The following is a 121,896-nucleotide window of genomic DNA, read 5'->3' as shown; positions in this document are numbered from 1 at the left end:
TAGGAGGGTATATGGCAGTAACTACATCAATCTTCCTGGAGAAAAAATAAAATTCCAATCTGTATTATACTTGGAATGTAAATTGTGGGTAGTGAAAAGTAGTCAAGGTCCTGAATGGCAGCATGGCACAGCTAATGCCAGCTAAGACTGTGAAGACCTTTCAGTAACATCAAATACTGTGAGGGTTAAGATCAGCCAGTTACACAAAAGTGAATAAACTTATGTATAAGTTCCAAACGTCCCTATTCATACTCATTTCCAACAAACAGCACAGCTGGATTACCTTTTGCTTACCTTAAAAGCTGAAGTACAAAAATGACAGACATTACAAATTAGTATGAGTGTTTTCCTCAATATCTGTCTAAAAGGTCCTAAAAGTAAAGATAGAAAAGTGCAGAACCTACAAGTGTTCTATGCCTGATACAAGGAAGAAAATGGTTAATTAAGTAAGGTTTTAAATTCTATGAAAACCTGAATGTCATACATACTTTAGCTAAGCTTCCAAGTGGAAGTTCTTGGGTATGATGGGAGCCCAGCTGATGAGACAGAAATGACAGCCATCATCATGAACATCCCAACTCCACCAGACATCTGTACATATCCTTTGGTTCAATAAGAAGCAATCTACAAATATATCTCATTTTGACCTGCTCCCAGAAGCACGTGCAGTGGTATTTGCAGAGGTAGAAATATATACATAGAAAATCAGAGAAGTTGGAAGCAAGCTTTGAAAAGGGACAATAGATTTACTCAAGTCAGAGATTCTTCAGAGTTACCACATGAATATGTATGGTTTTAGAAATTTTTGATTATTTTGAAAGGTTTGGAATCTCAAACAGAAATTCGAACAAGGATGGTCATAAATAGTCAGATGGTCAGATTAAATGCAGTTTATAAACAGCTTAGCATGATACTCCATGGCTATCCCTACCATATTTATGGTAGCATGATGATATCTGTATTTTCAAAATTACTGATGCTGCTGATCAGGAGAAAATACACAAAATTCCTTTTGCTGTGACAAAAAGATTTGCATTCTGGAGATGCAAACTTAGAGTACTCTGGGACTTGTATTCACTTCTCATGTACTCAAAGTTAATAAGAGAAGGGATTTCAGAATATTATTGCAGAAGAAGTAAAGAAATACAATAATCAAGACAACAAAAGAAGAAAGTCAAGCTGTACATAATTGAGAAAGGTCATCAACTACCTCTAAACTGGATGGCTATCCTCACAACACTGCCAGATCCCTTTAGGTCATCTCTTGCTCAGGATTTATAGATTCACAGGTTCACATCCTGGGAACTGCTCAGGCCTTTCCAGTATTTCTTTAGCTTTAGAACAGTGACACACTGGCCTGCAGCCTAAATTTGCAAGTGTTATCATACCTATAGGGTAGGATAAAGTGCTTCATGCACCACGACACCAGCCCTAGATCTTTGGATCAGAAATTTCTCCAAGGCTGTACTAGTACAGAAGCAATGAAGTTCTATCACAATTTCACAACAAGAAAGCCAAGCAAATACCGTAACTTATTTTGCAGTCTTACAGCTCCTCAGAGGCTGACAGTGATTGGGGTCTCTTCTACAAAGGTTTCTCCAGACAACCCAAAGGCTCCTGCCTGGCTATTGCTTCTTATTTTTTGATCCTTTTTAGATGGAGTCTAATCTTGTATTATTGCAATTAATGTGGATGCTGCCTGGTCTCTGAAAAGCCAGCTTTCCATGTGAGGAGTGTTAATGGGACTGAGGTGCTTGTCTGCTCTCACAATGATGCTTTCTATCATGTTTCTGACTTAATTTTCCTTGAAACAGATGAAATATGACATCATTTGTACTTCTTAGAAGCTGTGCTGTGTCAGATTGTACCTTTTGGTCTCACACTGTTCTTCTGCAACCTATCCTATTTATCATAAATATAAATCTACTTGTGGTATATAGCTAAAATTTTTGTGTGTGAATGGATTTAAAGCAAACACATAGGCAAATAAAATACAAATTAATTTGATCCCCTCTGTACTTGTAACACAGCCAAATTCTGAATATTTTATAGTGCATATTCCGTTAAATAAATAACTAAATTGATCTATGCTACAATATATGTATACATACACATTTTATGATGCCTGTAAATAACTTTTTAAAGCCTGTTCACACATCAAATGACAGGTTGTTTATTTCTTTGTTAGAACAATCCAAGGGTTTAACCCTTCCTCTTATGTAAACAGTGGTGACAGCCACTTTCATGGAAGTTTAACTTCATAAAAAAGAATAGTTTCCCATTATAGAATCAATATCTTGATTCTGCAAATACCACAAATTCCCCTGATGAACTCTGGCTTCCTTACATGCTCTCACATTTTGTGTATTAGGGGCACAGCACTACTCTAGATATCAGGAGATAACAATATGGCAATATATATAGATATAGATATATATTCAAATGTTAAAACATCAGTTAGGTCAACTTGAGTAATGAATACATTTCAAATATATGCTTCTTTCTGGAAATAAAGATCATTAATTTTCTTTGCAATAGGGGTGCCTTAGAAGTCTTTGGTTCTATATGGCTACCAAACTGGTAAACCAATTCTGGGTATTTTTAGATCAAAATGCACTTCTGACACATAGATGAAGCTTTAACTTTCTGTGTGTTTGAAATTAAACTTGTACTTACAGTAGACTTGCAATATCATTTACAAGCTTACCTTTAGGTAGACATATTAAACAACTCATACAAAAGAAAGTTCTATGTCAAGAGTATTTGTTTTAGTGACAAGAAATCTAGGTACACTCTATTCATTTCTCAAGCAGACCTTTATGAATCACTTTAAAAGGACACTACAGCTGAAGACTGAAGAGCAATATTTATCAACATTAAATAAAACATTTGGTGATGTATAAATATTTCTTCATATGAACGTAACACAAAATTAAATATTTCAGATACACAGACACCATTTAATATATTTCCACTGTTGTCAAAATCATCTGTAAACACCATCTCACACTGAATACAAAAGCAGCTTTTACATCAGTTCTGTGTTCACAACACTGATGCCCCATTGTAAAAGAAGATATTTGTTTTGTTTTCAGCAAAATAAGAGTCTAAGCAATAATAATTAAAAAAAAAAAGTTTTGGTCAGTTCAAAGGAGAATACAAAATTATCTTTCAACATGTAACTAAATCATATTTAAAATACAATCCTTTCCCCAGGGGATCTCTGACTTTTAAAAATCACACTATGTTTGGTGCAGACCACATCACAAATACCAGGAAATACTGGTCATGTGTAAGTTATAAATATTAAAGCCCTTTTTAAAACTTTCTTTATCAAAATTGCCAGGTTACAAATTGGCACTATCCACATTTTTTCACAACACTGAGTAACTTGGCGTTAATGTATTGAGGTGCACTTCTCCTGATGATTTTTAAAACAGATTCTGGAAAAGAAACACTTTCTGGTGAGCAATCTTCACGTACAAACCATTTCTCTTGCACAAATCTTTTGCATCTGAAGATCAACTGGGCAGACAGTGCAAGCAGGGGAGCTCCACCAAGTTGAGACAGAAAATTACAACTCGAGCTTTCATTAGAAGCCATACAGGGCCTGTGCATTGGATCTGAGCTGGCTCTGGGAAGGGTGGTGCAGCGACACAATCCAACTCAAGACAAGACATCCCAGTGTCCATGTGTGCCCCACAGAAGTGCAGCCATTCTAGCACAAAAAAAGGCTCCTTGCATATCTCTGCATTCCCTCATCCCAAGCAGCTTTAGCATCAGCACTGTGTGGCCCAAATGTGAGATCTTACCATCCTATACCCTCTAAAGATAACTTCAAACTCTGCTCTGAAGGAAGCCTTCCATTCCCTTCACCTTCATATTTTTTGAAGAGGTGTGATCACTTTGGGAAAAGACACTGTGCTTGAGATTAAGGTTTTACTGGGCACATACCCCATTATAAAACTCTGCCAACTGTTAGGCTCACAGGCTATGCTTTGGTTCTCTCAATTGCAAATGTTTTGGTTTCAAAGATAAACTTGAATTTCAGATGACAAATAATGATATATATATATATTTGTAATATTATTTTCTGACACATATATATTATTTTTTTATTTCACTCACATGTAATTATGATCAGGGGCCCTGTAAAACCCATAGGTTAGATCTCCTCTTTCCTGGTATGTGTGTGCTTTCGAGGTGTGAATGTATGTTAAACATACATACACACTCATGCACACACATTTATATAACATGAACTGCACACATGGATACTCAGCAATCAAGAGTCAGGGATAGAAGTAACAATACACCAGAAGAGAAGTAGACAGAAAGCTCTACCCGGATGACAAGAAGCAATTTTGCAACCTATAGAGTGTCTCAAATAATTCTGTAATCCTGTTTTGCTAGCTTGCTACATCTGTATGTGACTTGAATTTAAAGTTGTTGGATTCCTTGGAAACAGAAGAGTTGGGCTAGCTAAATGTGCTTACCTGAGATCCCAGAGTTGATTATAATCAAAGAGCTGGGCAGATCAGTAATGGGTTTATAATTGCTATACAGCTTCTTGCAAATTTGTAGGAAAACTTTATTAAGTCTTTCATTCCCTAGTAAAAATGTTGAAGTTTGTTAGTTTTTGCTGAATGCAGACTTGATTTTTATATTAAACTGGATTTATTAAAACGATTTGTAAGCCTGGCAGCTGCTTCCATGTCTTGATGTTTAAAAGTTCAAATCAGCACCCTAGAACCACCCTCCCACCCCAGCCTGTCCCATCCTACCCCATACCACCCATTCTTATCCCATCCCATCTCATCCTGCCCTGTCCCATCCTGTCGCATCCCATCCCCCATTCGTTATTTTTTGAAATTGTTTAAAAAATACTATTCTATGAAGCCTCCCTGGGGATCCTCTTATGAAAAATGACCGACTGCCTTTGCTGATACTGCTGCTTGCGTCGTTTTCGTTTGTCACACTGGCACAGCAGCAGCATCTTGAATGTGTTTCTGAATGTTTTGTTACACAGTGCATAGCACACGGGGTTCACCGTGCTATTGATGTAGCAAAGCCAGTACCCCAGGTTCCAGAAAGTTTTGGGGATACAGTTGCAAAAAGTGTTCACCAGAACCATGATGTTATATGGGGTCCAGGTAATGATGAAGGCAAGCAAAATGGCACTGAGTGTCTGTGCTGCTTTCTTTTCTTTGATAAGTGACATTCGTTTTCGCTTTGTGATCTGACTTCTGGTCTTCAAGGCAAACTTTTTGGCCAGAGTTGCTTCCTTAAAGGATAAAGGCAGGGCTGCAGATGTCTTGGTCACTGATGAAATGCCATCAGGTGCTGTGGTTGTCTCTGCTGACCCTGGCTGAACCGGAAGCTTAGCAAAGCTCTTTTGGAAATTTCCACCGTCCTGAACACTTTTGGGAGGGTGCAATTTTTTAGGTTTCTTTTCCTTCAATTCCGTGTCGGACTTCTGCAGTTCATCCCCTGACTCATGCAAGTCTTCTGAGGAAGGCAGCTTCGTAGAATTGAGGATGGTGCTGTGACCAGGGAGCTTCAGCACAATTGAGTAGATGGCCCTGGTCTCTGCGGTGATGTCTTCTTCGTCGGAGGAGGCTGAATTTTCAAGGGAGGCGGCAGCGTCGTTGTTGTTCCAGCTGTCGCTGCTGCTGTGCTCTTGGTCCCCCTGGTCCGTGCTGGGTTCCCAGCTCTTCATCGTGAGCCAGAAGTGGCAGGGTCTGTATTTCCTCCGGGTGGAACGTTTGGTGCTCTGCCCTTGCAGCTCGTAGCTGCTGCAGCTGCGGGAGCTGCCCGCCTGGTGCACAAAGCGCGCTGCCTCCGCTTCGCTGCCCGAAGCCTGGAGCCCTGCTAACTCTTTGGTGCGTTTCTCGGTCTCCTTGTAGATCCTCCAATACAAAATACTCATAATGGTGACTGGCAAGTAAAAGGCAGCTATGGCAGTGCCAAAAGTGATGATAGGTTCGCTTAGAAACTGGATGAAACATTCATCGGGAGGCACAGTCCTTTTCCCGACAAAATACTGCCAGAACAAGATGGCAGGGGCCCAAAGGACAAAAGAGATGACCCACGCCAAACCAATCATCACCCCAGCCCTTTTGGTTGTTCGTTTGGCTCTGTAGGTAAGTGGCCTAGTGATGGAAAAATACCTGTCAAAACTTATGACGAGGAGATTCATGACAGAGGCATTACTGGCAACGTAGTCAATGGAGAGCCAAAGGTCACAGGCCAGGTTTCCCAAAGCCCAGTGGTCCATGATGATGTATGTGGTGAAGAGATTCATGGAAATAACACCGATGATCAAATCTGCACAAGCAAGACTCAACAAGAAGTAGTTGTTGACTGTTTTCAGTTGTTTGTTAACCTTAAATGAAACAATCACTAGGATGTTTCCTATGATGGTCACCAGTGCAATGATCCCAGTGAGGAACGCAATCAAAACTACTTGCCAGACAGCGTGCCCACCCAGAGGGTCTTTGTTTGTGACATTTAGGGACATGTTTGTTGATTCCACAGTGGAGAAGGAGAAACTCTCTGTGGTCTGAGGGAAGTCATAGCTGCCAATGAGCGACGCTGCTTCATCGTGGAGTCCCGGTCTGTGCGAATCTCTCTTCCAGAAGGAGCTCACATTTGAAAACAGGGGCGAGGCTGAACTGTTATTTTGCATGATCATTGTGGCTCTCTGACATAGTCTGCAGCAGGGAAAAAGCAAACAAACAAACAAAAAAACCCATTAAAAAATCAAGGATGATAAATAGATAATCATCCACAAAGTCAAACATAAAATCCCTTTAGCACTTTGAAAGATGGCTTTAAAAGCCAAGCTGCTGGTGACACGTCCCAAGTCAAACCTGTATATGGTAGCACTCAGTTTACAACTGAGCTTTTTGTAGTAATCATGTTTCTCTAAAAACTTATAGTTACTGAAGAACCAAAACACCAGTCGAAAACACTAGGTCCAAAGGAGGGCAACCAGGCTGGTGAAGGGACTCGAGCACAGACCCTATGAGGAGAGGCTGAGAGAGCTGGGGCTGTTCAGTCTGGAGAAGAGGAGGCTCAGGGGAGACCTCATCGCTGTCTACAACTACCTGAAAGGAGGTTGTAACCGGGTGGACGTTGGTCTCTTTTGCCAGACGACTTTCAACAAGACAAGAGGACACGGTCTTAAGTTGTGCCAGGGGAAATTTAGGTTAGATATTAGAAAGAATTTCTTTACGGAGAGAGTGATCCGGCATTGGAATGGGCTGCCCAGGGAAGTAGTGGATTCTCCGTGTCTGGAGATATTTAAAAAGAGACTGGATGTGGCACTCAGTGCCATAGTCTAGCAACCGCAACGGTGGTAAAAGGGTTGGACTCGATGATCTCTGAGGTCTCTTCCAACCCAGCCAATTCTATGATTCTATGATTCTATGAATTTGAGCCTGCAGTAGTATTAAAATGCCCCCAGGCAAATTTGGACCTGCAGTAGTACTAAAATGCCTTCCTTTAACTTTTAATTAAAACTGTGCCTGGTGAATCTCCCCTGAACTCTCCAACTCATCAGTGCACTGTCCTGGAGCCTTCAAATACAAAAAGTCAGGAACACAAATCCTCTAAGTCTGAATGCAGTGCTGGTCCCCAGTGCTGTCCTGGCACTTGCAAGAGACAGCGCCAGCCACTGCTGCTCCCGCCTACATCTTATGACAAACAAAAATATTGTTGGGTCTTTCCTTAAAGTACAGAGACACAAACCAGGACTGTGTCGAGATACTCTGAACTTGTGAGGCTGCAAGGATACTTTTGTCTACATTTTGGCTACCTGATAAAGGTACTAAAAGTTCTCATTAGCACTTTTTGCACATACTGCTATTAGTTTTTTCATGCACATTTTATACTTCAATCAAGGGTTTTGTACATCTAATGACTTCAAAATGTCTCCAGGGCAACACATGTTAAAATTTCCTTTGAAAATATGGCCTCTAGAGTCAGGAAAAAAATTTTGGCAGAGCAATCATTAAATACTTTAGGAAAAGAGGGAAGAAGCTTGAAAGAGATTCATAATTAAGCCTTTTTTTTTTTTTTTTTCCTCAACTATATATGTAAGATGAAGACATACTCAGAATAAGGAATTTGAATTTTCCTTATTTAATTAATTTGTCAACTGCCTAGATTCACTGTAATAAATCGTGTCATCCAGAAGCAAGAATCCCAAAGAAAAAGTCCATAGCTGATTGTAAATCCTGGACAAAATGTTTGTTTTCTAAATGTGAATGCTTTTGGAGTCATTATGATACGCTGGCATGGGATACATGAAAATTTGGAGCAATTGTAATAATTTCAAAAAAGAAAAATAGTAATAATTCTATAAACTGCCAACACTGATAACTTTGATCTCCTTAAAAAAAATATATTTTTTTAAATTAAAGTATGCTGTAACTAACATTTTAGCAAAAGCTTTGACATCCCAACTTTTCTTTTCTTTGCAAGGTTGATATCAAATAAGTACACAGTTTTGCATGAAATTTCAGGCAAAAAGAAAATCTGTGAAGCTGTTTCTCTAAATTGTTCTATATTTTTTACCATTGCATTGCTTTGCATTGCTTTCCCAATAAATTCTAAGCAAACTGTGCTGATACAATTCCACTATGTCCTTACCATCTGCTAGACAAGCTGTGGGACTCAACAGATTTGACTTTTTTTTTTTTTTCCCATCAATACATACTCCTGCACTCAAGCTACCCATGCAGCTTGTGTAGTTGTGGCCATCAGGGATGCAGCAACACATCCTCACACATCTTCACTGCTCACTACCATACTGTTCCAGAGAAGCTGCTGTGGTCAAATCTGCACTCTGTGAGAGAGATGGACTCATCCCACCTGTGCTAATGAGATGAATGTCTGCAGAAAGGAATTTTCAAGAAGTCAATCACAGGTCTGGATAAGAAGCAAGCTCTTTTTTTCATTCACACCCTCCCAGGCACACTCATACCGGCTCACTCATTTGTCTTGACAAAACACAGCATTCTCTTAGATGTCTATAAAAATAGAGATGCTACATACTCAAAAATTATAAATGGTCTTCACTTTCCATCTGTCTTGCATGGAAACCCAATGTACAATGAGATTCTCTTGAAGTAGATAGTAAAGCAATATTCAAGTTTGGCTTGGCCCTTCTAATACGTGGGTGAAACAAAACCAGAATTCACTTGTGAACAACCCCATAAGCAAGTGCTGACAATGTTCTTGCCAGTTGCTTATGAGCCAGAGTGGTTAAACACAGTGGGGAAAAAGCCTTGGACTCAAGCAAGATTGCTGGAAACCATCCTGCTTGCAGTGTTTTACTTAAAAGCAGGCATCTCTTCCAGAGATGTCAAATCTGATGAGGTCAAAACTGTAACAATATAAGAGAGATCGGAAATAATGATATTTGCTAAATATATGCCAGAAATGATTAATTTTATAAGGTGCAGACCATCCTTTGCTGATATTAGGAACAGGGAGCCAAGAACGAAAGCCAGAAGGCATTTTCTCCACAGAAGTACATTTGTAAAAACTTTACAAGGTACCATCCAGCACAGTAAAGTATTGATTGGGAAGTCTGACAAGTAAGTTTAGATGGTAATCATTATGCTGTTTTTTCATTAAAAAAAAAGGCATTCTGGTGTCTGCTACTACACAAGAAGGGACCAAGCAAAACATACTGATAAAGGAAAAAAAAAAAGTGATAAAGAAAAAAAAAATGTTCATTACAGGGCACAGAATAAAATCCAACATCACTTTCTTTTTCATTGCATAACACAACCATAAACAGAAGTGTTAGCTTTGAAAGTCCAAAACAACTATCCCTTAAAAGATGTAAACAATCTTGCAAAATTAATGTGCAAGTGCCTCACTATCTACCACTGAGTCCATAAAATGAGAATGAATGCTCCTTAATTGTAGACTTTGAAATGGAATTTCAATGGAAATTAACCAATAAATCCTTTCAGAAATCCTGTGCTTCAAAATACTTCTTTCAGATGCTGAGCGAGTGCTGGAGCCAAGCTTTTATTTTTTAGATTAGTTCTCCCATCCCTCAAGTACAAAGCAATTTCTCTAAGCCACTGCTGCAATGCACAGTCCTAAGCAGTCCAGTAACTGAGACAGAGAAAAGACTGAGAGCAACCCACTGACACATCCCTGATGGCTTTTTGGACTCCTCAGGCATAAAAGGCATCACTAATCTCACACTCACTGGACTATTTGACAAAGTAGAATTGCTAGCAGGATGATGCTGACATTCCTTTGTTATTCTGCCTCTTCTACAAGCTCCTGTAATTTAACTGTTTCATTAAATAAAAAATGTATTACCCACATGTTCATCTGCATAGCAAAAACCCTGTCTAGCACTACCACTGCTGTACAGGGAAAGAGGTGTCCTGGGACCAGCAAAAAGGGCAGTAGTGCAGCCTGCCAGCACCTGCTCCAGAAAGATCAACCTGCATCCAAGGAGGAAAGCAGCCCCAAATATTATGGTAAAACAGTACAGCAGAGTTTGAGTGAGGCAAAGAAACCAAACTGTGAAATAATTATTGTTTTATGTACCAGGATAAGAGTTTACAAATCACTGGTATGATACACTACATTACAATTTCAGGGAGTTACAAAGGAAAGTCTCTCTAGGAAAAGAGAAAAGGAAAAGGAAAGCCCAAGAATATATAATTACTTACCTAAGATTACTACTATGCTATTCATGGTGATTTCAGTTTTTAAAACGATTGTTTCTGCTTTTTAAGAAAACCTTATGAAAGGTACAGGTCAGAGAACACCACAGGCAATGTACACATTCTAGCATTATTTAGAAAAATTAGAGGCACAGTACAGGCAACAGCTATACAAACATTGGCATAAAACCCTCCCAATACACCCCTGTTCCCTGCTCCACTGGAGACATGGAGATATCAGATATCCCACTGATATCCATTGAAAGGGAGGGAGAAAGCAGCAACAGAAATTATCACTAATTTTAGAAAATGGGTATAGCACAGATATGAAAGCTTCACTTTTTGGAAATGCCTTATTCATTGTGCAGTGCTGCAGATAGGAAGTAAAATAGAAATAGAGAAGAAGAAGATTTCTGTCAGACACCTTTACTGCATTTCATTGCTCTCTGCTTATTCCCTATTGCAGCAGTTGTGTGAATACCTCACATTTCAATATACTGCATTTTTTCCATTTTTTCCACTCCTTAAGCCTTCCAATTCACAGACACACAGACTTCATGTTTGCAGAGAAGTCTGTTTTCTTGCTGTCTGTAAAGAACTCCATGATGTATTTTCCATGAAGTCAGAGAGCATTCTATGAGCTTGACTGCTTGGGAGCTTCAAACTGGCAAACCTTTAAGACTGAAGAATTTCACATCTCATCTCTTCACAAAGACAAGAAAATTGCTCACCTTATTTTTCTGTTGTCCTCTGCACTGCTATTGTATACACATGAGCCTAAACATCACAGAACTCTTTGCAGTGGATTATAAACCTGTTTTCCAGCATGAAGAATGCTATTGGTTATACCATTGAATTTAAACATGATAAAACACTGAGATGAAAGAAGAATATCAGTAATTTAATTATCTCATTTTCTGGGAGGCATGCAAATTTTTCCTTTGATTAAAAAAACTATCTACCTTGGAAACTTCACTTCAGTATTTTATTATATATACACACTTTTTTTCATGGTGTTTTTTAAAATTTTATTAATTAATTAATTAATTATTATTTATTTATTATTTATTTATTTTATTTATTATGTCAAATCAAAATCATGACCTAAACTTTCACTGTGAACTCCACAGATAATTCTCCCAAACGGGTATTTAAAGATCATTTTAAATATTGGTCAAGTGAAATAAAGTAATGGCAATTCTTACATTTAACTTTATTATCCTCCTAGATGTTGCTAAGTGCTAGAATATCTCGAATACACATGGAAAAATATGTGCCTAAATATATAGAAAAAAAAATATAAGCCTTTTAGGTTGATTTCTCCACATTTACTAAAAGAGCATCTTCCTCTTAAAAAATCATATTTGAGCAAATTAATTTAAATAGCCAATTACCAATGCTAGATAAAGCAGGTACATTTTACTGTTAGTCATTCTTGCATACAATTTTAAATCGATATTTGATATTAATCCTAGACTTCAATAAACTTTAAAGGAAACAGCAGACCTCATTAGTAGGCCTCTCACTTATCTTTAATGAAACTGTTGTAAAAGAAAGCAATCAATTGATTATGGTATAAAAAATAAATACATTTTTGCTTTTACCTTCTGCTCACTGATAAAATATACTACCAAGGAAAACTGGAAAACAGTACAAACATTTTTCAAGTATCAAAGAAGACAGAGAGCCTGTACTCCGAGCTTTAAAGCAGCTCACTTGACACCTGACACATTCTTCTCCATTTCATTTGTCTGCAAGAAGAAAATGAAATGACAAAATGCTGTCAAGCTTTCAAAATAGAAAATTGAAAATATTTTTTTCTGGAAATCCTTTGAATGGAAGGAAAATAAATAGCCCTAATGAAAAAACATAAATAAAAACTCCAGGCACAGTTCTGATCAAAAACTGTGCTTTTTTCTTTGGAAAGTATTTTCACTTTCTTTCTACTTCAAGCTGAATCTCAGCTATTTTTGACAAACACTGTTAAAAGCAGGTGAGCTCCAGTTTGGTATTTATTTAGGGAAATAATATAAAAAAATTTTTTTACAAGAAGGTCCAATAAGAACTATCGAAGCCTCTGGTCCAGATGTCATGTTTACCTGGTGTCAGGTCTTGTTATATGAAAGATACCATTTAAATGTCTTAGATAACAGGAGTTTGAAGTTCTCTTGAATCTGAGAGAATCCTTAAAGGTTCTAAATGTTAGTTTTGCTGAGCACTACATTTTCCTCTATAACTGCAGCATGGTATGCAAGTGCTAAAAATGCAGACCACCTACTCCAGGCTTTGTTCATGATGGATGGTTGAGCAATTTTGATAGGATGCAATAAAGTGACTCAAGCAATGTTAGGAAACAATCTATTAAGGGAAATTTATTGTTACTGGCTTTGGTGATTGAAATATTATTGCTCTCTACTGCAGCAAAACCAACACTCCCACACTGGACAGATGGTTTACTTAAAAAGTTGAAAGAAAAAAAAAACCACCCACAGAACTGAGAGGTTTCATCTAGAGGAGAAAATTGCTAAGAAATAGTTATTAGTTAATGAAATCTACATAGATATTTGGGCACTGAAACTATTTATGAGGAAATTTATGACAGAAATATTTTGTCAGAATCATAGAATCATAGAATAATAGAATTGGCTGGGTTGGAAGGGACCTCAGAGATCATCGAGTCCAACCCTTTTACCACCGTTGCGGTTGCTAGACCATGGCACTGAGTGCCACATCCAGTCTCTTTTTAAATATCTCCAGACACGGAGAATCCACTACTTCCCTGGGCAGCCCATTCCAATGCCTGATCACTCTCTCCGTAAAGAAATTCTTTCTAATATCTAACCTAAATTTCCCCTGGCACAACTTAAGACCGTGTCCTCTTGTCTTGTTGAAAGTCGTCTGGCAAAAGAGACCAACGTCCACCCGGTTGCAACCTCCTTTCAGGTAGTTGTAGACAGCGATGAGGTCTCCCCTGAGCCTCCTCTTCTTCAGGCTGAACAGCCCCAGCTCTCTCAGCCTCTCCTCATAGGGTCTGTGCTCGAGTCCCTTCACCAGCCTGGTTGCCCTCCTTTGGACCCACTCCAGGACCGTGATATCCTTCCTGAACTGGGGGGCCCAGAACTGGACAATGCTTTTAATGCTTTTGCTTATTATGATATTTTATGTCATATTTTTAATGACATTTCTTATTATTTTTCTAACTAATGCTCTAAATCATGCAATCATGTTAATGTTTTAAATAATTTTAGTTAGCTTATAAGTGAAATTGGCATAGTTGGTCAGAAAACAACATTTTCACTGTATTTCTTTATTAGCTGTATTGCAGAATGGAAATTCCTAACCTCTTGAGATTTGGGGATATCCTTTTATACTGGCAATCTGATCAAAGCCTAAAAGCATACAAAATGTGCTAGTAATTTATTAAGAAATGGATCTATTGCCAGGGAGGTGAAAATCTCTGAGTGTGCCCTTTCTAGAAATTACATTTTTTGATACAATTGAAAGAAAAATGCTAGTATATGTTTGAAACAATATTTTAATACCCTAATGGAACACCTTGGTACATAATGAGGAAAAAAAGAGTAGAGTGCCTTTTTTCAACATGCCACTGGAAATATTAGTATAAATATTATGTTTTGTTATTCACCAGTATATTTTAAGTCCACCTGTCTATCTGCTCAAAAGTGTGGTTTAATACCCACTAGGTGGCACAACAGTTATTCACAAGCAGAGTCTGAACTTTGCAATAAAATGTGAATTAGTCTCTCAGAAAGCCTATGCCTTAGACAAGGGAATTGTAACAACCAAATTATGTCCGTTCCTTGCAAGAGACAGCAGCTAAAAGAAATGCATATCATCCAAATATTGGCCTGAATCAAACTTGCAGCCTAATTATCAAAAAATGTTGTGTTGTACTGGGTTTTTTTGTTTGTTTGTTTTTTAATTTTATTTTTTAATTTATTTTCTTTCTTTTTCCCCCTGGAATAGAAACATCTGAAAGTCCTGATGGAATTCTGTAACAAAATCAAAATGCCCTACTCCAAACTCTGCCCCCCTGTATGCATCCTGCCAGCAATTTGCAGTCTCTGGGAAATCAGTGGTAGCAGGCACTATGGATTTTAATGAATACAAGCAATTATTCTTTACTCAGATACATTCAAGTAATTAAATAATGCTCCAGTGCTATGCTCTCTTTTAGGGCTTCTTTGCAGGGCTGGTGTTTTTTTAGTTTTTTAAGATTGGTTGTTTGCTTTTTTGAGTTACACAGCAAGAAAACTGAAGACATGCCCAAGGAAAATAATCCTGAAAGAGGGACAGGAGGTGCAAATAAAACATTTGATGTCAGTTATTGTACATAAATGCCTATTGATAATCCTCATGGCAGACTGCTCTTCCTTCTAGCTTTTCCACTAGGTTGCCATATATTTGTGTGCTTGAGTTATCAGCCTTTTCTTCCTACTTGAAATACACTGTAAGTTTGAAGTTTTTGAACTATACTCTCAAGAAAACCCCAATTCTAATATAAAGAATACACATCCACAAATCAGTTATTTTTTTCACTGTGCAGAACAGACCTACCCTAGCCATTAATTGCAGTTGAACAGTAGAGCATGGGGTTCTTTAAGACCCTCTTACCTTATGGTTGTAGGAGGTTTGTACTAAAGGAGGCACAAGGCTGAGACAGAAAAAAGAAGGACTCACAGTGAAGTAAGTTAAATGTGGAACCTAAGTGCATTGCTAGTGCTGGCACAGGTTTCATAGAACCATAGAATCATAGAATTGGCTGGGTTGGAAGGGACCTCAGAGATCATCAAGTCCAACAAGTCCATCGAGTTTCCACAAGCTATGGAAGAGACTTATGCAGATCTTTAAAATAAAGTCACCTTAACTTGAAAGAACACTAAAAAGCTAAATCTACTAACTCACAGGCATTCCTCAACTTTTGTGGATGCAGTTTTGCAAAATGGACCATCCTGAACTGTATCTTTGAAGGTTTTGTCTGCATACTTATAAAATGCTAAAACCATTCAATCAACAAAAAAGGACATTTTTAAATTTAGCAACTGTATCTTCATCTACTAAACTACAAGTTTTCTCCTCACTGTCTAGCTAACAGTCTGGTGGTGCCCAGAGTGGTCCCTCCTGTTGCAGTTTCGTGGATACACGAGGATTCGTGTATTCTGACAGGACAAATGGAAAGACATGGAGATTTAATTACATTGGGTGCAAAGGTTGCTATCTAAGTAACAGGATTTTGCTTCTAAAACAAGACAGTAATGTGGACTCCTTTGCATTTGTTCTTTCAAGCCTACAGAACCCACCTTTTGCAAACCCTTTCTAGTCTAAGATAATCAAGCAGAGAGTTAAAGTCAGGAGTCTTAGCTAAACTGGAATGAAAATATTTCTCCCAACCTTGACAGGGTTGCTCAAATGGCAAATAGAATATATTACTTCCAGAAAGGAAGTGGGAAGCTAGAAGAAAGAGAATCTGTACCAAGGAAAAAAATAACTCCTGCCCTGAAAGGTCAGAGGAATTTTACTGCTTCCACTAAGAATAGGGAACACACACAGGATGTGGTTTCACTGAGTCCCATTGCCCCAGAAATAAGTATTAATGTTTCATTAAATATTGCCTTCCATTCATCTGCCTTTATCTTTCAGCTGCCCCATTTTCATGCTTTGGTTTTCCAGTTAGCTCTGCTTCTGGGCTGCTGTGGGTCTGTTTGACCAATTATTTTTATGATCAGGAAAGAATTCCCTATTTGGGGAGGGGATCCAGGAGGGTATTTTGTTGGTTTTTTGACCTTTCTTGGCATTCCTGAGGTGATACATGTGGCTAAAAACTACTAGGACTGAAAAGTCTTAATTAGATATCTCCAGAAATCCCTGGACTGACTCCAGATGAGATAAATGGATTCTGGGTTTCTGCTGGTGGACATCAAAGCAAAAGACAAATGGAAACCCCAGCTGCTGCTCTTGGTTCTGTACCCTCACATTTCTTGCAGCATGAAGGGTTTACTGCAGAAGGGCCAGTGGAGGTTCTGCCTTTGATTAACAGCTCAGAGAGATGCTTTAAATGCAGTATTCCCAGTTTGCAAGACTTGTGAGCTGGTTCCTGGCATTCAGTGGGAAGCTTGGACTGTAGTGTCACTGTGTTCTCCTAAAAAACCTGTCCTGTGGGCCAGGAGATGTCCTTTGGAGAGGATGAGGTGCAGCTAGGATTTTCATCAGTGTCTGGAGTACTAGGGGTAAAGGATCAACTTAAGGTGCACGTGCCTGTGTGGTAACAACTCCTAGAGCCCTGCATGAAACTTCACAAACAACAAGAATCTGGATAAAAATAAAAGGAGCTCAAATTATAAAATGGAGTAGGAAGATTGACAGAAGGTAAAAAGATTGAAAAGGTAGAGTATGGTAAAAAGATTGTTAAGATGCAATCTGGTAACATGGGAGCCTGAAGTCAGCATGGAAAGCTGGCAGAACATGCAGGCAATCATTCCTTTCAGGATAAGGATTCTTGTGTCTCAAAGTGGTAACAAAATCACTTGAAATAAAAAGGCATTTCTCCTTTAGTTGGAGCAGCACTTCTGTCATCAGTCCTCTCTCATCTTATAGAAGTACCAAGGGAGGCTACTACAAACACAGTTCCAGTTAGGAGAAGAGTCCAGGTAGGCTGGAGTGAAAATGTCAAGAAAAGCTGGGGCTCATAACCCCCTCCTACAGAAATCAGCATGTTCAGTGATGAATTATTCATAATTTAGCAAGGAAAAATAATTGCCTAAGAGTTGCTCTATCTGAAAGAACCAAAATTTTTGTTTGTCACAGAAGAAATAAAAATTTAAAGAGCAGAAGGGAAGAGCAAAGCTTCTGTTAATAATAATAGAATTCCAAACAGCAAGAGGAGTGCTCAGAGTGGTTTTGGCATATATTCTAGGCAAATTAATGTCTTATATCTCAAATGTGTGACTGCAAAAGTGCCAGTGAAGAGAAGCCCCACTGCCTTCCAGACTTTCAGAAAATGCAGACCTTTCATTAAATAAGTTAAAAACAAGCAAAAGCCCTCACACAGTTTAGTTTTACACCATTTCAGCTGAGACTGAGATCTGTTTGCAGAAACATGAAGAACAGAGCTTCAAAAGTGAATCAGGTTTCTAAAGATGCTATGGAGGGGGGCAGCAAGCTGAGGCCAGGGGATGGCAGATGAATGTATAAGCCAAGTCCTTCCTCCTGCCACTCTAGCTGCTGCAGAACAAGTGCCTGAGCAAATCCAACATGGTTCCTCCTGAATCAGTCATGGCACGGGACCTCTTTGGTCCGGTAGCTTTTATGAGGCAAAGGAGTCAGGGAAAATTCCATGTCAGCAAAGCATAAAGGCATTAAAAATGACAGCCAAGAAAAAGAAAAGCTACTCATTCCCAGGCCTATCTTCACATCAGTGAATTGCTGTAGAAAAAGAAAGGCACAGACAAGCAGTGGCCCAGCTGATAGACTGAACCCTTGGGGATACCAGGAGGTAGCTAAAAGACCCTGGGAGCCCCAGAGGCTCCTTGGAACTTGGGAGGCAGCAGTGGTTGTTAGGTAGAGGTTGTATGGTATCCAAATAAACCCATGGGCACATGAAAATGCATTGTCTGGATTTATCTGTATGCACACATTATACAGGGGGAGAGGGCTCATTTTACTATTAGAAATACAGGGGGAGGAGAAAAGTGAAGTAGCTCCTCAAGTGGCTCCGTGTTGAAATGTGATGACAGAGTGGAGTCTGCATCCTGACTGCCTTCTTTAGCTTTTCTTTTCAAATGAAACTCATATTTTAGAGGTAACTAATAATTTACCATGGGTTAGTCCAGAAGTGATGCTCAAAGCATAAAACAATGTTATTATGAAAGTGAATGTGTGAATATTGTGTTAACATTTGAAAAGCCTTGGTCTTCAGGAGGTCAAACACTGCTGCATTGTATGATTATTGCCAGGCATAGCCAGGGAAGACTGAACAGCACAGGAATGTGCCTGAGCTGCTATATTTATGCACCCCATTTCTAGCAAAGCAAGATTTTTTTGTAATCCTTTTAGCTATAAGGATCCTTCATCCTGAGTTCTTCTGTGGCCCTCAAAGTATTGTTCTCAGATGTAAAAACAATCAAACAAACAGGGAAAACACAACCACTGTTCCCTGCTTTGCTTCCCTTGGTGGTACAGCAGAGCTCAAAGGTGCTTGTACACAAAACATTCTATGTTCATAAATCCCTCATGACTTTACAGGTTATGAGAACTATTACATCAGTGGTCAGTTAAAAAAATCTGTATTCCTACTGTCCCAGAAATGAAGCAGTTTTTAGCATTTCAGGTTTGGGCCCAAGAGAGATTTTGATATTTCTTTCTAAAAATGTTAGAGAAAGACTTCAGGGCATGAAATACAAGAAGATACTCATGGAAAATGAAAAACAGTGTGAATTGGGTGTCCACCCTGTCTCTGCCCTAAAGGATTCTTTGCTTTTCAGTATTAGTTATATTGCCACTTTAACTCTGTCCAAATTGTTTCAATACTTTGAGCCTTCAAAGATGACTCATTAGAACAAGATCACTTATATCAGGAGGATGTATTATTTTCTCTTGGAGCACAAGAAGGCTGATTTAAATTTGTAATGGTAAATTGAACTATAGATGTGAACAGGATCCATAATCACAAACTGTTGTCTCCTGTCAGAGACCAAAAACACTGTATGGACCTTTGCTTCTTAGGATTGCAAAGCTAAAAAAGTGTTTCAGGGAGATGCAGAACTGGAACTTTTTATCAAACAACATTAGTAATTCTGAGCAGAGAAAAAAGAAACAACACTGCCATGGTCCCTGAATACAATAATTTTAACACAATAATGTATGTTATAAAATACACTTTATTTATTTATTAATTTTGTTCTAAAAGTGGTTTTAGTCCACATTAGGTCAGAACCAACTATCCTGTCTATGGGGACCTCCAGTAGTGACAAACTTCATCAGGTTTAAAAAAATTCATAAGTTTAATACATTATCAGGGGGAAAAAACCTAAGGTGCATCAGCCCAGGTATATTGGCATCTGAAGGTACTTTAATTATTTACTTTTTGCATACATGACTGAGTATGAAGGATTTAGTTGAATTACTCCATCATCAGTACAGCACACAGCAGGATTTTCTACAGTTTTTGTTGTATTGTGAGTTTATCATGAAAATGCTAGATTTCCCTGCCATTCTCAATGCTGCATGCCAAAAGTACATTTGATAACTAAATGCTTGATGAAAATTAAAGCATTGGGGTACCAATCCATCACTGAAAAGTACCTATTGACTTTTAATAGGCATTTAGCATTCAGAGTCTCTAGATTTTTTTCAAAAATCCTTCAATTTGAGCAAATGTGGCTCAATTTCAGGAATTCAATTTATCTGCATTTCTACTGAGGTTAGTGATAAATTATGAATTTGCACAGGAATTCCACAGTCTTGAAGGAAGTAATACTAACTTAATTATTGACACTTTAATATTAATTGTTGCCAGAGAACTGGTTAGAATTTCAAGAGGCAAAATATATCCTTGAGGGACCATTCTGAATCCCAGTCATTCTGCTAGGTATTAATATTTACCTTAGCTTTTGAAATGGAAACTAGTGCTTAAATCTCACTGCTGCCTATTTGCTTCTTCAAATGCCTGGGTTTACACATCAATTCCTCCTGATAATCTTTTTTGCTGTTTCATGGTGTTTCCAGCTGAAAATGTATCCATATGGTCAGTATCCAAGCTTTAGATTCTTAGTGAATACAAATAATCTTCAGGATTGATGTAAACCTCTCAGTACCCCCCCTATACTGTCTGTGCTTTCAGCTACAAGAGAAATGTCCCACATCTGCAGCTGCAGAATACTAAAAGTCAAAATGAGGGTTTTCATGGCACATTTCTGCCCTTTCATCTGTCTTTTATCACTTATTTACTCACGGGAGAAAGTGACTTTTCCTGCCAAGGTAGAGGTAAATTGTGTCAGACAAGGGCAAAAAAAATAAAATAAATTCATTACTCCACCAGAGGAAACAATTTCTGAGACACAAAGTGTCAGCAGAAATAAGTGTCTACTGTTCACTCCCATGACCTTATTCAAAGAGGCCCAGTAAACCACATAGCCTTTTGCTATTAGAAATAATTTTCAAATTATGAGGTTTAGATGAATCAGTTTTTCACTAGAGCCTCTCTACCCATCAACACTTGTTTTTCCTTTTATAATAAAAAGGGAAAAGCTTTTCTGAGAAGGAGAAATACAAATGTGTGTTCTACTTGTAAAAATGTGAGAGTTGGGAAATAATAAATGTTGTAATTGGAAATATTGTCAATTCCAGTGCTGCAAGATCTTACACTGCATTTATTTCAACACACTTTGTAATTTCCACATTGGTTTGTTTTTTTTTTTTTCTATTTCAGCTTTTTAGCACATTCACAAAGCCTCTCACCCCTCTTATTTTGTAACACAGAAGAAGAAAAAGATTGAAAGCAGCCTTAGTATTATTTAGACTGCAACATTTTCCTATTGGAGAGGACAAAATTATTACTATTGGAGTCATGAAAACAAGACATACAGGTTAGCTGGCATGGGCAAAGAGAAAGCCAGATGGAGATGGAGAGCACACTTAACCCCTAGAATAAGAAGGAAGAGAGAGAAATTCTGGTTTCAGAGGAGAAAAATGGATGATATTTAAAGCTCCAGCCTAATATGGTCTCTAGTACAGGAATGTTTCAGGGATTCATGGAGATGTGGCTTATAGGGAGCTCAACTTCAAGAGATTCAGGGGTTTTGAGCCTTATCCAGTGCACAATTTCTCTAGAGTTAATAACACATTTGAGAGCCCTTAGTACCCAAAGGAGATGAAAGGTTGGGATTTCACTCTCTTTTTGTGTCAAAAAACCAGCTATGAGAGGTTTTCAGGGTTTCAGGTGTGGGCTCTGAATCCCAAGTTCCTGAGCAGTAACTACAGTGTGCTTTCAGCTGGCTGCCCTGCTGGGTGGGAATGTCACTCAGGAAAAGTAAATTTCCAGTTATGGTAGGTCAGAGTTCACTTGAGACTGTCAATGAGATTTGCTCAGCTTTTTTTTTTTTTTTCATTTATTCATTGCAACTTCTGGGCAGATATCAAGCCAACATCACGACTGGAAGAGATGAATCTGAGTAATCATGTCAGAGCTGATGGCACTTCCAGTGCTTTGCTCCAGTGAGAGGCAGGGAGCTCCAGCCAAAACGTAAAGACATAAGTGGAGAGAAATTCAGCCCTGCTAGCAAGCTGAACAGGGATAAGTGATGGGCATGCACACACAGCAGGATTCTGGGATGCCTCATTTTAGCAGTAATTGGAAAATGAACCCATGTGGCTTCCCTTTTTATCACTCATTTTCCTGTCTGCTTGGCCATTTCTCAGTCTGAATCATGTCCATATTACAATCTTAATTCATAACACTTTAAAAAAAAAACCACAAAAACAACCCACAACCAACCCATCAATATTAAATACGAATGTCTTACTACTAACCTAGGGAATGAACAGAAATAATTTCTCCATTAGAAGGCTTCTTCAAGGCATCTTTTTCCATTAATTAATTTTCCTTGTAATGTCCATTTCACTTTAATAGAAGGAAGTGAAATTCAAGCAAATTCAGATCACTTAATGATCCAGCAGGTGCAGATTAGAAGTGGATGGCAACCAAATTCTTCTTTCTTTTGGAATTAGAAAATTATTTTTTTTTTAATTCTAACATGTAAAGAAATTCCAAATAACTCAACAAATCATTTGGTTCCCTTGAACCTGTAAAAAAAAGTCCATAAGTCAACACTTCCCAGTAAAATGACCTATTAAAGCATCTTGCCCTGCACATACTTAAGTAGAAGTTGAAGAAGTCAATAGTTTACAGTGGGCTCTGTTCCTAAAAGAAATCACTGATGTGCCATTCTGCACGTCACTTTAATCCCTTATTTTTATAAATAGGTAAAACATCCATTTACCTAATCATGATGTCCAAGTCTCAGCTGAATTATTCCTAAGACATATTCATGTATTTGGAAGAAAACTCCTTAAAGCTAATAGGAAATAGATAATAGCTATTTAATTTGACCTTTTCCTTAAAACCAGGTAAATATCAAACCTGAGTTTGCAAGTCTAGATGAAATTTGATTTGAGAAATCCAACTGGAATACCAATACTTTGGCAGCATTTGAACAGTGCTATAGCACCTGAGAACAGCCACGCAGCAGGACCCAATTCTGCTCATGTGCAATAGTGTGGACATCAATTGTGCAAGAAAACTTAGGGTGGAAATTCAGAACATTCAGCAGGGTAAAAAGTTGCCAGCAACTAGATTAATCAATTGGTACTTATCAGCTCATGGGACTTGGCAAGATATCTCTCTGCAAGCTTTCTGCTAAGCCATAAAGCCTGAAATCCAACCTTCAGAGGGTTTTGTATGGGAGACTCCCACGGGCTCTGTGTGGACATTCCCTTGTGTTCAGAGCCTTCCTGGACTGACTCTTCCCTCTTCATTATTTGTCTTACTGGACAGCTCAAGTTCATCACTTCCAAGCTGCACTTTCATGCTCTTAATTGATTTGCACTTCAATTTTAATAACAGACAATAATCTCCTTTTCATAATTTTCTTCTGTTTGCCTTAAGATCTTTACCTTAATATCTCTTAAGTATACACACACATGGAAGGGTCCTTATACCTGTGCTAATACAACTTTTATGTAAATTTGTACTGACCTTTCATTTTCATTTCTGCTCATTTCCATCCGTACAAAACAGGAACAAAACCCAACTGCTGTTATTTGTGATTTATTCTAATAACTCAGAGATGCAAATAAGTTCATAAAGTGCAAAGTAGCAAAGAAAGATTATTTTTCAATTGTTTCCTTTCTGAGAAAATGTGATTAGGTCTGGTTCATAGTAAATTAAAGACAGCATTTATGTCTTCATTCAGAATGCACCCAACAGAAAACAATCATTTTCAAATATGCTTGCCTATATACAAGTGTTTGTTCCCCTACAACTTTAGAATTGTCAGGTACAGAATGGATTTTGAAAAATTCATCAACAATCTGCATCAAAACTGCATTAAAGGTACAATGCACCAAAACTGCCATATATTCTAAATTTTAAGTACTCAAGAGGAAAATAATGATCTGTAAAGCATAAACTTTATGTGCATTTACAGAGGATGAAGGCAAGATTTCTTTGTTTCCCTCAGAGCACTCCTGCTAATGGCACTTTATTACCAGGGACAGGTTAATCAAGGCTGGGCATAGAAATCAGGAGTGAAGATATGCATGTGAAAGTATGTTAAGTCACATACACACACACATATATATATATACATATATATACATCCATCTCTATCAGAATATCTTCTTAGTGATTATGGAATATGCAAGAAACTAGAATAGAATGGTATCAATTGTACTATTTATACACACCAGTTTTGGTTTCATCATTTTTTTGTAAGACACAAGTCAAATGAGAAATAAATAGGAAGAAAAGGACTACAGGACTCCAAAGATCTGCTACAACTATTCCATGAGCAACACAGTGAATTTATCAGTGAATTTCTACTTCTTATTAGTTTTCTGTGCCTTTAGGAGGAATCAGGTCTTCCTAATGTAATGTTTTCCTGTAGCAGTGACAGGAGGCAGGCTGCAATGAGATTCCTTCTTTACTCCCTGAAAACTTATTCCAGAGGATACTCCACACAGGCTGTTGAGCAATAAATGCCTTTGCTCACCTTGTTACTTTATCAAGTGCTTGGTACCTCTTTCTGCACTGACATTCCATGAACCTGACTTAGAGAAAGCAGCACCTGGAATTGCATCTCTCTGCACAAACAGGGGACCAGCAGCTTTTTGCAGTTTCTTCTTTCATGGACACTAATTTAATTGATGAGGATTTTCTAGGTGGTAGTGGAGATTCCATATGTAAAACCTAGAAGCATTTTGTTCATTTTATAGTGTGCCCTATGCCTTGCACTGCTTCAACAGTAGTGATACACGTTGCCACAAAGGCAGAAAACTCTTTCAAGGTTCTGAACTGAAATTTTGCCATCTGAACGAAAGAAAAAAAAAAAGATGCTATTTAAGAAAATAGGTTTTTTTTTAAAGAAAGTAATTTTTAAGCCTTTAGTTATGAATGAATTTTAGTTTACCTTAGACATCTTCATGACCTACAGCCTTAGGTGCATTTATTTCTCTGATTCTTACTAATGAGAGGATTGACAGCTGAAAGATGACTAAAAATGACTAATACAGGAGAAACACCTAAAATGTTGAAGGGTATCAAGTGATTTAGAAATTTTATCAGAATCAGTGAGACACTATTATCCTTACAGGCTGTGTCTATATCTTCAATGAAATATTCCCAGCAATGAAATACAAGTGTCTTGGGAATAATGCATAGGCTGACAGCTGAGGGCAAAAAAAATATCTCTGTGTTGGTCCAAGGAAGGGAAGATTCTATACAGTGTTACAAGAAGGGTACACAATTTTATCTAAGCAAGAGGGAAGATTTTGTAGCACAATGAACAATCAGCCTTAAAGATGCATCTGAAGCACTGAAGAAAGTGCTTAAGATGCTAAACCTGAAAAAAACTAAACAGATAAAATTGGCAAAGTGAAAGAAAACTACTGTCAGGAGGAAGCTCATATTATCTAGGAGATGAAGTAGATAGTTCAATCAGTTTTATCTGTCTATAGGTTTTTGCAAGCCTATGAAAATGCTGGGTTTTAATTTAATATGAAAGAAGAGTTCACCTGGCACCTAAATATTCTTTGATGAAAAAACAGTTCTAGAGAAATGAAAGACACTAGTTGTCTCCTAATATAGACTCTAAGAACATATTTACCTTTTCAGATCAAATGTTAGGAACATCAGGGACAACTGTATCAGAAAAAGCTCACTTCACATCATTCACAGCTGAAAATCAATCAAAATTTGATTACAGGTTTCGAAGCTTTCACCTTGTAAAATCCTCTTATCTGCAATAAAAAAAGGTTTACGACATTTTTGTCACATGAATCACTTCTTTTTTGTGTCCTTTTGTGCTTGTAGGAACTTGTCAGTTTTCAGTTCCAATGAAAAATACTTTTTTTTTCCTTAAACCAATTATGGTTTACTTGCATTCATGCAAAAAGTACTAATAACAGTAATTTGCATAATTGTTCCTACCAATGATGACTCTACAGCTTGTGGACTCCATCCAGCATAAAATTTCCTGTTGCTTAGAAAGCTTCAGGAGTCTGTGCCATGTGATGCCCAGGCTGAAATATGCAGCTCTGCTGAAACAAGAGCTCCACAATGATGATAAAGGGAGCTAAAGCTCTTCTGTCCCTACCATGAGTAGGGACATTCAAGCACTGTTATTTCAGACTATGGCTACTGATGGAAATGTGTGCTTAATTATCTCTCACTCCCACATTCCTTGATATTTTTTTTAATTCATTCTGAGTCTTGTCCTTTTCTATCAGCTAGGGCAGGACAACAAAATTGCTGTGCAAACCTCGGGGAAGTAATTAGGAAACGTGCATAACTCTACTTGACTGGTGGAAGTGGGAAGCTATTGAAAAGCTGTCTCTGCCACAGCTTGATAACCAGGAGAGGTGAAGAAGTTTGTTCTGTAAGACAGAGCTCCTCTTCATCTCACTTTGGGGAAGTGAAAGAGCGTGAAGAGAAGAGTCACAGCATCCCAGCATGCCAGCCCTGCTCACTCTGCTCCTGCTGTTCTGGTCACACATCGGTTGCCTGCTCAGCAGGAGACTCTGAAAGGGGGGAAGCTCTGCTGCTTTTGTACCATCTCAGTCAAATGACAGTCCTCATGCCACGGTGGACGCACACACAAAATAACCCCAGTAACTCCGGGCAATGCATCTCATTTGTAATGACTCCTGTGAATACGGGAAATGCAGATTACATGGATAGGACCCACACCAGAGAGGTGGTTTCACATCTGGAAATGAATTGGTGGAAAAACCTAGTAAGAGCAAGGGTTCTTAGCCTGAGTTATCCTTCAATTGGTCTGTCAAAACAAAGATTTAGGCTACGGATTGATTTTAATTGCTAGTTCTTGAGTTTGCCTTTGAAGAACCGTTATTTAAATGACCTTTGCAAATTCAATGAAGAAAGAAATACCTCTGTCAAGTATAGAACAATCAATAAAAGTTAACTAAAAGGAAATGCTGAAACACTGCATCAGTCCTGTTTCATACAGCTTAGCTTTAAAACTAAAGCAAAACAATACTGAAAAATATTTCTAAAAATGCACTACTATTGTATTAGTAACAACTCTATAAAATATGGTCTTTTGTTGTAAATGACATTTGACTACAACTGCCTGCAGCAAGTCAGTACAAACGTCTTGAGTTCATAATGAATGCAACAAAGCTAAGAATATATTTATTACTATAACTTCTAATTGCTCATACTCCACTTGTTTCTAAACATTACAGAGCTAAATTTGGGAACTAAGAAGGAAATGTGTTGAGTGTCAAGGTAAAAGCATCTATTGTGTTTCCTCTGTGAAATATAGGCATGCTGGAAATAGATACTTGTAGTTATGACTCATTATAAGCAAAATATTTTCATCATTAAAAAACTTCTCTAAACAAGAGATTTCCTGTATTAATGTGCCCACAGATAAAAATATCAGCGTATGGAAACCCTTGTTTCCCCTTCACTCCTACTTCTCCCACATTATTTGAAGTGTGACAGTACAGTGTGTAATGGTATCTCTAATTGTTGTTCTTTACAGTAAATAATAGATATCATTAACAAAACCTGTTATAGTTTTCACACTGAATTTGTTCCCAGTGTCTGCAAACTGATAATCACAAGCATACCCCCAAATCCATTTTTTACATTGGAGGTTGAGGGCTTGACATTTATAGTAAAAATCCTTACGAATCCTTATTTTCCTCTCATCAGAACCATTTTTTCCATTTGTGACAATGCTTGCTGACAGCTAAAAACTTTGATGTTGGACATCCTTGACTCACTGTCTTCACAAAATAAAAATGAATTTATTCTACTGAAACTGATAAGCTTCTTTTATCCTAGCATATAAACAAACTGCAAGTCTAATTGGAAATATACTTTGAAAAGAAAATTTGACATATAAAATCCCTGTGGGAATTAATTACGAGAACAAGTGATTCACAAACAGAAAAAAAAAAGAACTGGAAGACCTCGCTGCAAATAGTGATGGCTTTAGAACATTAGAATTTGCTTGTGGAAAATAGTTAAAAAAATTAATCAATTGTGTTATATTTCTAATCCTCTTTATTTAAAATATTTTCTATTTACTTAAAAGTTTATTTTCTATTTATTTAAAAGTTTATTTACCAACAGTGTAGTAAATTAAAATGTATGCAGGTTTGTCTATAAGTTTATGTCCATTTTCTTCAGACAATAAGAGTGATAAAAATTGGTAGCGAATTATTTTTAAGATCTCAGCTGGCATTACTGCTCAGTAGCCTCACCTTCAATGAATAAAATCATGATGAGTAGACTGAGTACATGACATTTATTGCCAGAGGTTTTACCAGGAGATGAAATGAGATGTGAACTTATGAGAAGATTGGCCTGAATCTAAGGGCAGCTGTTGATTATTTGCAAGTTCAAATGTAATATGTGTGATTTGGATTTGCAACATTTCCCAAACACAGTTCAACCACTTCTCTGGTTTTTCAGAAGGAAAAGCTGGAAACCATCGATGCCTCACGTCAGAAGTGTCACTCCCTTCCCTGTGATTTAGGCAAATTGCAACCAGTTTCATTGATAATAAAGGGCAAAATACAGATTGTAAAATGCTACTCACAGCTGAAATGTGCATTAGCAGTTCTAAGTGGGTGAGGAGTCTCAGCAAGATATTAGAAAAGCAATAAGAGGACTTCAGGATATGAAATGTATTAGGAAAGAGCTCCCAATCTAAGCTTCCCCACAGCTTACCATCCCCTATAGATATACTGCATGATTTTTGTAGCTTTCAACATACATGAAAAAGTGTTTGCCATGCTTTGTCCTGCAGTTCTCTCCACCCATCAAAAAATGTGTTGTGTGGGAAAGCTCCACAATGTGCCTACCCCAACAGCAATGAAAATTACAGAAGAAAGATGTTCCTTTACTTCACAGTGCTGCAGAACTTGTGGCTATTTATAGTGTCTCAGACATGCACGTTCTGCACTGATTTCTACTTGCTCAGGGTACACAAATATACAAACACATCCACAGATGGAGACACAGAAAGTGCCACTTTTGGGTGCCACTAACATCTTACTTCACAAGATGTGAGGAATTGTGCCTTTCCATGACAGAATTAAATGAAAAATCTAAAATATCAACAGACACATATTTTATCAGCCTTTGATTTATTTTTTTTTCAGGAACAAAAGAAATATGAAAAACTTAGAGAGGTTTGTAAGTGAAAGCAAACCAAGTGAAATATTTCTTCTAGTTCTAATTAAATAAATAGGATTTATGTAGTTTTTAAATACATTCAGTAAACACCCACAATGGGGACAATCTTCATCCTTACTATTTGAATAGAACCTCTGTCCAGGGCACCATAAAGCATATGCTTCATAACAGATAAAACTAGCAATTGTTATTTGAGATCCAGATGGATTTGGCTTGTTAGGAAGTTCCTTTTCATCTGTTTTCCTGAAAAGGAATTGAATTAAAACATAAAATCTCTTTTCTAGCTATTTTAGCATATAGCTGATGGTAGCACATGGTTTGCTACATTTTGTGGCTGAGGGCTGCACTCAGAACTGGGCTAAAGGCTTTTCATGAGTGTAAGTAAAATGAAGTTATGAAAAGAAGGCTGCTGGGGATGAGGGCCAGAAGTTGTTAAATTTTGATTCATCGGGCCAGATTTTAGGGCAGAGTTCTATAACTTTCTCCCTTTAAACTAATTAGATCTCAGTGGGGACCCAGGGATTTTTTGTATGAACTTTAGCCTATAGAGATGGCACAATGTGGCCAAAACTTGACCACGGGGTAGGGGCTGGTTAAATTTTCTCCTGCTTTTGCAAATACCTCATGTAAATCCCAAGCTCCATAGAGGGGACTTAGCAGGGGCTGCTCCCACAGGCAGTGGGTAGGTGGGATCCCTAAACATGCACAGGGTTATTGTGAAGCAGAGGCTGTTTGAGAAGATAAGGAGGGAAGATGCTCCTGCATCCATCCACCTTTGAATCTAGATCTGTGTACTGAAGAGAAATGAGGGAGGAAAGCAGATACAAGACAACTTGCAGATACAGCTTAATTACCCCAGACAGCAAGTGAGGATTAATTCTGGGCTGACCCAGTGGTAGGCTTTAAGAAGCTGTAGAGCTTGGAGCAATAAGGAGCACCAGAGGTCCAGCAGACATGGAACTCCTTTTTTGAGAAAAGTGGAAACTGATAGCAGCCAAATCTTCTATTTCCTAGGTCTTGATGCAGGTTCTAACACAGTAAAACTAATTGCAAACTAATAACTATGTAAAGATACTTCAGCAACAGCTGTGGAATTAAAACTCTGTACTTGATCCACCTGAGACTGTTCTTGCAAAAAATGCATTACAGGAATATTGTATACACAGGGAGCTTCTGCATGTCAGTGACTACTTTAATTCTTGAGCACTCAAGAATTGCTAAAACCAAAAGAAAACCATAATTAATTCATTAATTCAATTTTAATTTTACAATTTTTATTTTACAATTTTGATTTTAGACTCTTTCCAATTTCAAACCCAGTCTCTTTATAGTATGTTTTCACACTGGAAAACACTATGCAGAAACGTAGCACAAAGTTTATGCAGCAGTTAGGTCCCACTAAAGTGATCAAGATTTGACTTAAATTTCTTCCTAAAGATGTATTAGTCTTTTCAACAGAATTTTATTTTATCCTTTCATATTTTCTTTACTACTATCAGAAGAATTGCCTGTATGCTTTCAAACAAATTTAGGAATCAGGCTCAAGGTACTTCTGGTTAGTTTGCTGCAAAGTGTTCACTGCAATCTGTTGAAACTGAAATAGCAATGGCTGAGATTTTTGTTCCAAATTCAAAGTAGAAATACAAAATGAAATAAAAATGAACTGATTTCTAAGCCTAAGATTAAATCAGCTTCAAGGGAAGGCTAAAAGTAGCACTTTTGACATTCATATTAATTCCTTTGAATTTAATTTTAAATTTCAGAGTAGGGAGGAGGGAAGTCTTGGGATGTTAAAATAATTTTTAGGAACTGCAAATCTTGCAGATCATTTTTTCATTTATGTGAGTGTAAACTTAGAGAAACTTCACTGGAAAGTCAGAATCCACACTAAATTATGCTGATGCAAAGTAGGGTAAAATACAGTCCCACTGACCTTTTCTTCCCTTAATTTTTGCATTTTAAGAACAGCAAAGACTAGATGAAATTAAAGAAATTATCCAACGGATTTTATTTCTGCAAACATATCTTTTTCAAAAGAAAAGGTGCTACCAGTAATTTTATGCTCTGCCTAGAGACCACTCAGAAGATGATGAGTACCAGGAGATGAAGAACAATCACTCTAAGATGATGAGCTCTTGAACTTTCAAGATGAGTATGAATAATCTCAACTAAGGACATCTGAGTATCCACATAGCCTTGGACTATCCACATTTACGGGACTTTAGAAGATGGAGCTAAAAGACTGTGATCGTGGTTTAATGTTCACATTGGGTGACAAAACACCTGTTTGTATCTCCCTTAATACTACAACTTGCACTGGCTCTGAGTTACTTTGAATACTTCAAAACAGTCTCCCTCCAGTCTAAATTCATCAATGGCAAGCCTTGTCTGCATCATTAAGTAAAAAGTACAACTTGCAGTAGCTGTGACACATCAATAATTTGTTTTATTTCATTATCAGAATTATTCATCAGTTATTTATTAAGGTACATCTGCTGCCTACAGCTCCTCCCCTCTAACTACATCCTAAACAGTCTCCTGCCTGACATTATGTTATAGTTTCCTTTCCAGACTCAGAATTATACTCCAAACTCCTGTGCATTTGATTTTGCAGTTCTCATTTAACTCATTTGCAAGGGAAGACACCCATACAAACCCTATCACATTCTGGGTACACTCTTTTCTTCCTATTTCCTTCTCTCACACATAGGTTTACCAAACGTCAAAATGTTAAAGCTACTATATTTATGTATTTTTTAAAGTGTAAACCCTTTCTGAAACATGTTTTGAAATAATACATTTCTAATTTTCATGGGTCATCCAATCCCCATTGAACATAATAAGACAGGTACATGAATGATTTTCTGACTATAGCAAACAACCAGGAACATGGGGCTTGGATTGTTAAGTTTCCTTTCATTTCTAAAACTACCCACTCCCAGCTGTAGTGGAAAAGAAGGACTGATCGATATTAACATTTTCCTTTTCTTTCTGCAAAAAGAACAGGCAGGCAGTGGACGCTGGATATTTCTACCAATACTCAGACCTTCTATCATAGTGTAGCACTCATAAACTTTGACAGCTATTTCTACAGGTTTGCAAAGAAAATAAAGTAAAATATAGCAACTCTAATTGAGGTTTCTGAAGAAACTCGGGGGAGTGGTGTTCAAATGAAGAAAGGTTCTGTGGTTATTTGCAGCAGCTTCTTACAAGAAGAATTATTTTTCACTTTTAGTTAGGGATTCTCTTTGGGAATGCAATTGAAAATTTGATTATTTTTTTTTCCTTATTTCCACAAGGGTCATGTACAAAATTGAGAATGACAGCCCAGACTTTTCTGTAATTGCCTTTTATTAAAGACAAAAGCTCTACACTAAGAGTCTGCCACATGGAGAAAACTGGTCTCATTATTCATACCCTAGGCAATAGTGATTCTGGTCATAAAAAGAGACATTACAACATATATAAGACTTGCATTGATATATATTAATGGTTGTTAAATTAAAAAAAAAAAAATGGTTCCTGGCATGACACATGCAACTCTTGTTTCTTCTGGTAATGGCCCTTAAGTGTTCAGTATAAATAATCCTTCTGATAACAGACTTTAATTTTCTAGTGCAAACACAGGTCTTGTGCTTAAAAAAAGACATTCCTGATGACCCTATGGATGATTTTGAAGTATTTAACTGTGCTGCAGAGATTCCTTCCTCCTTACCCTTATCTATCAGATTCCCATAGAATGTCTAAGAATTCACACTTCTGGATTCATTTATCAGCAACAGATGTAATTATTTTCTTGGGAATGCACCAAGAAGAGATCAGCAGAAGGGTCACCAGGCCCTGTTCTTCCCTGACTGCTGCTTCACTTCTTTTTTTGCCCTCCTCTTCCTCAGAGCCTCCTCACAATGGGGATGGGAAGTTTCTGAGCACCCTGCACTTCTGAACGTGCATCATAGCAGATGAAACCCAAATAATCTCCAACCAGATTATTTGCTGCCATCTCTGATGGCTCAATCTCAGTTTTAAGATCATTGTTTCTCATGGTCACCATGCTCAGAATAAATACAAAGTTTGGAGAGAGTTCAGTTGCTTTTGAAACACCTAAATAAGAACTAGATTTTAAAATATATAAAAAAAATTAAATCCAAACAGTGCCAGTGTTGCTTCAGTGTTTTATGATGTGGTTCACACAGAAAGGTTGCAAACAAATCCTTAAAACTTTTTCTTTTTTTTTTGTTTTTTTTTAATTCTCCTTCTAAACAGGACAAAGGAGGAGGAGTATAAAAACAGGGAGTTTTGTTCTCTGCTTAGCTAGAGCACTGCAGAAGAAAATGAAACCATCCTGAAGTTTGGAAGTGGATGTATTCCAGCATGACTCTGAGGGACTGAACTGTGAGCTCCAGTCCGAGTTGACTGCTCATCTCCTCCATCTCTTGAAACATTTCCTTGAAAGGAATTTTTTGTTTTCTTTTAGAACAAATTGAAAAATTAAAGCAGATCAAGAAGCAAGGTGGAGAAGGCACTCTGGATGATGAGGCTAGGGGAGAAAAAAGAGAATGAGAGCAGAAGAGGTGAGAAAGGCCTTAACATTTCAGAGGAAATACACTTGGAAACCTTTCTCCAGCTCCTTTTTGCAGTGAAGTTGTCAAGGATCAAGGCTGTTTATCAACATGCAAAAATCAGCACAATTTTGACATTTCCTGGTTTTGCAGAGCTTTTGATATTGGAACAATACACCAATAATGGATCTTTAAACATGGAGTTCAGCATGTAATTCTGATTTCTAGCTCTTCGGAGATCTGAAGTCTGAATTGTTTTGAGGAATCTTTTCATGAAGGATTTTCTTCTGATTTGTCAATACATTTATATGCTGTATTTTCTACATGCTGCTAGCTTAAGTATATTGACCTACTTTCCTTATTTTGCTAGACAAAAGAAAGTCATACATCGTGATTTCAATTTACTGTGAACATAATAGCAAACTTAATTGACAAGAAATAAATATATAAATAAATAATCAGTGGGAGTGAAGGATTTCAGGGATCAAAAAACCTGCAAGAACCCAATGCTCAGAATACTGATTTCTGATAAACAGTAATAGCATTAAAATCTCTCTTAGTCTGACACATGGCTGAAAGTTGTGTATTGATTGTACTGAAGTGATTCCACAAAAACCACACTGAACAGAAAAAAAAAAAAAAAGAGAGAATGAAAAGCTTCAATAGGAATTTCATCTTTTCAGAAAATGAACAGCAGGAGGGTTTTATCTTGTACAAGCTTTTAATTATTTCTAAATTACCAGCAGTCTTTTGACAAAGAAGGAGGTAGATTACAGTAGCTGCTCTAAATGCAAAGGAAAATGTCTTTGCCAAATGAAGGAAACATGAAGGAAACATGCACTATTGCAAGCCTGTATCGACCACCTAAGGTGAAGAACACATTGTTTAAAATGACAGAGCAAATAAACCAATCTGATAAAACATAAACTGATAAAATCCCTGGATTTGCTGACTATGTTACGTGATTCAGTATCTCTCCAACAAAGTCACTCGACCTAGATTAATTTTAGTAGTTTTCCCCAAACACATTAATTCTTGCTGCTTGTCCAGTTTGATTCATTTACCTCCTTCATCTTTACTCAGGTTTTCTCTTTCTTTTCTTACCCCTGACCATTACCTCCTGTTTAATATAAGCCAGTCCTATGAATTCATGGCAGTCATTTCAGGAAAACAGAAATGTGGGAACCTCCACTTCTGCAAATATCCTACAGAAACCAGCAGAGCTGCTGCTGTGCTCCTCTTTGCTGAGGAAGGAAAGCTCTGTGCCAACAATTCCAAACCTGGATAATTAAACCTATGCACCTAAAGGTTTGAGCATAAATTTAAGCTGCTGACTGAGAAACTCTGAGTCACTCTGGAACTCCTGGGTCTCCCAGGGCACAGGAAAAGAACACAGACCTGAGGTCTTCATCCAGCCCAACTGAGACACTGCCAACTCTGGGCTACTCTTAGATTTATCCTCTGCCTGCAGGGAAGGAGTGAGGCTGATCACAGAATCACAGAATCACAGAATCACAGAATCACAGAATCCTAGGGGTTGGAAGGGACCTCGAAAGATCATCTAGTCCAACCCCCCCTGCCAGAGCAGGGCCACCTAGAGTACATCACATAGGAACGTGTCCAGACGGGTTTTGAATGTCTCCAGTGAAGGAGACTCCACGACCCCCCTGGGCAGCCTGTTCCAGGGCTCTGTCACCCTTACAGTAAAAAAATTTTTTCGAATATTCAACTTGAACCTCCTGTGCTCCAATTTACACCCATTACCCCTTGTCCTATCACTGGTCACTACTGAGAAAAGCCTAACTCCATCTCCCTGACACTCACCCCTTACATATTTGAAAACATTGATGAGGTCACCCCTCAGTCTCCTTTTCTCCAAACTAAAGAGACCCAGCTCCCTCAGCCTTTCCTCATAAGGGAGATGTTCCACTCCCTTAATCATCTTAGTAGCTCTGCGCTGGACTCTTTCAAGCACTTCCCTGTCCTTCTTGAACTGAGGGGCCCAGAACTGGACACAATACTCCAGGTGCGGCCTCACCAATGCAGAATAGAGGGGGAGGAGAACCTCTCTTGACCTACTAACCACACCCTTTCTAATGCACCCCAGGATGCCATTGGCCTTCTTGGCCACAAGGGCACATTGCTGGCTCATGGTCATCTTTTTGTCAACCAGGACCCCCAGGTCTCTTTCACCTACACTGCTCTCCAGCAGGTCAGCCCCCAACCTATACTGGGACATTGTGTTGTTCTTCCCCAAATGCAAGACTCTACACTTCCCCTTGTTGAATTTCATCATGTTTCTCTCTGCCCAACTCTCCAGCCTGTCTAAGTCTCTCTGAATGGCAGCACAGCCCTCTGGTGTGTCAGCCACTCCTCCCAGCTTAGTATCATCAGCAAACTTGCTGAGGGTACATTCTATACCCTCATCCAAGTCGTTGATGAAGATATTAAACAACACCGGTCCCAGCACCGACCCCTGAGGGACTCCACTAGTCACACACCTCCAACCAGATTCTGCCCCATTGACTACAACTCTCTGACTCCTTCCTTTCAACCAGTTCCTGATCCACCTCACTACCTGATCACCAAACCCATATTTGATCAACTTATCTACAAGGATGCTGTGAGAGACGGTGTCAAATGCTTTACTGAAATCAAGATAAACCACATCTACTGCTCTTCCATCATCTATCCACCTAGTAATTTCCTCATAGAAGGCTATGAGGTTAGTCAAACATGATTTACCCTTGATAAAACCATGCTGACTGCTCTTGATGACTCCCATGTCCTTGATATGCCTGGAGATAGTGACAAGAACAAGTTGTTCCATCACCTTTCCAGGGATGGAGGTGAGGCTGACCGGTCTATAGTTACCCGGGTCCTCCTTCTTGCCCTTCTTGTAGACTGGAGTGACATTTGCTATCCTCCAGTCCTCAGGCACCTCTCCTGTTACCCATGACTTACTGAAGATGATGGAGAGTGGCCTAGCAATGACCTCCGCCAGCTCCCTCAGCACCCTTGGATGCATTCCATCAGGACCCATCGACTTATGGATGTCCAGATTACTCAGCTGATCCCTAACCCAATCCTCATCTACTATGTCTAGCTCCTCATCTATCTCGACTACTTCTGGGGCTAAATGAATCTGGGGCTCTGGTACTTCATGGAGCAGCAGAATAAATCACAATTGGAATGTACCTCTCCATGAATTCCCAGGAAACCTCATGGAAATACCTGGGGCTCCTTCTGCAGCATTTGTGACACCACCTTCCAGCCCTGACAGTCATTTAACACCCTAGGATCCCAATGCAGCATCATTTCCTTTCAGATTATAATTACCTTGCAGCTGGGTTTGCTTCTATCTACTCAAACAAAAGGAAACTTCTTAAAAATGAGTCATTACTCACAGCAATAATGTGTGCTGAACAAAATATATCCACCTTATGTTTACCTGGCATGGTGTGAAAAAAAAAAAAAAAAAAAAAAAAAGAAAAGCTGTGGCAGAACTCCATAGCTTAGAGGATGTTACATACTTGGTGCAAACAAATATTGAAATTTTTTGAGCCCAGATATAGTATGGCCTCAAAAATAATCATTATACCAGTGGCCTATATTTATCACAAATTCTGTTTTCATTTGAATGCTGCCTTTTTCAAATTCACAAACTCATGGCTAAATTTTCTTTCCTTGTCTGTAGTTATCCAAAGGCTGAGAACTTCATAGAACAAAATAATTAAATGGTTTAGTTTGGAACAGACCAGTTAGCCCCATCAGTTGACACATTATGAGAGAAAGCCTGACAGCAAAGACAAAGGGAAGAATAAATAGAAGAAGGTTTCAAAAAACTCTCATCATTCTTCTTATACATTATCTTGGGTATGACCTGGATTGCTTGGCACTGTATGTGGTGTCACTGGCTTCCCTGCCAGAATTTTCAGGCCTCAGGGACACTGCCAGTTAATAACTTGTTATATGAATTGCTGCTTTAAAACTATCTTTGTTAAGATATTACGAAAAATGTATAACAAGCTGAGAAACTGCATTAAGAGTGGTGTAGTGCTGAAGGCACTTGTAGCTCTTGTCATTGGCACCACATGGATTCAGGAATTAAAACCCACATGTGCTGCACTGGACAGTGGTCCAGTTTTCATTTTAAAACCTCAATGAACTCAAGAGGGCGTGGAGCATCACAGCAGAAGTTGCCCCAAGTGCTGTATTTTTATCACTGAAACTGCCACATTGGTGATGACATACATAGGTATCCCAATAACTAAGCAGCAGGAAAGCTAAGAAAAAAAATAAATAATTGTGTTTTTTTCGCAGACGACACTAAGCTGGGGGGAAGTGTTGATCAACTGGAAGGCAGGAGGGCTCTGCAGAGGGACCTGGACAGACTGGAGAGTTGGGCTGATTCCAATGGGATGAGGTTCAACACGGCCAAGTGCCGGGTCCTGCACTTTGGCCACAACAACCCCATGCAGCGCTACAGGCTGGGGACAGAATGGCTGGAGAGCAGCCAGACAGAAAGGGACCTGGGAGTCTGCATCGACAAGAAACTGAACATGAGCCAGCAGTGTGCCCAGGTGGCCAAGAAAGCCAATGGCATCCTGGCCTGTATCCGGAACAGCGTCGCCAGCAGGTCCAAGGAAGTGATTCTGCCCCTGTACTCAGCAGTGGTGAGACCACACCTCGAGTACTGTGTCCAGTTCTGGGCCCCCCAGTTCAGGAAGGATATGGAGGTCCTGGAGCAGGTCCAAAGGAGGGCAACCAGGCTGGTGAAGGGACTCGAGCACAGACCCTATGAGGAGAGGCTGAGAGAGCTGGGGCTGTTCAGCCTGAAGAAGAGGAGGCTCAGGGGAGACCTCATCGCTGTCTACAACTACCTGAAAGGAGGTTGCAACCGGGTGGACGTTGGTCTCTTTTGCCAGACGACTTTCAACAAGACAAGAGGGCATGGTCTTAAGTTGTGCCAGGGGAAATTTAGGTTAGATATTAGAAAGAATTTCTTTACGGAGAGAGTTATCCGGCATTGGAATGGGCTGCCCAGGGAAGTAGTGGATTCTCCGTCCCTGGAGATATTTAAAAAGAGACTGGATGTGGCACTCAGTGCCATGGTCTAGCAACCGCAACGGTGGTAAAAGGGTTGGACTTGATGATCTCTGAGGTCCCTTCCAACCCAGCCAATTCTATGATTCTATGATAAAGAGACCTGTTTGGAACTGGGCTTTCATAATGTATGGATAGTTTGCCAAGGGGATCTACTGTCATTGCATTTTAGTTTACAGCTACTCTATGCTGTTTAAGTAATCAGTTCTTATCTGATAGCCCAAACTGTAAAATTCAGATTTACAAGAAAAGGAAATGTGGGAAAATAAACAGGAAATGGTAAAGCAAACAGCCATCTGTAGAAGGAAACTGTCTGTATTTGTTTATAAATAAATAAATTGGTCTTGCAGACCATGATACTTAATGTAATTTGCATTGCAAGCTTGTTTAAGAGGCAGGAAAAAAACAGGTGAATTGCTTTATATTCAAACATTTCCTTTGAATCTTCATTGATTCTACAAAATAAAATTAATCTGACTTTACTCAGCCATCCCCTATTCTATCTTTAGTGGGAGCTTTGTACCAGTTAAGTCTCAGTAAGTGGCCAGGCACTAAGAGCTGTCAGGAGGGGGGACATTCATGATTTAGTGTGACATTAGAAGCAAAATCAGGTGGTGAAAAGGGGGATTAAGCAAACAAGAAGGACAAGTATCAGTACAATATAATGGCAGGAGGTTATCTGGAAGGATCTGCTCCAGTTGTCCTGGAGAAAATGAGAACTGAAAGGCTGGAGGCAGGAAAAGGGCACAGAATGATATTCATTTGAAAGATTTTCTCATAGAAAGAATAAAGTCATTCAAGGAAAAGAGGAGACAGTCAAGCTGATATACTTTAGTTTTGAACATTATGGTGTATTCCTTTCTAGTTTCTTGATTTTGCAATGAGATTTGACTTATATCTGCTTACTTTATACCACATCCAACTCCTTTTGACATCAAACTTGAGACAGCTTCCCAGGACATATTTAATCTCACAGTGTAACTGTGTGCCTCAAAACCAGCTGCTCCTGGGCCATCCTCTTTCAGCCTCTGTCTGCACAAATAAATCAGGCTGGGGATTGCCCAGTGGCTCTGGAGTAAATCTCCTGGGAGATTTACCCACTGAACCCCACAGCCCACTAAAAGAAAAAAGAGGCTCTGGATAACACACTCATCTCTAGGCCATTGAGGTCTCTCATCTGATCACCCAAAAAGAGAATCCTGGATGATGAGAGTTAATCTTTCTTACAGATGTATGTCCTAAGATATAAGGTAGGATAGCAAGGAGCTCTTTTTACTCACCAGGCCTTATTTCAGTCACTGGTGTGCATGTAACTATGTGTTCATAGCTACTGAAATTGTGTAAAAAAGCTCATTCAAAAATTAAAATATGTTTTGCCAAACATTATCCAGAAAGTTTTGCCAGTCTTAGCCTCTTCTGTTTTGCCACATGATGTCTTTATCAAGGCAGACAATAGTTCTTTGTTCAATACTGCAAGCATTGCAACCTTCTGAGTAAAAAATAAAATGTAACTTTAAAAATATCAAATATAAACTTTGCCTGGAATTATGTTAACACATACTATTAATGATTAAACTATTGCAGTATTTATAGACTCTGTAAATTGCTTGTTAGAGTCCATTACCATTTGCTTTTTTATTTCTTCTGGCACTTTGTCACTTAATAGCACAGTAAAAAATTCCATGCTGTTAAATATATATTAAAAAGGTGGCTTTTTTTTCTTTTTTACATTTATCCTAGGCTTAGAATTTTTTTTTCATGTATTTATGTTAATGAGTACATTGCTGGTTTATATTCTCAGCTGCAACCTCACCTCAGTTTTGCATGTGTGTGTGTCTGGCAAGTTTCTGCTTCCAGGTTTCTATGGTATACTCAAAACTTAATAACTTCTCTCCTGAATTAGAACACTGCAACCTACATAAACAACCCTGAGTCAAATTTCAACCCACTAAAGCAAAAATTATGGTCTCATTCATAATCACATGGGGACATGGCCTGTTGTGGCAGCATTCAGAGATGGCTGCATAATGTCAATTTTCTCAACCCTGAAGAGGAAATGTGGGACATGAAGCATTTAGAAGAAGAAACCTTTAGAATCAAACCTAAAAGAAATCCATAGCAGAGGAGCACAGAAGTAATTCTGAAATCCTGTCAAATGCTGAATGGTGTCCTGTGGTGCTTAAAAAAAAATAATAAACCCAGTTAAATCTCACTGCAACTCACAGAGCTGGTAGTGAATTCTTTTTCCTTTCAGTTTGACCTACCAGATTTATAAGAAAACCTGAGAATAGGATGGTTTCTTTTCCACTACCCACTTCCAGAGTTACTGTCTGGGTGGAATTTGACCAACTTGTCAAGAATTTGTGGGCCACAGGAGGGAAAGGAAGAGCTGACCAGGGCCAGCAGGGAAGTATTGTCCCTTGCAGCTCCACCTGACACTGAACATTGAATTTGTCAATACTTAAAGAAAGTAGAGACCTGCAGGCTGGTATTGAAGAGATTTCTCTGTCCCTGGGATCATCTTAGCAAACAGCACTATGGTGTGGGTAGGAGAGCTCCCCACCATGAGGGACTATGAAGAGTGCAGGGCAGTGCTTAGCAGAAAAGTGTAGAATAAAGCAGTAGATACAGCATCTGAACAGGGAGAGCTCAAGGCTTTTTCTGGATCAGTCATTGTGATCCACCTAAAGCATTTCTGTTGTGCATGGCATTTTCTTTAAAACAAACTGCCCTTGGGAAACATCCAGATTGGAGACTTGGTAAGTAGCCTGAAATAATCTATCCTGTTTCAAACTGACTAATAGAAATAAATATACTCTGTAAAACAAGAGTGATGAATATTTCCATCCAAAAGTTAGAGGTGTTAGATACACTACAGAAGCTCTTCAAAATTCAGCTGCATTAGCAGACATCCAAGCTCCTAATAGATGAAAATCAGTAATATGACAACTACATAAATGAGAGAGCATTTGAAATTCCAGCAAGAAACAGCTAAATCAGATGTATATTATTGTAACACTCACTCTGCAGGATTTCTTCAGGATTTCACAGTCAGAGAATTTCAAAGGTTAGTTGCTGGGACCTTCAGTCCCTAGCCTAAAAATAAATGCTTACAAGTTTATGTGTCAGCCAAGATGGTAACACAATTGTACACTGCTGCAGGAGAAAAAGAGCGCACTCAAAGCTAAGTAATCAAGCAGTGAAGTTAGGAATTACATTAACTTTGTCTTTTTTCTTATACTTCTCTCGAAACAGATAATTAAGGGCTGGATGCAGCCACAAAACTGATGGGGATGGTGGAAGTCTCTGTCCTGGGATGAGACTGCTCCCTGTCCCATTCCCCTGAATACAACCACAGTGGGACTACAGCAAGGGTTGCCCAATGTGTGGATCAAGCAATGACCTTTTTTTTTTAGTGGGAGAGTTAGACTAGATAATCTCTAGAGGTCCCTTCCAACTCTGATGATTCTATGACATCAGCAAGACAAAAAAATCTACTTGAAGATACAGTTATCCAGAGGCACAATGGTACAGCAGTTACTAACAGCACTAACAGCTCATCCCAGAGAAATTCTCAGGCTTTTGTATTTGCTTTCATCCTACATTAATGTAAGAACAAAAGCTTTCATACTCTTCTTGTAGGAAGATTTGAAGTATGAGAAACTGCATTCTGTTTGACTGCAGGCCACTACTAGACAGTGGAAAGTGAAAACTTATCCCCTTTGTGCACCTGGTTTGCAAGTTTAGGACATGTCCTGTCTCCCCTCATTTTGGATGGGGTAGATATAATTTTCTTCCTTGTAGCTAATATGGGGCTACTTTTTGGATTTGTGCTGGAAATAACACAGGGATGTTGTAGTTACTGCTGAGCAGTGCTTGCACAGCATCAAGGCCTTTTCTGCCTCCCACCGCACGAGCAACAAGTCTGGGGGAGCACAAAGGAGTCAGGAGGGAGCACAACTGGGACAGCTGATCTCAATGGACCAGAGATATTCCATGACTTATGATGACATGCTCAGCATAGAGAGAAGGAAAGGAAGGAAAGAAGGAAGGAAGGACATTCAGAGTGATGGCATTTGTCTTCTCAAGTTATTGTTTTAAGTGTGACAGAGCCCTTGGTTTGGTTTGCTTTGCTTGCATGTGTGACTTTTGCTGTTACCTATTAAACTGTCTTTATCTCAACCCACAAGTTTTCTCACTTTTACCCTTCCAATTCCCCCCCCTCCCCCCATCTCATTCGGGGACAGTGAGTGAGTGGGTGTGTGGTGTTTAGTGGGTGGTTGGGGTTAAGCCATGATGCCCCTTAAATAGACTTTCCATGCTGCAAAAAATTCATGACCATATTTTTGATCTGCTTTACCTCCCTCCAACTCTGCAGACACATCAAAGAACTTTAGTTATAGAAGATAAACCCAAAACTTATTGATTTTTGTTTTTTCCCCCCATCTAGTTCTCTTCCTCAGTAGCTTTAAGGGCTTTATCCAGCTCTTGGGAGTGCTTCTACCTCCTTATTCTTCATGGATTTGCTCCACATCTTCCTGTGGGCATTTCTATCTAAATATGCCACTGCTTTCGTTTTTCCTTACATCAATGATATTGAGCAGACTGTTCATTTCTCAAGCAATCATTAACCTTTAAAAAGTACTTGTACATCAGAGCAAATCCTTAGCTGCCTCACTCGCACTTAGCCCACACCACAGCAGGCAGAACCAGGGCCTCCTGAAACAGTATGTGCAGACTCTGGATACCAGAGACTGCAGATTTCTTGATTAGAAGGGTGCTGGGATATATTTCCCACCATAGTTTACACCATTTTAATCACACAGACCCTTAAGCTCAATCTATGGGTTTGAATTTTTCTATTTGGTTGTAAACACTTCTCAGGCTATAATTTTATAATACAGTATAATCTATAGAGGTGCATCTCCAACTTTTTGAATATCTGACTTTCCTTTTTGACTGATTGTATTACTCCCATAACAGGACAGAGCTGTCTTAGAAGAAAGTATTTTTTCATCTTTTCCTAAAGTTTTTTCACTCAATCTCAAAGCCTTTGTGATCCTCAGGCAGAGTTGCAGCTCACTGCTAGGAAAACACCATTCTGCAACCAAATACATTCCCAACAGTTCCCTAGTAAGGAATTTAATTTAAAATCTGATAATACAAGAAAAATTTGGCAGATTAACTACAGGACAAGTTAAGGAAATCCTCTAAGAATCCACTTTGAGTGGTTCTCAGGTTACTCAGGGCTTTATTAATTGCCTATTCACTCACCTAATTAAAACACTCTTCTGAAATTGTGATGAGCAGGCAGAAACAGAAAATTTTATTTTAGTCTCACATTTCCCTTTCAAAAATGGTCAGCCTTTCATCTGATGAAAATTAAATAGGATAGGTTCATAAAGTAGAGTTATACAGAAAACTCAGCTGAGACCATTTGATTTTTAACAGCTTGTTCCCTTGTATCCAAGAACTTAAGTAGTGTTCTATTTCAGCTATTTGATTATTGTGATATGTGTTATTCTATTTCTTGGAACCATCTTCTGGGAGGCTTATTGATTTAGTGAGAAATCCATTTTCTGGTTTTCCAACAGGCAATCTGTCATTGTCCATATGATGAAATTCTTAATGGGGCTTTACATATAATTTCGTCTTCCCCCGTTCCCCTATACATTCCCTGAGAAATTACCCCAAAGGCACATACATAGATTCCTTTATCTCTCTACAGCCCTGAAGCTCCTTCTGACTGGCTCCTGGACCCACTGGGATGTGACCCTATGGCAGGTGTGAGGGTGAGCATATGGATGGTTTAACTCAAGTGGGATTCCTCTTGTCACCAGGATGGACAGCTAAAGGGAACTGTGCTATTGGGGCTGTAGAGAAAGGAACAGCAGTTCTTAGATTTAAAAACCAATCAAAGAATAGGAACATTTTATTAAAACTCCTAATAAGAGCTTGACAATCCAGATGCCAAATGGGCCCTATTGATCCACACAGAGAGAAAAAGCCCTGTTCCCTCAGCACTTTGTACGGTGGTTCTAATCCTAACATTTTCCAGCTCTTCCAGCCAGCTCAGTTCACCCCTGAGATCATTGCTAGGGCTGAACCCTTCCCTTACCTGGGAAGGGTTATATTGATAAATAAAGTGTTAAGACCTAAAAGGATGGAATTGTACAAATGTCACGGATTTTTGGGGGGATGTCACCTGACAACACTCACAGTAGGCATTTATTATTCTCCAGTGCCTATCATAATCTCTTTTGGGTACCTCCAGTACAAGATCAGTTCTAGTATTAAAACATGGGAAGAGGATTGAGCCAAAAAGGGGGGCTCATAAAAAAATTTGAGTCCACTGAAATATTCACAGCTTGATGTGGAAGCTTCCACAATTTTCATTTAAGGGAATAAAATATGAAAGACTTGAAAATATGTCCTGTCCCATGGAATCTGAGCACCCTAGCTAATTTGGAGAAAATCCACAGGTTGCCATCTGTGCTCCCTGCCCAGTGAGGATAGGGACCTGGCCAAATGGAGTTGGCTGGGAGTGGAACAGGTGGAGAAGAAAGGATTATCCTTCTAAAGGACAGTACAGCTGCCTTGTCCCTCTGCACTCACTCCAGACCCTTGAAGGGAATTTAGCCAGAATTTCTGCCATGGGCTGCACTGCAGTAACTGCAGCCTCCAACATAAAGAAGCAATTGCATGAAGCAATTACCTAATCCTAATTGCAGTTTGGATGAGCATCTAAAGGAACTCGTTTACAACTCTAGAAACAGAATAGTTCAAAGAAACTGTATGGGAATGTGAGTCCACAGAACTAATTCAGCATGAATTTTCTTAAAAGTTGAACCTAACACATTCTCTTTTCCGATTCTAGTTTAGACTTTTTGTTGGTGTAAATATTTTTTGTAATTCCTGTTCTTTTTATATTCTGTTTCTAGCTGGCATAAGTTGGACAGAATTCAGAAACCAGATTTCCCAGTTTCTGACTGCTGTCCAGCTAGTTGAAAAAGCAGTAAGTGCTGAATGCACTGTCTTCAGAGCTAAGGTTAAAAAAAAAAAAAAAAAAAAAAAAGGTTACAGACAAATTTTGAAAAATTTCTAAGCATTTGAAAAACCTCAATGAAGTCTGAAAAAACATTAATTTATAAATTAAAACAGTCTCATTTTTATTTTACAATTGAAAACTTAACAGAGGAGAATGATATTCCCTACGAAAAATTTAGTTTAGCATAAAACTTTACTTTTAGAGGAAGCCCCACAGCTGCCTCTACCCCTGAGCAGAATGCCAACTGGTTTCTGTACCTGTTCAAGAACCATCACGCTGCTTCTCATTCTGGGAGGTGTTCTAAATGGATTCTAGAGTGGCTGACAATGATATTACTTTTTTAAAAACATGCAAACAGGAGGTGCCAGTTCTTTTTTTTAAAGTAGAGTTTCATAAATACAATGATGTTTCTTATATGCTCTTATCGGATGTGGGGCAGTTGATAAAAGCAGGCTGTATGTTCTGCCTGGGATTACATAAATCTGATCTTATAAAAGTATGATTGCTCCTTGCTCTACTTCAAAGAAACATAAGTTTGAATCATTTTTCCCTTAAGCCTTATTTCTAAGCACTCTAGGGAGATTCTACAGATGCTGTGAGGCTGTATCTGTTGACATGAACACTATATAAAGGTGTTGTTATATTCATGTTTGAAAGAATAAGTGTCTGAAACACTCATATACAGAGGAAAAAAAAAAAGTAAATTTCCTTGAGTTACATTGATCCTAGCAACAGACACAAGACATACAGACTCTGAAACAAGTCCCATATGTATGTTCATGATTACTTGTTTCTTTTTTATATTTTTATTTATTAACCAGGTATATAATCTCAGGTTGAATCTAGGTTTTTAAAACCTTTTCCAAGGTAGAGCATGAGGAGATGCTGCCCCATGAGCAGACTGAGAGATGTCACAGAGTTACAGCATCATCCTTGGGTCTCCCTGAGGCTGGGGCAAGAGCAATACAGGCCAGCAAATATCTAGCACAAAATATTTCCCCTAGAGTGGCAGCAGTGTGGGAAATGTGTGGAACTAGTGTGGGAAACATGACAGGGATCTAGTTGACTAATCTGTAAACATCCTAATTATTCCTGAACAGTAGGAGTAGATATTCTTATATAGAGAGAACCTTTCATCATTTTCAAAGACCCTACTGCAAAACCCAAAACTGAGATGCTAGATCTCCAAAGCACTATACCACCATACAGATGACTTCATAGAATTCCCTTTCTAAAGGAAATAATCCTTGAATACTAGTATTAGGAATTCTGGTAAATTTATAGACCATTAGTTCACCCCTCAGGCATAGAATCAACACATTTGCCCAGCGTTTTGATTAAAAATCTGATTTTTTTACATGTATATATGGAGACTATAGCCATAGCCTCTTCCAGACACAATGTCTTGTGAGAAGGAGAAATGTTAATGCTCACAGTTAGCAAAGGGAAGCAGATTAAACTGTTTCTTGATGTTTATACAGCCAGAACATGGATTTAACGTGTGTAGGACCTGTTATGGCAGTGCTCTGACCAGGACACAGTTCCACCCCTCTGACTATAGCACAGATTTATCCCTGGAGTTTGGCTAGCAGTGTTTATTTTGGACATCTCCTGAGAGAAACTTTGGCTCGGCTGGAAAAATCTTGCTGTAATTGGCTTTGCAGTTTCTTTATAAATATATGATAAGATTGCAACACCACAAATTCTTTGAGCCATCCTGTACTATTTTTTCTTCAACAAACCTAAGGGATGTTGAAGAATACATCACAGTATGCCTTATTTTTTTGAAGAAAGAGAAAACAAATAAAATAACTGGAGGCTCTTATCATTAAAGTAATGCTACCATAAAGAAAAAGACCAAAAATTTTAAAAGTTAAGGAAAATAAGGATGTCAGGAGAAGCCCTAATTTATGTAGGTAATATCTAATGCCATTAAAAGGAGAAAACAGTAGTGCTTATTTCTGTGCCAATTAGAAACTTTGATGAGTGACATTGAGCAGAAGCGTTAAATAAAAAATGTTTTGGTTGTTGTAGCCAACAATTTATTCTCCTATTAAATGGGCTGGAGGAACTCACGTGTAACTAGTGGAAAAAAGTACTGTCACACCTCCTTCCCCACTCCCAGAAACTTTGCATCACAAAGAGAGTCCAGGCAGCTGCACTAAACTGAATATAACCCCTCCTTCCCTACCCAAACCTCCTTGAATTCTTCTGGAGAGTTTGGTTGTCCTATCCCTACTAATGGGGTATGAGCAGTATTTAAAGGGTCTGTTATTCAACCTTCATTTGGTAGCAACAGATTAAGCTTCTTAATTTATAAAGAACGTACATGTTACACAGTCTGTACTGAATGTTGTGAGTCATTACTTGACCATCCACTTTATTCTATAAGATGCCATGCATACCAGGATTTTACAGCTCTCAGGAAAGATTAGACAGAATAGTTGTAGTGTGATACATAGTGTGATACATACAGGGTGATGTCTTCCCAAAGATGTCAGTACTGGCACAGCTGCAGGAATGTGGGATGGATGGAGAGAAGGGAAAAGGAAAGCAGGCTGCAGCTATGTGACATGAGGAAGCTCACAGAAGCTCACTGCTTGCCAGACACTGGAAAAAAAATGTCAAATGGCAAAACATAATATCCAAAGTAGAAATAAAGTGGAAATGAAATTAAGTTTGATGAAAAGCTAAACATGAGCCACTTGCACTTCAGAAAGCCAACTGTATCCTGGGCTGCATCAAAAGAAGCATGGCCAGCAGGTCAAGGGAGGTGATTCTGCTCTATTGTGCCCTCATGAGACCCCATCTGGAGTACCTTGTCCAGCTCTGGAGTCCTCAACATAAGAAGGGCGTGGAGCTCTTGGAGCAAGTGCAGAAGGGGGCCAGAAAGCTGATCAGAGTGCTGGAGCAGCTCTGCTATGAGGACAGGCTGAGAGAGTTGGGGTTGTTCCACCTTGAGAAGAGAAGGTTTCAGGAAAATGTTACAGCAGCCTTCAAGTACCTGAAGGGGACTTATAGGAGAGCTGGAGAGGGACTTTTTACAAGAGCATGTAGCAAAAGGACAAGGAGGAATGGTTTCAAACTTAAAGAGGGTAGGTTAGACATTAGGAAGAAATTCTTCAATGTGAAGCTTACAAGACACTGGCACAGGTTGTCCAGAGCTCCCCCCTCCCTGGAAGCGTTCAAGGCCAGGATGGAGCTTTGAGCAATGTAGTGGAATGTGTCCCTTTGAAGGGGGTTGGAACCTGATGACCTTAAAGGTTCCTTCCAACCCAAACCATTCTATCAGTTTATGATTCTATGGCTTAGAGGTGGACTATGGCTTTACAGTTGGGCTCTATAATCTTAAAAGTCTTTTTCAACCTAAATGATTCTATGTTTCTACAACTAGTAGAGATGGTCTGGAATACCTTGTTCATTTCTGTCCTCCTGTATTCAAGGAAGAGGAACCACAGACCACAGCAGGAGCAGAAATTACCTATGAGGGGAAAAAGCACGCCCACATGTTGGAAGTGGAGTCATGCTGGGTGTTTAGGAGGATGACTTCTGCCCATAAACATATTAAAAGACAACTCATTCCCTCTTCCCAAAAAGAGAGAGTAGCTATGAGCAAAAGGATATGCTCAGTACAGAGGTATAAAACCAGGTGTAAAGGGAGTTAGAGTTGCATTTGAATATAACTGTAAAAAGGTCAAAATACAGTTTAAATCTGCTCTCCATTATACATCCCAAGACAGATGGAAAGTGGGACTTAATTTACTATATTGCTGCCCTTTTTGCACAGTACTTTTCACTCAGGTCTCTCGATATTCCTTGCACTAGATTTATATTCTCAGTTAAAAGAGTCATAACTTCTTCAGAGTGAAGAAGCATCAAATGCCTCCATGAATCTGTGCAATGATGTACTCTTTAAAGATTAAAAAATGCATGAAATGCCCTGGAAGTTGAAAGGTAAATATCAGCCAGGCTATCCATTTAAAATACTGTTCTGCTTACAAATAATACAGCAGCATAGAAGAATATAAATAAGATTTCTGTCCCCGAAAATCCTGTAATTATGATGGGGAACAGAGCTGATATTCAGTCAAGTTTTGCTCTTGTGATATTTGTAGATGCAGTCATGTCCACAGCCTGGGAGCATATGGGTGAACACTTACCACGTGCAGCACAGATGCTGGTGCAGCCGTGTTGCTGCTACCCTGACGTGGTCTCTGCTATCCTGATGAATTTTCATTCAGAGCAATGAAGTGGGTTTCTGGGGTGGAAAACAGCAGCTGTTTAATGGCACACAACAGTGCTCCACAGCACTGGAAAGCACAGAAAGGAATACAATGCAGTATTTAACATTTTCCTCATAGGAACTTCCCTGTAGCTGTCTCTTGTCTCAGACCCTTTTCTTAATTTTCAGAAATTCAGATATATAGAAGGGCTATAAACTACAGAATTAAAATTAAACATCTGCTAGTAAACCAAGATGAAACTGACAGTTCATAGTGACCATATAGGAAAATGAGAAAGGTCTTATGATGTCTGAAGTCTTTATCACCTCCTACTTTAAAAATGTTTTGAAACCTCAATAGCTTGGAGGTTGGCTTGAGTTAATTGTCAGCCACAAGGAAAGAGTTTACACTTCATTTAAAATTGTAAATACTTTTAGTGGTATTTGAGCATTTGAGATACTGAACAATTTCCACTCAGGGCTGACAAGGCCAGTAAACAAAAAACTAGATTAATAAGGCAGAAATACAAGAAAGATTAAATATGATTTGACTGCACTCTAGAGGCAGGAGCTCTACCATCCCATCTCAATACAGCATCAAGCACATAACCTTAAGGCAAGACACCAGTCCCATGGCTATTTTGTGTGTGTTTATGCATCAAAGAATTCACAGACAAAGGGGAGGGCTGGGATGCCTTAAGGATGTTTTGAGGACAGCTATCATAGAATGTGGAAAATGTTGGAAATAGAGATACTAAATTAAAATGTAGTGTGGCAGACCAATTGAGAAAAAGCCATTTCTTCTTTTGGGTCAACAATCAACAGCCCCTGGGACAGCTCTTTTATAAGTGGTGAGGATTCTTTTAAACAGTGCCTCCTTCAGAAAAACAGAGTTGCAAATTATTTTCCCTCTCTGGAGGGCTGTTATCAAACCCAGCAATGGAGGACAGAAGTTCTGACTCCTGTTTTTACCCAGAATTGCTCAGATGGAGGAATGAGTTGGATCACAGTAAGCTTTGTTTGATCTGGCCAGGGCTGCACATATTTGGTGGCTCCTCCATTTCTGTGGGAGAGATGCTGCCATTTTCCCAGGCTGTCTAAGAAGAGCTATGGTTTCCCATCACACTTGCCAGCTCTCAAAATGTTTTGTTGGGCCTGCACTGCTCCACAGCACTGAGGCCACAGCTTGGCTTCATGCAGAATGGCTCTTGGCAAAAACACCCACTTGACTTCACTAGAAACTGACAAGGGAAATAGCTAGAAGTCTGTTTGGTAACATTATTCTTCACCCTTCCCATGCTAATTCAACACATAAACTTGTCTGTATTTAAAGAAAGCCAATTAAAAAAACATTAATTAAAAGACAGCCAATAAATACTATTTGCTTGCACACAAAGCCACATGCTGAGAAACTAGTACTGAAAATTGAAATTTTATCATGGACGAGTGTCCTCCCTTCATTCATTCTTCTTCACAAGAAAAAGCCTCAAATGAGAAAGATGGATGGTGCCCTGAAGCTCAGGTTTGGTGAACATGAGAAAAATGTCCATACCTTTTCAGCAGATGTTTTACCACATGTTATTCCTTATTCCTGTATTTGCTAAAAAGTTCCTGCCCTGCCATTTTTCTGGAGGTACAAGTACTGCAAGACATCAAGTGAGAGAAGCAAGAACTACAGTACCCAGATCACAGTGGAAGAGTCAGGTATTAATTGAAGTTATCTCTTGGTATTTTATCTCCTGGAAATAAGTATGAATTATGTGAAAAAAATGTCATGTTCTCTGTACAAGAAACAATGCTTAATAGCCAGAGCTGGTTAGAGCAAAAATAATTGATGGAAGACTTTCTATTAGAAAATCTTATGTCAGACTCAGTATGTTTTGCTGGAACATAACTCTGCATATATCATTGGAGACAGTTCAAAACAATTGTGTTCCAATATACACTATTTCATTTTGATTAAACTTGCAATCATTGAAAGTGATATGTGTGATAAAGTATGCATGGAATGCTGTACCTGAACTTTATTTCTATATGTACTATATGCCTGTTATCTATTAAAATTCTATGCTGCACTGAGGCTACATTGATTCCAAGCAATAAGATCATTAAATACAAGTTTTGATTTTTATGTATGGAAGTCAAATAGGAAAATATTCAATGTAAGACCTTGAATTTCAAAAGAAGGGGAGAAGAAAGAAAGGGGAGGTGGGCATGGCAGATTGATACCTTGAGATCTGAAGTCTGCAAGGCTTTAGAGATAAACCTCATGCCTCACCAGCCTTCAGTAGCTCTTGGCAAGTGTGCAGCCTGCCCCCTGCACTGTAGGAAACTTGAGCCATGTGAGAAATAGGGCAGCAGTGGAGCAAAGAGTTTCTGAAGTGGCACTTGATGATCCCTGTTCTCAAATCCAGGTAAATTAATCTAAAATAAAACTTTCTAGGTGAACTCTCTTCTGGAAGAAGCCAGATGTTCAGAGTTACTGCTGTCTGTTGCTCTGGGGATACAACATTTCATGTTAAGCTAACACAAGACTTCTGAGTGACTTTCTGGAACAGTACAATTTTTGCCTTTGAGTTGGTAGATACCAACATCCCTTCTGTGTATGGCTGCTGAATCTTTCATGTGAAGCACCAGGCTGTCTTTCAACTCTATTTTAACTTCTAATACTGAATTTCAGTTGTCATTTTTGCTTTGGTTTCACCCGTACAAAGACACTTCAGAACCTGAAATTACTGTCCTAATTAAACAAGATTATGATTTTTGTGGTAGAAAGAGCTGCCTTGAGGGAGCAAAAGAAGAATGAGATGCTCAGACTGACACACAAATTGGCCTGCCTCCTAAGCCCAAGTTTTTGTCTAAGGAGTGGCCAGAGAACATAGTGGATTATTCAACTTTAAAGAAGCCCTTTACACCAGTCTTCTTTAGCAGTGAGGCAGAAGTGTGCAGAGCAGGCCTATAAGGAACAGGGGTGACAATAAGGGCTAAGTGATCCACTGGAGCTGAATTAATAACAGAGATCACGTGCACCTAAGGACCTTTGCACTGAGGGTAAGAGGGTTGGATAATTGCACCACCTTCTTTCTGGTCTTCACACCTAATAGGCACAAACAAATGTGTTGGATTGAAAATAACTTTATAACTTTCCTAGGCTTGTTTTCAAGTTATATCTGGGCTGAATTACAGAAACATATAACTCTATAGTGATGTTACAACAATGTATTCATCATTCACAATGCATGCATCATTCAGGCATGCACCATGGTCTCTGGTTTCTCAAGGTAATTAGTCTGGCCTCAGTAATGAACAGGTAAGACAATCATTTGTAGTTAATCCTTCTGCTTGCTTTTCTTATGTCTCTTCAATGCTTTTTACCTGTTATTCACTATATAGGTTGGCAGTGATGAGGTTGCCAAGAGAAGTCCAAAAGTGATAAAAGGGACTTCAGGGCACTGTGGTGATGGGGTGAAGGATCAGGAGCACAGGAAGTGTTTTCTTCATTTCCTTCAGTGGCAGGGAAGAATACTGAAAGTAACCTGAAAACACACCTGATTATCACATGGTTCAGAGGCTGGTTTGATTAGTGAATTTTATTTTTTTTTTAATCAGGGAGAAGTTCACACAGCACTGGGCCCTCTGGCAACAGATGGAGTGCAGCTGTCTCAAAGGGGGAAAAGGACTCTGGCTCTTGAGTTGTCAGGGCTTTAAGTCAGCTTTGAAGGGGGAAGGGGATAAAACCAGGCTCAGTAATGATGAGCCTAGGGCTAGCATGTCAGCGTTGGGGGTGAAATCAATAGCCCAGCTCAATGCAAGCACTATGGGCAGCAGACAGGAGCTGGAAGTCACTGTGTGGAAGGATAACTATAACTTAGTTACCATCCCAGAAACTTGTTGGGATGACTCTCATGACTGGATTGCTGTAACAGATGGTTATAAGCTCTTCAGAAGGAAGATAAGCTCTTCAGGCAAGGAAGAAGAGGCGGTGGAGTGGCTCCGTGTTTTGACTGCACAGAGCTTAATGATTGTATATTAGTAGGGTTGAGTCTTTATGGGTAAGGATGAGGGGGAAGGCCAACAAGATATCCTGTTGGGAATCTGTGGGAGTCTACCCAACCAGGAGGTTGATGATGCATTCTATAAGTGGCTAAAAGAAATCTTCCAAACTCAATCCTTCTTCTCATGGCACATTTCAGTTTACTGGACATCTGCTGGAAATACAACACAGCAGAGAGGAAGCAGTCCAGGAAGTTCTTAGAATGTTTGGAAGAAAACTTCCTGACTCAGCTGGTAAGAATCTACCAGGGAAGGTGCCTTGCTAGACCTGCTATTTACTAACAGGACTGGTGAGAAATGTGGTGGCCAGAGGTATAGCAATTAGGTGTTAAAATCATCTCAACCATCAGAAAAGAATCTCTATCTTATTAAAAGCCAGATAATCTCATTCAAACAAATAGATCAACTGAGAAAAAGCTTCATCTATTTAATTTCTTACATATAATTTTACTTTTCCTGCTAATACTATATACCATAATCTCTGATAATTTGGATAGCATCTAACTACAAACAAAGAACATAATTATGTGTACTATCAGTTCCAAATTCTCCAGAAATTTAAAATCAGTCCCATGTGTAATAGCAGGGCTTATTTTAATTCGGCATTAGTACGATGCTGAGGTACGGAGATATCTTCAAGGAAGAAGGCAGTAAAATATAAACCCTTGCTTTGTATTTTTAATATACCATTGAACAGACATATTGTGAAAAGTGATCAAAAGTCATGAATAAACCTGAAATCTTGAAGAATGAAAATTCTACTTTGAAATCAAGGGGAAAAAAATGAAAAAACATGCTTAGCTACTTGAGAACAGTTAGCAAATGTGATGGACCAAATATGGAGTTGTCAGCATAAATTTTCATATAAAGATCTGAAAAAGAACACAAAAAGCTGCTGCAGTGGAAAAGCTGTCTCACTAACTTAACATAAGGTAGGAAGGCATCCTTTGGCAATAAGAACAACAAGAACTGAGGGTCAATAAGAGTATTTCCTTGGATTCAATATCCTAGCACTTTATTAAATATAGATAGATAAATAGATAGATAGAGATAAATAGATAAATATAGATATGATATTAAATATCCTATCCTTCAATATTAAATAACCTAGTGCCTACTTCTAAGGAACAATGTAAGCTGTAATTATTACTTTCCTTGTTTTCATAGAAAAATAAAATTGTCTGACTCCCCATTAGCTTGTATCAACATAATTGAGGATGGAATATAACAATCTCAAGAAAATTAAAATGCTTTAACTTTAGACAATGAAGAAGAGATTATTAGCCAGTGAGTCAGCACTCTTAACCTCAGTTTTCATCCATCCTTGAAGGTACAAGTGTCCCCCCTGAGCTTCGAGCTCTCTTGGATTTCAACTTCACCTTCAGACAGATACAGATTCCCAGGAATAAATCTGAATGGATAAATGAGTGCCTGAATCTACACAACCTGGAGACCTAGGTTTTAGCAGGTGAATAAAGGGAGCAGATGTTGAGGATGCTTTTGCACAGTATCCTGGTGCTGATTCAAGGAGGGAGAATTGGGCTCTGGATCCTTCTCATGCTTACAAGATTTGGACCAAAATCTTTATTTTGACTCCTCAGAACTCACAGTATATCCAGACACTGGTCATGAGCTCTCATAAGGAAAATTATATTCTGATTACTCAGGAGTTAATTAATCAAAGAGGTAATACCACCAGAAAACCACTTCATTCCTTCTCTGCCTACATCTTCAACTTCTCAGTCTTATGAAAATTTCAGTTTTAAAAAGAGAAAAAAATGCAGAGTACATTTCTCCTAAATTAAGCCAGCAGACACATACTTTCAGAAGATCACTTAACATTCATGGGTGACTTTGTGTGACAGGAGTTCAACTAGCATGATGCCTGAGATAATTTTAAAATTCACAAATAGGAAAGCAAATGGTAAAGATATGCTTGAGATTAATTTTTTATTCATACAGTGCAGCACCTATCAGTTTACATGCATAGTATGTAGAGTTATGATTATTATCCTTTGAACTGAAAAATGATTTAAGGTCAGAGATGAAATTTTAAAACTGGCCTGCTAGGTAGAAAGGAGCACTGTATCTCAGTGAAATTATTTAAACCAGAACACTGAAGCTAGGGAAAAGACACACAGATTCCTCTACTCTTGGAGTCCAAGTACAGCCAAGAGAAATGTGTGATATTAGCAGTGTTACTGTGGTTCTCTGTAGGTGGCAAACATAACACAAGCATTGGCAACTCAGCAAATAAACTAATGGCAATTTTCAAATGCTGTAATGGAAATGCCAGGACAATTAAAGAAAGGTCAGTAAATAAACACATACTGGCAAGGATCCTAACACTTAGAAAACAACTTGAGAAAGAAATTAGAGGGATCCTATTCACCCTCTGCATACAGTATCAATGAAGAAAAATCATAAGATGATAAGAAGTGTATGATTACACATATATATTAATTTATGCATATGTTTAGTTATATGTCAAAAGAACATTTCAAGGATCTGGTTGCATTTTCAAAAATCATGGCTTTTGACATGCAACCATTTGCAACTTATTTTTATTTTTGAGGCTTTATATGGTTCTGGATGATGTCTGCAATCTGCAGAGAAAACTGGGCAAAGCTGAAGCTAACAGCTTCTCAGTTCTGCTTTAATTCTGGATCTAAGGATGGAATGACAAGATTTCATCCTGATGAAAGTACACTTTGCTGTAGCTGCTTTTCAATCAAGTCCATCCCCTCTGGCTCCTCACACCCAGCTCACAATACATTTTCCTGTCAGGGACTGACACATTGCCACTTTTGCTCAGCTCCCTACACATGTGAAGCAAAACCATCTGAATTCCCTTTAGGTTTGCAGGCTTTTAGGTTTGCAGGCTTCAGAGACTGTCCCAGGTACCAGCCCTGCATCCCACCCCCTCTCTGGGGAAACCTCCTCCCTTCCTCACTCAGTGGCTGAAGCATCTCCCTCCTTTCCCCACCTGTGCCAGCATCACTCCTGCTTTGGCTTCTCTCCTTACCTTGAACTTCTCTGCTAGGCAGTAACACTCAGACACTGTTTATAGGACATAGTGACACACTTCACTTTTTTTGTACACAAAATATAAAGCAGATATTGCCACAGGAAAGCCCCAAAACTCAAATGGCTCTGATCCAGTCATTTAGTTCAGTGAGCACTTTGGAGTATAGGTCTCATGAAAGACACCATAATAAAATAATCATGTGAATTGACGTTTCACAAGTCCCCAGCAGGAACATCACTGTGAGAAAATGAAACCATTTGCTTCCTCATTGTACCTCCTGAAGTTTCTGTAGTAGCTCTGTGTGCAGTTGAGGTACAATTGTGTGAAACGAAACCTCACTAATTTTGCATACTTAGTAGACGTGGACTGAAATAGTTATTCAGAGCAAGAAAAGTCAGGGTCCTGGACGTAAACTAAGTAATACCTAAGACACAAATTGAGTTTGGAATAAATAAACCATTGTGGCAATGGAAATGAAGACAGAGAGGGTTCTGAAGTTTCAAGCAGAAAGACCAGTTAGAAATGCTGAAGAAACCATTTTCATCAACTGAAAAGTTCTGTCAAAATATAATTAATATAAATCTATCAAATCTACTAAACGAAGTACCAAATTTTTTTCTACCCACAATTTTGAATAATAATAAGATTTGTTGAGAGTAGTGACATATTCAACTACGACATATCCCATAAAAATACAGGGGTCCTCAACTTGGCATGATATCTGGTGCTGAGGTTTCCATTACATGCTAAATTAGAAACATCAGAGAGTCCATTAAAATTTCAGAAGATTGTGCTGAATCATTTCAAAGCAGATTTTATTTTTATTAGGTTGCATGAAAATTTACACCCTCAGTTCTGAAAGAGAATAAAACTACATTTCAAAGCCCTCAGAATTTGTGGGAAACATGTTTTTCTCTTTTTTGAACAGTGATATTTAAATTTTGCAGTAGTCTTTGGACTGGTGTTCAATTCAAGAAAAACTTTGAATGTTCAAGTATATTTAAATATGAAATGTCTTACCAGATGAACATTGTTTTCAAATACCTAATCAAAAGAAAGAACTATGAAACAGGAGGTCTGAAAGTGATACGTAGTATGAGGAGAGAACATCAGTGGAAATGAATGAAGGATAAAGAAAACATCAATACAAAAGGTAAATTGAAATAGGAATTTCTACATTGTTAAAAGCACAAGTCCAATGTACAAGAACTCAGCATCTAAGCTAATTGTGTAACTAACAAGAGCAATTAAAATAACCATTTTAAAAATTTTCATTAAATGGATTTTTTTGGGCATTGTGAGGGCCAAATAATTTAATTTACCCTTGCAGAATCTTTAAGGGAAGCAGGCTGCCAATGAGGGTAAGGCACCTGGAAATCAGATTCAGTTCCTACATATCCTCATATCAGATAATCTGCCAGACAGGGACAGCTGCAGCTTGAGGGGGAAAAAGGAGAGACAGCCTTTAGCTGGGAGCCACACAAGGAGTCCCAGCTGCTCCCCTTTCTACCACCTGGATGGTGCTACAGACCAAAGAGCTATCAGCAGACCCTTGCCTCCTAACCAGGAAAATACCCCCTGCTGTACTTGCTATTTTTCTATTCCTGATAGAAAAAAAAGAGTCAAATAAATCACAGAGCAGACACACAAAAATGCATCAATAACAGAATTGGATTAGTGACTGTTGATAGGAAAAGTAATTAATTTCATATTACTAACCTTATGCTAAGAACTGAATCAATACTAATATGAAGTAAACTGCACTGGATGTACCCATTACTGAGTTAAATGTTCACAATATGGGTTCATAGCTCCAGCCTAATGTGAGATTATTTATTATGAGAAATATGAGTGATGATTACAAGTAAGTGCACTGTACTTTGGAACAGAGTTTGCAAGAGATGTTGCGTAAGCTTGCATACATTTGTACATGCATATCAGTAATGGGTAAGGTATTAGTGAAGGAAAACACAACAGAATTTGTATCTGTGAATCTTAAGCCACCTGCAAAATTGTGCTTTGGGGATGAAGCTAAAATAGAATTCCAAATTCTCTAATGTGGATTTAAACTGAATGTTCCTTGTCTAGGAGAAAAGATGAACTTGTAAAACATCCAGCTTTTTACTCAGCAGATAGTCTTTTTTTGCTATTCAAAGTCCTATTTACTTAAAAAAAAAAAAAAAAAAAAAAAAAAGGAAAAAAAGGAAAAAAAGGTTTAATTTTGTTCTTTAAAATACCTTTTCTGCAGCTGTGATGATATAAGGGTAGAAGGGAAACAGCCTGAAGGCATAGATAATCTTCTGATTTTCTAATCTTGCATTAGACAAGTTTTGATAATTAGGAACAGAAGACAACATTTTGATTCAGGATTATATAATGCATTTTCTTTTTCAAAGAAACCACCATGAAAAATATCCCATCCCTAACCTGTAGCTCCTCACTCCATTACTGCTGCTAATGCAAGTGGCCACATGATGATTTTTATCAGTGGTGTAATCCAGGTAAAAATAATCCTTTATTTAGGAAAGATGGTGGGTTTGGGTTTTTTTGGTGTTTTTTTTTTTTTTTTTTTTATAATTGATTTATTAATACAGTTAATACATTGCACAAAATATGGTGCTGGGGCAGGAAAAAGTGAGTAGGAAGAACTGTCTTTGTCTCTGAGGCTGTTCCTATTTGGAAATCCAGTTTTGCAGTCCTCTCATCTAAGTTACAGAGCAAAATGCCAGGTTGGAACAGTTCAGAGACAAGAGTCTTTAGCTTCAACTCACAATGTTCTTCAGTTATTTGGGTAAAATGGGCAGGTAGCACAATTCAAGGGCAGAAGAACTAACAGGCTAGGAGGCTGGGATACAGAAAGTTAAGTTTTCAGTATCAGAGAGTAAGAGGTGTGGCAGCAGAAAGATTGTAAAAGACATAAAACTAAGGTCTCTGTCAAGTCCACTATTTTTTGGTAACCTGGGAAGGGCTGAATTTCTCTTTTGAGACTCTTCTACTGAACACCTTTTATATGCACTTTATAGTGATGATAGTTGGGTCTGACCTCAATAAAAGATATCTGGGGAGAATTAGCTTCCAACAGTAGTGTAGCATTTCTGTTCTCTATCACTTGGCTGTATAAGTCAAATGCCTGTAAAAATTCATAGGTGGTCATAGTTGAGGTTTTTCTAAAATTTCCAGGAGAGCATTGAATACTCTACATATAGTCTAATCACTAATCTAATCACTGTGTTGAGCACTGGCTGGATCCATGGATTTTAGACATTTTGCTATAAGAAGCACCTGTGTTCACAGGTTTTGTGTTATGGCTCTGGTGGTTTAATTCAACAAAGCAGCAAAACTAAATCTTTCTTTAGACTCCACTGTCTACTGGCAAGATCACCACTGGCCATGGTAGAGTATCTGCTTTATTCATATGAAGACATCCACCCACAGGTGCCTAGATGTATTTAAATTTAAAACTGAAACTTAGGGTTTATTATTACATTAAATAAGCTTCTTATCAATCTAAGCATTGCTGCCTTAAAGCATAATGAGCATGTCTCTTGCAGAAGAACAACACAACTGGAGCCAACTGAAACTGACACTGAATGCCTGAATTATTGTCAGAGCACATGGGAAGACCACAAGGTACCAATTGGGCTGCCCATCCTCCCAGGGAGGCACCCAGCAGGATAATAACCCTTGAGGACCATTGGGAAAGACTCTGCTCATTCTCATACCTGTTGCACTGACATGATGTGCAGCTGTAACCTGGGGAACAGAACTATCCATTGGGCTGTTTTGGGGAAGAGCAGCAAGCAACTGAAGTATATATGAGCTTTAAAACTTAATATTAAATTGCAGATGTGTAAGGCAGAATGAGACTTTACAGGAGGAAGTTTATCTTTTCCTTATAGACTAGCTTCTTTTGTTCTGAAATCACTAAGAAATAATGGAGGTTATGCAAAAATTATGCAATTTTTTAGTTACTTTCAGTAAAAAACCTCATTGTAATTGGAATCATGTCATGGATTAGCTTCTTCATTTGATATCTGGGATTTCTGCAAATTAGAAGAGATTAAGAATTGTTAATGCTCTTGTATGTAACCTTCTCTCTCAAATTTCAGTGACCTCTCTAACAGACAGAACAAGAAAGTGTGAATGAGGGGTAAAATGTATTTGTTGAGACTCTTTTTTGGTCTTTTAAAGTACACCAGCTCTTCTTACTTACAGTAATAATTTGCCAGGATTTCCCCATTACAGATGCCTATTCTCTAGACACATTTTGGCTTTATGTTAGGAACACAGAACTAGAATGCATCTTCTGGATCATAAGTGATAAGAAATCAAATAAAGTGATTCTTAAACACAACAAGTTCCAATCCCACCTAATTCTCCCCTCCACCTCCAAAAGGAAGGCTACACTAAAGCTCTTCATATTTTCCAGCTATGAAAGATCTTCCAGCCTAGTTCCAGCAACCTGGCCATCCTCCACATGCACTCCCCTGCTGAAGAAGCTCTTGTTCTGCTTCACACCTCTGCAAAAATACTGCAACATCACCCACCTGCCAGCTGACACTGGAGGAACCACAGAAACAAATTTTTTGCAGTTTTTAAGCTTTAATACATTTTAATTAAAAACTAAAAATGACTGCCACAAATACAAGACAGAGGCCCTGCTCCCCAGTCCATTCCCAAGGTGCACTGAACAATAAAAAAAATGTATAATATCTCAAGCAAGACAAAGTGAAGCAAATGTACCTGGGACAGCACTGGGCTGCAGGGAGGGAGTCTTTGTAAATAGGTTACGAAAATAATGCAAGGTTCAATTTCACCAATCTTAAGGTCAAGCAAACTCCTTTTGAACCTAACAGGAGCATCTGCCCTTTGAAACTCCTTCTTGTTCCCAGCTGTCACAGACAGAATGCCTCCTGGCTGATAGGAAGAGGTCCTCATCCCCACAGCTCCCTGTGTGAAGTCAAACCAAACATTTCACTGAAAGGATAATTTTGCTTTTCTTAAAAGCAAGCTGGTTTTGTTGGATTATACCCTAATATTCCAGATTTCTGGAGACTACAGTTTTTTTATTATTTTTCCCCAAAAAACAATCAACAGGATTTACTAAAATCAAGCACACTGAAAGCTTAGTATTGCTAGGGGTGAAAATAAATGATTAAATAATTCTATGAATTGATACATTTCAATACAAAAGGAAACCCTACCACTGTTTACAGCAGATTTTTTCTTCTGGGAAAATGAATCACTTCCATTCTTCTTTGTCAATGTGAATGTTTTTCTCTCTTGTGAATTAATATATTGCTAAAAAACTGAAGTGAGCAAAACTGGCCAGGTGGCTAATTAGAGAATTGTACTATATAATAGGTGCTTTCTCTGAAAAATATGCAAGCAAGACACAAACACTGAAAGGTAAAATAAGGGAATGCAGGGACTTCACAGGCATATTTATAATGACTGTTAAAATCTATCTACCAAAAGAGAATATTCTCCAAAATTCTGGGTAAGGATTTCACTTTTTGATCAGTCAGCTGTCTGTGGCTTTCTGATAAAGGAGGTGCTCTCATTTCCTCCTCCTCTCTCTAAGAGACATTAACAAACATTTTTAATGTGTAGCATCAAAAGCACTCCAAAGATTAAATTATTGGATCACTATAATTTTTAATTTCTTTAAAGATATTGTTTATTTGATGCATTTTTCTACTAATGAAACCGATCTGTTACTTCATTAGCCTGCTCTTCTGCAAGATACATAACAGTGAATGGAACATTACAAGTTTGGTTTTCTACACCTGAGCATTCACAGTTTCCAGGGAACAACTTCTTTCCTGTGCAGATATCTTATTCTCAGGCAAGGCTCTGAATCACAATGCTGGTGCATCAGTTGTTTTCCACTCAGTCAGGATTAGTTAAAACACATGAGGATGTTCATTTCCAAAGTCAGGAGTGAACAGTATATACAGAATATATGTAAATACACATTTACATTGAGGTAACTTTCCCAGTCCACTTTTCCAGAATATTAACCAGTCGTTTGAATGGGGAAATTTCCTTTAAATCTGCCTTGGTTCTTTAAACTTGTGTTTCCTCAAACCTTGTCTTCTTTCCTACTATGTTATTATCTCCCCAGAGTTATCTTAGAAAGAGCTTTGGTTTTAGCCTAGTTATTTTACCTCACTACACACTAAGCCACCATATTCATGGGATGAATACAAATTCAACTCAGACTAAGCTCAAAAGAAAGCACCTCATTTTTAACACTGAATCACAAACCTAAATAAAATTGTAGATAAATGCGAACTTCTTATGAATATTTTGAAAGTTAAGCATGCCAATACTAGACGGGAAAACAAAACAATACAATCAAGAAACTGAAGAAGACAAACTTTAGTTAGTGATATATTCAGAACACTATGTAGGGCAGACAAGAGAGGAGTTCCCTTCCAATTACTCCCCCAATTCATTGCTCATCTTGTCATCTTAATCCAATCAATGAAAAGCTACTGGAATATTTTAAGTATCCTGAATGATCTTTAGTGTCTATTTCAGGAATAAAAAAATGTTTTCACATAAAAACATTATGTTATGCTTTTACATAAAACTAGAGCTACCGTAGCATAAATATTTTCAACTTAGAAGTATTTCTATTTTTTTCATATGTTTCCAAAGAGAAAAATACATTAAACTGATTTTAAAAAGAAGTATTTTCATTTGTGAAGTATTACAAGAACATTACCCAAGTATCTGGGGCAGGAAGTGATTGCTTTACTAAACATATCATGCAAAGAGAAAGGAACTTTTTTTTATATAAACACTGATGGGTAAATCAATTAATAAGAATCATCACCCCTTTTCAAATGAAGCATATGTTATAAGCTTAAACTAGAAAAAAATAATAACTGATCAGAATGTTTTCATCCTATCTATACAGTGTAATACAGGGACCACCCCAGTACTCAGCCACTCAGCTTCAGTCCAAATTCCTGTGAAATGAAAGCTTTGTGTGGACTGCAGAGAGCTCAGCTCACAGTCTGGATCTACAACACAGTGAGCAGAGATCCTAAGGGTGATTTTTTTAAGCAGATTCTTTTTTCTTCATACATGCCTAATTGTACTTCACCCCATACGTGTGATCTTAACCGCTGCATTTTTTCAAGTGAAATATTTTTATTAAATTATTTTGATTTTGATCCTCTGGGGGAGATTTATGGTTGCATTTACTGAATGGAGAATTAAGTTTTTAGGAGAACTAAAATAAGACTACAAACAATCCCTACATCACTCCTTTTTCTTAGATGTAAATCAGTGTTATTAATTTTCATCTAATTATTACTGTAGTTCCAAAATTACTTTAAAGAAAGCAATTACATTTCCTTGTGGGAGCATTGTACAGGAAGAGAAGGGGAGAAGAAGATGCTATGTGCTGATGCAAAATGTATTAGGACAAAATACAAGCCTCAGCATAAGAGATAGTGGAAACTTGAACATTATGGCACCAACTGTGATGCTTGGGCTGCCTTTTCCCCAAACTGCTGCTCTGTCTGACTTTTGCATTATCCAGGTGAGTGGCAGAAGAATAACTGTGAGGTCAAGACCACTACTGGGGCAGAACCCTTCAGGTGAACTATTGCAAACACCAGCAATGCTTTCAGCCTCCTTCTGCCTGCTCTGGTTTATTTGGGGAAGACTATGATTTACACAATATATTGCTTTTAAATTGCTGAAAGCAACAAGCTGGATAAATATGAACACAAATGAGCACATTGTCATAAAATGGACTTTCTTCAGCATGACTCACATGCTGCTTGTCCTTCAGCATAAGATTCTGTATAGAATGAAATTGTACAACTGGCAAAGGAGATTTGAGCTCTGTTACTGTGCTGGTTACCTAAACAGGCACTCACAGAGACAACACTACTGACATCACAAGAATAGAAAATGAACATTACAAAAGGCTTGACTTTAACAGCTCTGTGCAGAGTTACAGTATAACTATAACTGCAGTCTTGGAGCACATGCTTTCCATGACTGTAAGCAAGGCAGAGTGTCCTGATTTTTGTGAATGAGGGATACAAAACATCCACAGTATTACAAGTCCTTGAGATGAAGCAAGACAACCTGCAGCAACCACTTTTTTTTTTTTTTTTAATGTTACTCTTGTTGCCAAGACTACCTGGAAAACTTCACTAGTCAATGTTTGTAGCCCTTGGCTCCATTTTAAATGCAGAATGAAGAAGTAGCATTTTAATAGATATTTCATTACCTTTAACCCTTTCTACTTTAACTTTACCTTTAATCCTTTAAATTTAACCCCTTCTATTGGCTGAGGCAAGAGAAGTGACTCAGGAGAAGTCCATCTTACTGATATGACAATAAGGACAACCACTTCTTCCCCTTCATCACAGTCTACTGTGGTGCAAATGGATATGGCCCCCAAATGTATAAAGTTTTCAGTAAAGTGACCACAGTGACAGCAGCTCTTGTGTTCTCATCCCAGTCCAGCTGTCCACAGGCTGAGCACCAACGTATCTCCTACATCTGGCAGCAAATAGCAGCAAACCGGTGCTCTTTCAAGCTGTTGGGTTCATGGGCCACACAACTGGGCAGAGCTGTGTCACTTTTTCACAGTGCCACAGGGTACGCAGGAAAATCACTGCACATCAGTCTGAACCTGTGGGAACTTTTCCTCATTGTTCTGAATTGATTCAGGGAAAGAACAGTGATCCCAGTGTGGCCAAAAAGGAGGAAAAGACACTTGTGTAACTGCATGAGTTATCCCTTGCAGTCCCTCTGGGTGTTAGTTTCATTGCATCTTTAGCCAATCTCATTAGAGCTCTCAGAAGAGTTCCCTTCCTATCGACTGAGGAAACATTATGAAGACAATTGATTAGGAAAACCTATCCAGCCACAGAGTGATTTCTACCGCCTAGCTCTAAACCCCTTTTTCAGCACTAATAGCATGTTTGACAGCAATAGCTGGACAGCTGGGATGATGGGTAGCTGGTATAGGTGGGATACACACCCCCCCCCCCCCAAAGATTATCTGTGGGAAGGATGACAGAAATAATGAACTTTTCCACTACTTCTTCAGTGAATGACTGCTTGCAGTAACTTAAAGGCATGGCATGGCAGGTTCTGACTGTTTTTTTATCATCCTTCATTAGTTTAATTTTGTGGGTTTTATTACATAAGTAGTATTATTTATAACATATATACTATGTTATTGTGTTCACAAGTTAAAATCTCAGTCTGATATGCCATATAATGCAACCTTGACATAAATGGGCATAAAAGCCTACTACAGAGCCTTCTGCCTGCCAAGTTTCTTTCCTAAGACTTCCAAAAATTCACTCAGGCAAGTTCAGTGCCTGTGTTCTGTGCTGCTCTGTGAGGATTTTCCCAGAGTTGAAGCACAGTGACAGGAATCAGGTAGAGAAAAAACTCACACATCTTTTTCATCAGAACTTTTAATATCCAGACCACTGACTCTACTGCAGCCAAAAGTGTGAATCATATATTTTAAAGGTCATGAGTTTTACCTACTACTACAAAGTTCTCCAAAACACACATTACAGTTTGGTATCTCTCCTGATGGAACAGAACACAGTAAAGACATCAAATTTAGGTGTCAGTCTAGATGGTATTTTCATAGATAAATTATCCAGTAGATACTGCTTTTCTTGAAGGGTGGCAGATACTAAAAATGCCTTTCATGAATGTCTGGAAATAAGGGGTTGTATGCTCTCAATAACTGGAAGCACCTGCTTTTCTGCAAAGCATCCTCCTGCCACTTTGTGAAATATTGACCAGCACATTCAGGAAATAACAAGGCACTCTTTGTGTCTAAGCCCACATAGCTACAAAATCCAGAATCTCCCCTGCTCTTGAAAGTTATGAGTGCAAAACCTTACATGTGTGCAAAACCTGTACAAAGTTCACTTGTAAGGCTGTGGTTTCCTTCTGTGGTCTGGATTCTTCTTTCTGAACCCAGGTGAACTGAATTTTAAAAGGATCCTGGAAAACCTTTACAGGAAAACCTTTCCTACAGGAAAATCTTTACACCTCAAAATTACCTGAACCAAGAGTATTTGCCAGAGGGAGTGACTTGTTAAAAATTACTCTGAATACATGTGAAAGACTGAGAGGCTCAACATTATCTACCTATCAGTGATTTTTCTGATGGAATATACTGGTTTCAGGGATGGATCTCCTATCCAGTGCACTTTTAAGGAAGGATGAGACTGCATTTGTTGTATTTGTAATAGGATACAGTGCAGAGGGCAGAGGTAAGATGAAACGGGGTGCACCTGAGGCTTTTTTTTTTTTTTTCATGCATGCAGCTACTCGAATAAAGTGGTAAATGTCATAAACATGTCTTGTGTCTACATAGCTCTGTGTGACACAGATGGCTATGGGAATATCATAGCATTAGATATCTGGAGATGACCACAAATAATAGCATTCAGATATTATTTAATTTTCAACATAAGAAAATACTGCCTCACAGATTCCCTTCTCACTCATGCTGACATGTTAAAGTAATTGTCTCACAGAAATGAGAAATGGATTAAAAGAGAACCCTGGACTTAATTTTCAAAGTTTACTCTTTATAAAACCAATAAGCTGCTTCTGACTTCATCTGAAGCACTCAGAAAATGTTAGAAAAAGCCTGTGCTTGACAAAGTTCACTTGTATCAGCCGTATCATTTAGTAGCTGCACCTGTTTGCCACTGTCTTGGTTATGACACTTGTAAGGGGACCATTAAGCAAGAATCATGCAATGAACTGATTAGTTAGATGAAAACTTTTGTCCTTTTTTACCAAAGAGATGGCTGTATTAAATGCCATTCACATTTCATAATTAGAAATACTCATGTGACAGCAAATTGACTGATTCCTTGAAAGAAAAAAAGGAAATAATTTTGGTGAAAAGGACTCAAGTAATGACATTCTTAGGTCATCCTGCCAGATGGAAGTTGTGAATGTAAACTCTTAAGATATGAGGAGCTACATAAAATTCAAAGTTTAACATAAAATCTCATTGAATTAAAAAACAGAAACTAGCTACAGAGACTTTATTTCTAAAATCACATATACATGAATTTTGACTCTACATGGTAATATAAGGAGATAGGCTAGAATGCTAGAGAAATACTGTACAAAGTCTGTAAATGTAGAGAAGAAAAATAATTAGAATGATGGCAGATTGTGAGTTTGAGCTGTATCTCAAATTAAAATACCATAGGACTTCCTAATTAACCATATTCCCATTCCAACTACCCACAAATGTTGTGACAAATTGGTATTAGTGGACTACAATAAGCTCTGGCTACACATCCACTGCTGGTATCTGCTCAAGAATATGAAAATTAAAAAAAAAGCCCAAAGAGACCATATCCATATTGTTTAAGCTTTAAATTGCTGCAAAGTGGTACAGCTTGCAAAACAACTTCCCATTGCTTCTGTTCTCCAAAATGCACAACAGAGGCTCAGGGGCAGCTTTGCCCCCCCCTTGCACATTCTCAAACTCTACTGAACCTTTCAATCTTAGGTCATGATGCTAAAAGTCACTGAGGGTGAATGACATGGAAAATTTACATATTCCTCAATCTCAAAGCAACCATTTGAAGCAATAAACTGAAAATCCAAAGGATTAGAAGCAATTCCTGCAAAGCACACATTCCAAGTTTGTTAGGAAAATAAAAATCCATCTCTAGCAAAGGCAGGAGTTTCTAAACACAGACATGATTTTCAGCTGTGGTCCGGAAAACATAATCAGTTGAATATAACATAAACCAGTGTCTCTCAAGGAGATGAGATTGCAGGAACACATGAACTTTATAAAAGGAGACACACTGTTTGGCTTGGTCCTCTGAAGATAATGAGAATCAGAATCTCATCAAAAGTGCTATGATGGAATGGAAAAAAAATTCAACCTGATGTGGACTGCAGACAGAAGAGATGATTTGAGCTCAGAAACAAAGAAAAGCCTGCTCAGCAGCTAGATGCTTTTAAAGAAGGGTAAATTGAATTTAGCAGTGGCATGGAGATAATCATGTAAGAGATTATTTTTATGATATACACTGAGACATTTTTCCATGCGGGAAATCAGAATGTCAGAGGGAAAAAATAGATAATTATTTCAGTTTACTTTTCTCTTATTTTTCTCTTATGTTCATTTTGAAAGCATTCCTTCCTATCCAACACAGAAAAAGACCCAAAAGGTATATTTTTGTAGATAGGCAAGCTGCACACTGTGTACCTGTTTCTAAAAAGCAAAGGTGGAACACAGGTGTCATTCATATAAAGGCAAAAAGAAATTTCAACAAAACATTTGCAAGAAACCCCACAACAATGAAGAGATGGATACAAACTTGGTTATGCAAGTTTACTGGTGTCATCACTTGGCTTAGTATTCTGATCCAGCTTTGCTTATCTGGCATAAACCTTTTGCTTTAGTCTTTGGTGCTCCCTTCTGTAAACAGCTACCTTAAACACTTGCTCTCCACAGAGTCCACACGTTACACACAGCTCTTTTCCAGTGTCTGTAGGGGATTTGCCTTTATTAACAAAGAAAGCAAGATAAACTCCAGCTCTGAACTTCTGTTGCTGCTGTTCCGTTCTATTGAGCCTGTTGCTAAGACGACCACCTTGGGACTTCTGAGCCCACACCCTAGATTCTATCTTTTCAGTCAGCCACTTCCCCCTCTTACATCCAGAAGTTATGAGTCATCTGTCTCACTGAGCCAGCAAATGCCTCTTAACCTTTTCCAGGCCTGAGAGAATAACAGCAGAAGGAGGTGATCAGACAGATTCTAATGACCTTTTAAACCGGGCTCTATGGGTCCTAAAGGCCTTTCAGAAAACATACATTAGAAAGTAAATGTTAATTGAGATGTCATTTCAGACAGCATGGCATACTGAAATGCTGTCTAATATCTACCAAGAATAGTTTCCATGTCTAAACCAAGCTAAACAGAGTGAGGGTTCTTAAGCATTGGTTGCACTGATTTATTCTATCCTGTCAATATTTCATGGTCATTTGCAGGCTGAGTGTGATCTTGAATTCCTCCTCCACAGAAAAAGGCAAATCACTCACCCCTCAGAAGGTGTGAAGGCAAGTTAAGGCTTTGAACAGAACATGTATTTCCATTTTGCTGAAATGCCTTTATTTTAACAGTTGTGGAAGCTCAGAACATTCCTAATAACCATGACACTGCTCCTGCAAGAAGCAAGAGACTCCTTGAATCGTTTTCTGTACAGTCAAGAGTTTTCAAAAGCATCACAGGTAGATTCTTTTTCAAAACCCCAGACTATCAATACATCTGTGCAGATGGAAGTTAGCAATAGACTTGAGACATATTTCAGCCTCAGAAGAGTTATTTCTCACCAGATAGAAGGAAGGGAATTTCTATTACCTCCCAACACTAGACACAGCTATGAGGGCAAGAGGATAATGGCATCCCACCGAGTATAAAACAGAACTTAAGCACAAATTATATCAAATGTCAGATCTGTGGTCTAATCAGCAAGACAACTAGGACACTCATTAAAGAAAGCATATTTAATTCAAAATTGATCAGTCCATAGGACCATCTGGCAGAAAGGCGAGCCTGTTCATTTAAGAAAACACACCCAATGTTGTATCAAGCATGTCAACTGAAAGACTACAATAGCCTATTCAGTATAAAAGCTAAGTTGTCAAAGTGTTTTCTTACATAAGGAGAGGGATGTCTCTCCTGGCCACTCCATTTTTCTCAGGTAATTGTAAAACACCTCTGTTCTATTTCATGTTCATTTTTATCCTCTCATTAACATTGAATGTCACCCCAAAACATAACACCTAGTATGTTTCTCTGTTGCCCATACAATTTTAATCCATCAAATGATACAAGAAACAATGCATTTTTCATGGCTGGGACCAACTGAGGTACCTGAACACTGAGGCTGTGTCTGTGGCTCTCCAAAATCTTGTCCTCCTACAGCTGTCATTCGGTGTTATTGATGATATCTTGGGAGTCTGTGAGACTCACTGGGAGTTTAATGATATCTAAAGGCAGGAATGAGAGGTCGTGAGCCTCTTGCATTTCAGATCACAACATTTTTCATTTCAGAACGTTTCCATGAGACACCAAACAATTTAATTTTTCCTTCATTATTACAATGGAAAATAACTGTGAGGTTTTTTTTTTTCATCTCAGTCCTGCCACAGTTCTGCAAGCAAAGTGTTGGTCACCTTGTTTAAAATATTCAAAGAAGTTAACCCTGATCTTTCCCTCTGCATTCATCATCTTCTATCTATTAGGACACTTTATTTTCAGGGCAATATGGACATTATTCCACACAGTCAAATACATCTGCAGCAGCTGTTTTGAAACTTGTCAAAGTGTCTCACTTTGTTTTTTAAAGGTTAGAATACATTTTGAATTTGTCTTAGCATGCCCTGGCAATTAGGAAATTAGGAATAGTAGTCAACATTGTAAAAAAAAAAAAAAAAAAAAAAAAAAGTTTACAGTTTTTAATTACAGCTACATACAATAACAGGCTGTGAGCCTGTAAATGCCTCTAAATTTGACTAGCTTTAAATTGGTGTGATTACTTGTTGATCTTAAAGTTAAAAACAGGAAGTATTCACAAACTTACAGGAGAACAGGTTTAGATTATTGAACATAATAATGTAAATTTTTTCCCTAACAGTTAAAGCACTAGACCAAGATTGAAGATACAGGTTACTTTTCCTAAGCCAGTAACCACCTGCATTATTTGGGGAAAATCTGTATCTATACTTTAGGTGCCCTATCCCTGAAATCTGAGCCAGGGATTTTCTTCAGCTTTGCAAACTGTATAAAATAGCTGGAAAACATAGTATTTTATAAATAATGTTATGGTTGTTTAACTTTAGAACGCATCACAAGGACTGTAGCTTCAGAATCAAAAGATGATCTTTCCTCATTGAAATTATGGACAGAATGAATTTAAGCAAGTACAAATAGACAAAGATACTGGAACATGCATAAATAGCTATTAGTAGGCATGCAGTTAAACTTCCAGTGTCTGGCCTTCAGCCTCAGAAGCAAATGGCTCACAGACAAAACTTTCCTCAGGTGCCTTCATTACCACCCGCTGCTGGGTGAACCACCCTGTTCCTGAAACACCTCTGCCTAAGTGCTGATTTTCAGTCTTTCATGGCTTTTACTAATACTCGTGAGGTATAGTGCATTATTTGCTTTGATGGCTTTAGAGACTTGATAGTATAAAGGACAGGATTTCTTGTAAAATCGTTGTCAGGATTTTCATTATGACAACATGGCAGCATAATTCAGGGTAATGTAAGAAATGAGTTCTGTAACAGCTTGCTGCAGGAAACCACAAGTGTTATTTTAACAACAAAAGACCAAGACCAGAGGGAACAGACATGACTGGGTTGCTAACAGAACATATAAATGACAGATTCCCAAAACCCATTACATTCCAAACCATTCACAGAGGGTACCCAGGTGTGGGTAACAGGCATGCAATGCTGATAATGATATCAGTGCATAAATTCTGCCTCTTTATTCTCAACAAGTGGAAAATGCAGCTCCTGAGATATCTTCAAAGAGAGCCACGTTGGCTCCCTTAATTTTGGCTTGAGTTATGCCAGACCCAATTTCACCATAATTTAGAGCACCAAAATGTGCTATATCACACTGGATCTGTGGGGGCCCACAGCTCTTCAGTGCTTCAGAAGGCAACACAAAACATTTTTTTCTAGCTAATATTACAACTTTTCAAGGTTTCTAGAGTCAGTATAATACCCTGTTAGATGAATTTCTTAAACACTTGGGGCAGCATAAAAGAAATCATAAAACCTTCCTGCTTATGCTCCTCCAAACATCTCCCTAAAGTCTTCCTCTACCATAATGACTTCCAAAAAACCCAGATTGCATATAGATAGTGCATCTGGTGTGGACATAATAAGTTTTTCATTGTTTTCCTGTATCCAACTGTAAGTCAGTGGGATGGCTTGTCTTCTTTTTGTTTTTGGTATTTTAATTGCTCTTTGTGCAAGAAAGCCACTGGGTATTTTAGTAATATTAACAGTTAGATAACATTCTTATTATCAGACAAGCTATTCTAACTGATTCAGGAACAATCTGATGAATTTCTGGGGGTCAGAAATACCCGGAATACCTGGACTTACTTGGCTAAACAAACCTGAGAAATAAATCAGTGTTACAATATCAGCTCAGAAAAATATAGGATATAGAGGAAGATATATATCTACAGTTACAGCAGACAAACTACAAACAGTAGCTGGGTGAGGAAGTACTTTTCCTTCATGGTGCAGTTATAAACCAAGTAGATTATGGCAGTTGATAGTATTATTAATCATGTTTACTACAGTGGGGCCTATAACCATACAAAAGATGAGCCTTGTAGGATTCTGTAGTATGCAGAGATGGACAGCAAAACACCACAGCTATCCAGAAGAGTTTATACACAAGGTAAACAATATAGATACGAGAGGGGAAATTGGTACAAAAAATGAGGAGAGTGAGCAATGAGATCATGACAAATGTTAGTTTTGCATCAGGGAAAACAACAAGAGGCTGAAATAGGACAAGGAGGGAGAAGGGGGCACTATAATAGGGAGAGATCAAGTAGAAAAGAAAACACAAAGAAATATAGGTAAGCATGACCAGGATAGAAGCGCTTGGGGCTGATGTGGAGTAAAACTGAGGTGAAGGGTGGTAGCAAAGATTCAGAGCAGACATCCACCCAAGACAAAGACCTGTGCCAAAAGTGAAGGGATATCTGAAGCCCACAGGTAGCCTGGGCTCTCTGGTCACTTTTTGTGTTCACATTGTTGCCTGGAAGCTTCTTTAGCAGATGAAGAGGCATTCAGGAACAGGTTCTATTACATGCATCTGATAAAGATGATCCATTCATTTGTTCTTGTCTTTGTGATCTTACATCAGTATAGTTAGAGATAACCATACCACAGAAGAGAATGAATCTGCAGTTTTGGAACAAGGAACTAAAAACAAAGCACATATGAAACCTGCCTTTAAAATTATACCAGCCGTCACACTTTGATTGAACCAAGTCAGTTTTGCAATCAAAATGAAGTCAAATTAGTCACTTCATTTTTGAAAAGACATTATTTTACTGATACCAGTGTATCTCAAAGAGTTAGTATCACTGTCAGTCACAATACAGCTTTGCTCTTCAATATTTACTGACATATTTTCTATGTCCTAAGCACAGTGAGGAAGCAGTGAAAATCAGGCTGCACATAAAATCTTTTCAACAAACAGCAACGACAACTGACAATGCAAAATTAATAAAAATATTGGCAGTAGTGTGGGTTATATTTTTTTTTCTTTTGGTGTCATGGGATGAGTTTCATAGCAGAAGGGGCATATTCATAATACTACACATAAATTAATGGCAAAGGACATGTGGATATAATTTCCTAGGGCAGGGCCTTTTCCTGTAATGAGCTGCATGAAAGGCAATCTCTGGCCACACAGAAAATCCCACAGATGTCTGTGGAAATCCTCTGGAGAAGCATTTGTTTTGGAAGGCTTTGGTTTCAGGATCTGCATGACAAATTATTTAAAAGGTAGGCAAGTACCCAACCCAGAAAGTAGTGAATATGAGGCAGATCCATTGGTTAAAGGAGACTAAGAGATGTTCCTAGAGCAATACATTCATGAAAGGTTTATAAAATCAATAGGTCATATGAAGAAGGGATGTAGATACATATACATATAAGGAGGAGGTAATTTTATATCTGCAGATACAATTGGAACTTACAATTAAAAAATGCATGCAATTCTGGTGGAGATGCTCTAAAAGAAAGAAAATAAGGAGTAGCTGTATAACAGACAGCTGTTTTTTTTCCAAACTTTATTTTGTCTACCTTACACAAAACAAAACTGAGCCATAAGCTATTTAGTGCTATCAAGAAGGGAAAATACTAAAAAGATCTTTATTCTGTCAAAGAAGAGTACTGGAGTTAGTGGTCTGAAGATGCAATAACTGTCTAGAAACAAGCAAATTGCACACAGTGTTCCGAAGGACAATCAGCCCTAAGAAAACCAGTGAAAAAGCAACAGATCCTCTGTCACTTGATGTCTTACACATCATTCAGAAAGTTAGTTACTCCTAGGTTTGAAGTGGTTTAGATCAACACAGGAATAACTTGGTGATAATTAATAATTTCTGGAAGTCTAATGAGGACATGTGTTTGATGTACAAAAACAAACAAAAAGACACAGATGCACATGACCACCTAAGGAAGATTTGGCTTTCTTACGGTGATGAAGAGAACCCAAGCTCCTTACAGCAACCTCCCTGACACTTCCTAGCTTCTAAGTTTTCACTGACCTTCCCTCCCAGTCCATCCTCCTATTTATTTTATAATTTTTTTTTGCTTTTATCTCTTTTAAAGATTCTTCTACTATGACTGGCATAGGAGCCATTTAAAAATCTCAGTAAACCATATCAGGAGCTGAGGAGTCTTCTCTCACTGCCTTTCACTTGACTCTTTTGGTAAAAGACACCCTTCTATCTAGATAGCAGGAGTGTCTCTTTCTTAATTTGTCTCTCTTTACTCTTTGTTAACACTACCTTTATGGTAATCTTCAAATTTACCATTTTTTCTAGTGATGCAGGATACAATGCCAAGTTGAACAAGGAAACACTGCATAGTAACTAAAATCCACTGTGTATTTTCTGAATTTGGTGCCAACCTCTGCGTCTTTGCAATCAAAGCAAATTGCTGTGGAATTAAATGTTCCCGGTTTTCAGACAGAGAAAGAAAAACAATGAATCTACTTACGAACACCCAAGCAAATAATAAAAGCCAATCCCACAGCCACACAGGAACAGCTCTTGGCCATGCCCAGCCCATGATGGAACTGCCAAGGCAGAGGAGAGAAAGATGAGGCAACATGAAACCATTTTTGGGCTTTGGGAAACTGCTGGAGCCAGAAGCATAGTGAAGAGTTAAGGCTTCCAGGGAAATTATTACAAAAGCTGTCAGCTTAACCAGTGAGCCTGAAAGCAGGAAGGTTTTTTTTTCTCCTTGAAAGATATCATAGAATCATAGAATGTCAGGTTGGAAGGGACCTCAAGGATCATCTGGTCCATACCTTCTAATATTACTGTTTATGTGGTATGTCCCAGCACCCCATTGAGCTGAGACATAAAACTTTCCAAAGTGGGGGAGTCCCTCACTTCCCCTGGGAGACCATTCCAATCTCTGACTGTCCTCAGAGTGAAAAATTTTCCTCTTCTGTTCAATTGGAATCTTGCCAGGAGCAACTTGTGCCCATTGTCCCTTGTCTTGTCCGTGTGACTCCGTGTAAATAGGGAGTCTCTGTCTTCTTTGTAGCTGCACATTAAGTACTGGAACATTGCAATAAGTTCTCTCCTAAACCTTTTCTTCTCAAGGTTGGACAGACTCAGTTTCCTCAGCCTCTCCTTGTCTGGCAGGTGCTCCAGTCTTCTGATCATCGTCATAACTCTTCTCTGGACCTTCTCTCTACCCTATCTGCATCCTTTTTGTACAGCAGGGAGCTGAACTGCACTCCTGGGTTATGCATTCCCAGGTGCAGGTTCTACCTCTCTCCATTGAATATAGAGCTAACAATCTTACACTCAGATTTTTTTTACCAGTTTTTGTACATAAGTTCCATGCATTAAGTCCGATTGTCGTTTGACCTTTCACTTGCTTTAGAGGTTAAGTAATAAGTAATGAATTATGAATAATTCATAATTAATGAATAAGTAATGATTCTTTTCAGAGTCACTGGGATTGACACGCTGATCGCAGTATTTCAGAAAGAAAAAGCTTGTAGTGAAAACAGGATCATTTTGCTCAAAGAAGAAGCCAGGTTTATTTCCAAGGACTGCCCTAGAAGCACCTCTGTTGGAATGGATTATTAAGTGCAATTTCAACCTCCAAACTAAAAAGTAAGTTCCTAAGCATGAAGAAAGAAAAGCTCTGCTCCTGCTTGCTTGGAAACCCTCCAAAAAGGGAGCTTGCAGGTAATACAAGCAGAAAGTCCTGAACCTATGCAGGTCCCAGTATGCTTGCAGAACACAACCTCCATAGGCTTAGCAATGCCTCAGGCTGGCTACACAGGGATGGTACTCAACGTCATTGCTTACAGGTATTATGTTTCTGTATTGTTTACCTTCAAAATGAAAAAAAAAAAAAAGCCTCTCTAAAATATAGAGAGGCTTGAATGCCTTATGTCAATAGTGTGGGGCTAGAGGAACAGCCACTAAACAAATATCCTCTTCAGGATCGACGTCCTAGGTGAGGTCATAGACACATTCTGGTAGGAAGTGTCCCTGTCCATGCACGGAGGTTGGAACTAGATGTTCTTGAAGGTCCCTTCCAACCCAAACCATGCTATGATTCTTTGATTCTAAATTATACTTATAATTACATAAATGTAATAAATAAACAATTTCATTTTCCTACCCTATCCTCTTCCCTCTGATTCTTTTTCCCATAATAGTTCTTCTGTACCTACAGGTCCTATCATCTTCTCCATATGAAGCCTCTGACAACACCCACTCCCCTTCTCCCTCCTGCAATCACCTGAATTTTTCATTCAGTCACAAGGGTGACCAAAAAAAGGGTCTGGAGCACAAGCCTGAGAAGGAGCAGCTGAGGGAACTGGAGCTGTTTAGTCTGGAGAGGAGGATGAGAGGTGACCTTACCACTCCCTCCAACTACCAGAAAGATGTAGCAAGGGAGGGGTTGGTCTCCTCTCCCAAGTAACAAGGGAGCAATACAACAATAAAAAGTATATATATTAAAAAAAGCAATACAACATGAAGAAATGGCCTCAAGTTGTCTCAGGGGAGGTTTAGATTGGATATTAGGAAAAAATCACTGAAAGGCACTGGAACAGACTGCCCAGGGAACTGGTTGAGTCACCATCTTTGAAGGTATTTAAAAAATGTGGAGTGTAGTTCTTAGGGACCTTCTGTGATTCTATTTGCCCCTCCAATGGACTGAGTGGCACTGTTTATCTCACAGACAGCCTGCATGCATTTATGTTTCCAGCTGTTGGAAAGGTTGGGATTTGGTGGAGCCTCAGTGCACAACATGTGGCTGCTTTGCTGATGAATTCTGCATCAGTTCAGTGGGCCAAGCAGTACTCTGCTCTCCACTGCAAGAAGGCACAACTGGGTCACAGGCAAAGGCTTCATCTAGAGAAAAATATTAACAGTCTGTAGCTCAGTTACAGACATGAGGAAGACCCTGGGAGAGAGCAAGAGGTGCTTAAAACATCTTTAATTTCCTACTTGCATTAGTTCTGTCTGTGTGAATTAGGATTTTGAAGCATGACTTTAGGCAAGTTAAGAAAGATGCTAAACTTTTGCAAACTCATGTAACTATATGTGTATTTACTTACCTTTCACAGTTTTGCCCAGAATCAGAAAAACATGTAGTTATAAAGGTTTGCTTGAACAGCTCCTCACTGAATCTGGAAAAACTTTGCTGTCCCTGGAATTCCCTGTTGCTGACTTCACTTTCTCTCATTTTCATGTGCTGAATGTTGCCAGGCTGTCCACTTGTTTGACAAGCAAGTCCTCTGCCCCAGACTCTAGAAAATCTAGCAAAAATCTACAGTCTCACCTTTGATTTGATAGAACTAAACAATATGAACTCATGACATATGAAAAATGACAAATAGGTCATGTATTTAACTGTGAAAAACTCTGCAGGGGATAGTTTGAACATAACATCTGCTATGTATAAAATAGGTTATGAGCTGGGTTTATTCATATCCTTTTTAGAGAAAGGCACACTTGGTCCAACAGATAAGTTGTATGAATTTATTTTACACATGTGGTTTTAATTTTGCATTTACAGATTGCACCAGTGGATCTGATTTTCTTCACATCAAATGAGGGAAATTAAATATGTATTCTGTTAGCCTGAAACATGTTTCTCTTAAGCACTTTCTTCTGTCCACAGGGATTAGGGCAGCAGCTCCATTATTATTTGTTGTTCCCATAGTTTCTAATTTTCTACTGAAATCCAAACTTGTTTTCATTGTTAACTCCATCACTCTGAATAAGTTTATTTGGAGCTTACTTCCAAGGAATGTTCTTAAAAACAGAGCCAAAGTAATTTGCATTGCCCTGAAGGAACGAATTCAAGGCATTTTTAAACAGATCACAATGTGGAGATATTTTGTCAATTCTACTTTTTGTTAAAGTGATTTTATTCTACCTTAATAGTTTCATCAGAATGAAATATCACTAACTGCTCTAGTGAAATAAAAGAAAAATGTGAATTTTACTAAAATCATCAATTCTGGATGCAAAGCTTTACTAGAAACGGTATTTTAGCTTTTGCAAAATACTAGAAATGCAAACCCGTGTGTAAATATATAAACTCACATATAAACACACAACTGCTTGTACCATCCAGAAACAGCTGCATAGGTCTGTTTATACTTGATAACTGCACACAGATCTATCAGTAGCACAGCTTGGCTAAGGGTGTTACCTGTGCCCCAAACTTTACTTGCTTAGGAAGAAAAAGCAGGAACTGAAGCAGGAATAAGGGGTAGGAAAAGAGGCTTTCTTGTGACCATTTAATGCTAAAAAGTTTAACATTTTATTATAATTAGAACTAAACAGGGATTAAATATTATCCCTTTATTGCATATAAAATTTTTTTGGAAGAAAATCTGAAGCTGCATCATTAAACATGTTCATCTCAAAACAGTGATTCTGAATACAACACTATCAATAGCTCAATCAACAGTGAACAACTAAGGAATGCCTTAGAGGTTCATTACATGTACCTTTGTAAGGCTGTGTGTCCATTGCATGATAAAAATTTTGGGGTTTGTTGTTTGTTTGGTTTGGTTTTTTGCTTGTTTCTTTGTCTGTTTCTTACATAAATCCTTACATATAGGATTTGTACTTTTTTTTATGACTGTGACCTCTCAGGGGCTGTCAAAGGTTTGCAGATGGTTACTGATTTCTTTTGCCACCGTGTGCATGTTAGGTGCTAAAATGCCCTGAGTGCAGGCACTATGGTCTGGCATTTTTTCCCATGTTTCAGCTGTAACAAATGCCAGCCTTGCAAGCACCTTCAGTCTTTGGGTGAAAATGCCAAGGACACATCTCCTCCCCTTGTCTGACAGAGCTCAAAGACATAAATTCTACCTTCAGAGACACATCAAGATTTCTCATGAAGAAAATCTGTATTTATCTCACAAACTGTGTTTCACAAGGTGGTGTTGAGCTCAAAGTTTGGAGTACAAGGAAGAAGAGCAGCTTATTTAACCAAGTGGATGTCAGTTGAAACACACGACTACAACCAAAGGAATGCACAATAAAGAGGTTTGGAATTGATCTCACCATTTTCACATTTTATTACTGCTTCAGTGCAATGCAGTAAGCAACAATCCATCAGAAAAAAACACAATAAATAAAGTTAATTGACATCTGTTTCACTCTCTTAATGTAGTGTGCTTCCATATCTTAAGGAAGCTCCTAAATGATTCCTGATTTATTTTTTTTTACTCTCTCAAGATTTTACTTTTTATAGTCTAAATGATATTGTATGGTTTACCATAACTGATATAACTGAAGACACAGAATATAAACTGCACCATCAAAATTTCACAGATATTTTGGAGGATGTCTCAAAATTACTTCAGTGTAGTAAGTATATTGCAGACCTTGTTCTAAGTGTCCTTGTTACTCTAAAGAAGGACTAAACTGTAATTCAATCATTGCTTTAGGAATTCAACCAGTATCGTGGGAGGGTGTTTGCAATTACCTCATTGGCTTTTTTGCAGGGTGTTTGATTAAACAAGAGATGAAGTCACACATCAGTGGACAAACAATTCACTTAAAGCACTAAATTCACTTAAGGCAGTGAACTTCAGGTAGAATGAGTTGAAGAGGAGGAGATAACCTGATCAAAGCACCCACACACCAAGCACTAAGTATACTGGGAATAGAACATAAAACAGAAGCAAAATTTTCCTCACTAGCTCCGTGAACCAGAGAGGAGGATCCACTACAAATGCCAGCCAGTGCTCTTCTGCATATCAAGTGAGTCTTAAAATTTAACAGGTAAAGGTTTCAGGACTGGAAGCTTCTGAATTAACCTATGTGGCATTAATTAAAAACATGTCTATCTTAGAAAATATATGGTAAGAAATATTGATTGCATCAATCTAACAATTACGAAGAGATTTTAAAAAAAGATGGAGAGAAATTTGGAACCTGAATTTTAAAAGCTTCAGTTTCATTAGAGAGAGGAGTTTAGGCACTGCATTTGGGATCACCCTGACACGGCTGCCTTTTTTAATTCTTCTGCATGTCCTTCTCCTGATAGGAGGTCAAAATATTCCTAATAAGGGTGACATAACTAGCAACCAGTACTGTTGAACTGACAACAACTGACAACTGTTGAACCTCTGAACTGACGACTGTCACACAGCTTATATTAAAAAAAAAAAAAAAAAAAAAAGACAAACAAAAACACAGGAAAAGGGGGTATTTTCCACCTCTATCTGACTTCTGTGCAGTTATAATTTGTTCATCATGAATATAATGTGTAATTTCTTTTTCTTCTCAATGTTAACTAAACTCTGTTTCCATCTGAAGCTTTACAAATGCTTCAAAAAAGTACAAAATCCAGCTAAGTCTAGTGAAACGTAAAATATATCCAATCATATTTAACTGAGGAAAACAGAGGCAACTGCCAAAAACTGAAAACCTTTTCCATAATCTGGTCACAGAGTATTAAATTATTTTGAATAGTCTACTGAAAGCACCCAAAATTTCTTCTGCTCTAATTTTTATTTTATTGAGTGCAATGGATAATTGAACTAAGTTTACTCTTCAATAGTAACCAAAAATGGGCTACTAAGAAAGAGGAAGAATCCAGAACTTAAGGACTAAAAGGAAAAGTTGTATTACTTATGTTGTCAGTACCTTACAAGACCATTCAGCTATCTTTGTTCTTGGCAATTTTACGTCAAGAAAAAGAACATCCTCATTTTAGAATATCACAAGTAAAAAATGAAAATTAGTAATTAGCAAGTCAATAAAGTAATTTTATTTTATATTTACATTTTTTTAGCCAAGAGCTGAAAAGCATTTTGCAAATATTAATTGTCTCTCTAAGCTGACTGCTTCTATTATCAACATATTTAGAAGAATCCAAGAAAGAAAAGTACCAATGACTGCTGAAAGTCATAGAGAAAGTCAGAAAAAAAAGAATTTCAGATTCTACAATCCTGATTATCCACCCACAGTCTTCACTACACAACGACACTCCTCTTTCTCTATGAAGACAAGATGATTTACCACTGCCTTCTCTGTAGTTGGAATATTCATAAGCAATTATAACTGTGTTAAAAGAATGTTCTTGGACTCAAGTTCTTGAATCTTATTATGAAGGATTAAAAAAAAAAAAAATGAAGCACATTTTCACAGAAAATTGCTCCTACTAATTTTATCAGGTTGTCTCAATTCAATTAACTAGAACCATGGAGTTGTACATCAAATTTACTACTGCTTCTGTGCTTTTAGAGACCTTAAGTCTGGTAACACCTGTGACAACTTTGAATAAAAAATAAAGCCATTATGATCCTGTTTAATGCAGAGCCACGAACTGAATAAACTACCAAAGTCTCTTGATACTGCACAGTATAAATCCTGCAATAAACATCAAGGTAAAGAAGCAAATCTCTTCAGATTTACCTGAGGAGATATAAACAATTCACAATACCAGAGTTGAAAGGGTTTTACATGAGAAAGCGGGCAACTTTTCAGCTTCAGATGTTGCCCTTTCAGAAGGTGTATTTTGGCACTCACTCCTCCAGAACTGGAAAGCCAAGTATTGCTTATTTTACATCAGCCCATGGAGCCTCCTGGGGGCTTCATCAGGTATCAAAGCAGGCCCCCAGAAAATATAAAACTAAAACTAAAGTTAACTAAAGTAAACTAAACTAAACTAAGCTGCCATTGCCCTAGTATCTCTGCTCAGGCTGCTCTATACAGGCACAGCAGGTCCGGACACTTTCCTGCACTGGCAAGGAGCTTGGATTTCACTTTGTAGCACTGGGTGCTTCACCTCACACAGAGAGGGAAATACCAGGGCAGCTTTATGCCAATTCCACACTTGTCTAAGAGCTGTTCAGTGATTTCAAAGTTTTCTGACAGCCTGAGTGCAAGCCACCCTCCAGCACTGCTCTCCCAAGCAGGCCAGTTGCTTCCTAGTGACAGAAAACAGGAGCTGTCAATGACCCAGTGCTTTCTGTACCCTCAAACTGCAGCCTTATTGCATAAATAGGCTTAAAAATGTCACAATCACACTCAGACCTTCCTCTAAAGCAAACATGGCTTTGTGTCAGTGATCCTCAGGCTGCAAACCCATTGCACACAGTGACACAACACTGGGCTTCCCAGCCAGCCTGGCAATGCTGGAGGCTCCCAGGGAGCACCACAACACCATCACTTTCACAGCATCCCCAAACCATGCTGGTGAGACCCTGGAAAATGCAGGTGCCAAAGCCTCCTGGGAGCAGAGCCAGGAGGGATGTGGGCAGTACTGCTGGAAATGCCTCTGAGCAGCCACTCCTGGGGATGCACAACACAGCCTGATGTTGCAAAGCCAGAGGTTGGGCAAGGCCACTGATGGGGGAATGAAGAAAAAAACCAAAAGGTGATGCTGCAGCTTCGAAGAAATAAGTGGCAAACCCCATCTCGAAAGCATCCTTACTTTTCTTTAAGCAAACAAGGAGCCTCTTGCTTATAAGCAAGCTAAAATGAGATAAACATTTGTAGTACAAAAAATCTAAACTTCTTGTGTCCATAGGTACATTCTGATAAATTCTACTACATAACTATTACCTCTGGCTTTGCAGAGGACAGGAAATTGCAAGGCAGCAATTTTAAAATGTGCATGGATGCTTCCAAAGTCACCAAAGCTTTTCCTTAGTGAGTCAAAATGATGCATTCTTCAAAACTAACTTTAGTGACCTAAGTAGTAGAACCTGATTAAAAAAGGAGTGATAGAAGAATGTCTCTCCAGGTGATTTTTTTCACTGGCAGTTTTAAGAAAAATCAGATTTGCCAGGTGGATTTATTTCAGAAGTTTGCAATAATACGATTTAGGAAAAATATTTCAGATGGGAAATAGAACTTATTGGTACCTGTTTAATGAAGCAATGGAATTATTGCTTTCAGTGTCAGAATGTAATAATGAGCTTATTTCCCATTAGAATTTGTTCTTAATAACTAAGTGGATGACTACACACACCAAAAGCCATAAAATTAAAATTTCAGCTTAAGTTCAGTACATTTTCAATGAGAATATGCTGTATACCACTTTAAATCATATTTTAAAAATCTAGAGGTAAATAAATAGTGTGCAAAATTCATTAGCTGTTTTGAAAAAATAAAAACAACAAACAAAAAAACCAGTGTGACTGGCTCTAGCTGCAAGTTGTGAGAGAAATGACAGCTATATACCATTTCTGTAATTTCATCAAGATGGTGAAGCCATCTACAGAGGGAAAAATACTTGATATATTAAAAGAAATCATATTTCCTTAAAGGAAAAAGTAGTCAGGCACTGAAATGGGCTGCCCAGTTCACCATCCCTGAAAGTATTAAAAGCAAATAAACATGAAGCGCTCAGGACAGGCTCTGGTGGGATGGTTTTATTGTGTGTTCTGAGCTGCTGGTTGGACATGGTGACCTTAGAGTTCTTTTCCCACCATGACAATTCTGTGATTGTGTGAAAAATGCATAAATATGACCTCCATAAATTGGCAGAGGGTAGAGTTTCAGTTTTCAGACAAATATGTGGAGCCCACTTTTCAACTTTTTGCTTATAAATGCAATGCCTCAGAAAACTAATCAAATCAAGAAGAGAGATGCTCGAGATTTATCTGTTAGTTGTTGCTATAAAAACTATTGGAACAATAAATACAATAAAAAGTAAAATGCCAAACTCTTCAGGCCAAGAGAAGATCTGCACCGAACCAAAGCTTTCTAGGACCTACTGAAGAATTCAGCAGATAATTTTCAGTACAGTTTAAGTTTTCATTTCCAAATGTGTAAAGTGCTAAAGTCACCTTTGAACTTAATGGAAATAGTCAAAAATCTTTGGTAGGACTCAGAGCATGTACACTGTAAACCTCCAGTTTCTCTGTCATTGGCAGCCTATTTGCTGCAGAACTGGTCCAAAGTTTTTTTAAGTTACAGTTAAGTAGAATGTATGCAGAGAAAAGTATGTAAGAGCATATGTGAGGTAAAGATGAGACATAAAAGAAAATAACATAACATAATAATTATACTCACACATGGTGATGACTCTACTTTTACAGCTTTGTTCTTGCTTTCAATTTGTTCAATGTATTTGTTCTTTATTGCCTCTTATTTAAAGAATGCATAAAGTGATCCTTAACCCTAGGGAGTTCAGTTCTGGGGAAATGAAAACTTGCACACAACCCTTAGAAAGATAATAAGGCATGAGTCTCAAGAGATTCAATATTCAAGTTTGGTTTAATTGAAAAAATTGAAGAAAATCAGAGAAAAACATCTTTTTTTCTCAAATTCTTTCAACTTGGGCTATAAACAAGGATGAATGTTTCTCAAGTTTTAACTATTAATAGTGTTGCTGTAAAGCTCAAGTATGCAAAACAAAATTAAACAAACAGACTGATTCATCACTCCACTCATTTCATCCTCCTCTGGTGAAGCAGTAAATCCAGAAAACCTATGTTGCTAAATCAGCTTTACAGCTGTTCTGCATCACTAAAGTGGCACAGAGCAACCCATCACAGACACGTAGCACAAACCAATTAGAAAAACCTCTTCTCATTCTTCATATCACTGTCCTCTCTCCTCTTTTAGCCACTAAACAGACCTGCTAGAGGAGCACCTCATGAACTTTACAAGGCATTAGAAGCAGACTGGGATGTGGCCACCCCTGACAATTTTGCAGGATTAAATTTACCAGTTGCCCTCCTGCTCTTTTGACCCATCCTGTACTTGAACCCTATATCCCATTCCTTTCAGCAGCTCTGCAGCATAAAGCTGGTGTGAACCAAAGCTCATCACTAACCCTGACTCCTGTCCTACAACTGCTCTTGGCTGCAGCCCAGAACTGAGCCAGGACATGACTGGGAGCAGTGAATGAAAGCTGTAGAAAAACAAACAAACAAACAAACAAACAAACACAAAAAAACCCACACAAAAAAAAAAAAAAAACAAAAACAAAAACAAAAAAAAAAAAAAAAAAAAAAAAAAAAAAAAAAAAAAAAAAAACAACCAACCAAAAACCGGTGAACAATTCTATTGATGTATTACTAAAAGCTGTAAAAAAAGGGGGAGGAAAAAAGAGGAAAGGAGAAGGAGAAGAAAGAGGAAAGGAGAAGGGGAAGAAAGAGAAGAAGAAGGGGAAAGGGGAGAGGGGAGAGGGGAAAGAACAAAAAACCTCTGGCAAAAAACCTAGCCTCTGATGCACACCTGCAATCTGTAAGATACTGCTCAGCAAAGCACTCAGGCTGCCATAGCTGAAGCTGAACTCTCTGAAGCACATTGGCACACAGCAGCTTCAAATGAAACACCTTCTACAGACACCTAATGATAATTCCTGGGTGGTGAGAAAGGGGCAACCACTTTGGTACTATGCACCCATGGGTGAGAAAAGCAGGACATGGAGCAAAGGTGCTGAGAGCCCAGGAGAGGTGCTATAATCACTTCAGGCCCCCTTTACATGTGAGAAACCAATCCCCAGCTGCTCAGCTGCTTTCCCACACTGTGCTTACCTCTGCCTGGCTGCCAGCCCATTTCAGAGGTGGAAAGTGAAAGGGAATTTCCTTACCCATTTATTTCCTTTTGAACAGGGAAATAATTTATGACTTGTTATTCAGGTCAGAAGATAACGAGGAAGCCTTTCCAGCTGTGGCTCTGCACTTTCATCAGCTCACCCACCCCTACACTCACAGCCTCACTGAGGCTCTCTGCTTCACCACAGTTATTCATAGCCGTGTCCAGAGTGAAGCTGCAAAGTCCATATTTCCACACAATACAAGATTTTTTTTCCAGTTCTAATCCTATTTAATCCTTGTTTTCAACCCAACTCAGAATCATCTGTTCCTGATATGCAGGGAAAAGAAGGAAATACTTTTGTTTATCTTTTATCCCTTCTACATCCAAAAGACCATCAGAAGAGTTCCATTTTTAGGAAACTCCATGGAAGACTAAAGGCACAGCCAAATATATTGTTAATAAAAGTTCAGATTAAATTGCATCAGTATTATAAGATTTAGATGCAAATACAGTCTAGGATCCCACAGAAAGAATGAGTTCAAATTAACTGGCATCAGGACAAGGAAGACAGCCACTTAGGTGATGTTCACTGCTCTCTCAGTGGATGACTTGCAAAACCCACCTCTGATATATTTAAAAGCCAACATTTTACTCAGGAGAGGACATCTGCAGACACAAGCTAAAAGCAGACTAAAAGTCTGTCCAATGCTTTACACCTACAGGATAAGATGTGGGTGGGAAATGAAGAATAAATACAGGTAGAGAAATGTAAGTACAGAGGCTGATGCTGACAAATTCTGAACAGCCCACCTCTCATTTATGTCACAGCAGGTTGCATTATGTGTGCTTGATACTCCTGGTGATTTGTCTGAGGATTCCTAGTCCCTAGCTTTTAGCCATTCTGGTAAGATTTTCATTTGATTAAATAACCAATTCTCTGTTTAGTTACTGGCAGTATTTTCAGCTCAACTAGTATTTGAATCTACAGAATTTAAAAAATATGAAAAGCATTTACATGGTTTTCTGGAGAATTATGCACACACTGATTCATTCCCTTCAGTTTCCATTGGCTGTGATCACACTCCTTGGAAATGAAATTAAACTACAGTGTCTATTCAAGATTAACTGGCAAACAGCTACAAGTCAATTATTAAATTGTCACCTAATCAGCAGGAATAGTAAGCTGTGAGGAGCAATCAGTAAGAAAAGCTTCAGAGAGGGATGAGAAAAGAGTCTTGGGCAAGCATACTCTCAGAGCCAAGTTCAGCACCATTGAGGAGGAACTGAGATGGAGTCTAGGAAGCCCTGACCCTTCTTCCAGATCAAGTCATGAAGATATTCAATAATTTTTGGTGAAACTGCAGGTCCTTATGCTGCACTGGGAGTACAAAAGCAAATGAATGGAGTTACTGAATGGTCCTCCAAAGCACATGAGCTCATGAGCTCAGGCAATATATATATATATATATATTTTTTTTTTTTTCAATATATATATATTTTAATATATATATATATATATTTTAATAACCCATAAACCATAATAACTCATCTGGAAGACTCTGTTAGCCATATTCAAGCAGGGTACAAAGACAGAAAGATGTTTTACCATCCCAGCCTCTGTATTCTTTCCCTGTTTCATCTGCCTTTCAAATCCTGTTTAAGAGACAGAAATGTCAAGAAGTGGGCAGGCCAGCCAGGCTACTGGCAACTGCAGTTTCTTTTGTTGTAATGGCTGGGATACTCATAAGAATACCTAGCGCCAAAATTTTGGCTGGTAATATCATAAGACAAAGGCAAAATGACACAGAAGCTCTGAGCTGTGCTTCATTGTGACAACACTTTTTTAATATTATAGAATGCACATCATAAATCACTCCTATGAGGGAGGAAAAAAATTGATTAGAATTTCATTTTTTCTGACCAGTTTATTGCATAAAGCATATGCACCATATGCTACCCAGGGTGGAGGGTAAGTGCTGGTTTTGGAAGAGAGTTGGACTCAAGTACCATACAGGTGGTTTGCTTAATTTCTGGAGGAAAAAAATCCCAGAAGATCATATACTTGGTGGATAGAGCAGTAGAGAAATCATACTTGTGTTTTGGTTTTTTTTTAATAGATTACTACAGTACTGAAATTTCATCTGCAACCATCTAACAAGAAGATAAAAAAGCACTAAACTACAAAGATGTTTCCTTTCTTTTTGCTGTCCTCAAATGAAATACCTCACAAAATGATCTTTATTCTTTTTCTCTCCAACACCACCATTTAAAATCATAAGTCTTTCTTTACAACAAATGAAACAGCACTACTCATGTAAGAGGGAGTCCTAAAAATTTACAAGGAATTTATGAAAAAAATTATATGAAAAATCATTCCTTCTCTTAATATGCAGTGCATAGAATAATTCCTTTAAGTATTAGTGTTTCTGACTCAATATTGATTTGGCTTTCTCCTCAGTTTTACTCATCTAATAAAATCATATCAGCAAAAATGGCATTATGCAATGTACCTCATAGTGTTCCTAATGTAAAGCCTTAGTCAGCTTTTACCCTATGCTTTCAAAAGGAAAATTAAAGGAAAAATTGGAAAATTTGAAAACTTTCAAATCCTTGAAAATCTTTATAAAAGAGCTTCATTTGATGTATCCTCATAATAGGGGAAAAGTGGAAATAGGTTTCAAAAAGTGATTAACTAAGATTGTTTGGCCTAAAATACAAGTTTTAGAATGGACCCAAAGCTGGTGAACTTTTGTTATCAAGACCACCAGGTGCTGATGGTGGTCAGGGTAGGGAGCTGGCAATTTCTGTACCACCTGCACTTTGTCCTTGATGATCTGTGCAGCAACCCTGGCTCTCAGATATAGAAGAAAGCATTTTATTCTCCATATCACTCTTTCAGAAAACTACTCAAAAAAGACCAGGGTCTACCAACCTCAGAGTGAGACATAAGCTCTGCATTTCCCAAGCTGCAGACCTGATGAAAGACTGTGTAAAATGAAGTGTTCTCACTCTTGTAGGAACTATTGCCTTTTTTTTCAGAGAGAGGAGCATTTATGCAACTGCATGCTAAGTTCTGAAACATATTTTTGACTTAAATCTTCTGCAAGTCATATGCTAAGGAGACCTCTAATGCAAAAGCCAGTCGATTAATTGACAATCTTTGTCTCTAACAGGTAAGAATTGTCACTGTGGGTTTTCTGGATAACACAATGCCTATTTAAGAGCATATGTTTGTGCTGGAACATTTTTCTGCAATCTGGTTTTGTTTATGAAACGCTGCTTCCTACAGAGGACATTATTTTTTCACAAGATGAAAATGATTCATAATCCCATTGTTGATCAGAACTGATTATTTCTTTTGCTGTATCTATCTTACACCAAACTGACAGGTTACCCAGCCAGAATGTCTGTCATGCTAGACAAAAAATACTCCCCTGTTGTAATGATAATACAGACTGCTTATTTAGAAAACAACAACAACAAAAGAAAACAGGTGGAGAAGAGATTTTTCACCACACACAATCATCTGAAATCCCCTTCAGGCTTATCTGCTCTAACTGAGGATTATCTAATCCTCATGCAACACTAAATATGATAAAGAAAACCATACTGCCTTCTTTCAGCACTCAAATGAAGAGGAAATACTGGTCTTTGAGCTGAAATAAATACACTAAGAACATGGTAAGCACTGCTGCTGCTATGCATTTTGTACAGCAAAGAACCCTTAGTACAAGAGATTTGTAGTTTTGCCCCACTAAGATATTACATTCAGAGTAGTCTCACAGATTTCAGGAAGAACTTCTCAAAAATTTCCTCTGGGTTGAGGAATGGTGCAATGTTTTCTACACAAAAATAATGTGATGACACTATATGACCCCATGGCTATTTTCTTCAAAGCCTTGACAAACCTAGATCATGATAACAGAGATCATCCCCCAATTTCATCTCACAGTTATTGTATTTTAATACAGAGAACATATTCAGACTGTGTTTCCTTTCCTTAACTTTATCAGGGATGTGCTGAAAGAATTCTCCAAGACATTTTTTGTAGGCTGCTGATGGAGGAATCTCTGACTGCTATGGCAAAGTACTACAGTTGTCAGCTCAAGTGATCAGAATTATCCCATGACTTCCTAAAAATCAGCTTACTTCAGATCTAAACTAGAGACTGCATACAGGTAAGTTTTGTGTTGGAGAAGTGGAAAATATTACCAGAGCAAAATGACAAACAATGAAAAAGTCATCAACTTAACAGAACTATACTCCATTACTTTTAATAGTATAGGAAATGTAATGTTATTGTTTCTGAGCCATATAAATTAGTGCTATGAAATTTGAAATATCCAGAGTTCTCCTTTGAACAATTTTGTAATAAATATAATGTTTATCCAAAAGTAATTAAAATTATTATTAAAGGATTGGCCTAACTTCCCAAACTTTCCTCTCATGAGACAAATCCCCCAAACGGATTTGTAAATTCTCAGTGTGAAAAGAAATTCTATTCACTCTGCCATTTTCTTGCCTCCTAAATTTACTAAAATAATGAAAACATAGGCCATGAAAAAAGGATCCTAAGAAACACTTCTACCAGTTAGCCTACAGATCAGTGAAAAACATAGCAGTCTCTAAGGAATAAATATTGAGAACTCTCAGAAGAGTGAAATCATGACATCCCACAAGAAATTCCACCCATATCCACTCATGTCATGTCTCCTGGAGAGTTGGCAGTACCTCTGGATCAAGAGCTGATGGATTCAGCAAAACCTCAAGTTTTATTTTGCCAGAAGTACAAATATTATGAACCGAAGTAGACAGTGCTGTCTTCTGCAGCTTCCTGTACTCATGCCTCCTTGGACCTGTTGGACAGATTCCCTTATTGAGGTGCAGCATTTTACATCAGCTACTCCATTTGGAAAAAGCTTGCATTTTAGGATCTGTTAGTAATACACTAGAAAAAAAGCTAAATTTACTTTAATATCCTCTTACAGCAATCATCAACAGTGAGACATACAGAAGAACTTACAGAAATAAAACAAGGACAAAACACAAGAAATTGACTTTTGCAGATAAAGAACATGCACTGCAATAAAGCATCTACCATGTTAGCAAGACAATAAAGGAGTTGAATTCTTGTAATAAATGCTAAAGCGAAGCAGTAAAGATTAACCTGGTGCTGAAACAGAGATACAAGTAGCTCTACGGTTGCTCTTTGAGTGCTTGTATCACTGCTAAAATCAGTGGTTAGGGATTAATAAATAGTTATCTTTATTTTAGAAGTAATCTCTTTCTTAAGTATAAGGAATAAATTCAGAACCCAGCAAATGTGGGGCAGTGTTTCACTACATAGGCTCCTTCTACAAGAGCCAGGAGGTCATGAAAGATTAAACTTCTTTCTGTCAACCTGAACAAAACTATAAATCCAACCAGTGTAAGCAACTACCTGAATTCTCAGTCACAGGCATCAGATGTATGTATTATTGCTTTTACTGTGCAACTGGTGACTAAACTGATGGACATCTATGGAAACTTTGCTAGCCAATGACACAGAGTGGTAGGGCTGGTAGTAATAAATCATACTTGCCTATACACTTTTTTTAAGCAACAGTACACAACATTGAGTTCTCTGTGGTAAAAAGATGATTTGCCTCACTTCTTTGGCAGAGAAGCAAAATGAAGCAGGAATCTCCTGTCCTGGTCTCTGCTAAGTAATCTTTGTTATTTTATATTAGTAATCTTAGAACATGCAGTAGTTCTGCAGCTACTTATCAACCAATACAAAAATAGTCACGACATTCTGTTTTGGCACTACATCCTCTTTTAAATAGAAAATTATTACAAATTAAATTTTCCCACAGATTTTGTATATACAATTCAAGCTCCAAATCAAACTCAAGAGAGTGAAGAAGCACACACATTCCCAGAAACACACACAGACTATGACTCGAGTGACATAGTCATGAGCACTGTAGGCACCATCACTTTTACTCTACGGTCCTATATAAACCCATGTTTGCCCCTGGAGCCTGTGCAGTGATAATATTGGTCCACAATGAAAGCCCAGACCTGTGCTCAGCCCAGAGATTCATTTTTTCATTCAACTCCAGCACTCAGGATTTATTAGGAACAAAGGATGCCTTATTCTTTCTGTAGGCTAAAGAAGAAATGGTGATACACCAGCCCATTGCTGTGCTCTGTGATGCTCTGTGCAAGGAAAACCTACCAGCACTTTCAGCAAGAAGACAGGGACAAATTTTGTCACATCCCATTGAACCTTGGAAATAAGGAAGCAGAAATGGGACCAAATGTAAACCAAATTATGAGGCAGTTTAATTGGACTGTAAGTTCCTGCAGCTCCTCACTCCTCAAGCCTGGAGCTAGTAGCTTTCAGATGGGTCAGGACCTTACAGTTTCCTGCAGTTTCATACATGGTAGGGCTATTGGAAGAGCAGGGACCACAGCACAGTGACAGGGCCAGAGATTCTGCCTCTCTGCTTCCCTGCTGAGACTGCTCTGTCAAGGAGAGATGCTGGGGTAGAGCAGCTCTGGGGTGGGGACTCCCTCACCACATTTACAAGCTACCTTCTTTTAAGAAGAAACCTTTGATTTTCTACAGACAATCACATTTTTGATGAAATGTACAGAGAATGGCATCAAGACAACCTGAGATGTGGGAGGTACATCAGTTCTCAAGAATAAGGTAACACAACATTCTTCCAACTAAAAGGAAACCTAGTCTGCTCAGAAAAAAGGATGCATTTCCCACCATGTCATGAGGTGTCAGTGACTGATAATACCAAGTGCCAAGATGTAAAGAAATCTCCCTCAGGCAAGAGTTAAGGCCCTTCTGCTGCAGGCAGGCACAGGGAGATGGCATTCACTGCTTCTAAGCTCCCTGGAGATTCAACACACTAAGGTATCATCAATCTTTAAACTTTGCAGGAAAAAAAAAAAAAAGGCTTTTTCACCATTTTTTTTTACCAATTTTGACCAAATTTGAGAAATATTGACCATTCTTTAAACAAAACTCACTTCTTTTTTACTGAGATTTCAAGCTAGGCTTAGACATAGTGAAAGACTTCAACCTCAATTATCATGGAGCCCTAATTGAAAGGATTTTAGTCTACATCTTTCAGCCTTGTTTCTTTCTTACTTGCTATGCTGCTGTCATTCCCACTCTCCCTTCCCTGTATTAACAAAAGTTGTCTAGGGTTACTCAGGTCATTTAAAAAAAACAAACAAACCACTTTTTACTGAGAGTTGACAAAACATAAAACCCCTTCAAATGTATCAAAAGTAGGAAGGACACTGATATTTCAAAATGAAGATTAAAAAAAAAATACCCCAGGACAAATAAAAAAAAATAATATTCTCCTAAAGACCTGACAGTATGAAATTCTTTAAAGCTATTAATATTTTGGCACCAGTTCAGTAACCAATCAGTTCAATAACTTAAGGCACTTCACCCCTGTTGTTGGGAAACTCTCTGGGAGGAGGAAGCAAAGGCTCCCTTCAGGCAAATGGGTTTCCTCAAACCTTGGTGTATCATTTCACCAATAAGCAAAAGATTTATTTTTTTTTTCCCTCCAACTGCAGTGTGTGCCAAAAGCTCCTGACTGACTACAGCAGAAAATTCCTAAGTGCAAAATAGTGTTTCATTTTCCTGGGTATGAAAGGCAGAGACTCAGGCCCCATCTGCCTCCTCATCATTTCTTGACAGCTCTTTTAAGCAGATTCCACCCAATGTGATGGCTCCTTAGGTGCTATTTCCTGTATACTGTAGAAACTGCTAGGTTCACAGTTAAAGTTCACCTAAGCAGTACCCAAAAATGCAGTTTTGCAACAGTCAGTGTTCTGGGATGAACAGCTGGTTAACTCTTGATATTTCTAGGTTTACTACCCATACCCAAAAGATTATGATTTCGAAGTAAAAAGTAAATATTTCATGTAACTTTGAGGCAGAAATTATTTTATTATATACTATTATAAAGTATATTATATTATTATATATTATATATCTGGTGCAATAGTAAAGATGCAACTCTGTATCTTATGGCCTTTGAAACCATTCAGTGATTATAAAATAGGTTGTCTGACAGTAATTTTGTCCTGATAATTACAACATTTTGCCCTCAGTGATTGATCGAAATATAGAACTAACAATGAATAATCCATAAATAAGTTTCCTTCAAAAACATATAACTGAAAAAATCTACACGGACCCAAAGCAGTTCAGCTGTAACAGTAAGGACATAAAAAATGGATCTGGAGAAGACAGAACCCTTCTTTATGTTTATTTTAAGATTAATTGTAGCATCTGGAATACATAGTTGTAATTTGATAAAACCTGAGATTAAGGAATTTTAAAACTTTTTTATTATAGTCAGCCTACAATTTAATAAATTAAGTTCTGTCTCTCTTTGTATATATTAAACAAAACCTGTTCAGCTTACTTCAGTGAAACAAGCTTTCATTATAACCAGACACATTACTTGACAAATCTACCACAGATTAGTATCTTCATTGTGTATACACACCTTAAGTGTGTCCTGAATTTCCTAGGCAGAGTACAAATGAATTTGCCATACTTGGTCAGATGAATGAATATAAAAGCTCAGGAAATGTATGATTGTTGATTGTGACAATATTTTCTTGTCCTGCTATGTTTTTGAGAGAAAAAAAAAAAAAAAAAGGAAAGAAAAAAGAGAAGGGAAAGAAAAAAAAGAAAAAGAGGGAAAAAAAAAGAAAGAAAAAAAAAGAAAAAGAAAAAATCATAATAATTTTAAAAAAAGGTAATAAGATTAAATTAACGAGCAAAGGGAAAAGCAATGGTGGCAACTGGTCATAATAACTGTAAGCCCTGCACTGATTTAGAAAAAAGTGGTTATTATTAGAGCCAAGGGAGACCTGTTGTAAATTGTGCACAAAACATTTTATGAAGTAGTTTCAACATGTCTGCAACATGCAAAATCCAGGAAAACAATTTCATTTTTTACCTTGAAACATTTTCTAATGGCGAGTTCCTTCAAGCACATCACAGAGGCTTGTAAGGTCTACTTTCCTTCTTATGTTTCTATGTTTTTAATCCAGAGCAGATTATTCTGAATGCTCTCCAAGGGACTGAAACATCAGATTCTTGCAAAAGTGAGGATACAGCAACACTGTGATTTATCAGCCCTGTTCTGCAGGAGCATTTGAAGGTTGTGCTCATGCCCAGTGACCTGCTGATACCTGAGGCCTCTTGGTCCCATTTCTCCTCCCAGAAATATTTTCTGCCTCCTCATTGCTGCTCCTCTCCGGTTGCAAATAAAATAATGCAATAACTGAGATGTGCTTCTATAATATCAGCACATCATAAGTCCTAACAAACAAAATCAGGCAAACAACGCCAAAAAACCTCCTGCTCCAAGGGCAATGTTTAGGCCAAGTTTATCCTTCATCAAAGTCTGGCAAAACAGTGGTTTAGTTTTTGTTTCCTTAAGTTTAAAGATGTTGTAATGTTATGAAAATACATCTGGGTTACCGGCTTTTTAATCTGCAATTTGAGATAGGGGAGCAGGAAAGATCAGTAGAGAAAGGATTGTTTTAAGTACCAATTTTGTTTTAAGATCAGTTTCTCCCTGGGAGAAATATGCAAGTGTTCTGTTCCCATTTAATGAGAGAGAGGGAAAGGGGTAAATATGTTCCTCAGAAATTGAATTTGTAAAGTTATTTGTTATCAATAGCTGTTGGATCAACACAACAGAGCACAAACAGCTTATCTTGAAGACACATATGCAAAACATGGATCTAGAAGAGTTAAGTGGTTTTGAGAACACTTAAAAAGTACCCCCAAAATCTCAAAAAATTAACAAAAAAGGTAAAATAAACAAAACATAGATGCTCTTCTAATCTGTAAAGGGCTGTTCTTTTCTCCTTATGATGAAGCTGAGTTCAGTATAAATTTTACTTTTAAATTCTGCACAGTATGAGGAGAATCCACAAAGTTTGCCCCCCACAGTAAATCCCTGCATGTATCACAAAATGGACTAAACAGAGGCAGGGAAGATGTAAGGCTGCAAATTGTGGACACCAATTATGAATTAAACTGCAGTCCTTATCAGCCCGGTAGAAGATCAACCAGCATGTGCATATGGAACAAAAAGCTGGAAAATAAAAGTCTCTGCAGGTGCATAAGATCACAGAGAAAACTTCCTGCTGCAGCAGAGCTCTCAATTGCTTTAGTGAGTGCAGTGTTCCTGCCATTGCTGCTTCGTTGATTTGCTGGCAAAAATCAAGCTTCTGAAGCTTGAAACCTCTGGAAGAGGCATCTTCTACTCAGCCTGGGCTTCCTGCTGGAACAACTCAGACATTGGGCAGAGATGACAACGTGGTTCACCTTTTACAGTCTGAGGTTTCAGACCTTAACTAAAAATGTGTGCCAGCTGTGCATGTATTTTATGCAAGAGAAATATCATCAGGCTTTGCTATATATTCCTCAGACTTGTCTTTTCAGAGCTAAAGAAAGAGTAAGAGAAGACTGCAAATACTTCCATGGATTGAGGCACTGCAGAGTAATCAGCATAATAGAGAATCAAATGTCAGTAGGGTTTTCAAAGCACTCTAAACTAAAAGGAGTCCAGTGTATTACCACACTAAAGACCCTTATGGGATGTTTATTCATCTTGCATCTACCTTTAATCATAGCTATGAAGTTTGAGATTAACCAAGTTAAGCAGAAATACTTCATTATTATTTTCAGCTCTAATGTCTAAGGTGAACAGCAGCTGTCTGATTCCATTTGGCCAAAAATCCACTGATGAAACAGAACGCACGAACTTGATAGAAATCAACACAAAGATGGATGTTGATCGTCCCCTTTGCATTCCCTTTTCAACTAAAAGTGTAGCAACATGAAATCCAGTGCCAGTTAACACAATGACTGCAGCTTTCCAGCCACTCTTCCCCAAGCCTGTAGAGCATTGGATGGGGTTGTTGTGACCCTAGTGCAGGACCAGACACTTGGCTTAGTTAAATCTCATAAAATTGGCCTCATCCCATCAACCCAGCCTGGCCAGACCCATCTGTAGAGCCTTCCTCTGCAAACTTATTGAGGGAACACTGAATCCCTTTATCCAGATCAGGGATAAAGATACTAAAGAGAACTGGGCCCAGTACTGAGCCCTGGGGAACACCACTTGTGACTGGGCACCAACTGGATTCAACTCCACTCATCACAAGTCTTTGGGCCTCACCATCCAGCCAGTTTTTTACCCAGAGAAGTGTACACCAGTCTAAGCCATGAGCAGCCAGTTTCCCCTGGAAAATACTGTGGGAAACTGTGCCAAATGCTTTCCTACAGTCCAGGCAGACAACATCCACAGCCTTTCTCTCCCCCACTAAGTGGGTCACCTGGTCACAGGTTAGGCAAGCAGGAAATTCAAAAGCAATACAAATTTAGTGCAGGAAACTGAGCAGTCACCTGTATTACAGAACTAGGGATCACACAGGAAATTAATCTGGAAAGAAAATTACATGTGATAAGCTAATCTAATCACTAGTGTAACCAGCCTTAACTCTGGTTAAATAGAGATATGCTTCTTGGGAATTGTCATCTTGTTCTCGGAATGTTTCTGAAAGCACGGGACAGAATTTGACAAAACCTTTTAAACTGTTCTAGTTATCTTTTGAAAAATAGCTTAAAGAAACAGAGTCCTTGGCAGATTTCTTCACAGTCCCAGGGATTAGGATATTAAGAAAATTATAATAAATAAATAGATCTATCTTTCTGAAAGGAAAAAAAAAATTCCGCTTGCTCATTTTTTTATAAACCAGCTATTTTTCCTTTTTTCCCCCTGTCTCACACTTAGTACTCAAGGTGAGATAGGTTACTGAATATGACTAAAAAATACAAAGCAAGGTGGTGTCTTGGCAATAAAATATCAATATTTGTGCTAATTATAATTACCAATCATCTCTGTGGGTGACAGAACTGAAAAGATGGAAAATAAGGCTGAAAACATGGACCACAGCAGGATAATAAGATTCCTCACAGAAGTGCACAGATAAGGGGTCTCCTTTGTGAAGGTTTTGACTTGCAATGAGCACATATTAATCCATGTAGCATATCTACATGAAGATGATTAAAGAGAAAAGGAGTAACAGCAATAGAAAAGCTAAGAAATGCTGACATTTTTCCAACTTTGAAATGCAGCCAGAAAGAGCTGTGTTAAACATAAACAATGTTTAACAATGAGGATTACAATACAGATTAAAAACTTTATCTTGAGACCATCTCTGAACATTTCTGGAGAAACTAAAGGGTTTGGGTTTAAAACCTTGGCAGGTCAGGAGAGATTGCCTCATTACCTAAATGCAGCATTCTTGATCTGTGATGAAAATCTGAAAATGGTTCACACAGAAAAGGAGCAAGCAGGAGATACAGTTTCATATTAAGCCCTCACAAAGGGTCTCTGAAATTTTCTTAGAGTGATGGCAAAGCAGACTACTGATTCTCTCAAGAGACAAAATGGGATGCAGGTAAAAAGCCATTATACAGATCCAAGAACACATTTCTTACCCAGAATTAGAGTAAAAGAAGCAAACATAGTAGTATATGACTCAAAACTGTCTGGAGTTTTCTGAGCTCAGTATTGCAACATCACAATAAGGTCTCCCTGAAGCCTTCTCTTCTCCAGACTAAACCACCCTGGTGTTAGTGACATAAACAGCTGTTTTTTTTTTCCTGAGGTGAGACAAATTTTTCTTGCTCCTGTTGGTACTTTCTGTATCTGTGCTCTACCTCTCTCCTTCCACCTTCCCCAAGAAAATATCATTGAAACCGTGTTGTATTTTTATTACAGACAACACTGTTATTCCCTCACTAGCTCTATTATTTGCTGCACTGCCTACCAGCATTAAAATAATTCAGATTATTTATTTCCTTCTTTACTTAAAATATATACATCTGTATACATATTTAGTCTAAATAAGGTTCTGAGCTTTCATAAAAGATTCCTGCCATTTGATGGTATATAGCATCAGCTAGCTCTGAAACACATTATATTTAGATTTCTTTGGTAGCACCCATGAAAAGCAGTGGTATAACTGAAGACCTCATAAGTAGGCAAGAGGAATAATGGACTGACAGGGAGTTCAAAGAGCCCCAAATACAGGCAATAAAGCACAGAAGATGAAAGCTTGGAAGATGGTAGGAGCTTACCTTAACTATCTGAATCCTGAAAGTTATTGGAATAAAATAGCAACATTCTTTTGGACTGCAGATTGAATAAATGCCTTGTGCAGATTCACCAGATGCAACAACAGTGATACTTTTATCAAGGTAGTTTTAATATATTGCTTCATTTTCAAGGGATGGGAAAGCAGAATTTTGCTTATTTAAATGGTGACCTTGCTCCCACAGAAGCAGAAAAAAAGAAAAAGAAAAAAAAAAGGAACTGATAGAAATGTAAATTACACTTGGTTAATTGTTTTTACAAATATTATATTTCTTCTCAAGGTTAAAATCCAGGGGAAAAAGGATTCCTAACAGCAGGAGAGTGACAGCAGCATTTGTAGTACAGTGCAGATTATTCCTAGACTTTTAAATTACCTTGAATAGCATGGAGGTTCCTGATGCCTCTGAACATGTGAAAAATAAGCAATTTTCTCCTTCATTCAAAGTATCTCCCTCCTGCATGCTAATGAACAGCAACTGGGCTCAGTGAGAGCTAATTTATTTCTTCACTACCTTCCTGAAGCTCTTCCACTGCTCCAAATTTCTTTAACTTGCCCCTGCTCAGATTGACTGGGAGGAGACACAGGATGGCAGAAGCTTTGTTTTTGAAGGAAAGCTTCATGGAGAACAAAAGAGAAGACTTCAGTGTTATATTGCAAACAATACTGAATGAAAAAGAATCTTGCATGATATTTTCAGTTGCACGAAAAAAAAAAAAATGCCATAAACACAAGGGCTTAATGGGAAGGTCCCTAAACAGGATTACATTTTGGCTGATCCATCTGGGAGTAATATTTCAAGTCATCCTCAAGGGACGTGGTGTTTTTGCAAACATGATTATGCTCTTTTGTCTTGATAAAATTTCTATGACTACAAGGGAAGTAGAGAAAGTTTTCCTAGAAATTAGACAGAACACAATATATTAATTCCCACAAAACCCAAGAACAACCTTGCCTCAACACATTCTATCCGTCCATAGCAATGTGAATGCTTCAGAAAAGTCCTTCCACAACAGAACACGTGAGAGTGTTTCTTTGCACATGTGATAAGTGAATTAGTCATCCAAAATATGCTACAATATTCCTAGGGAAGGACAGCACTAAGCATGATGGAGAATAACATTCAGCAAGCAATCAAAATGTCCACTATAAAATAAGAAGTGTTTTATGTTTCCAAACCCTATTGCTTACTATATAAGAATGTGTATTAGGAATCAAATTCAGAAAAGTCTCTAAAAACCACCTGATTTTTAATGAGTTTTAAGGGATGTTTTCCTGCTTCAATCCTCATAGCAGGAAATAGTTCATTAAAAAAAAAAAAAATTAAAAATCATACATTTAGAACAGTTGATCCTGACTGTAGATACCAGGAAGGACCCTAAGGTAACTTTTTACTTTTACCCTTTAGTATTTTTACTAAAGAATTTTTTTTCTTGTGAATTTTGAAGACTATTACACAAATAATATTTACTTTTATAACTTATTTACTTTTATAACTATTAAAACAGATTAAAAAAATAATACAGGCATTAGTCAGTTATACTTTCAAACCATGATTTTTCTGCTACAGCAACTTTCTCTCTTCATATAAAGTGCCAGCTTGCTCTAATGCAGCCTCCTTTAAGAGGTCTCCTTTAAGTTCTCCCTTAAGAAGTCCTGCTTTTAACAGACCACGTGCATCGTGTTGATTTTGTGAAATTCCTTCCTTGCAATACTGATCTATGACAAATAGACTCTTTTCAAATCATATTGAAGGTCAGACCATATCCATTCCTGCCCACCTATACCTGCTGAGGGCCAAGCAGAGCAATAGAGACCTTGATTTACACCTATGGATAAGAGAGAGCTGTGCTTGCCTTCAGCCAACTGGGCTCTCAAGTCCTTGCCTTCTGAGATCCAACCTGAACTGGCATTCTTGGACAGTTTCTCTATGTTTACAGTGATTATCAGAAGCTGTAGATAAAAGTCACCTTTATTTTTCTGAGATTAATAGTATCATATAAATGTTCTGCCTCATTGGCCTACTAGAAATGTGAAAAACACACCTAAGCTCAGGCAGTCATTGCCTGCCAGAGGTTTGTCTGAGATGTGTGCACACATAAAAGGACTGAATGTGCTAGTTTGTTGTTTTTTGTTTTTTTTTTCCTGATGAAAAATAGATAAGGTGGATTATCCTGACTACTTTGCTTTTCATACATCCACACCAAGGTGAGAACTGAAGGAATCCCAGAGCTTTTCCCAGTGCAATGCTGTTGCTGCTGCTACTCAGCTCCCTGTAAATGGGGCAGAAAAAATCCTGGGTTCGTGTCCCTCCCACTGGCACAAAGCTCTGAAATCATGTGCTTCTCCCTGACCCAAACCTCACTTTCAGATGAGTTTACAGTCACTACCAATACCCAGTAAGCTTGGTATTCTGGGTCAGGAAGCTCTCAGAAATAGGTTATTTCATTCTAATAAAAAAACCCCAAAACCAAACAACTCTAAAACCTCTTATTGATAGCTTAACCTCCTTTAGAAAAAAGAAAAACAAGAAACAAACAAAAAACAAACTAACAAACCAGAAATCCATTAGACACACAAACCCATAACCCAGCTGCTCCTTCACACAGTTTTCACAGAGATAATGCTATTAAATCTCTCATAAAAAAAACCAGATATTAATCAATTTGTGCTCTCCTTTATTTTACTATATACATATTTATATTTAGTTAATGAAAAGTAAACATCTACCTATGATTTGGCATGTGCTTTGCATCCATGACAGCAATCACATAAAGGCTGAAAACATAAAAATCTACATGTATAATTCAGTAACAGCCTGAAAAGAGCTGGAAACGAAGCAGTACTGAAACAAAGACATTTAAGTTTCCCTTACTCTTTCTGCTCTCATGTACAAAAGTCTTTAATACGCTTCTGAAAATTGGTGTAACTTGATAGTTCACAAAAACAACTCACAGATATAACAAGTCACTATTTAGGTATTTATGTAATGCTATATAAAAACATATAAATTCAATAAAAATTAAATAGTTTTAAAAGAAAATAAATGCAAAAAGATTTATTTTACCTTGTTCACTTAGAAGTCAGTTTATAAGGAAAGAACATGTATAGACTGTCACGAAAATGAAAATACATGCCATTAAATTCCATTGCAAATGTGAAGAAAAAAGATGTTTATATTTGTTAATTGTAGGCAATACTGTTATGTTTAAAAAAAACAAAACCAAAACATACTGCTTTGATAGATAAAAATTTGGTCCAGCTTTTTTTTACTATTAAGCTAATCTATTTTCTGTATTTCAACTATGATATGCGTATTTAAATCTCACACAACTCTAACAACAGAGTTCCACTGGATTTAAGCTTCTAGTCATGAGGGCAAATGTAATAAAATAAGAAAATGCATACATACAGAAATACATAGCTGGTGAGAAGAATCCCTTTGGCCTAATGCTGGGATCTTTCTAAATCTGGTATGTATGAAATATATATCCCTATACTTTGGGATATTTAAACCAGAAGCCAAATGAGAAAATCAAAGTTCTATTATTACTATTTATGCTAAAAGTATCTCAAATAAAGAAGGACTGAGCAAGAAGAAACTAACCAAAAATAGTTCATGGTTTTCTCAGATACTTGAAGCAAAATCCTTATGGCTCCTGCACTGCAATAATGGAGAAGCCTCATTACCCCATGGAAATTCACTCAATATATATACAATTCTTTAAAGCAATGCTTTAGAGGGATTTATAGATAGAAAAAGTAGCTTTGAGATCTAATCACTAATGTAGAAAAAACCCTAGGCCTAAACCCTGGAAGTAGAGGCTTAAATTCCGACCGGTTCACCTCATCCTTTCATATCTTTCAGAGGTGGATTAAATTTGATGTCTCGAGGTGGATTAAATTAGAGGTGTAGTTTAGCACACAGGGGTCCTCCACAGGACTTTTAAAAGATGAAGTCCCATCTTCTCTAAATAGTGTTAAATTCAAAACCTTTTCTCTCTCTTCCCCCTCCCCTTAGAAATAAGTCCTAGCAACTTGAACTCATTTTTCTAATTAAAATTCTGCTTTCCAGGCAGCTCCCTACCTTCTTGACTTGAAGGTTTTGAAGGTTTCTCTCCTTGGTTCTCTGTTTCAGTATAAACAGCAGACACTCTCCTGTAGAACTGTTCTATCTGCAGGTAGCATTAGCAGAAATCAGAGGCCAGAAGAATACAAGCATTTCTTCCCATTTCCAAGATTTTCTCTGTTAATTTATTTAAAGTGACAAAATCTAATCAGATTCACTGAAAACACTGAAACTAAATTTAAAACTGTATTTAAACCAAGGAAGAAACCTAAGCAAATACCCCACTAATTATTAACCCTCTCCAGCAAAGCCCTATGTGTATTGAGAAATGGTCTGAACAAAATAATGACAGGGTTTACTACAGAGCCTGAGCTGAAATTTTTAGCACTGAAACTGTTGATACATATCAGAAGCAGTAATGATAATGCATGTGTGCATTAGGGAACAAATTTAAGCATTTAATGACATCTAATGCATTACCCAACCCTATATATTTTTGATAACTACTTGTACCCAAGGCCTCTTCAGCAATCACAGAGAATAAAATAATTGCTGACAGAACCTCAGTTATTGCAAAACATGTTGGCTAGATAGAAAAAAAAAGAGATGTGTGGATTGGTAGTCCTTATGTTTCTGAGTTTTCCTCAATTAAAAAGAGTAGTAAGAAAATGGATTGGTCACTACTTAAAAACTTTATTAAATATTCCTGACTGGGTTTTAGGCAGATAATCCCAATACTCCCAAAAAGACAGATGCATAAAGGACAAAAATAATTAGTCAACCTTTACTACTATTTAGAGGAAAAGGAATCATTAGGAAAGGATGCAGTGGTGTGAAGAAAACAGAAATGCAGCTCATGAAAGAGGCACTGGCTTTGGCACACAAAAGATGAGTACCTTATGAGTTCACATCCTCTCCACAAGACTCACTAGGTGCTACTTTGGTATACAATGCAATTTATTTCAAGTGGACAGAGAAATAAAAACAATGTAATATATTGCAGCCAATATTCAATCTCATGTTTTCCATACAGAAAAACAAAAAAACAAAAACAAACAAACAAACAAACAAAAACCCCACAAAACAACAAACCCAAACAAAAAAACCCCAACAAACTGCTGCTTCTTTTCTTAGGGACTTTTATTAAGTACACCTGGTTCTTTTAAACCAGGCAATGTCTGCTATCGTTTCAGAAAGGAAGATCTACTTTGACAAAGCCTGAAGATCTGGCTTAGTATTTCTGAATTCAGACGTGATATCTATTTAATACAAATACCACTGACAAATTAAGTGTCAAAATATTGCTTCTCAAGTTTTCTTTTACAAGTCAGTCAAGCTGGTAAATGCCAGTTGATAAGCAGCCCACTACATGTTTTTCAGCCCACCTGAGCCTCCAGCTGTTCAAATTTCATTGCACAGTCACACCAGGGCTGCAATGCCCTTAAATAAAGTGGTCTAGGTGCCTTAAGCTCCTCTGAAAATCAGGCTGAGAATCCTGTCCTGCAAGCTGTGCTGCCTGCAGCTCTGTCTCCAAGAGCTTATGTAGGAAACAGTCAATGGCTACACAGAGGAATTTGAGACCCTGCTCATCAGACCCTGCAGACGTAGCAAGAGCAGTGGAAAAATCTCTGAGGCAAATGCTAAAAAGTGAGCCCGGACTGAAAATGCTTGGGCAGACTGCTGGTTGCAAATATAAGCAGAGGGCATTTGGGTTACTGAGCTGTGTCCTTGTCACCAGGCTCTCAGTTGCACAACTTCTCTGTTGACTTTTCCCAAGAGCTGCAATACCTTGTCTTGGGCATCCTTTGGGCCACAGCCTGACACTGTTGGGCTGTTGTTGAAAATACCTCTCCCTCCAACTTTAAAATAAGCATCAAAGCAACTAAAACAAGGCTTCTAATTATTTAAATGAATCTCTTAATTAATTAATCTTGAGAAAAGTTTGAAATTGAAGAATCGTAGCAAAGCATTTATTTACAATTAGGACACAATTGTCTAAGCTTCACTTCTTAGTGACACTCAGTCAACACAGTCAAACTGTTGATATAAATTAACATGAAGATGGAATAACTTCCACAGAAAAATGTAGAGACACTCTAATAATTACTTCTTTTCTATTAATCACTAGCATAAGTTTTATGAACTCATCAATAAAGTAAATGGGGATGAATTTGAACTTAGTAGCTATTTTAAAGCTGACTCTAAAGTGGGAAAAAATACTGCATATGGGACTGGCCTGCCTGGTATTATGCAACCTGTTTCAGCTTCTGTAAGCTCATATGTGCTTAGATTATTTTTACAGATAATCATATTGCAAAGCTGTCAATATTAGAGGAGCTCAGCACTCCAGATTTACTGCCTTCCATGATATTAAGAGCGATAACCTGATTTAGTTCAGCCAGGATGGGCTCTTGTCACGCGACGAAGAAGAAAGGTAGAATAAATCACTCTTTAAATTAGACACTTCACTAAGGTTTTCCAATATTTTCTGAGTCACCCTCTCCTGGAAGCCTTATGAATTAAAGTGGAATATCCTATCGGGTTCCCATATGAAAATTGAATAGGCAGAAATTTATAGCAGGAAAAGAACCCATAGGTATATCAGGAAATCACATGCACATGGATACACAAACATGGATGACTGTAGATACACAAAATACACACACGTGCATGAACACAAGTATGTACAGCCTCCCCTCTCTGCCTCCAAGTTACATTTATGAAGTAGGGAGGTGAATGGATTCTCTTGCTTGTGCTGCAGCCCCTGCTCAACAATTACCCCCCCCTCAAGAACCTTGGAAGAAGCAGGGGTATGGGTTCGACAAGAAGAGCCTAAAATACTCCAACAGAAGGAAGCCTCACACCAGGTGGTTTTGAAACAAAACTTTGGGCTGGTTGAGGGTCTCAGTTTCAGCATGTGACGAAGTTGAACATGCATGACACAAGGGTGACAACCTTCTGCATACAGCACTGCTCTGAGCTTGGTCACCAGGAGCAAAGCAGTGAGGAATGAAAGGTGGGAAATAAGACTACAGAGATCTACTGAAGAGAAGGGCTTGAAACACAAACTGGGAACAAATGACTCCTGTTACAATGACAATACTTTTAATTATATATTCAATGAAAAATAAACTATTAGAGAACAAAATACTTCCAATTATTGGGAGTAATGTAATGTTCAAACTTAAATGAAGTATTTTTCCTTTGAGGGTACTACTGTACTCTTTTATTTAGCTTAATCTGATTTAAATTATAAACAGAATGGTTTTGTACGCCCCCAGAGAAATGTATTTCACTTATAATGTATTTCCTTTGAAGTTCTAATGGATATCAAGCTCTTCCTGAAGTCTGTATCTCACACACTGCTGCAAACTACTCAGTCTTTACAAGTTTAACATGATCAGGCTGCTGAAATACGTGACGAGAAAAGCCAAGATTTACAAGATGTACAAACCTTCTAAGAAAAGACCTCTCCCCTGGCTCTTCTTAGATCAGATATTATCTAGTTTACACTTGGAAGCTCTATCAATTGTGTTAGAATTTGCACATAGTGTTAGAGAGTTGACCTGCACCACAACCTTTGCAGACATCTACACTTTGCTAAAGCTATTAGGAAGTATATTACAAGTATATTATAGCTATTACAAGCATTACCTTGGTTAAATGACAAATGCATGTAATTGTGACCATTATCCTTGCATTTGAGTCAAGATTTTAAGATTTGGACAGCCCAAATAGCCTAAATAATGTACCTTTGCTCTGCAAAATGCTGCTGCCCTACTTGATTAATGGAGTATGTTTAGATGAACTGACAAATTCTCTGTAATGCCCTGCACATTACGGGTAGTAAAACACATTATTTTATTATTCTTTACACATCTAACCCCCTAAGAGGTAGCATGACACCTAAAATAATTCATAATTTTTATTTGCACAAATCACTTTGTTAATGCAGTATTTAAAAATAGTATATAAATTTCTGCCTTTCTGAAAACTTTGTTACTATTTTTCTTATAGATGGATTATATGGGTTGGTCCTTTAACCCTTTGCTTTTCTCTCACTGTTTCCTCACTCTCATATCAGAGTTTAGGTAACAAATAATACATGTTTATATAGGGAAAGAGGTGTAGAATGTAACAAAATAATTATATGAATTCAGGTATTTTCTTTGTTACTTTTATTTTAGGCTAACTCTGAATACAGTTCAACTTCAGGTCCTTTGGAATTTAGGCACCATTAAAAAAATTCTTTCCAAGGAATAGTTGTGCCAGTGATGCCTACAGAAAAGGAAGTGATAACCTCTCCACCCCAATAAATGTATTGTGAGATTGCCTTCCTACTCATCAGTTACAACTGGGGGAGATTCTGGATCATTAATCCTTTCTCCAGTCTAGAGCAAGCAATTCACTTAGGAATTAACAATTTAAGTCTAACTACTAAGCCAGGAAAATTATGCATTTTGAGTATTTTATTCATCGAAAAATCTGTCATCTGAAAAAAACCCAAACCAACCAACAAAACAAAAAACAGCCAAACAAACCCCAAACAAAAACCAAACTCACAACCTTTTGCCTTACATAAAATACCTGAAAAACATCTGAGCAGAGCTGGCATATGATCAACACCACACAAAAGGCAAACCCAGCTGTAACTGAATATGGCCAACACAGTGCAAGACACCATGTCCTAATTTCAGAATATCAAAGGAGGAGTAAGCATCATTTTAGGATTCATTGCTAACCTTTTGTTAGCATTGAACTCAAAGAATCAGCTTGCATGCTATGAAAATGGTTTCCTGAGATGACTTAGAAGCTTTCTCCAGAGAGAACGGAATGAATGAAATCTCAAGACAGTGTAGAAATAATCACAATAAAATTTCAGTGCCACAGACTCCAAAGCAGGTATTTGAGGAGAGCTGGAGTACATACAGGCCATCCAAACCACTGCAACGCTTCAGTGTACAGTTCAGCTCCCCAAAACTAGAAATGCAAACCAAGGTGGAATTTTTACAGAACTAGAAAAGAAATTCAACTATAACATAGACATAAACACTGCAGCCTACCAAGGTATGTAAATTATTTTAAACGCAACTGAGACATCAAACAGTGTAACACAGAAGGATGAAAGTAGTGAAGTGATAATGAATGCTGGCAATTTAATCAGAACAGTTTAGTTCTTTGCCTAGGTTTACTTTCACAGAGGGAAATGAATTGATGAAGCTAAACCCAGCTAGCATATCAAAACCAGAAGGCAAAACACACTTTTAAAGAAATTGAATTTAACTTCTAGGATTCTCACCTCTACTACAGCAAGACTGAATTATCCTGCAGGGAAATCCTGGAGGTGGAATAGCTGCTATGATATTACTCTATGAGTCTGAAACTCAGAGAATTTGAAGGTTTGTGCAAAAGCTCAAGATGACCAACAGGAATAATCTGAAAGCATCTTATCATGATTACCAACATCATGTTACTGCTTTAAACTTTTAAAAACAGGCATGAAGGCTCATTGATGCAAACTTATTGTGCCTCTTATTCTATTACCTGTGCAGTTGCAGTAACAAGCCCAAGGGTACCAACAGCTTGAGAATTTGTTTAATTTCTCTGCCACGTTTTGTGCCCAGGTTGAAATCTGCACCCCTGCAGCTGCCATTAAAGTAAGCTCAGGTACACCTACAGGAATGATAAGCATCAAAAAATGCCTTGCACTTACAGCAACTTAAAATAGATGTGCCAAGGAGACCATACACACTGTGACATATGACAGTCTACAGCTGCGTGACTGCTGGTGATAAAACACATCACAAATCTGGAGGGCCTTAATAAATGATTTTGAAGTCCATAAATTCCAAAAGACCCTGACTTGGGAAAGTGAGCACTGTTGTTAAAAATCAGCTCTTTCCCAATATGTTGAATACTTGAAAGAAAGAATGTGAATAAATATGTTGGTTTTTCTTTTATTTTACCTACACGTTCCAGTGAGGGACATCAAAGCAGCTAGTTGGATCAGGCACTGTGTAGTTCTGTGAACTCCTCTTTTGGAAACAAAACTGGTGGTGTGTCAGCATGTAGACTGTGAAGAAAATGAAAGACAGAAGAAGAATTACTAAAATAAATTATGGACATATGAGGGAAGCAGACAGATATAAGATAAAAAGAGCTCCTTTGGACTGAGAAGACAAAATCTGTTAGAACACGTATTGCTCAGTAATAGTATTTTTTTCTTTTTTCTTGTTTGAAGTCTTGGACACCTAGCTGAAAATAGAACAATGCAAACTTGAATGTATCTCACAGATCTGCAGCAGTGGTAATAAGATGTTACGGAGAAGCTTTTGGGCTTCTTATACCTACCCCTCAAGGGCTAGGTATGATCAAAGTATTTTCAGACAATTTTTCAAACCCAGAGATTGCAGTGAAGACAAAAGTTTCTCCAATACAACACAAGTCAGTCTGCAACTGAGGCAGCAAGGGAGCTTGGCTGGCTTGTGCCTGGAAAGGGCAGGGAATGAGCTGGGATGCTGAGCCTGCCCAGAGCCCAGGAGCAGCTTGATACTGGGGCAGAAGTTAGAACTGGGCTCTCCTTTTCTTCTCCAAATTATGCAGTCTCTCAAGCTAACCAATTTACACACCTGGTTTGGAATATTCATTTTCAGGTAAAAACAGAAAAAGCAAGAAAAATAAAGCCTCCAAGTTATTCCATGTGTTATACTTTCAGCTATTAAAGGTTCACAAAACTACTGAGGAAGAACAAATAATCATTAATTAAAACCTAAACAACACACTTTGCTCTGCAGAAGTTATAAGTTCATGAAGTCAGAAGAGTAGGAGAAGGATTAGCCACTGACTACCCTGTTCCAAGCCAAGTGGAACCAGGTGCCATTAGTACCCCACTTATTTTATGCCATTGCAGCCTAAGTTTTCAAGACACCTTTGAATAACAAGTTCAGAGGGGTGATTTTAACTCAATAGATGCTATATGTGTTTTCTCAGTGTCTCAACCCTTATCAGCATGCCAAATGATTTCACTCCCAGATGTTATAAAAAGGAGGCAGCAGACCACAGAGAACATGGCTATGCTGGATGCTCAGTTTCTCAGGAAAAAACAAGAACAAAAACAAAACAAAACAAAACAAAACAAAAAAAACCCAAACAAAAAAACCTCTCAAAACCACAATGCCAAGGTTCAGATTATTAACAAACAATATATGAGAATATATTTCAGTAAATGAGAATATATTTCAGTAAAAATTCAGAACGGAAGCAAATACACATTTATTACCTATATAGCCTGCTGCATGCCAACACAGCACTCCTAACACAGCCTTGCCCTCCACTGACCCCACACAGCCAAGAAGAGGAAGGTGTTAAGGTGGAAGAAAGATCTGAACACACTTTTAGATCTCCTGAAGGCAAGAGAGGTTGTATTTGTGAGCATGAGGGGAAAGGAAGGTCACCAAGCAAAGAAAGCAAAACTATCAGAGCTGAAGAGCAGCCAGGGAGCTCACAAGCATCATTTAAATGCCTTCCACCTGGAAAGGGCTTTTCACTCCACCCAGTGACCCAGAAGCTCTGTACTGAAGTCATGGAGTCTTTGGAGGAAAGGCTCAATAATTTGGCTCAGAAAGGATGGTTATAAACTTCTCAAACAGTACTTCATTCCAGTGAAGAAGCAATGAATCCCCATCCTAGTAATTCACTCAACTATTAAAACTACAGTTTGCAAAGTATGTACCAATTATGGTTTAATTGAGGTCCCTCAAGGTCCTGTGTGGAACTTGTACATGCTGTCATCCATGAAAGAGCAATGAGAATTACACTTAAAACACTTAAAAAATTAATTGTTCAATTATTTTTATGCAGAAAGTATAAAGGGTGGAAACATTTCTTATTCACACTACCAATGCAGAAAAACAATTTTTAAAAATCTGCTTCACAATCAAAGCCAGTTTTAAGTGACTTTTACACTTTTAAGACTGCAAAATGATTGAAAAGGAGTCTTTTATATTTTTGTTAAGTTATTTGAGCCTCTGTTTAGCTGCACAATTTTTTTCAAGTTTCTGCTAGTAAAAAATGGAATTTTAATAAGGCTTAATAGTTTCCTTCTTATCAAGTTATGATGTCTTAGTAGCAAACGAATTCAATATAAAATCAGCTTTTCAAGCTACTCTCATAGACACTTCTTCCCAGTAATTTTTTACTGTATTTTAATTTCATGCCATTACTATCAAGAATCCAGTTCTACTCCCCTAACAACACAGGCTGTGACTCAAAGCTTTGGAATTCATTGCTCTAACTTACAATGAACTAAGACTCCTTAATTAAGCTTGTGTTGTTTGTATACTCAACTTCAAAACAAGTAAACTCAACCTTTTAATGCAAGCAATCAAAACCAGTTGACATTCAGCTTGTGCAGAACACCAAGGTCCATCTGAAGCAACCATGATAAATTTTACCCCACCCACCCCTCATCTTTCCACCTTGGCTCCATTTGCTTCTTTTAGAAAAGGGAGGAAGGCTGGGTTTTGACAGCATTGAGAGGAAGATGACTATGGTCAGTGTGAGGATGGACTGTAACAGACATAATAAAACACAACTACTAAATCCCAAAATACCCAGGATAAAATCAGGGAGAAGATAGAAACCTGGTTTGTATTTTAAACCTGGGAAACAATGGTTTGAACCATTATTCTGAGCTCCTCTAGTTCATTAGTCCTCCTTTATTCTTTCTGGGAGGCATAAAAAAAAAAAAAAAAAAAAAAAAAAAAAAAAACCAAAAAAAAAAAAAAAACCCCAAAACAAATAAACCCAAAAGCTCATCCCAGTTATCAGCATGAATTCCAGACACATTGAAACCAATGTCAGCCATCTCTGACCAAAACTGCTGTCTATGCTAGAAAAATTAATTTGCATCAGCACTCAATGTGTGCTGTTAAACTGAGAGATCCATCCTAGCAGGATTTCAGCTTGGGAATGGTTTGGAATGGAGAAACCTGAGTTAGGCTCTGCACACATGGGCACATTGCGTAGAGGAAGGAGCTGACTGAGATTTGTGCCATTACAGATAAATACTTCCAGGATTACAATGCCTTAAAAAGATGTTCTCTGGACAGGTGGGAGTTCTGTGTTGCAGGTACAGAACTGAGGATCACATTTTATGACTTGTAGGATTCCTTCCCTTTATGAGAATCCCTGTTTAAAACAAGAAGTGCACCCGTATGCTACCTTTAGCTATTTATTTTTCATAAATACTTGATACCAGAGTGCCTTTAAATGAAAGAACTAGTTCTGAGGAAGGCAAAACTCTGGAAACAGTAATTTCTGCTCTGTTTACTTGGTAAGATAACTGCACTGAGAGTCTGAGTTCCTGTGTTTATACAGACTTGTGTTATGAAGCAGGTTTCTCACTATCAGAAATAAAGTTCACATTCTGTTAAAACTTTATGCATAATACAGTGGCTATTTCAATTTCACCTGAATGTTTTATCAACAGATAAAACTTTTTTTTGTTTTACTTTGTGTTTTTTTATTTTGTTTTTTTAATGAACTTTGGGAAATTTTTGTTTCACTGTGAGGAAAAAATATCTCAAAAACTGGAAAGACTTACTAACATTTTTTAATTTCCTTGGCTAAATAAGCTATTAAAAAATAAATCAGCACTACTATACATAATATTTATCATCCTCAAAAATGCCTGCAGGTGTACCTAGACAGAGAACAGGCACTTTCATAGTTTGATGGATATAATATTGATGACTTTACAAAATCAGGAAAAAGACGTATTATAATATCAAGGTACTATTTGTAGTGCAATTTAAAGGGAAGTTTTTTTTAAAAATTATTGTTATTTTTGAGCTTCAGGTATAAAATAGTCTGCAAGCTGAAAAAGGTGTTTCTGCCTTGGAGTTCTACAAACTCAAAGCTGAATGCTAAGAGATTACACCTGCAATGCCTTGCAATGTCTTTTTTTTTTTTTTTTAATGTTCTTAAGATCTGTTTTTACTCTAAGGAAAGAGTTCATTTATAAAAAGAGATTTTTCTTGTACTGTTGACAAAAGGAATCAAGCCAGTGTCCAAGCACAAGCAGCGAACTCAGTTCCCAGTCAGCACAGGTCAGAAGTGGGTAAAGAATTTTGAGAAGTTTTGACAGAAATGTACAGCTTTCTGATTAGATTTGTCAAAAATGAGAGCTATCAATACATAAAGTAAATACTGGTCATGAATTATTAATTCAGGAGAATATATGGGAGAGTCAAAAAGCTGCATTACAAATATTATTTTTTTTTAGACATCAGAAATGAAACAAAATGGTTTATAATTCTCTGACAATGCACTAGAGAAAAAATTTCAGAATTTTTCATTATTTATTAAAAAATTTGTACTGTCAATATCTTTGGCCTGAACTCACTGCTTGAAGTTTAGAGACACCACCTGTAAAATGGACTTCAAAGAAACCCAAGATTAACTTGAGCTCTGTGTTTGTTACAGAAATAGTCTGTAAAATAATGGATTGTTTGATGAGCTCAGAGATCTCATTGCAATCACTGCTGGCAGTGGGGAACCAGTGGTTCCCTCATGTGAAATCCAAAATGATGGAACCATTTTTCTAATCCTAGCCCAAAAAACATGTTAATATTGTACTTCATATTAAGAACATTAAGAACAGTCCCAGAATACCCTATACATTAGAGGGAAGATGAAGGCACGGGCTCATTCTACAAACTTTGACTTGAAACAAAAATTGATGTGCTATGTGTGTCCTGAAATCTAGTTATAGAGATAAATAATTCTTAAATTGTGCAAATGTCAACTAAGTCCTCACTGAACTAAAACATCTACACTTCTGAGGCTGTAGTAGGAATCCCATAAGAACAAAATAAAAAGGACAAATTCAGTGTCACACAACAGTTGATTCAACTTGCTCAACTTTAGCTTTTTGAGGATGACTGAAAAAAAAAATAAAATTGTGCCCTTTTCATCTAGGTTAACCAAGATGAAAAAAAAATTATTACTATCCTGAAATTAGACAATGTTCTCAATGAGGAAATGTCAGTTCATAGTACTGACTCAGACAAATCTGTTTCAGCTGCTGAAATAACTGTATTAGAAGGCTTAATTTTCTTTTGAAGTTCTGAAGAGTGTGGCAAAACAAAATCCAGACATTTCAGGTATAATTTTAATTTAGTAGTCTCATAGCTTAAAATTGTTCAGTCTAGACATATCACGTTTGTTTCACTCTAGGAAAGTTACCTCAGCATTTTATTGTCAAAGCTGAGGAGCTATTTTGGAAATACTCATTTAGATCTGCTCAGTGTAAAAGGCTCAACTCAGTTCATGAACAGAGCATCTCATGAGTGTACCCAATTGTCTGAATAAAATCAGTAGCACAAGCAGTTAGGAAAAAGGAAAACATCAGAAAAAAAACTAACCTACTAGGAGAGTACTTATGTAATTATTTAATCACAAAATTTGGCAAGTGATTAGAATCTCTCAGATTTTGATTCCTTTGGGTGCTTCCTGATAACTTCTACCAACTCTGCTTTCAAGGAAAAAAGATTACTTTTTAAACTCAAAGTTTTTTAAATGGCATGGATAGTTTTAGATGACACTACAAGGTAATTGTGGCTAAAGAGACCAAACCAAGAAACACATTACTTGGTACACAGATATCAGTATTAGTAATTTAGGAAGTGATCCCACTTAACTTTAGATATCTTTACAGTTACAGACATGTAGCCATGAGCTGTACACACTCTGGGCAATCAACACAGGAAAAGCTGCCACATCAAAGGACCATTCCGCTTAGCTCATGAATTTTAGTTACCTCCATTACACAGCACATCTAAATGCAATTTGATTAAGCCCATCCTGAGTGCTCACTTCTTGTGATCATAAATCAGTAACTGTAAAAACTGTTTTTACAAAATTCCTTTCATCTACTGTTTAGTCTATAAATATTCTGACCCATCCAGCCATTTATAGTGAGATTAGGGTCTGCTATATATATTATATGCATAGAATAAAATGCACACACCCTTTTGTCTACAAAAGATGTCTCAAGTAAATAGACTGCTCTGTTTCTACCATACAAACTTTCACTTTTAACAGTTATTCAAAAGCTTTAAATTATTCATGACACCTTACTGACAGTCTTTTCTTCACCTATCACTTCAGTTGAGAAAGATGTTTCCCTCTCCTGTGGTTTTCAGTGCCAAAGATAAAAGAGGAAAAAATATTTAAAAAGCTCACAAAACATTAGAAATTTCAATATTCCTAGAAATATTAGGGTGTGACTTACAAATACAAGATATGTGTGTGTTGCATTAATTCTGTTGCATTCTAATTTAAGTAGGAAAGCATTAGTAAAGTTTGGAATTACCATCTGAGGTAGTTGAATGTGCTGTGAGTAAAATGGTGCTTTATCAGTTGGAAGCAGATGGACTCTCCTGAAAAGGGATGTAAAGTCTGTTAATGGAAATGTGCTGCCTCTTCACTCAGTTACCCAGGTAGGAAATAGCTCATAATTTGTCCCTAGCCATGCCTGCTAGTCAATGGAAGAAAATCTTAGTAATCATTATTTTCTTTCTAGAGTCCACTTTGTATGAAATATAGACAAAATTACCCAACAACTGCCTCAATAAAACTTTTGATGAGAAATTATGTGGTTAATGAAAATGTTTATGAGTGCAGAGAAGAAATTAGCTCTTGCCCTTATAAGAGGTACAATAATCTCCAACACTCACCTACCACAATTACTCTTCTACATCAAAAGAAAGTTAACGATGTATATGCAGCATCAACCAACCCCCTAAATAAATTCAGTGGCTGCAATGCAGCTTTTATATTCCAACACCTAAAACTATGTCTCTGAGCACAGAAAAAATGTGGTGAAATATTAAATGTTCCACAACTTCCACACCCAAGAGTCATGGACACCACCACAGCTCTAACTGCATCTAGTGAAATTAAACCTCTTTATCTAAGAAGTCTCACTAAAACTATTTGCAGAGCTGAAGAAATCACTTTTTCTTCTTATAAATTAAAGAAGAGTTTAAAATACTTACCACTCAGAAAACAAACAAACAAACAGACAAAAAACAACAGTTGTAAAACCCTCACAAGGTGAAGGTGTGACCTGAGGCCAGGGCCACCCAATCCATAGATCCATCAGCACTAAACCTGCCAGGCCTTGCAGTGTCCCTGATGGGTTGATGGCTTGGCCTGAGGTCACCAGCCTGAATTTTAGCTCCTTATGGAGCAGGTGGATCCTGGGCACGGGGGCAGGACCCTGGGACACTGCCACAGGAGTGTCAGCATCATCTCCCTGTGCCACCACAGAAGCTCTGCTCCTCTGGTCCCCAGGGATGGGATCTGAAGTGTTGCCCTTTAAGTGGAGTAAGCTCAAAAGTAACTCCCACAGGCTACATCTCCAGAAACACCCAACAAAGTGGCATGGATCACAACCCCAAAGTTCATTGGGGTGCTCCTGCTACCCTGCAAAGGCAGTGGTCCATGGTCTGGCAGCTGCTGCTCTCTTTGATGCCAGCATTCAAAGCCATGGGTTTTCCATTTCATTTCTTGCTGAATTTCAGGGGGCTCTGTATAGCTCCATATGAAAGCCTAACTGTACCTAAGGCTCAGAAATTAACTGATATAATTATAAACCAATGACAAAATCACAGGAAAATCTAACATAACACAAACCAGCATAGGCAAAGCTGCTGATTTGGACTCTTCACTGAAATTTGGTTGCTAAGAATGCAACTTATTACTTGCTGGTTTTCTGGGTTATTGTGATCAACCACTTGGACATCAGGGCTGAGGAGCAAAAATTGAGAAAAGCACTCACTGCAGGGATGTGCTGCTGACCCTCTATGGGGAAACACCATATGTAAGCTGAAAACCTGTTATCCACTGGATATCACCTGCATTGTGAATTTCTGTGGAACTGAAGTTAAAGATATGTTGTTAATTTTGTATTCAATTAGTATACAGTCCTTCAGTATTGCAAAAAGTAGCTAAGCCTTTCTTTCCCTATGGGTATCTTGTATTTTGTTTGAATGTTTATACAAACTAAAGAGCTGAACAATGTTCAGCTGGGGGAAAGAAGGAAGGAAGAAAAAAAACCAAAACACCAAGAAAACCCCAGCAACAAAAACACAAGCAAAACAAACAAAACCAAAACCACTCTCACCCCCCCCAAAAAAGCCCCAACCCAACAACCCCTGATGTCATCCCACATTCTTCCGTTAAATTCCCAATTTAATCAACAAATCAGATTCCCCAAATTACAAAGTATATTATATGTCATCCCAATGCCAATATCTTACTAAAACTAGACAGACAGCCCAGAGGAAATAAGCCAGTGGCTCTCCTATCACCATTTTACTCTTATGGGTAAATAATGAATGTTTGGATTTCCACAGGATTTAATTAATGTTGAGTATTAGATAAAAATTGCAACCAATTACTACTGAGAAGAGTCATAATCAACATTTGTTGTTGGTATACATTTACTGAGATGAGCTAATATGAGAAAAATACTTCAAATAATTCCCAAAGTATATAAACTCAGGTGGCCATATATGAGATTAAGCTTTAATGAGATGCATCTATAAAATGAACAGAATGATCTGTACCCTACTGGGACAGAGTACAGACCATAAGCTCTGTACACTGTTAGGCTTTGATTTCCACAGGCAATACCACATGAACAGGCACTTATAGCTGATTCAATGTGATTGATCCTGTATTGCAATCCTGCTTTGCTATTCCATGATTTTATAGATCATTACAGTAATGGAAGTGCTGCCATCTAGACAAAATGTAAAAGTATACATTTCTCTTGAGAACCAATAGCAACCCTAATCTCAGTTTTCTAGATGAATAACTATTTTTTTTTGCCTATACCCATCAACCTCTCTGTTTCATTTTTAATCAAAGAGTGGCAGTATTGTTCCTATACATTCACAGTAGAAGTGATGTGCCCTAAAGCATAATTATTCTGGTTTTCCTGTATATATAATTTTCACAGTCATGTTTTGGGAAGCCAGGAAAATGATGGAATTTTTTAATAGATGACATGAGTGGAGATGATTTAAATCTTAAAATATTTAATAAAAATATGATGCCTCAGAAAGTGGGAAGAGAATATCTGTTTTAGTTCCTTTTACAGACAGAGCTGAAAGTATACTGAAAGTCCATTTTGCTCTTCAAGAGTAGCTTAACCAGACCAGCTCCAAAGTGATGTGTGCTAGCAATACTAAAATTGCAGTTACCTAGCTAGGTTCTATTAAAAAACAAACAAGCAAAAAAAAAAACCTTTAAGGCAGTAACCAAATTGAAAGGTAAGAAGAAAATTTCTCAGATTAGATTGGCAGGGACAGTTGATTTTATTAGTTATTGTCTTTCTCTGAAATACAGGATGCAGTATATTCCCTGTAAATATTTTTTATTAATGTATTTTCTCCTTCTCCAGGGACCTAAGCTATTGGCAATGACCTTTATTTCTTATACTCTCTGAGATACCTCGTAATGGTGGCTTTTGACCTTTTATTCTAAGTTAAATATAAGGTCTTTGGTGGCCTCTGGGAACATATAAGCAAAATGTTTTCTGAACCTTCTGAACTAGACATTTACTGAATAATTGCAGTGTTGGGAGATAATCTTTAAAAACACAGGTGCTTCTATTCCTATGGCACACAATCACATTAGCTTTATGTTTCTGCTGAAGTAATGCAATTCAAGACTTAATAACAGCATTAAATTGCATAATTAATTTAGAGGCATTAAAGAACACCAAGATGTATTGAGACAATTAAGATCTTTAGCAACATTGCCTTATGACAGTTGCTGCCTCTGGAAGGCAACACATTAGCATAAAATCAGCCCAACCAAAGGCTCTCATTGGGATAAGATTTTAAATTACCTAGTTAAGATTTTACAGACAAAAATCCTGTGATCATCTTCACAGGCTTCATAAGTCAAGTAAGGCCCTGACTTATTACAAGTTAACAATTAAATTAGAGAAATTACATATCTTGCTGACATTACAGAAAATGAGACAGAAAGCTCAGCTATTTTTCCAAATGCAGTAAGAGGAATAATGTCAAAGCCAGAGGTAAAAACCCCAAGGCTGAGCACAGATAGCAGTCTTGCATTAGTATCATGGAATGCCAATGCAGAGTACCCAGCAAAACTTATAAGGTTTTTTTTCTTGCAGAAAATGGGCCAGCACAGGTAACTTCAGAATTATCTGACTTCAGGTAGAATAAAAACACTCCAGTTTTCTGAAAATGACAGCGTCATTGATTCTTAGAAACACTGACTCTTTTCCTTCGGGAATATCCACATGTCTCAGTTTTTCAGAGATATAGGAAATACCCTGAAGAGATCTGTTGATACCAGGTAACTTAACTGCTTATTTCAGTCTGATGTGAATCAGCCCTTGCAGCAGCCTCTCTCCAGGATCATAAGAAAAAGCCCAATGGCTAATTTAGATTAAGCATCAAACATCTAGACAGGTAACTTTAGGCAAGTTGGATTCTACTCAAGGTTCTGAATAAAAATCTGGCCTTTTCCTTCTTATAAAGCAAGGATGTAGTCAAGATCTGAACATGTCCCAAGACAGCAAATAACACCCTCTTGACAGCCTGAACCTGGTCTGAAATCCACTGACTGCTAGACTAAACTTCTAAAATCTTTATCAAGTCTGCCAAAGCAACACAGCTTACTCAGTAATTCCTATTTTTTACCTGGTTTGGCTATTGTTTAGTTGACAACACTTCTGAATAGAAATCTAGGCATTAAGAACATACAAAAGAAGTATGCATTTCTAAGGAACTGGTTCTGAATTCTACACTTCATGGATCCCAAATCAGAAGTTGGTGTTAAATTATCTTAAATTCATTTACTATAAAGAAACCTCATTCATTTATGTTCTGACAGGAACATATACAACAGAAAGAAAAGATTACAGAAAGCAAATATCCGAGACACTTATGAGGAAATTACTGTCTAATATGTGTGGAAATTGGTACATTTACTATTTTTTTCCCAAGTGAGTTTCAAATCTGGACAGATTAAAACAAACTAAATATCCATAGAAGACTATTCTGTAGCCTTACTTGTGGAAAGCTGGATCTTAGCACCACTCTAGCTGTAATCTCTGTCCTGCTTCTCTTCTTTCTGTAAATAACCTGAACATCATCAAGTGAGAGAACTTACAGAGAAGCAAAGCCCAGTGCATTATCTAACCTGGCAGTATCACTGGAGCAGAAGCATCCTTCATTAGCTACTCTTACACAGTATCTGCTGTGTATTAGCTCTAGCAGATCCAGATAGAAGGAAGGTTATTGCCTCAAAAGCTGGTAGAGATGAATGGAGAAACTTTGACAGGCTGTTAAAACAAAACGAAACAAAAAAACCAAAAAACCCCAACTGTTGGAACACACTTAGCCACGGGTCTTGTTACGAGTTTGCAGAGATACACATGGAGCTCAAAGGAAAAGACAGTCCATAACCCATGCACTTTTCTTGAACCAGCATTCCCATCAATATTTTACTCCCCATCTCTAAAACAATCAGATAATTTTCTCTTTG

General features: G+C 37.9%; 1 protein-coding gene across 1 annotated transcript; it reads right to left on the bottom strand.

Annotated features, from left to right (window-relative positions):
• Positions 1 to 4,758: 4,758 nt before the first annotated feature.
• On the bottom strand, positions 4,759 to 110,366 carry CHRM3 (cholinergic receptor muscarinic 3). The gene is made up of 2 exons (XM_030447882.1): positions 110,269 to 110,366; positions 4,759 to 6,713 (listed from the first exon to the last, which is right to left on the bottom strand). The coding sequence occupies exons 1-2, from the start codon at positions 110,364 to 110,366 to the stop codon at positions 4,892 to 4,894; spliced, it is 1,920 nt and encodes a 639-aa protein (XP_030303742.1). The 3' UTR covers positions 4,759 to 4,891.
• Between the last annotated feature and the right edge of the window lie 11,530 nt (positions 110,367 to 121,896).

This window comes from Calypte anna, chromosome 3, assembly GCF_003957555.1.
Source record: "Calypte anna isolate BGI_N300 chromosome 3, bCalAnn1_v1.p, whole genome shotgun sequence".
Taxonomy (NCBI): Eukaryota; Metazoa; Chordata; class Aves; order Apodiformes; family Trochilidae; genus Calypte; species Calypte anna.
The sequence above is the reverse complement of the archived record's forward strand: the minus strand, read 5'-3'. Positions and strand labels throughout refer to the sequence as shown.

Excerpts from the sequence above, each read along its gene's own strand:
- CHRM3 (XM_030447882.1), bottom strand. The coding sequence starts at position 110,366 with ATGCTGACACACCACCAGTTTTGTTTCCAAAAGAGGAGTTCACAGAAC. Across the intron at positions 6,714-110,268 it reads GATGTCCCTCACTGGAACGT|ACTATGTCAGAGAGCCACAA; the intron begins GTAGGTAAAATA and ends TCCCTGCTGCAG.